Source organism: Chiloscyllium punctatum, chromosome 45 (genome assembly GCF_047496795.1).
Source record: "Chiloscyllium punctatum isolate Juve2018m chromosome 45, sChiPun1.3, whole genome shotgun sequence".
NCBI lineage: Eukaryota > Metazoa > Chordata > Chondrichthyes > Orectolobiformes > Hemiscylliidae > Chiloscyllium > Chiloscyllium punctatum.
The window spans coordinates 28,805,935-28,950,113 of record NC_092783.1 but is presented as its reverse complement, the minus strand read 5'-3'; the positions used below and the strand labels follow the sequence as shown (position 1 = coordinate 28,950,113).

Genomic DNA, 144,179 nt, shown 5'->3' with positions numbered 1-144,179 from the left:
TCCAATTTATACATGTTGAGCAGATATCCTAAATTAATCTATCCCATTTGTCAGCATTTGGACCATAACCCCTCCAAACCCTTCCTATTCCTATACCCATCCAGATGCCTTTTAAATGTTATAATTGTACCCATCTCCACCATCCCTGCTGGCAGCTTGTTTCATACACACACCACCCTCTGGGTGAAATCACTGCCCTTTTACATCATTGCCCTCTCACCTTAAACTTATGCCCTCTAGTTTTGGACTCCCCTATCCTGGGGAAAAAATCTTGACTATTCACCCTACCCATGCCCCTCATGATTTTATAAACCTCATTAAGGTCACCCCTCCCCCTCTAAGACTCTGGAGAAAATAGCCCCAGCCTATTCAGCTTCTGCCTGTAGCTCAAACCCTCCAACCTGGGCAACATCTCTCATTAGACAGAGATGACTCATGATGGTTTAACCTGATGGTCACTTCAAATAGTGCAATAATTGTGGGTAACTTTAATCTTCATATCAATTAAACAAATCAAGACTTGGACGATGGACTCATAGTGTACGTTAAGGACAATTTCTTAGATCATTCTGCAACCTAATAGTTTATAGCAATGAACTGTAAATGAAGAATCTATCTACCTCCCACTTAAAAGAATTCAATGTCCCATCTTTATCAAGTGAGTTCCGCAGACTTTCCTTCCTCAATTAAAAAACTTATCATCTCCATCTTAAATGGGAGTGAAGATGTAATATGTAATGAGATAGAATTAATTCTAGACCTTGCAATAATGGGTCCTCGAGGGAACGGTGAGTAACATGGTGAAGTTTTATATTCAGTTTGAGACAGCATCAATAACAACAAAAATTAACTAAAAATGTGCGAAGATAGAGTTAGCTAAAGTGGAATTGGAGCATAGGTTAAAACGGAAGATGATAGAGAAGCTGTGACAGACATTTAAGGAGACAATTCTTCACTCTCAACAAACATGTATCCCACTGAGAAAGAAAAAAAATCTAGCAGAAGGAATGCCCATCTGTAGCTATCTAAGAAAGCTAAGAGTGATAGCAAATTGAAATAAAAGGTGAACAAAGTTGCAGAGGTTAGTGGTATTAGGCCAGAACATTGGACACCTTTTAGCAACAGAAAAGAGTGACTAAAAGGTAAGTAAAATGGGAGAAATGTGATGATGAGAGAAAACTACCAAGAAGTACAAAAACAGACAGTACAAGGTTCAAAACGAATTTTAAGTCAGCATTAGTCCAGTAGAGGATGGGACTTTGGAATTGATAAAAGGAAACAAAAAAATGGCAGTCAAATATTCTATATCTGTCTTCACTGTGGTAGAGACAGTAACCATCCCAAGAATTATTAGAGCATAGGCACTAGGAGAACTAATAGATTAAAGGCTGATGAGGTCCCCAGATCTAATGGCCTTGAACAGACTGGCGCTGTATCGTTTGGAGTTTAGAAGCATAAAGAGGTGATCTTATTTATGTTTGTGAGGGGCATTTTACAGTCGGGATGCTAAAAGGATATTTCTCTAGTTGTAGAGGCTAGAACTAAAGGGCACAATTTAAAAATATGGTGTCACCCATTTAAGATGAAGATGATACGCTTCTTCTCAGAGGAAGAAAAGTCTGTGGAACTCACTTTTCCAGACAGCGGTAGAGGGATCATTGAATACTTTTAAGTTGGAGGTAGATATGTTCTTCAATTACAGGGAATCTAACATTACTGAGGGAAGGTAGGAAAGTGGAGTTAAGGCCACAATCAGATCAGTCATGATTGTAATGAATAGTGGAACAATCTCAAGGGATCGAATCACCTACTCCTGCTCCTAACTTGTGAGCAGTTTTGGGCCACATATCTAAGAAGAGATGTGCTGGTTTTGGAGGGGTCAAGAGGAGATTTACAAGAATGATCCCACAGATGAAGGATGCAGAAGGTGAGGAGTGGTTCATAACGCTCTGGGTCTGTAGTCGATGGAGTTTAGAAGGATGAGGGTGGGACTGACTGAAACTACAGAATACTGAGAGGCCTAAATAGAGTGGACATGCAGAAGATGCTTCCACTAGAGGGAGAGACTAGGACCCAAAGGCACAGCCTGAGAGTGAAGGGACAACCCTTTAGAACTGAGATGAGGAGGAATTTCTTCAGTCAGTGGGTGGTTAATCTGTGGAACTCATTGCTGCAGAGAGCTGTGGAGGCCAAGCTATTGATTTCATTAAGACAGAGATAGATAGGTTCTTAATAAATAAGGGGTTCAAGGGTTATGGGGAGAAGGCAGGAGAATTGTGTTAAGAAACATATCAGCTGTGATCAAATAGTGGAGCAGACTCAATGGACCAAATGACCTAATTCTTCTCCTAAATCTTATGGTCTTATGGTGTGGTTGTATGCAACAACTGTACAAGGCATTGTTGAGACTGCACCTAGAGTACAATGTACAGTTCTGGTCACCTTACTTATTAAGGAGGGATAGACAAGCTTTGGGAGCAGATCAGAAAAGTTCACTCAGCTGATTCCTGGGATGAAGGTTTTGCCTTATGAGGAAAAGTTGATGAGGTTGGGACAATGCTTACTGGAGTTAGGTAGAATAAGTGGTGATTGCAATGAAACAAATAGGATTCTGAGTGCAATTAACAGAGTGGATGCTAAGAGGATCTTACCTGTATTGAGGGAACCATTGACAGTTTCAAAATATGGAGCAAATCCAGAGTTTTCTATTTATCTTGACTTTAAATTCCACTCTGAAAACTGAAAGTTATCTTCTAAAACATATGACTTATGAAATCAAGTATTTGTAACACTAAATTTATTTCAGTTAATATTAGCACGTGAAATATAGAAACAATAGAAGCTGAACTCAAATGCAAAAGAGAATACAAGCTGGAAATGTAAGACAAGAATGAATGAACAAGTGTATACACGTTTGCTTTTTTTGTCTCCCTTTGACTGTTTGGGACTCGATAGTAAATACTCAACAGTATTTGTGGGCGGCACGGTGGCACAGTGGTTAGCACTGCTGCCTCACAGCGCCAGAGACCCGGGTTCAATTCCCACCTCAGGCGGCTGACTGTGTGGAGTTTTCACATTCTCCCCGTGTCTGCGTGGGTTCCCTCCGGGTGCTCCGGTTTCCTCCCACAGTCCAAAAATGTGCAGGTCAGGTAAATTGGCCATGCTAAATTGCCCGTTGTGTTAGGTAAGGGGTAGATGTAGGGGTATGGGTGGGTTGCGCTTCAGCGGGGCGGTGTGGACTTGTTGGGCCGAAGGGCCTGTTTCCACACTGTAAGTAATCTAATCTAAGTACAACTGCCCCTTTTCAAACCCTTGTGGCCTCACTTAATGCTCCTTTGAGCTATCATTCTTCCTCAATTTACACCTGTCAGTTTTGCCAAACCTCCCCCCTCCTTCTCATCCCCCTGTCTAACTTGCCCGAAAACAAGGTAACCAGGAACATTGAGCAGCTATCCCAGCCCTTTTCTACAGCATGATGAAGTATGTGTTATTGAATCAAACTGGCAGATTCATGAGACTCACTGCATTGATTACTGAACAATCCCTTTGTTGTCCTTTTTTTTATCTTTGCTTTCTCTTCTACACTTGTTCATTCATTCTTGACTTATTCAGCTTCTATTCTCATTTGCATTTGAGCTCAGCTGCTGATAACCCTTCCAAGCAGCACTAACAAAGCTCCCACTGCAATACCGGTCCTGGCCATGCAGCTTGGCAGGATCCACCTTCCCAAGAACTGGTCCCAATGTTACCAGAATCTAAACCCCTCCATCCTGTTCTAACTTTGCAGCCACACATCAACTTGCTCTTTCTTCCAATTTCTGTACTGAATACACTAGCAGATTGTACATTCTGATTGGTTCACAAATTTGGGAAGGATGGTTCTGATTGGTTCACTGACCTGTGTAGGATGGTTCTGATTGCTCACTGATCTGGAAGGATAATGTTAGCTTACTCTCTCTCCATGGATGCTGCCTGACCTGCTGTGACCTCCAGCGTTTATTGTTTTCAGCGCTGATTGCTCACTGACCTGGGAATTTGATTCTGATTGGCTCATTGTTCTGGGAAGAATGGTTCTGATTGGCTCACTGAGAAATGGCTTCAAGAGAAATCTTACGCAGCTGCCACGTCTGGCAGCATCTGAAAGGAAGACGAGTGATTGGCCAAAATTGTCTGAGTAATGCCAATGATGGTCAGATTAAAATTGTGGTCAGAAGTTTCCTGACCCAATGGTGCTGCACATTTTCCCGGCAACTTCCGATCCCAGCTGTGACAGAAACATGCAGCATCTATCAGAGAACTCTTCCAGAATGGAGTCGGGTCAGGAAGACCTGTTAATGGCTAGCTGCTGAATGTTAAGCTTAAAGATCCAGCCTTTGAATGTTTGAGGGGATATTATCTGCATGAGTTAATGGGTATATAAGTAAGTGGGTAAGGGGGAGATGGCTGAAGTGAGTAGGGCAAGTGCATAGGATGGGGGAGATGGACAAAATATGTTGGTGGGCAAGTGGATAGTCGATTCAGGGATAGTCAGCTTGGGAGAGGGTTAGTCATGAAAAAATAGAAAATCAGATCAGCAGTAAGCCATTTAGTCCTCAGTTTGCACCACCAATCAATGTAATCATGGCTAATCATACAACTCAGTCCCTTCTGTCCACTGTTCCCACTTTCTCTCCATACCCTTTGCTCCCTTTAGCCCTAACAGCTATGTCGAACTCCTTGAAAACATGCAATGTTTTGGCTTCAATTGCTTTCTGTGGTAGAGAATTCTGGAGACTCTCCACTTCCTGGGTGAAGACATTTCTTATCTCATTTCTAAATGGCTGACTCAATATCCTTAAACTGAGACCTCTTGTTTGGGACTCCAGTGTCATCAGGAGCACCGATCCTGCATTCATCCTGTCTAGTGCTGTGAGAATTTTATAGATTTCTGAGAATGCCCCTCATTCTTCTAAACCCCAGTGAAAATTGTCCTAAATAATCCACCGTGGCTTCAGCCATAGGTCCTGCCATCCCATGTATCTGTCTGGTAAACCTTGACTGTACAGCAAGAAAATCTTTCTTCAAATACGCAGACCAGAACTGCACACAATATTGCAGGTGTACACTTATCGAGGCCCAGTATAACTGTCAATCAGCTATCCCTGCTCCTGTAGTCGAATCCTCTCACTGTTTGCCTTCTTCATCACCTGCTGCTCCTGTATGCTTACTTTCAGTGACTGGTGTACGAGTCATCTTGCATCACTCCTTTCCCAACTTACTGCCATTCAGAAAATAATCTCCCTTCCTTTTTTTTGCCTCCAAAGTGGATAATCTCACATTTATCTGCATCTGCCATGCATTTGCACATTCACTCAATTTGTCCAAATTACATTGAAGCATCTCTGCATCCTCCTCACAGTTCACACCGCCACCCAGTATTCAGGAAGACGGTACTTAGCTCAGGAAGGAGGGTAGCCAAGTCAGGGAGGGGGCAGTTAGTTTGGGCAAAGGGTAGTTAGCACATGGAGGGAGTTGGTCAGCTCAGGGAGGGGTAGTTAGCTTGGGGAAGGAAGCGATTAGCTTGTGGAGGGAGCGAGTCAGCTCAAGGAGTAGTAGTTAGATCTAGGAAGGGAAATAGTTAACTTGAGAAGGGAGATAGGCAGCTCAGGGAGAGTCTTGTTAGCTTGGGGAGGGAAGCAGTTAACTTGTGGAGGGAGATGGCAGTTAGCTCGGGAGGGGGTAAGTTATCTCGGTGAGGTTAGTCAGCTCAGGAAGGGGATAGTCTACTTGCGGGTGGGGGGAAATCACATCAGGAGAGGGCATAGGCACGCTGAAGAGGGGCTAGGCTGTGGGCAAGGGTTAGGTTTGGGAGAGGAGTTAGAAAAGGGGAGAGGCTGGGGAGGGGGTCAGGCTGGGGACAGGAATCAGGCGAGGGAGGGGAATCAAGCCAGGGAGAGAGGTCAGGCCAGAGATAGGGGTCAAGCTAGGTCAAAGTGAGTTTTTGGGTAGGCTAAGAAGATAGTCAGGGATTGGAAGTCTGTATAGGTTCGGTCATTATCAGGGGTAGCCAAATTAGTTTTGGGGGTTTGTTGTAGGAGTAATCATGTCATGGGGGTTGTCAGGTGAGTGAGCTGGGTGTTCGGTTAGGTTGTGATAAGACAGGTCAGGGTGCATTTTGAGGGGAGGAGGTCGGGTTGGGTTGTGGAGGAGGGAGATTGAGTTGCGCTGTGTTATGTGGGTGCGATCTGGTTGTGTTCTGGTGAGTGGGGAGGGAGTGCATCCGGTTGAGATGTTGGCAGATAGAGATTCGGGTTGGGTTGACAACGGGGTGCTGCAGTCTGAGGTCGGCAGAATTCAGGTTGAGTTGTGGTAGGTGGAGTTGGGTCATGTATGGGGAATCAGGGTGGTTTGTTGTGGAAGGGGAGGGTACGTTGGGTCTAGTAGCAGAGTAGAAGATTGAGTTGTGCATTAGGATCATAAGGATGTTCCTCATGCAGCTGACTCCATGGAAATTATCAGTCAGTTGAGATATCCAGTTGGGATTAGCTGAACTATGGAACCTTCTAGAAAAGTTAGTTGGAGAGTTTAGAAGGTTTGCACTGACCAGTCTGAATAGTTATCCAAGGCAGGTTAGAAGATAAAAACCTGCTTAAGCTCCTGAGTGACTTAGGAGTTGTCACATTCCCCACCCCTGGATTCACCAGTAACTCCCCTGACTAACACCCCTCCCCATCACAGACTCCTGGTCCTCTCAGACACACAGTCCAATGTTCCAACCAACCCCTTGGTCCCACAGTGCACCAGTACCCTTATCCCATATTCAGCTGGCAGCTTACACTCCCTGCACCCACTGTCAACAAGTATAACCCCACCCCCTTATTCCCATTTGCCTGGAGCCTCTCAACATCAACCACCTGGGCATCCTACCACTTCACTCATCTGACACCTGTACCCTTCACTCTCCTGGCAAATTATCTTTTCACCCACCTGGCAGCCTATCCCCTTTACTTAATCAGAAGATTGAGGCAATGAACTGCTATTTCTTTCTCCACAGAGGTTACCAGAGCTTTCTGTGTTCATTCGGTGTCTGTTTGACTGATTGATTGAACTATGAGGTTATATCTGGGTTGGCTCACTGACCTGTGAAGGGGAGCCTCATCTGTTGTCGCCGACGGTACAGGTAACAGCAGGAACACAAGAAACAACAAACCAGAATCCCAACGATAATGATGAACAGGAGGACAGCAGAGGCAATTCCAGCAATCGTGGTGGAGCTGATTCAAAACAAAAGCAGCAATTATCCTGTTAAACACTGACAGTGTATAACTCACAGAACCGAGCATATGATGCTGGGTTTTACACTTTACAAGTTATTTTGTTATTTTCCTAACATACTCTTCTCCAAGCAATATAAGGAGGCTAGCCACGCAAGAGAAGAAAGCCACGCAAGAGAAGAAAGTAAGACAAGAGACAGGACCATGAATAGGCCATTCACCTGTTGAGCCTGCTCAATGAGATCATACATGTCCTTTCACCTCACCATCACTTCTTCTTACCCTATAATCCCAGAGTTCCTTTAGTGTCCAAAAGCATACCCTTTAATTTTTTCCAACCACGAGTATTCATAACTTTCCACAGCAGCAAATTCCAAAGACTCACAAACCAGAGTGCAGAAATTCCTCTTTTCAGTCCTAACTGATCCCTTATCTTGAAATAAAGCACCTTTCTTCTTGACTCTCCAGCCTCTTAGAAATTACACCATTCAAAGATGTTGGAATCGAATATGATTTACCTCCCATTGTTCTAAACCAAAGCAAGTATCGGCCTGCTGTACTCGAGCACTCCTCATATGGCAGTTCTCTTTCATACCAGAAATCAATCAAGTGAAATTTTATTACACCCCATCCTGGGTGAACACGCATTTCAATACATCTCCAGTTCACTTATAGCATGGAGATCTCATGGCTCCGAAAGAGGTAATTCTGTCTTAAAACTTGATTGTGCAATCAGATATATAGAAGAGTTTTCCTATTAATGCCATCCAGCTACAATGCTATTACACTCTTAACATCCCAACATCTCTGTCCAATAGACTTACAATGGATATCTTTTCTTCAGTAAAAGGAGTAATGTTGTACACAGTAGTCCAGTGTGCAATCACTATAACAGCAAGATTTCCTCAATGTTGGACTCCACACTCCCTACAATAAAGACCTTCCTAATTACTTGCTGTTCCTTTATGCTAATGTTGTGTTTCATGTATAAACTCACGCAAATCCCTCTGAACACCAACATATAATACTTTGTCACAATTTAAAATTATTCTGCTTTTCTATTCATCTTACCAAAATGAATATCCTTCCAGTCCACGCATTACACTCTATTTGCCTCCCAAATGCCCATCTATAGATCTTTGCAGATTCATATAACAGCCTAGCACTCAGAAACAAACCTGAGTATGTTTTATTTGATTGCTTCATGCGAGTTATTAATATGGAATATAAATTGCTGAGATTCCAGCACTGATCCTAGTGTTCCCCACCATTAACAATGTGCCAACCTGAAATAACCATGATTATTTCAATTGTTTTCTATTCTTTAGTCAATCCTGTATCTAATTTAAGATATTATCCCCATCTTCAAAAATGCTTATCTTCCGCAAACTATTTTTTGAGCTGTATCTTGTCAAATATCTTCTAAAAATCCAAATATATTACATTCATTGGTTCCCATTTATCTCATGTATTAGTTATATCCGCAAAAAAAATGGATTTTCCTTACATAAATCCACGGCGACGCTCCCAAATCATATGATTTCCTAAGTGCCTTGAAACCGCTTTCTTGATAATAGATTCTAGCATATCCCTGAATGGTAAGCCGGTCTATAGTGTTATCCTCTCACTCTCCCCTTTCTTGAATAAGTGTCTTATTTGCTAACTTCCAATCTGCTAGGAGCATTCCAGAATCTAGAATTTTTGTAAATCACAATCAGTGCATTCACTATCTCTGTAGCCCACTGTTTTATAGAACCTTGTCAGTCAGTAAATCCAAAGTATCTGTCAGCAAAGTAAGTTCAAGTTTCACCATCTCTGATGTTCAGAGCACTTTGCTCTGCATTTTTTAACTAGATGCTCTGGATAACACAGCTCCAGTTCTCTCCCTTCCTATAAACCATAAGAGAGGCGGCACGGTGGCTCAGTGATTAGCACTGTTGGCTCACAATGCCAGGGACCCGGGTTCAATTCCAGCCTCGGGCAACTGTCTATGTGGAGTTTGCAATTCTCCCATGTCTGCGTGGGTTTCCTCTGGGTGTTCCTGTTTCCTCCCACAATCCAAAGATGTGCAGGTCAGGTGAATTAACCATGCTAAATTGCCCGTAGTGTTATGTGCTTTAGTCAGGGGGGAATATAGTGTAGGGCAATAGGTCTGGGTGGTTACTCTTCGGAGCGTCAGTGTGGACTTGTTGGGCCGAATGGCTTGTTTCCATACTGTAGGGAATCTAATCTAATCTAAATAGGAACAGGAGTAGACCGTTTGTCCCCTCAAGCCAGGCTCCACCATTCAATAGGACCATGGCTGATCCAACATTCCTCATGAGCACTTTGCTGTCATTTCTCCAAACCTTTGACTCCCCTACAGATTTAGAATCAAACTATCACAGCCTTAAATATACACGGTCTGTGGCAATGACTCTCAACCCTCTGAAGAAATTTTTATTCATTTCAGTCTTAAATGGGCGCGTCTTTATTCTGAGACTATGCCCTCTGATCTTCGACTCTCCCATGACGGAAAACATCTTTTCAACATTTACCCCATCAAGCCCTTTAAGAATCCTATCTGTTTCATTGAGATCACCTCTCATTCTTTTAAATTTCAATAAGTACAATCCCAACCGGTTTAACCTTTGCTCATAAAATAATCCGTCCATATTGAGGATCATCTTAGGAATTTTCTCTGAACCACATTCAATGAAATAATGTCTTTCAATAATAATATAATAACATAAATGATAAGGGGACCAAAAGTGCCCACAATACTCCGTATGTAGTCTCACTAGAACCTTGTACAGTTGCAGTAAGACTTCCCCACTCTTCTATTCCAACCCCTTGAAATAAGGGATGAATATTCCATTAGCATTCCTGCTGCACCTGTGTGTTAGCTTTCTGCATTTCGTGCACAAATACCCCCAAGTTCCTTTGTGTTGCAGTTTTTTGCAATTATTCTCTACTTGAATAATTTTCTGCTATTTTGTTGTCCCTTCTAAAATGAACAACTTCTCATTTTCCCACAATATACAGCATTTGCTTACACTTTTTGCCGGTTTAATCTATTAATATTTCTGTAAACTGTTTGCATCCTGCCTTTCCACCTACTTTTGTGCTATCTGTAAATTTGGCGACAGTGCATTCACTCTTCCTCCCAGTCATTAATGTATATTGTAAACATTTGACAGCACTGATCCCTGCGAAACCCTACTGGTCTCAGGTCACTAACCTGAACTAAAAACTCTTATCCCCACTTGCTGCTTCCTGCCTATGAGCCAATTCACATCCACACCAATATCTACTTCCAACCCCATGGGCTGTTAGCTGATGACTTTTGTGAGGTTCCTTGTTGAAGTCCAAATACAAGACATCTACTGATTCCACTCTATCCATTTTGGTTGAGACTTATTCAAAAACTGAAATAAATTAGTCAGACAGGATTGCTGTTTCTCAAAGCCACCTGACTTTGCTTGATTAGATTATGATTTTCAAAATGTTCTGCTTTTACTTCCTTTATAATTTATTCCAATATTTTTCCAACAATAGATGTTAGGTGTATTAGCCTGTAATTACTCTCCTCTTGCTTTTCTCGCTTTTTGAAAAGGTATCTGAGCAGTTTACCAATCCTCTGGTACTTTTCCAGAATCCAATCATTTGGGAAACTTACACACAATACATCCACTATCTCTATGGTTCAAGCCATCAGGGCTAGAGGATTTAACTGCCTTTAGCCCCGTTAGTTTGTCTGATACTATTAGTCTTGTCTTTGGTATGGTACTTAATTCCTCTCCATACTCTTGATCATAAATGAGATGAGCGTAGTATTTTCCAGAAAAAAGACTGGTTCAAAATATCTGTATAACTTGTCTGCCATTTTCTTGTTCCCCGTAGCAATTACAGCAGTCACAAAACCAGGCAGCTGGCCTTTCTGCTCAGCAGTCCTCCATCCCAGGGGTGGACATCTGAGATTCAGAGAGCGACAGGCTTGGGTTGGGTTGTGGAAAGGAGGTGACAATCGTGAATGAAGGCCAACAGTTTCTGCAAAGGGAGGGGTATGGTAAAGCACGACTGGGAAGAGGACCATGTGGGAGAAGGCTACATCCATACTCAAAAGTACCCTCACTTCAAGAGGCAGATCATGTATGCTCAAAGCTGGTATGGTCATCTCATTTAACAGGGGCTAGGTGCAGAAGATGGAGAGACACAGGTACATGTAGACAGGTCAGGTGGGGAACTCAGGACGTACGAAGCCCATGGGTTTATAGCTGGTACTACCAGGAGATCTGGATGTCTGTGAGCACTCCCAAAACATTCAAGCTGAGATTGTAAGCCACTGGTTGGAGAGGACTCACTGTCACCTTACACAGTGCTGGGAGAGGACTCACTGTCACTTTCCACAGAGCTGGGAGAGGACTCACTGTCACCTTCCACAGTGCTGGGAGAGGACTCACTGTCACCTTCCACAGTGCTGGGAGAGGACTCACTGTCACTTTCCACAGTGCGGGGAGAGGACTCACTGTCACCTTGCACAGCGCTGGTAGAGGACTCACTGTCACCTTCCAGAGCTGGGAGTGGACTCACTCTCACCTTCCACAGTGCTGGAAGAGGACTCACAGTCACCTTCCACAGTGCTGGGAGAGGACTCACTGTCACGTTCCACAGCGCAGAGAGAGGACTCACTGTCACCTTCTCACTGTCACCTTCCACAGTGCTGGGAGAGGACTCACTGTCACCTTCCACAGTGCTGGGAGAGGACTCACTGTCACCTGCCACAGCGCAGAGAGAGGACTCACTGTCACCTTCCAAGGCGCTGGGAGAGGACTCACGGTCACCTTCCACAGAGCTGAGAGAGGACTCACTGTCCCCTTCCACAGCGCTGGGAGAGGAATCACTGTCCCCTTCCACAGTGCCGGGAGAGGACTCACTGTCACCTTCCACAGCGCAGAGAGAGGACTCACTGTCACCTTACACAGTGCTGGGAGAGGACTCACTGTCACCTTCCACAGCGCAGAGAGAGGACTCACTGTCACCTTACACAGTGCTGGGAGAGGACTCACTGTCACCTTCCACAGTGCGGGGAGAGGACTCACTGTCACCTTCCACAGAGCTGGGAGAGGACTCACTGTCACCTTCCACAGTGCGGGGAGAGGACTCACTGTCACCTTCCACAGAGCTGGGAGAGGGCTCACTGTCACCTTCCACAGTGCGGGGAGAGGACTCACTGTCACCTTACACAGTGCGGGGAGAGGACTCACTGTCACCTTACACAGTGCGGGGAGAGGACTCACTGTCACCTTCCACAGAGCTGGGAGAGGGCTCACTGTCACCTTCCACAGTGCGGGGAGAGAACTCACTGTCACCTTCCAAGTGCTGGGAGAGGACTCACTGTCACCTTCCACAGCGCAGAGAGAGGACTCACTGTCACCTTCCACATCGCTGGGAGCAGCAGAGAGCGGCGGGAGCTGGGCGGAAGTTCAGGCGGAGCGCAAAGCTGCTCGGGAAGGTAAGTGATCGCTATTAGAGTGGGTATGTTCTAAACCCCAGGTCCTACAAAGTAGAGTCTCCCTCCCTCCCTTCTCCTCTAACCTAAATTAAGAGTCCACAGACTTGCCACAAAAAGAGGGTCTAAGGACCTTTGGATCAAAGAGTGAGGCTTCAGCTCAGGAGTCTTTGACAAGGAGGTTGATTGAAGAGGGTGAAGACATGACTGCCCAGCTGGTTCAGTGCGCTCCATGCTTGATGTGAGAGGTCAACGACTCTGGTGTGTCTGGCTCGTATATGTGTGGAAAGTGTGTGCACATTCAGCTATTGACCGAGCATATTGCAGCGCTGATGAAAGAACTCGAGGACCTTCGGCTCATCTGAGAGAACGAGATCTTTCTGGACAAGACCTTCAGCAAGGTTATTACACCAATCATGCCAGAAGAGAGCAGAAGAGTGCAGACGATGAGGAAGGCAGAGAGGAGACAGGTGCAAGAGACGCCGGGAGAAGTACCTGTCAGGAACAAGTTGAAGCTTTTGGAAACAGTAGAGACTGATGACACTGCCAGTTCGCAAGGCAGCCAGGTCTGTCAATCAAAAGTTGGCACAGAGGCAGAGCGGAAGAGTCAGACATCGCACAGAGCTGTGGTAATAGGGGACTCCATCATGACAGGAACTGACTGGGGTTTTTGTGGCAGCAGACGGAATTTAAGGATGGTGTGTTGCCTTCCTGGTGCCAGGGTGAAAGACATCGCAGACAGAGTGCAGGAAATCCTCAAGGACAAGGGTGAAGAGCCAGAGGTGCTGGTGCATGTCAGCACAAATGATGTCGGGAAGAAGAGGAGGAACATACTCCAGCGAGATTTCGGAGAACTAGGAAGAAGGCTGAAAAGCAGGACATCCAAGGTGGTTATCTCCGGTTTGCTTCCAGTTCCTCGGGCTGGTGTGGCCAGAAACAGGGAGATCATGGACTTGAACGTGTGGCTGGGGAACTGGTGCAGGAAGCAAGGATTTAAGTTCTTGGATCACTGGGGTATATTTTGTGAGGCAGAAAACTCGGAAAGAGATCATGCTCTAAGGGTCGAGTGAAATAGGGGTTCATGGGAAGGGTGAGAGCAGTAACAAATTAAATATACTATACATGAATGCACGAAGCATTAGACATAAGATGGGTGATCTTAAGGCTCTTTTGGAATTTGGCAGAGACGATATTGTGGGGATAACTGAGTTGTGGCTTCAAGTGGACAGGGCCTGGGAAATGAATATTCAAGGTTACACGTGCTTTCGTAAGGACAGACTGACGGGCAGAGGGGGTGGGGTGGCCTTGTTGGTAAGGGAGGATATTCAGTCCCTTGCACGGGGAGGGGGGGGCCTAGAGTCAAGGGATGTAGAGTCAGTGTGGATAGAGCTGAGAAATTCTAAGGGTAAAAAGACCCTCTTGGGAGTCATCTACAGGCCCCCAAACAGTAGTCTGGATGTCAGATGTAAGTTGAATCAGGAGCTGAAATTGGCCTGTCACAAAGACTGTTGCTTTGGGGCATTTTTACATGCAGGTAGACTGGGAGAATCAGGATGGTGTTGGACCTCAAGAAAGAGACTTTGTGGAGTGCCTCAGAGATGGATTCTTAGAGCAGCTGGTGCTGGAGCCGATCAGGGAGAAGACAATTCTGGATCTGGTATAGTGTAACGAACCAGAATTGGTCAGAGACCTCGAAGTGAAGGAGCCATTGGGAAGTAGTGACCATAATACATTAAGCTTCAATCTGCAATTTGAGAGGGAGAGGGTACAGTCGGAAGTGACAGTACTTCTGTTGAATAAAAGGAACTATGGATCTATGAGGGAGGAGCTGGCCAAAGTTCAATGGTGCAATACCTTAGCAGGGATGACCGTGGAGTAACAATGGCAGATATTTCTGTGTATAATGCAGAAGTTGCAGGATCAGTTCATTCCTAAAAGGAAGAAAGATCCCAGGAGGAGGCATGGGCGGCCATGGCTAACAAGGGAAGTTAAGAAACATATAAAGTTAAAAAGAGAAAAAGTATAACATAGCAAAGATAAGTGGGAAAACTGAGGACTGGGAAGCTTTTAAAGAGCAACAGAGGATTACTAAGAAGGAAATACGCAGAGGAAAAATGAGGTACGAAGGTAAATTTTTTTAGGTATGTGCAAGGCACAAAAATGGTTAGGACTAAAATTGGGCCCTTGAAGACAGAAACAGGGGAATATATTACAGGGAACAAAGAAATGGCAGAGGAATTAAATGGGTATTTCATATCTGTGTTTACTGGGGAAGACACAAGCAATCTCCCTGAGGTAACAGTGGCTGAAGGACCTGAACTTAAGGGAATTTATATTTGCCAGGATTTGGCGTTGGAGAGACTGTTGGGTCTGAAGGTTGATAAGTCTCCGGGGCCTGATGGTCTACATCCCAGGGTATTGAAGGAGGTGGCTCGGGAAATCGTGGATGTGTTAGTGATTATTTTCCAGAGTTCGACAGATTCGGGTCGGTTCCTGAGGATTGGAGGATGGCTAATGTTATACCACTTTTTAAGAAAGGTGGGAGAGAGAAAGCAGGAAATTATAGACCAGTTAGTCTGACCTCAGTGGTGGGAAAGATGCTGGAGTCTATTATAAAGGATGAAATTACGGCACATCTGGATAGTAGTAACAGGATAGGTCAGAGTCAGCATGGATTTATGAAGGGGAAATCATGCTTGACTAATCTTCTGGAATTTTTTGAGGATGTAACTCTGAAGATGGACGAGGGAGATCCAGTAGATGTAGTGTACCTGGACTTTCAGAAAGCTTTTGATAAAGTCCCACATAGGAGGTTAGTGAGTAAAATTAGGGCACATGGTGTTGGGGGCAAAGTACTAGATTGGATTGAAAATTGGTTGGCTGATAGGAAACAAAAGACTAGTGATAAATGGCTCCATTTCGGAATGGCAGGCAGTGACCAGTGGAGTACCGCAGGGATCCGTGCTGGGACCGCAGCTTTTTACAATATATGTTAATGATATAGAAGATGGTATCAGCAATAACATTAGCAAATTTGCTGATGATACAAAGCTGGGTGGCAGGGTGAAATGTGATGAGGATGTTAGGAGATTACAGGTCTTGACCTGGACAAGTTAGGTGAGTGGGCAGATGCATGGCAGATGCAGTTTAATGTGGATAAATGTATGGTTATCCACTTTCGTGGCAAGAACAGGAAGGCAGATTACTACCTCAATGGAATCAATTTAGGTAAAGGGGCAGTACAGAGAGATCTGGGTGTTCTTGTACACCAGTCAATGAAGGCAAGCATGCAGGTACAGCAGGTAGTGAAGAAAGCCAATACCATGCTGGCCTTCATAACAAGAGGGATTGAGTATAGAAGCAAAAAGGTGCTTCTGCAGCTGTACAGGGCCCTGGTGAGACCACACGTGGAGTACTGTGTGCAGTTCTGGTCTCCAAATTTGAGGAAAGACATTCTGGCTATTGAGGGAGTGCAGCGTAGGTTCACAAGGTCAATTCCTGGAATGGCGGGATAAACTTACGCTGAAAGACTGAAGCGACTGGGCTTGTATACCCTTGAGATTAGAAGACTGAGAGGAGATCTGATTGAGACATATAAGATTATGAAAGGATTGGACACTCTGGCAGCAGGAAACATGTTTCCGCTGATGGGTGAGTGCCGAACCAGAGGACACAGCTTAAAAATACGGGGTAGACCATTTAGGACAGGGATGAGGAGAAACTTCTTCACGCAGAGAGTGGTGGCTGTGTGGAATGCTCTGCCCCAGCGGGCAGTGGAGGCCCAGTCTCTGGATTCATTTAACAAAGAGTTGGATAGAGCTCTCAAGGATAGTGGAATCAAGGGTTATGGAGATAAGGCAGGAAGAGGATACTGATTAGGAATGATCAACCATGATCATATTGAATGGCGGTGCAGGCTCGAAGGGCTGAATGGCCTACTCCTGCACCTATTGCCTATTGTCTATTGTCTATTGACTCACTGTCACCTTCCACAGTGCTGGGAGCGGACTCACTGTCACCTTCCACATCGCTGAGAGAGGACTCACTGTCACCTTCTAGAGCTGGGTGAGGACCCACTGACAGCTTGCACAGCGGTGGGAGAGGACTCATTGTCACCTTCCAGAGCTGGGAGAGGATCCACTGTCACCGTCCAAGGCGCTGGAAGTGGACTCACTGTCACCTTGCACAGAGCTGGGAGAGGACTCACTGTCCCCTTCCACAGTGCAGAGAGAGGACTCACTGTCCCCTTCCACAGTGCTGGGAGAGGACTCACTGTCCCCTTCCACAGTGCTGGGAGAGGACTCACTGTCACCTTCCACAGAGCTGGGAGAGGACCCACTGACACCTTTCACATTGCTGGGAGAGTATTCACTGTCACCTTTCAGAGTGCTGGGAGAGTATTCACTGTCACCTTCCACAGTGCTGGGAGAGGACTCACTGCCACCTTCCAAGGCGCTGGGAGTGGACTCACTGTCGCCTTGCACAGTGCTGGGAGAGGGCTCACTGTCACCTTGCACAGTGCTGGGAGAGGGCTCACTGTCACCTTGCACAGTGCTGGGAGAGGACTCACTGTCACCTTGCACAGTGCTGGGAGAGGACTCACTGTCACCTTCCACAGTGCTGGGAGAGGACTCACTGTCACCTTCCACAGTGCTGGGAGAGGACTCACTGTCACGTTCCACAGTGCTGGGAGAGGACTCACTGTCACGTTCCACAGCGCTGGGAGAGGACTCACTGTCACCTTCCACAGTGCTGGGAGAGGACTCACTGTCACCTTGCACAGCACTGGGAGAGGACTCACTGTCACCTTCCACAGTGCTGGGAGAGGAGTCACTGTCACCTTGCACAGCGCTGGGAGAGGACTCACTGTCACCTTCCACAGCGCTGGGAGAGGAGTCACTGTCACCTTGCACAGCGCTGGGAGAGGACTCACTGTCACCTTGCACAGCGCTGGGAGAGGACTCACTGTCACCTTACACAGCGCTGGGAGAGGACTCACTGTCACCTTCCACAGCGCTGGGAGAGGACTCACTGTCACCTTCCACAGCGCTGGGAGAGGACTCACTGTCACCTTCCATAGCGCTGGGAGAGGACTCACTGTCACCTTCCACAGCGCTGGGAGAGGACTCACTGTCACCTTCCACAGTGCTGGGAGAGGAGTCACTGTCACCTTGCACAGTGCTGGGAGAGGACTCACTGTCACCTTGCACAGCGCTGGGAGAGGACTCACTGTCACCTTCCACAGTGCTGGGAGAGGACTCACTGTCACCTTGCACAGCGCTCGGAGAGGACTCACTGTCACCTTTCACAGAGCTGGGAGAGGACTCACTGTCACCTTTCACAGAGCTGGGAGAGGACTCACTGTCACCTTTCACAGCGCTGGAAATTGAAAATGCCCTTTGGGAAGAAATGACTGTGAGCACATGCAGAGTGGGGAGGCTCAATGACCAACCTGTGAGGGAGGGGGATATTATGCCCATTGATGGTCGAATTTGAAAGCTGAGTACAGGATTAAGGAGAGGATTCTTGGCAGTGTGGAGGAACAGGGGGATCTTGATGTGCAGGTACATAAATCCCTTAAAATGGCCACCCAAGTGGACAGGGTTGTTAAGAAAGCATATAGTGTTGTGGCTTTCATTAACAGGGGGATTGAGTTTAAGAGTCGTGAGATCTTGTTGCAGCTCTATAAAACTTTGGTTAGACCGCACTTGGAATACTGCGTCCAGTTCTGGTCGTCCTATTATAGGAAAGATGTGGATGCTTTGGAGAGGGTTCAGAGGAGGTTTACCAGGATGTTGCCTGGACTGGAGGGCTTATCTTATGAAGAGAGGTTGACTGAGCTCGGACTTTTTTCATTGGAGAAAAGGAGGAGGAGAGGGGACCTAATTGAGGTATACAAGATAATGAGAGGCATAGATAGAGTTGATAGCCAGAGACTATTTCCCAGGGCAGAAATGACTAACACGAGGAGTCATAGTTTTAAGCTGGTTGGAGGAAAGTATAGAGGTGATGTCAGAGGCGGGTTCTTTACACTGAGTTGTGACAGCATGGAATGCGTTGCCAGCAGCAGTTGTGGAAGCAAGGTAACTGGGGACATTTAAGAGTCTACTGGACATGGATATGGTCACAGAAATTTGAGGGTGCATACATGAGGATCAGTGGTCGGCACATCGTGGGCTGAAGGGCCTATTCTGTGCTGTATTGTTCTATGTTAGGACATTGCACACAGACCCTTGCAATGAACAGTACACAGACATGCAGGTCCATATTCAATGACCATTCTAACACATTGCCACGTCTGTGTGTTGGCCCTCCTGGTCACATACATTACTGAAAAACTAATTGACAGCTCCACATTTAGACATGGGGGTCACAAAAGAATAGGGATGGTTTACGATCAGGGTAAAAGGTGTCAGCAGCACCCAAAGTCCTGTAAATGGCTTGCTTCTCTTGCTTCCAGATGATGCAACAGGCTCTCAGCACAGACTTTTATCCATAGAACTTTGTCTGTGGCCATGAAATGATATCTGACACTGTCACCAAGCAATGTGAACCTAACCAGAAAGACTCAGCAAATGAAAGGGTAAATCAGTGACGGTTATACATTTGTCACCCATGCCACCAAAGTGCACTCAATAAATGTTCTTCTTCCACTCCCACCCATTATGTCTTCATGTACTGCTGGGTTCCACAGCTGGGGTGGAGAGAGTTTACTTATCAGTAAGGGACTGTTGGCGTCAGAGATTTGGCCAGGTGACCCTGGGGTACTTATGTCTGGTCAGATCAAACTCTTTTTTTTTGCTGTTTTTGCCTTTAACTTCCATACTTAGCTCTGGATGCTTTCTACCCCTCTTATAATCTTTCTCCACCTCTGGAATATATTTTTAGTCAGGCGAAATTCAATATCTTCTTAAAAGTCTATGCCAATGTTCAGCAATTGTCATGACTTTTAGTTTATTTCAGGTGGCATGGTGGTTCAGTGGTCAGGGATCCACATCTTTGTAGGTTTCCTCTAGGTGGTGTCCCACAGTCCAAGGATGTGCAAGTTAGGGGGAATGGCCATGCTAAATTGCCCATAGTACCAGGGACATGCTGATTAGGAATTGAAAATGCAGAGTTACAGGGATAGGGTGGGCCTGAGTGGCATACTTTCGGAGTGTCGGTGTGGACTCGATGGGCTGAATGGTCTGCTTCCATAATGCAGGGATTCTGTGATAACTCTCTGGATTCATTTTTAAAAGGGCCTTGTGTTTCCCTTCTTTGCTCCAGCCAGGTTCACAACAGAGTAACAAATCTCCACAATCCACGTGTGCATATGTTAAGTGAATGTCTTCATGAGGGTAACAATCAGGAAGGCATAAACAGACCCTTTGGTCCATGCCAACGAGATATCCCAATCCAATCTAGTCCCATCTGCCAGCACTTGGCCCATATCCCTCCAAACCCTTCCTATTCAAATACCCATCCAAATGCCTCTTAAATGTTGCAATTGTTCCAGCCTCCACCACATCCTCTGGCAGCTCATTCCATACACGTACCACCCTCTGCGTGAAAAAGTTGCCCCTTAGGTCTCTTTCATATCTTTCTCCTCTCACCCTAAACCTATGCCCTCTAGTTCTGGACTCCCCAATCGCAGGGAAAAGACTTTGTCTATTCAAACTATCCATGCCCCTCATAATTTTGTAAACCTTTATAAGCCTCCGACGCTCTAGGGAAAACAGCCCCAGCCTGTTCAGCCTCTCTCCATAGCTCAAATCCTCCAATCCTGATAACGTCCTTGTAAATCTTTTCTGAACCCTTTCAAATTTCACAACATCTTTCCGATAGGAAGGAGACCAGAATTGCACGCAATATTCTAAACGCCTGTACAGTCGCAACATGACCTCCCAACTCCGTTACTCAATACTCTGACTGATAAAGGAAAGCATACCAAACACCTTCTTCACTATCCTATCTACCTGCGACTCCACTTTCAAGGAGCTATGAACCTGCACTCCAAGGACTCTTTGTTCAGCAACACTCCCCAGGACCTTACCATTAAGTGTATAAGTCCTGCTAAGATTTGCTTTCTCAAAATGCAGCAACTCACATTTATCTGAATTAAACTCCATCTGCCACTTCTCAGCCCATTGGCCCATCTAGTCCAGATCCTGTTGTAGTCTGAGGCAACCCTCTTCGCTGTCCACTACACCTCCAATTTTGGCGTCATCTGCAAACTTACTAACTGTACCGCTTATGTCATTGGGATGTATGTGTGAATGATGTTAAGAATTGAAGGAACTGACCAACTTGTTCGCAGATTATATTAGCATTGCGATGCGTAATAATAATGAATGAAGAGAGAGGTGGTGAAAGTACATGTTGAAGCAGAACCATGGGTGTTGCTGGAATATAATGGTGGCGAGCAATGATGTGATGGAATATGGTGCCCAGTAGAATAATGATGTGGGGTGTAAACAACTGGATATACATGAATCGGTAATTGTGCTCACCCCTCTTCCCCTGTCAGGTCATTAGCTGGCTTCCTGCATTGAATCCAGGTAGGAACACTACATTCCCCTTCAGTCACCTCTGATTTTGTTCTCTTCTTTGCATTCCCAGGAATAGACCTTTCTTCCTTCCATCTCATTAAAGCAGGAAGCAATTTCTGGTCTCTCTGCTCTATTTCTACTTCTGAATTTCACCTCTGTCCTGCAGTGAGGTGTAATCACATCAGGGAAATGTGTATCACTCCCAAACATTCCTTGAGCTGTACAACATGGAAACAGACCATTTGGTCCAACTCGTCCATCAGAAGACATCCTCAATTAATCTAGTCTCATTTGCCAGCATTTGACCAAGATCCCTCTAAATGCTTCTTATTGATGTACCCATCCAGACACCTTTTAAATGTTGCAACTGTACCAGCATCCACCACCTCCACTGACAGCTCTTTTCACACAGGCACCACCCTCTGCATGAAAATGTTGCCCTTTTAAGGTTAGCCTTTTTTTAAAAACTAAGCTTTTCCTCTGCTGTGAGCAGTTCTCCAGAGGTCCGTCCAAGGTCAGCTGTGAATTGCACTGTTTATTTTTCTTCAAAGGAAGAGATATTTGTAACTAAACAGCAAAGACAGTCAATTATGCAGGTTCACTGCTTCTTTTAGCACCTCCCTCATGATACCTGCATTCTCAATTCCTCCTGTTTAAAAAGTACCGTTGTTTTGATATTTTCTCCCTAAGTACCAAAACAACAGCTGATAAATCAATTTCTGTGCCAAGAATTTGAAAAAATCAGATCCAACACTGAAAAAAAACTTCAAAGAGCAGCTTGTACAGCCACAATTTTCTCCTGTCCTCCATCTTGGATTACCCAGAATCAAAACTTGAGATAGAAAAGCCATGATTCAAACAAAATTGGTCTCCATGATGAAGCTGGACATTACTATACATGCCATCATCTTCCATGATAGGCAGCCACTTCAATGATTTCCTGCTTTTATTCATATTGAGGAATTATTTTTCTTAATTCATTCAAGGGATGTACACATTGTTGGCTCGTCAGTATTTATTGCAGCTCTCTACTTTTCCCTGAGGTGTGGTGGTGAGCTGCCTTCTTGAATCACTACACTCTCTAGGCTGTAGGTTAGACCCACAATGTCCATGGGGAGAGAGTTCCAGGATTTTGATCCAGCACCAGTGAAGGAACAGCAATATATTTCCAAGTCAAGATGGTGCGTGGCTTGGAGGAAACTTGCAGGTGGTGGTGTTCCCATGGATTTGCTGCCCTTGTTCTTCTAGATGGAGGTTGTCATGGGTTTGGAAGATGCTGTGCAAGAATCTTTGGTGAATTTCTCTATATCTCTAGAGTACACCTCCTTCCTACTGAGTGATGGAGAGAGTGAATGCCTGTGGATGCAGTGCCAATCAAGCAGGCTGCTTTGTTCTGGATTTGAGTTTCTTGAATGTTATTGGAGCTGCATCCAGACAAGTGGGGAGTACTCCATCACATTCCTGACTTATGCCTTGTAGATTGTGGACAGGCTTTGGGGAATCAAGAGGTGAGCTTCTCAAAACTGTACTTCTTGCCTCTGATCTGCTCTTATTGCCATTGTATTTATGCGATTAGTCCAGCTGAGTTTCTGATAAATGGTAATAGCCAGGATGTTGATAGTGGGGGAATTCAGTGATAGTAACACCAGTGAATGCCATGGAGTGGTGGTTAGATCTTCTTTCATTGGAAATGGTCATTGACTGGCATTTGTGTGGCATGAATGCTATTTGCCACTTGTCTGTCCAAGCCCGGATATTGTCCAGGTTTTGTTGTATTTCAACACAGATTGATTCACTAGCTTAGGAGTCGTAAATGGTGCTGAACATTGTGCAATCATCAGTGAACATCCCCACTTCTGACCTTATGATGGAGGGAAGGTCAATAATGAAGCAGCTGAAGATGGTCAAGACTATGACACTACCCTGAGGAACTCCTGCAGAGATATCCTGAAGCTGAGACAACTGACCTCTAAGAACCACAACCATCTTCCTATGTGCCACGTATGACTCCAACTATTGGAGAATTTGCCATCTGACACCCGTGAATGCCAGTTTTGCTCAGGCTTCTTAATGCTACACTCAGTCAAAGGTGAACTTGATATCAAGGGCTGTCACTCTTACCTCACCTCTGGAATTCAGCTATTTTGTCCATGTTTGAACTAAGGCTGTAATGAGGTACGGCTGAGATAACAAACTGTCTCTAAGTAAACAACTTGTGAGGCCTTAGCGTTTTTTTTTTACAGTTGGAACACTGGAAGCAGCCTGGGTGTGGTCAGATTTGTTTTAGGTTTTAGATTTAATTTTAAGTAGAAGTCTTTGGGGTCTCAACAGAGTTGGAAGCTTCAGTGAATATCTACTAGCTGCTACTTCCTCTGAATTTTCTCTTGATGTTGTTTCCTCCTGGATTGGAGAACTGCATATGAGAGTCGACATCTGAATTTGCCTTTTTGGCAAGAGGTGTGCTTATGGGATGTTACTATATTGGAACAGTTAATTAGTAATAGGTACTATATCTATTATTCAGTTAAGTTTCCCAACAATTAAGTTATCCTAAATTCCTCTTTCCTTGATTTTATTTAAACATTACAGTTAAAATATAATGTGTTTTGTTTAATGTTGAGTGGTTTGACTAGTCTCATCGCATCTGGAACATGACACTTCACATCTACCTTTAAAATAAGAAAAAGTTAAGATCTAGGCTATCTTCTTAAAATAAACTGAGGGAGTCCGGTCTGGTTCATAACACCTAATAACACTGTTGATGATACCTTCCATCACTTTATTAATGATCGAATTGAATTGAATTTATTGTCACGTGTAGCGAGGCACAGTGTAGATGACTGAGGGTGGTAATTGACCAGGTTGGATCTATCGTGCTTTTCGGCAAAGTTCCACATCATCAGGTAGTATCCAATGATGTAACTGTACTGGAACAGCTTGGCCAAGGGTACAACAAGTTCTGAAGCAATATTACTGTACTATTACAGGCCCATATTTGTCATGGCTGAATACTGGCGTTTGAAATGATGGGAATCACTGGAGGACACTGAGATGGATCATGGTTAGAAATGACACAACACCAGGTTATAGTCCAGCAGGTTTATTTGGAAGCACTAGCTTTCAGAGCGCTGCTCCTTCATCAGGTGATTGTGGAGAGTAATCACCACAACCATCTGATGAAGAAGCAGTGCTCAGAAAGCTAGAGCTTCCAAATAAACCTATTGGACTATAACCTAGTGTTTTGTCCTTTCTAACTCTGTACACCCCAGTCCAACACTGGCGTCTCCAAATCATGAGATCGATTATCCATTCGTCATTTTTGGATGAAGACTGCCATGGATGCTTTAGCCATATCTTTTGCCCTGATGTTTTGGGCTCTCCCATCATTGACAGTAGGGGTATTTATGCAGCCTCCTCTTCAAGCGATTTGTTTCATTGTCCACCACCATTCATGACAGGATGTGGCAGGACTGCAGAGCTTACATCTGATTGCTTAGCTCTGTATGTCACATACTGATTATGTGGTTTGGCACACAAGTAGTCCTGTTTTGTAACTTTACCAGGTTGACACCTCATTTGCAGATGTACCTGGTGCTGCTCTTGGCTTGACCTCCTGCACTCTCCATTGAAAAAGGGTTCATTCCCTGGTTTGATGGTAATAGTGGAGTGGGGGATATACCAGGCCATGTGGTTGCAGATTGTGCTCGAGTACAATTCTGCTGCTCTTGTTGGTCCAGAGCACCTCATGGATGTCAAATCGTGAGTTATTAGATCTGTGCAAAGTCTGTCCCATTTGCCATGCTGATAATGTCATATAATGTGATGGTAGGTATTCTTAATGTGAAAACAAAACTTCATCTTCACAAGGACTGTCCAGCTGACGCTTTTACCGATACTGTCATGGACAGATGCAGTTGCAGCCTGCAGATTGTTAAGGATAAGGTCAAGTATGTTTCTCCCTCTTGCTGGTTCCCTTATCACCTGCTGTAGACTCAGTCTAGCAGCTCTGTCCTTTATGAACCGAGCAGCTCAATCAGTAGTGTTGCTGCAGAGCCACTCTTGATGGAGATTGGAATCCTCCATCCAGAGTACATTCCCAACCTCCCCCCCACCCTTCAGTGCTTCCTCCAAGTGTTATTCAATATGGAGTACAACTGATTCATCACCTGAGGGAAAACAGCTTGTGATAATCAGCAGGATTTCCTGTTTAACCTGAAGCTAAGAGATTTCATGGGGTCCAGAGTCAATGTTGAGGATTCCCAGAGCATCTTGCCCCTGACTGTATACACCTGTGCCTCCCCCTCTGCTGGGTTTGTCCTGCCTATGGGACAGAACAGTTCCAGGGATGGTAATGGTGGTATCAGGGACATTGTTTGTAAGGTATTTGTCCACTAGACAAACATTTTGCTACAGTATTAAAGGAATCATAAGCCTTGAATTAAAAATTAAATTCTTAGCAACTTAAATATATGCATAACGTGACTCATGACGCAATTACACTGTAGAGAATGTGAACATCACCAGGAAGTTACTAGAGGTGATAAGGTGGTTTAATACATGTCCAGAAGAGCTGGTTGCTTGGTTGAGCTCATAAAGCCATGGATTAAGCATATTTGTTAATGGGGAGAACTGCCACAAACTTATACATGACAAGATAGAGTGTCATAGAAACAGGAAGCATCATGTATAATGTGTCTGGGTTTTGCCTGGCTGTCAATGATATAACATCCAGCCTGCCAAACTACCAGCAACAAAACAATACTGTGAAGGCTTTGGTCTCAGTTCCTATGACCACGTTTTCACACTATTTGTTGTTTATATATCGCCTTATAAATGAAGTCTAAAATAAACCAAAGCTGGTCAGGTTTTACTTACATGTTTTGATATCAGCTATTTGGTTACATCAATGTCTTGACAGATTGCGATCTGAGACACATTGGCCAGAGATCCTTCCATTGTGACCTCTCGGGATGGGGCATGTTCACATGACTTCAATGAACTAGTTCTGAGGAGGGGTCACTTGACCTGAAAAATTATCTATGATTTCTCTCCACAGATGCTGCCAGACCAGGTGAGCTTTTCCAACAACTTCTGTTCTGGTTTCAATAAATCTGGTGAAGATTCAGAATCATATAACTGGTCACCTACTTCCTCACAACATTACTCTTTTTATATTTCCAGAAATGATGTCATGATTTGCCGACTTGGTTACCAATAAATTTTGTAAGCTGACTGCTCTACCCAGTGAGCTTACCATGGCTTCAAAAGCTTTCTCCCCACTGTGCATGAATGAGAGAAAGAGCAGAAGCAAGTGACAGAGAGAGTGCAAGTAAGTGAAAGAGTGTGAATGTGTAAGAAAGTGTGAGAGTGAGAGAATGAAAGGAAATGTGAGTCAAGAGAGTGTGTGTCAGTGCATATGAATGACAAGCAGTGATAGACAGTCAAAAAGAGCAAATGAGTATGCAAGACACAGTAACATGAGAGATGTATATGTATGATAATGACAGACAGTGTGAGAAAGAGTGAGTGTGTTTGTCTGAGAAAGAGAGAGACATTGAATGAGTTACTGTGAGGCAGTGTGTGTGCCAGGAGTGAGTGCAAAAGGGAGTGAGGATGTGTACCAGGGAGTGACTGAGTGTGTGTGTGTGTGTGTGTGTGTGTGTGTGTGTGTGTGTGTGTGTGTGTGTGTGTGTGTGAGTGAGAGAGAGAGAGAGAGAGAGAGGCAGTGAGGATGTGTGTCTGTCAGTGAATGAGTGTGAAAGGCAGTGAGGATGTGTGTCAGTGAATGAGTGTGAAAGGCAGTGAGGATGTGTGTCAGTGAGTGTGAAAAGCAGTGAGTGTGTGTGTGTGAAAGACAGTGAGGATGTGTGTCAGTGAATGAGTGTGAAAGTCAGTGAGGGTGTGTGTCAGTGAGTGAGTGTGAAAAGCAGTGTGTGTGTGTGTGTGTGTGTGTGTGTGTGTGAGAGAGAGAAAAGCAGTGAGTGAGTGAGTGTGTGCATGTGAAAGGCAGTGAGGGTGTGAGACAGTGAGTGTGTGTGAAAGGCAGTGAGGATGTGTGTCAGTTGAGTGAGTGTGAAAAGCAGTGAGTGAGTGTGTGTGTGCATGTGAAAGGCAGTGAGGATGTGTGTCAGTGAGTGAGTGTGAAAAGCAGTGTGTGTGTGTGTGAGAAAAGCAGTGAGTGCGTGCGTGTGTGCATGTGAAAGGCAGTGAGGACGTGTGTCAGTGAGTGAGTGTGAAAGGCAGTGAGGATGTGTGTCAGTGAGTGAGTGTGAAAAGCAGTGAGTGTGTGTGTGTGTGAAAAGCAGTGAGTGAGTGAGTGTGTGCATGTGAAAGGCAGTGAGGACGTATATCAGTGAGTGAGTGTGAAAGGCAGTATGTGTGACAGTGATAGTGAGTCAGAAATGTGTGAGCCAGTGAGAATATGTAATAGTGAGTGAGTGAACCTGAGAGAAACTGAGTGAGTGAGAGACAGGGAGTGAGTGACAGGCAGTATGTGTAACAGATAGTGAGTGAGTGTGAGAGATAGTGTGTATGTGATCATTCAAACTTTGTTAGATTCTGGAATAGCCTGATTGCTTTTATTGCAGGAAATAGAAAACTGTAATACAAGGAGGAAGGATTAGTCAAAGTCAACATGCTTTTACAAAAACGTAAATCTAATGCTGTTCTGAGGACACTACCTGCAGAGTAGATTAAGGACAGCAGTAGTTACAATTTATGAAGGTTTTCAAAAAGCATTCAGCAAAGTACCACATAAATGGTTACTACACAAAATTAAGACACGTGGGATTAAGGGAATATATCAGCAGTATTGAGGTTATTAAGTGATACAGCAGGTTTTAAAAAGGTGCGAATGGCTACTCCTCAGAGTCATATAGAATCAGTGAATCCCTACAGTGTGGAAACAGGCCCCATTTGGCCCAATGGATCCACACTGAACAATATCCCACCCAGACCCAACCCCTATCCTGTATCTCCCATGGCTAACCCACCGAGCCTGCACATCCCTGAAAACTGCCGGTAATTTAGCATGACCAATCTGCTGAACCTGCACATCTTTGGATCGTGGGAGGAAACCGGAGCACCCGGAAGAAACCCATACAAACACGGGAAGAATGTGAAAATTCCACATAGACAGTTGCCCGAGGGTGGAATCGAACCCAGGTCTCTGGTGCTGTGAGGCAGCAATGCTAACCACTTCTTCCGCTTTTGTGCAAAATTCTGATCCATTAATTCCCAGTATATATAGCCTGTCATTGATTCCTACAAGAAGGTGATGGGGAGACATCTTCGTGAAACATCCTATTCCCTGAGGAGAAAGTGTTCCCACTGTGATGTTAGGTAGGCATTTCCAGGACATTGGCCCAGTTGCAGAGTAGGAAGACCTGATATATGTCCAAACTGAAGTGATGGAATTGGGATGTTGGAAGGCTTTGTGATTCAGATCCATATCTCCACAAGTGGGCCTTCAATAACTTGCTACAGCTTGACAAATGCACAGAGTTAAAGTGCTTTAGTTTTTTCAACTGTTTAGTGGGTTGGCACGGTGGCACAGTGGTTAGCACTGCTGCCTCACAGCGCCAGAGACACGGGTTCAATTCCCGCCTCAGGCGACTCTCTGTGTGGAGTTTGCATGTTCTCCCCGTGTCTGCGTGGGTTTCCTCTGGGTGCTCCGGTTTCCTCCCACAGTCCAAAAATGTGCAGGTTAGGTGAATTGGCCAAGTTAAATTACCCGTAATGTTAGGTGAAGGGGTAAATGTAGGGGAATGGGTCTTGGTGGGTTTCGCTTCGGCGGGTCGGTGTGGACTTGCTGGGCCGAAGGGCCTGTTTCCACACTGTAAGTAATCTAATCTAATCAAATCAAACATAACCTGTCAACTATATGATGCAACAAAGGACAATGTGTCAATTCTCTCCAGGAGCTTGGAAAGAATTAACTCGTAAAAGAAATAAAAACAGAAAATGCTGGAGAAACTAAGCAGGTCTGGCAGTATTAGTATTGAGAGGAACAGAGTTCACACTTTAAGTCCAAAATGACTTCATAAGTCTGTAAGTTAGCTCACTGAGCTTGCAGGTTTGTTTTCAGACGTTTCATCACCATACTAGGGAACATCATCAGTGAGTCTCCAGTGAAGTGCTTTACCACAGACTCTCACTGACGATGTTCCCTAGTATGGTGATGAAACGTCTGAAAACAAACCTACAAGCTCAGCGAGCTAACTTACAGACTAATCACCAACCCGCACTACAAATCTTCTCAAAACTCACTGACTTCATACGTGTTCAGAAGAGACATATCGGGCTCAAAGCATTAATTCTGCTTTCTTTATAATGGCTGCCATATCAGCTGAGTTTCCCCAGCACTTTCTGTTTTAATTTCAGGTTTCCAACATCTGCAGTATTTTATTTATAAATAAAATAAGAAATTTGATCATCACCACTGTCCTCCAAATCTTTTGAAGGTCTAGTTACACAGATTCTGCCAAGACATTATTTGATTTTGGTGACTAAGTACTCCAGTTGTACTAGTCCTTTTGGCTAAACTGGTGAAATGTACACTCTAGAGATTAGTTGACATAGCTAGTGCAATAGTCAGAGAGTGCTGCATTGTTGGAGAAGCCATCTCTTGGATGAGTTATTAGGCTGAGGTGCCATTTATGGATGTTAAAGAAGTGATGCCAGTATTTTTAAGATCACAGGAATTATTCCTGGTGTATTAGTCAATATTATCCCTCAGTCAACATCACAAAAACTTATTACTTTGTCACTGTCACATTGCCGTGTGTTGGAGCTTGCTGAATGTACATTATCTTCGATATTTCTGACAATGCAATAGATTTGAAAAGCAGCTCATTTACAATAAGTGTTTTCAAAGAGTCTGTGCTGAAATGTGATATAAAAATATAAGTCTTTCTCTAGTCTACTGCAGAGATATTCTCATTAGCTCTTTACTTGTAGATTAGTGAGTTTGCAGGTTCTTCCTCATCGGAATGGATTTCCTCCGGGCATTCCAGTTTCCTCCCACAGTCCAAAGATGTGCAGCTTAGGTGGATTGGCCATGCGAAATTGCCATAGTGTCCAGGGATGTCAAGGTTTGGCAGATTTTCCATGAGAAATGGAGGTTATAGGTATAGGATAAGGGGAGGTGGGTCTGTGTGGGATGCTCTTCAGAGGGACAGTGTGGACTAGACTGGCTGAATGGCCTGCTTGCACACTATAGGATTCTATGATTCTAGTGGTTAAATTCCACACCCATCTCATTGCCAATGCCACCTCTCTATGTACCCTGGGGAATAGGGAACAGGGGTGTGTGTGATTATTACATTGCTGAGAGTAAAGTTCATGGGTGGGATCAACTAAACTGCACAGGCAGGAGGGTGACATAGGCAGACGGGCCTTGCTGGTCGGAGAGGAGAGACAGCAAAATTTGTATTTTTTTTATATAAACAACCCAGAGATAAAAGCATTCTATAGAAAGATCATCAATCTGAAACAATAACTTTGCAGAGATGCTGCCAGACCTTCTGAGTATTTCCAGCATGTTTCTATTGATAAACCAGACACAAGACCAGAAACAGAAATATCTATTGGGATGACGAGTGAGTTGCCATATACAGGGTTCACTCTATACAGATAGCAGTGAAAGGAAGAGGTGCTGGTCAGCAGGAGACTCAAACCAACTAGTAGAAATAACCCAGATATCAGAGATACAGCCTGGTTAATACAGTGAGACTCAAAGTCTCCCCAACCTGATTTCTCTTTTATACACAAATCAATATTTGCAAAATATCAGGTATAGAGTTAGAATACTTTCTCTCAGCTATCTATCCTAGCCTACATCTCACTTTAAGGTTAAGCAGCCACTTTGTATAACTGGGGATGCTGAGACCACAGAGACTGACCTGAGGTGCATGGACATACAATACTTCTGTTGTTTCTCAGTGATGAGCTGCATTGGATCCAGGCAACAATAGCGGTAAGTGCAGTTTCCACAGCAGAACTGAAAGAATGAGCAGTCAAAGCCAATGTGCCAGTTTCCCAGTTTATCTGTGTACCACAAACAGTCATTGTCTGCAGACACTGCATAAGAAAGCAAAGGACAAGACGACAGAGAAATATAAAAAAGAATTGGATCAATTTTTTTCAGTATTCTTCATAACAGACAAATCTAGGAATAGGCTTGAGGGTTACATTAACATGTAAACATTTTCTTTACTTCAAATTGAACATTGCCTATTGAATGAAAGCAAGAGAATGATTTAAAACATCTTAAATTTCAGAAATTACTTACTAGATCTCTTGAAGCCAAATTGTAATGAAAGTACAACTTATGAGCTCCAAAACGAACAGTGAGTTACAGGATAATATCAATCTGCGCTTCTAATCAGGCAGTAAAGGTCAGATGGGTGCTCAAGACATTCCAGATGTTGGAAACACTTTAACAATGGCATTAAAGAGGAATATCACAATGAGAGAACTGAACAAGGCTGTAAAATGCATAATACAAGAAGTTTATCATGGTTCAAGAATGTACAGACTGATGAATGATAACAGCCATTTACATTAGCATGCTGATGCATACTGATCGAAACTAGCAAGGGATTACAACAAGGAACAAGGCGCTGAGCTAATTACCTATCATCACCTAGCCACCAATCATCTATCCACCTATTCATCATTCAAAAGCCGTCAATGGCACGTTCTTCATATTCGAATCTGACCGTTTAAAAATTTTTATGTCAATGCTCATCATTGGAAAACTGTAGTTAACTTTTCATAATGAATAATAATTAACATTTCATAATTTTTTGAACAGGTATAGTAATAAAATGGTTAAATTACTAATTTATTCATTGGAAAGTTTGCCAGAATGATTCAGAGATAGCAGGAAATTAGTCATCCTTCCCCAACCTCCCTTTACATGATTTCAGACCCATGACAATATTGATAATTCCTGACTGCTCTCTGAAATAGCTAAACAAACCATTCTTTGCCCACTTTACTCCACAACTCAAATATGTGTTAAACCAGATGTAACACCCAGCATCGACCAAGACACTAGAAGCAACAAACATTATAACAGTTCAATTGACCCTGCACACTGCTTCCCACTAACATCTGGAGCTGTGCCAAACTTGGGAGAACTGATTCAAGGAGGTCACTCCAGGACATCTCTGCAGGAGGTGCTTAGGGTAGATATTTTCCTTATCAATCTGTTCAGAGATGTTATAACACACCTCTGGAGCAGGTGGCACTTGTCTCCTGGTCCACAGACAGAGACACTACCACTGTGCCACAAGAGCCCTAACTGCTCAGTGTAACTACTTTTAATCAACCTGTTCTGAATTACTTCTAGAACTGGTTGAACTTGAACCTCTATAGCCTAATCCAGAGATCAGGACATTGCCACTGCACCATGAGAGCTCTCAGGTGCTAAGGGTATTGTCCTAGACCCATCAGTGACCTTCCCTTCATCATGAGTTCAGAAGTGGGAAAGATGGATTCCAGTTAGACAAGGAATCAAAAGTAATCAGGATAGATAGGGCTATGGATTTAGGAACACTGACAAATCAGCAATAATCTTATTGAATGGTGGAGCATACCTCTTCTCCTAATTCATATCTTTAAACTTTCACTTATGATTCATTCGTAACTCCTTAGATACTGAAGCAGTCCATGTCCAAATACAGCAAAGCCTGAACAATACCCATTATGCTGACAAGTGGCAAGCAGTATTTGTGCCAGACAATGACCAACTCCAACAAAAGAGAATCTAACCAATATCACTTGACATTCAATGGTGTCATCATCGCTGTATCCAACATTATGAAATCCTGGAGGGGAGGGTGCTTACCATTGACTAAACAGTGTACTGGGCATGCCATATAAAAACAATGGATACAACAGCATGTCAGAGCATAGGAATATTGCAATGAGTAACTCAAGTCCTTTCTCCCCAAAGCCTGTCCACCATCTACAAGGCACAAATCAGGAGTGTTATGGAATACTGCCCACTTGTCTCGATGGGTGCGGCTCCAACAACATTCACAAAGTTTGAACTATCAAGAACAAAGCAACCCACAATATATTGGCACCATATCCACAAACGTCCATTTCCTCCACCACTGACATTCAGTAGCAGCAGTGTGTATACTAGCTACAAGAAACACTGCAGAAATTCACTAAAGATCTTTAAATAGCACTTTAGATAAGATATAAGCAGCTTATATCTTATCAAAAGGCAGAAGATTTAGAGGGGATCTGAAGAAAATCATTTTCACCCAGAGGGTGGTAGGTTCTGGAGTGCACTGCCTGGGGAGGGTAGTTGAGGCTGGAAGCCTCATAATCTTTAAAACGTACATGGATGCATACTTGCAGTCAAGGTTATGGACCGAGTGCTGGGAAGTGAGATTAATGTGGATTTAGAGATGTTTTGTCGGTGCAGATTCAGTGGGCCAAAAGGCCTCTTCTGTACTGTATGATTGTTTGAATCTTTGGCCACAGTTGAATGACTGCTAACATTATCTCATTATTTAAAAAGGGTGGAAGGGTTACAGCAAAAAAAACTGTAAGCCAGTCAATCCAACCTCAGTGATGGAGAGGTTAAAGAGGTCTGAGGGACAAAATATATTTGAAGAGACATGGATTAATCAGTGATGGTATGCGTGAATTTGTTAAAAGAAGCATGTGCTTGACAAATTTGACGCTTTTTTGGAGAAAACAAAGAGCATTGATGAAGGCAGTACACTTGACGTAGTCTGCATGGACTTTTGCAAGGGGTTTTGTGAAGTACCTCATGGCGGACTGGTCAAAGTAAAAGTCTATGGGATCCAAGGCAAAATGGTACATTGGATCTGAAACTGGCTGAAAGGCAGGAAGCAGAAGGTAATGGTAAAGGGATAGTTCTGTGACTGGAAATCTGTTTCTAATGGCACAGCTTGGTCCTGGGGCACCTTGTTGTCTGTGGGGTACATTAAAGATTTAGACTTAAATGTAGGGGTGCAATCAGGAGGTTCATAGGTACATGAAAAATGGTAGGTTGATAAGTAATCGGGAGGACAGTCATAATCAGCAGGAGGATATTGACAGACTAGTCAGGCAAGCAGAGCAATGGCAAATGGAACTCAAGCCAGAGAAGTGAGGTAATGCACTCAGGGAGGGCTAACAGGGCAAGGTGTTATGAAGATGAATTATGAATAGTTAGGCCCTGCAAAATACTGAAGATCAGAGGAACCTTCGTGTCTATATACCTGAAGACAGCAGAGCTGGTTAAAAAGCCAAATGGAATAGTTTATTCGATGATGGATAGATTACAACATAAAAAAGGGTATACTGGAACTATATAAAATACTTGCTAGGCCACAACCAGAGTACAGGGTATAATTCTGGTAACTACACCATAGGAAGGGTATGACTGCACTAGCTAGGGTATGGAGGAGATTCAGCAAGATGCTGCCTGGAGTGGAGGGTATTAGCCATGAATAAGGATTGGATAGGTTGGGGTTGGTTTCTTTGGAGCAACAAAGGGTAAAAGGGACCTGATAGAGGTGTTTAAGATTATGAGGGGCATCAACATGGTGCACATGCCTTTTCCATTAGGAGAGGGGCCAATAATCAGGGGGCATAGATTTAAGGCAAGTAGTAGAAGACCAAAATGGGAATTGAGGAGAATATTCGCTCAGAGAGTGGTGGCAGTCAAATTCACTACCTGAAAGGCTGGTGAAGACAAAAACTCTCAAGACATTGAAGCAATATTTAGAGATTCACTGGCATTGCCATAGCCTCCATCACTATGGATCAAGAGCTGGAAAATGGTTTCAAGTGATCGGATCTTTGTTTACAGGCATGGACACAATAGGCAAATGGCAGCGTTCTGTGTTGTTAATGTTTTGAGTCTATAGACCATTCACCAACCGACTTGGGAATATATTGTCGTTCCTTCAGTGTCACTGGACCAAGTCATGAAACTCCCTCTCACATTGGCATTGTGGGTCCACCTACAGTGGTTCAAGAGGGGTAGCTCACCACCATCTTCTCAAGGGCAACTAGGAATTATGGCAATTAAAGTCCATGCAGCCGACAGCCAGTGACACCCACATCCCATCAATGAATTAAAAAATGAGTACCTTTTTCTTTGGAAGTATAGATTGTTCTGATAGTTTGAAATTTGTCATTCATAGGTTTTCCCTGATGAGTGCAAGTTGAGAAGCTTCAGTTAGACATCTCTCTGACCAGCAATGTAAGATAAATAGTTATTTTTTTATTAGCTTTCTTTCTGTAAAACAAACAGTTGACATCAGCAACTGAGACACTGGAAAGGCCTGCTTTGAATGATAAAGCATTGAAAGACGTCAGCCAGTGTCTGAATTAACCTGGATTTAGACAGCACACTGTGAGTTTAAAGTGATGACTTATTACCGGGTACTTCAGTGTGAAATGTGAAGCTACTGTCTTCTGTGAAGGGAACAGCTTTAACAAGAGGCCACTGACCAGGAAGGATCCCACGTGGAAGTGGAGAATGATTTATAGTCTGATTCTCAAACATAACCAACCAGCCATCTCACTAATACCTGCTTAAAATACCAACCCTTTTAAACTGTGCATATTTTACAGTATTATAATTCAGATAGGAGTGGTGAGATGGGGCATTTTTTCATGATGACTTGAAAAGCTGTCGGAGCCAGAACTTTCCACCCTTTGGAGTAAACGTTAATCTGCTTTCTGAATTATTTGCAGTAGCTGCATATTAACTTTGTGATTTTCAGCAAGGCACCCATCACTTCTAGTCTTGCACCATTTCAAACATATTCTGCTTTTCTATTTTTTCATTAAAGCTAGATAGTTTTACATTCCACCCATTTGCAATGTTCTTTGCCATTCATGTAACCCTGTCTTCATCTGTGTCTCCCACAGCTTCCAGCCTGACCAAACCTCCTATCAACAGTAAACTTGGATACATTACACTCAGTTTCATCTAACACGGACTGTAAAATGAGGCTTCAGCATTGTTCTTTGCTGTGGTTCATTAGTAACAACCTGATACAATGGAAATTATCTATTTAGGATTTATTCCACCTCTCTGCGCTGTCCATTAACCAATGATCAGTCCATATTAACATATTACCTCCAGTCTAAAAATTGCCAATTTTGCATAACAACCTCATTAATATTTTTCAAACAGACACCTGGTCGTACAGAACTTGAGTCTTGCTGAAGAAAGAGATACTGTTCCTTCCCTCCTGGAGAATGGTCACTAGATCCGAAACATTACTCTGATTTCTCTCCACAGATCCTGCCAGACCTGAACTTTTCCAGCAATTTCGGTTTTTGGTCCTGATTTCCAGCATCCACAGTTCTTTCATTTTTTTATATTGCTCCTTACGCTTGTCATCTCGTAATTGTCAGGACAAATGCAAGAATACCACATTTCAAACTACCTCAACAATGTATACCGTAGGAGACACCTGCCCACACCCCGCCTTTGGAAGGCCACAAGCATGTGGTTGTAATTAGACAAGAAGCATTAAGGTGTCTAACACGTTTGAAAGTCGATTTGTCACAAGAAACATATACCAGGATGCTTCATACAATCGTTGAATCCCTACAATGTGGAAACAGGCCCTTTAGCCCAACAAGTCCCCCACGACCCTCCGAAGAGTAATCCAGCCAAACCCATTCCCCTGACCTATTACTCTACAGTTACCCCTGACTAATGGACCTAACCTACACATCCCTAAAGACTACGGGCAATTTAGCATGGCCAATTCACCTAACCTGCACATCTTTGGATTGTGGGAGGAAACCCACGCAGACACGGGGAGAATGTGCAAACTTCACACAGCCAGTCGCCCGAGGCGGGAATTGAACCTGGGCCCCTGATGCTGTGAGGCAGCAGTGCTAACCACTGAGCCACCATGATGCCCAAGGAGTAAGGAAGTAATTTGCAGAGGCTCTGACCATTGCTTTCCAAAGATCTCTGGGTTGGTCTGAAAATTGGAAAACTGGAGAACAGTTAACAAAGTATAAAAAGACAAGAAAGCATAGCCTGAGTAATTACAGGACAGTTTGTCTAACAATGTGCGGATTATTCAAAAATGCTCTCAGACATGGTATAACAGTATCATCATTTGGCAAGGCTCAGACTAGTGGACTTATTAAAGGAGGGTCATCATTAATTAAAGTATCTGAACTGCTTGAAGTAACACAGAGAATGAATAAGAAGGACCCAATTCTCGCAGTAAAATAACTAGGGAACACAGATTGGAACTAACTGGTAGCAAGATTAGAGAGGAGCTGAGGAGTAGTCTGGAATGCATTGTCTGAAAGGGTGGTACAGGCAGAAGTGCTAATCACGCTGGAAAAATGTGCGGATTTACATCTGAACTGCTGCAGTGTGCAGGGCTGCAGACAAAGAACTGAGAGGTGGAATTAAGCTGGGTAGCTCTTTAGCACGTGACACAGAAAGGAATGAGACAAACAGCTTCTAGTTGCGGCAAAGGTTTTTCTGTTATTTTGCTAAGAAAATGGATGGCCAAGAAATGTAAATTACAAATCAGCCACATGATCAGAACGGCTTATTCCTGCCAATATCCTCTAGACTATAGTAATTTCATTAAAGATCTACTGAAATAATTACATTGGGTTAAAGAGCTTTCCCTGGATAGATTCACTGATCAACAGGATTCAGACAGGATTTACTGTAACAATGTAAATGAACAAGCTAATGATAAGGAGAATTAACAGGATAACTGACATAAAAAACAAGCGATTAAATGGTTGTTCAGGGTCTCCAGGTTTTTTTTAAAAACATGCACTTTATTCATAAATTTGTTAAAAATCCCTTACAAAACATTTCATCTGATGTACTACAGAATTTGCAATAAAATTCAACATGTCTTTATACAGCATGATCCAATCAAGACAACTGCAATAATCTTAATATTTACAAGGGACAACCCATATCAGGTATATAGCCCGAGGATGAAATATCAAATCTAATATTACCGAGAGTGAAATTGAAATAAGTTTTCCTCTAAATACCATGTTCCATACACATAATTCACAAAGTACATTTTTTGTCAGCAACATGGTGCCAGGTGTTCTAAAATTCCCAGACCCTTGGTGCACTGTGGCTGAAACACAGTGACCTTTCCCCACTGCATATCTGTGTTGGATGCACCAAGCTTCAGTGCATCCCTCAGCAACTAGTCCTGGACCTTGGAATGAGTCTGTCAAGGCACCTGGTCAAACACAACTCTGAACTGGAAAACCAGCAGATTTTGCACAGACTAAAGGGCATCTTGCACCGAATTCAGGATCCTTCAAATCCACTTGATGTTTGTTTTGGTGTGTGTCACCAGGAACAGCCAGCCCATACAGCAGAGTCCTGCCTCACGGAGCTGATCAGGACAAAACTCGATAAAAGCCACTGCACCTCTCCCCAGACTTTCGAGTAGTGAAGAGTGAGAAGGAAGGCTTTAGATTACAGGAGGATATAGATAAGCTGGTCAGATATGTTGGGTGAAGCGCTTGGGCAGGACCAACAGGACAAGAGAATATACAATGAATGGTTGAATTCTGGGGAGCACTGAGGATCAAAGGTATCTTGGTGTGCATGTCACTGGACCCTTAAGGTATCAGGACAGGTAGATAAAGTGGTTAAGAAGGCATATGAGATACTTGCATTCATTAGTTAAGGCATAGAGTTTAAGAGCAGGGAGGTGATGCTGGAACTGTATAAATTGATGGTTTGGCCACAGCTAAGTATTGCATGTAGTTCTAGAATCCACATTATAGGACAGATATGATAGCACTGGATCAGGTGCAGAGAAGATTTGCCAGGATGTTAGTGAAAACAAAGAAATGTTGGAAATCACAGCAAGTTAGGCAGCATCGCTGGAGAGAGAACAAGCTAATTTTTCAAGTATATATGACTCTTTATCAGAGGTGGATGTTGCCTGAACTGGAGGGTTTTAGTTATAAAGAGAGATTGGATGTACTGGGGGTTGTTTTCTGTGGAGGAGAGATTGAGAAGGGACCTGATTGAGGTATATGAAATTATAACAAGCCCAGATAGGGGAGATGGGAAGAAATCTTTGCCCTTGGTGAAGGGATCAATAGCAAGGGATGTGGACTAAAGGAAGAAGGAATGTGAGGAAAACCCTTTTCACCCAGATGGTCTGGGAATCTGGAACTAGTTGCCTGCAAGGGTGGGAGAGGCAGAAACCCACATAACCTTTAAGTGGAATTTAAATGTGCATTTCAGATGCCAAGGCATACAGCATTATGAGCCTAGTGCTGGAAAATGTGATTAGAATACTTAGAAAATTGTTTTTGGCTAGCACAGACTAAATGTGCTGCAAGCCTCTGCACTCTTCCCAATGCTGTCACATCCCTCCAGTAAAGTGGATCCCAGAGCTACCAAACAGGTGGGCTGCTTTGCCCTGGATAGTGCTGAGCTTCTTGGAGCTGCGCCTATCCAGGCGAATGGGGAGTATTCCATCACACTCCTGACTTGTGCCTGACAGATGATGAACAGGCTTTGGAAATTTACGTCGGTGAGTTACTTTCTGCAGAATTCCTAGCCTCTGACCTGCTGTTGTAGCCACTATATTTATATGGCTAGTCCGGTTAGTTTCTGGTCAACATTAATAGTGGGGGATTCAGTAATGGTTGATGCCATTGTCAAGGGACAACTTCTAAATTCCTCTCGTTGGAAATGACCATTGCCTGGCATTTCTGTGAGACAACTGTTTCAAAAGACTGTTTCTGATGCATCGAAATTCCAATGAGTAAATGCCTAACCTGCTAAAACTTTCCCTATTACATCACCCCTTGTTCTAGAAATTAACTGTGTGAACATTTTCTCAACTGCTTTGAATGCACATCAATTCTCCCAGTCTCGCCCATGCCCTGAAAAGTTATAACAAGACAGAAATACTTTTATACTCCATCGCCCTTTCAATAAAGTCTATTGGCCCTCCAAAGTGCTTGCCGGATCTGCATACTACAGCTTTGTGAATCATGTCCGATGAAACACAAGGTACATATACTAGGTACCACAATATTCTGTAGACTGTCTCCATTTTGATCAGATATTATCTATTTATTCCAAAGTTAACAATCTTATATTCCTTACTTTATTCTCCATCTGCTTTTGGGTTAGATTTGGGCAAGGTGGTCAGTTTGGGTGTACGTTTCTAGGTTGAGGGCAGTTGGGTTGGTTGAATTTGCAGTTAGGAAGTCGGTTTAAGGATCTGGAAGTAAAATTGAGTTGGCAGAGCAGGGCTTTAGGTTCTGGATATAACATTGGATAGTTAACCATGGTGTTGGGTTTTGGGGCGCCAGAATCATAGAGTACAGAAAAGGCCCTTCAGCCCATTGAGTCTATACTGCCAAAATACACTAATCTTACACTAGTCCCAGTTTCCCATACTAGGCCCATAGCCTTGAATGTTATGGCATTTCAAGTGCTCATCCACATATTTTTTTAAAGATTGTGAGGTCTCCCACATCAACTACTCTCCCAGGTAGTACATTTCAGATCCCTATCCCCCTTCTGGATGAAGAGGTTTTTCCTCAAATCTCCTCTAAACCTTCTGCCTTTCAGCTTAAATTTATATCTCCTTGTTATTGACTCTTTAACTGAGGGGGAAAAGCTGTTTTCTGTGCACGCCCCTCGTAGTCTTATATTCCTCTATCCTTATATACTCCCTGCTTGACATTCTCTGTTCCAAAGATAGCAACCTGAGCTGAGTCTCTCTTCATTGGTGAAATGCTCCATTCCAGGGAACATGGTGGTGAATTTACTCTGCAGCCCCTCCAGTATATCACATCCTCCTTATGGTGTGGTGATGAGAACTGCACACCGTACTCCAGCTGTGACCTAACAGTTCTATACAGCTCCAACATGACTTCTCTGCTCTTATCATCAATGCTGCGACTGATAAAGGCATGTGTTCCATAAAGTCTCCCTAGCTATCCTATTTTCCTGTCCTGCTAGTCATTCAGTACTCCCTTGTCTTGTTCCTTCTTCCAAAGTGCTTGTCGGGATTAAATTCCATCTGCCATTAATCTATCCATCTCACTAATCTGTCAATATCCTCCCAAAATCTAACACGTTCCTCCTCACTGTCAACAACCTGGGTAATCTTTGTGTCATCTGCAAACTTACTTATCAGCTCTCTCACATTCTCATTTACATCATTTATGAAAATCACAAACAATAAGAGACACCAGCTCTGATTCCTATAGTATGCCACTGGACACAGTCACACAAACAGCCTGCAATGACTGCCCTCTGTCTTCTGTCACTATGTCAATTTGGATCCAACTTACCAAGTTAACCTGGATCCCATGAGCTTTAACCTTCTTTATTAGTCTCCCATGTGGGATATTATCAAAGGCCTTGCTAAAATTCAGCAACTGCACACCACCCTCATTCAAACACTTGGTCAGCTCCTTGAAAAACTCCACCAGATTTGTTAGGCATGACCTCCCTTTGACAAAGCCACACTGAGTATCCCTGGTCAAATTTTGCCTCTCTAAATGGAGACTGATCTTCTCCAACAGTTTTCCTACCATTGATGTCAGACTCACTGCTCTATCATTCGCTGGTCTATCTCTGGCACTTTCCCTATGGCAAGAGGCAATTTTTAAAAATTGGGTCAGAGCCCCTGTAACTCCCTCACTATTGACAGATTAGTGAGATGGATAGATTAATGGCAGATGGAATTCAATTCAGACATGAAGTATCCTCGGGGATTTCAACCAAATCCTCTCCTGAATACATTTCAAGAAATCTTCCCCCTCTAAACCCTTTACTCTAATGAATATCCCAATTAATGTTGCAAGTCACAAAACACCAGATTACAGTCCAACAAATTTATTTGAAATCACAACCTTTCGGAGCACTGCTCCTTCATCAGGTGTTCATCTGACAAGACAAAGGGGCAGCGCTCCAAATGCTTGTGATTTCAAATCAATCGGTTGGAAAATACCTGATATCGTCTTGACTTCTGACTTTGTCCATCCTAGTCCAACACCGGCACCTCCAATTATTGTTGGGGAAGTTGAAATCCCATAATGTAATTACCCAATTATTATTTTTACACATCTTAGTGAATTGCCTACATATCTGTTTGGGGCTTATAATGCAGTCCTAGCAATGTAACTGCCCCTGTTTTAGTCCTAAGTTCTACCCACAATAGCTCATCTGTTGATATCACCCTTCCTTTCGACAGTAACTGACTACCTTCGACACCCTCCTCTTTCTCGCCTAAAGATCCTATACTCCAGAATGCTGAGTCACCAGTCCTGTCCCCTTCTTCAACCAGGTCTCCGTGATGGCAACAAAATCCCAGCTCCAATGATCCAGGAATCTAAAAGGGCCATCCCACACCAAGTCTTGAGCCACATATTCTCCTATTTCTGTATAAACTGGCATATGGCAATAGGACAAGGTTGGAGGCTTTATAGTTTTTGGGGTTTTTTTGAGAGAATTAGGGTTTTCAGGGTTTTCTTTCTCAGTAGCTTGTTGGAAGATTATGGTTGGGGTGGGGAGGATTGGAAATTTGGGGTTTTTTGGGGGGATATTACTGGACATCAATTCAAGATTGCATTATTTACAAAGTGGATGGTTTTTAGGGTACCTTTGGAATACTTTGGAGGTTACTGCAGTATTTTCAGGGGGGTTACTGGCGTATTTTCAATTGAGGCTACTTGAGCATTTACATTATTAAGGTATTTTGCGGGGGTTATTGTAACATGGGTTTGTTGCAGCATTATGCAGGAAGGGCTTTTGCCCGAAACATCGATTTCCCTGCTTCTCGGATGCTGCCCTGAACTGCTGTGCTTTTCCAGCAACAATCTGAATTGAGTACATATAGGAGTTACTATCACATTAAAGGGGCTATTAGTAAATGAACTTGGAGGAGAGTTATTGGAGTATAACCAAACAGGAAGGGATTAGTGGAGCATTTCTTGGGGGTTTTTTTTGGGACATGTAGGTGTTTTCCAGGGTATTTAGAACAAGTGTATATTCAGTATATTTTCAAATTATGTGGTGCTCAGTTGGGGTACTTTCATGTATGTAGGGTATTTTGGGTGATTTTGGAGTATTTTTGAGAGTATTCAGATTATTTGAGGGATATTTTCGGGCATCGGGGGGAGTGGGGATATGTTCGGGTATTGGGGGGAGTGGGGATATTTTGGGGGGAGTGGGGATATTTTCGGGGGGAGTGGGGATATTTTCAGGGGGAGTGGGGATATTTTCGGGTATCGGGGGAGAGGGGATATTTCGGGGGCAGTGGGGATATTTTCAGGGGGAATGGGGATCTTTCCGAGTATCTAAGGGAGTGGTGAAATTTCGGGGGGAATGGGGATATCTTCTAGGGGAGTGGGGATATTTTGAAGGAATGGGGATATTTTCGAGGGGAGTGGGGATATTTTGGGGGGGGGGAGAAGAGTGAGAATATTTTGGGGGGAGGGGATATTTCCGGGTGGAATGGGGATATTTTTGGGGGGAGTGGGAATATTTCAGGGGGGGGGAGTGGGAATATTTCAGGGGGGGAGTGGGGACATTTTTGGGGGGAGTGGGGATATTTTTGGGGGGAGTGGGGATATTTTGGGAGGGATTGGGGACACTTTCGGGGGGAGTGGGGATATTTTCGGAGGGAGTGGGGATATTTTCGGAGGGAGTGGGGATATTTTCGGGGGGAATGGGGATATTTTGGGGGGGAACGGAGATACATTTGGGGGCGGGGCTGGGGATACATTCGGGGGGGAATGGGGATATTTTGGTGGGAACGGGGATATTATGGGGGGAGTGCAGATATTTCGGGGGGAGTGGGGATATTTTCGGGGGGGAGTGGGGGTATTTTCGGGGGAGTGGGGATATTTTTTGGGGGGAATGGGGACATTTTGGGGGGAGTGGGTATATTTTCGGGGGGAATGGGGATATTTTGGGGGGAGTGGGGATATTTTGGGGGGAATGGGGATATTTTCAGGGGGAGTGGGGATATTTTCAGGGGGAATGGGGATATTTTGGGGGGAGTGGGGACATTTTGGGGGGGAGTGGGGACATTTTCAGGGGGAGTGGGGATATTTTATGAGGAATGGGGATACGGGGGGTGTATATTTGGGGGTGTGTGTTATGGGGGTGTAACCCCCTCCTCAAGGCCCCGCTCTCTTACCGGTCCCGAGGATGAGGACAGTCGCCAGGAGCGGCCCCGCTCCGCCCGGACCCAGAGCCGGGCCCATCGCCATGGAGCAGCCGGACACACGCACACAGGAACGCGCACAGAACTCCAGAGCGCGCGCGCACACACACGCGCGTGACGTCCTCGAGATCCCGCCTCGTGAGCGCGCGCACATGCACACGGAGCTATCACTGAAACTCGCCTCAGTTCCAGAAGTTTCTGCCCCTCTCCCCCTCCCTGTGTCCCTGTCATGTCCCACTCTCCCCCTCCCTCTCTCTCTCTCTGTCCCTGTCAGTCTCTGTCTCTCTCTATTCCTCTCCCTCTCCCTCCCTGTCTCTGTCTCTGTCCCTGTCCCACTCTCCCCCTCCCTCTCCCTCTGTCTCTGTCTCTGTCCCACTCTCCCCCTCCCTCTCCCTCTGTCCTTCTCCCTCTGTCTCTGTCCTTGTCCCTCTCCCCCTACCTCTCTCTCTCTCTCTGTCAGTCTCTGTCTCTCTCTCTCTCTATTCCTCTCCCTCTGTCTCTGTCCCTCTATCCCTCTCTCTCTCTCCCTCTGTCCCTCTCCCTGTCTCTGTCCCACTCTCCCCCTCCCTCTCTCTCTATCCCTCTCCCTGTCTCTGTCCCACTCTCCCTCTCCCTCTCCCTCTCTCTCTCTATTCCTCTCCCTCTGTCTCTGTCCCTCTCTCCCTCTCCCTGTCTCTGTCCTACTCTCCCCCTCCCTCTGTCTCTTTACCAGTTTTCTCTCTTGTCTCTGTCCTTGATAATTGTCACGTACAGATCTCAAGATGGAAATATCCAAGTTTCAGGTAAATGAGAGATGAAGGCGATGTCTGGAGGAAATATGAAAGTGAACCCGGTTTGTTTGAAGTTATGCAGCACTGAGCCACAAAAGACATATAACATCTGGCCCTGTACAGTGCCCAGACAAGCACTACAAATATATATTATTTTAAAGTTAAACATATTTCAAGTTCAGAATATCTGTCCTCCATCCCCTCAGAGGGGTCACAACAGCTTATAAGAATTAAATGGGTGTCGCTGTGTATAAACGTTTGGGAAACTCCAGGAATATGATTGGCATTTGTTTTTCTGATTTTTTTTGTCTAAACAGGGGTAATGATTTAAAATTTTAACTGGGATCAGAAGAGTAAATGAGTTAATAATCCGTATTAATGATAGGTCCAATTGTAGAGAAGGTGAAAAAAAGGGCTATAATGTAAAGAGTTAAAAATCACACAGCACCAGGTTATAGTCCAACAGGTTTAATTGGAAGCACCAGCTTTCGGTGATCACCTGATGAAGGAGCAGTGCTCCGAAAGTTAGTGCTTCCAATCAAACCTGTTGGACTATAACCTGGTGTTGTGTGATTTTAAACTTTGTACACCCCAGTCCAACACCGGCATCTCCAAATCATGGCTATAATGTCAAGTGAGTTCTTGCTGACAAAATATTTTACACTGTGGCGGGGGAGAGGTGTGGGGAGGGGGGGGTGGGGTTGTGGGCTGATGTTGGTTGAAGGAATGCACATTATGAAAATTACTGCACAGTGGTACTGGAGAGGCTGGGCTATGATGACATATGCCTAATCTGCACAGAAGATGTTGTTCCTCCAGTTTGTACTGTGATTCATTGGAGTACTGCAGCATGCCTAGGGCAGGCAGATGGGCATACCAGCAGGACTCGCCATGTTAGAATGACTGGCTACAGGAAAGTTGGGGTCATACTTGCATGCAAACCAGAGGTGTTCCACAAAGCGGTCACCTCGTCTGCATTTGGTTTCTTCAATCGAGAGTAGGCCACATTAGGTGCAGCAAATACAATACACTAGATTGGAGGAGGTCCTGGAAAGACTGTATAGATGGTGAGCAGGGAGTTGGTGAAGGGGCAGGTATTGCGCCTTCTGTAGTTCATGGGAAGGGAGCATGGTGTTAGTCATCAATGAATGGACTAGGGAACAATCCCTGTGAAATACAGACAGGGAAGTGAAGGGAAGATATGTTAAGTGTGGCATTCTGCTGGAGTTATCTGAAATGGCAGAGAATGATCTTTTGAATACGGAGGCTTGTAGGATGAAGAGTGAGGACATGGGGGACCCGATCACACAGTTGTCAGTGATGGGAAGCGGCAAGGACAGAAGCACTGGTGATGGTTCAGATGCAGTTGAGAGTCCTGTCAACCACAGTGGGCAGGAACCCATGGTTATGGAAGAAGCAAGCTATGTCATCAGCGCTGTTTTCAAAGGTGGGATCATCCAAATAGATGCAATGTAGGCAAAGGAACTAGGAGAATGGGATGAATTCCTTGCAGGCCGTGGGTGTGAAGAACTGTAGTGAAGGTCAGTACAGGGGTCAGAAGGCTTTGTAGTGGGTGGTAGTGGACGGTTTATTCCCTGAAATGGAGACCGAGAGGTCAAGGGAAGGAAGGGATGGTATGAAAGTTATAGAGGGGTGGAAATTGGAGGCAAATGAACAGATTTTTGAAGCTCATGGCAGGAGCATGAAGTGGCACTGAAGCAGTCATCGACATACCAGAAACAGTATTTTTTTTATTTCAAACATATACTTTATTCATAAAATTATTTGGATCTCTGTACAATTGGTCATGCCATTCTTGAGCACACGTTACATTGCTTTACATACAGACATCGAAATTTATTTTTCCTATACACAAATCTGTACATTTACTATCCAGCTCTTCTGCTGAGGCGTCAGCAGAGCCCAAATGACTGGGTGGACCCCCTGTTCTTCTTAGGCAGAGAGATGTTACACGGTGGTCTTTCCCCACTGCGCCTTGGCAGCAGCTTCCCCAAGCTTCAGCGCGTACCTCAACACATAGTCCTGGGCCTCGGAATGTGCCAGTCTGCAACACTCAGTCGGGGTCAACTCCTTCAGCTGGAAGATCAACAGGCTTTGGACCGCCCAGAGAGCGTCTTTCACCGAGTTGATGATCCTCCAGGCACAGTTAATGTTCGTCTCGGTTTGCATCCCAGGGAACAGGCCGTAGAGCACAGAGTCCCGCGTCACGGCGCTGCTCGGGACGAGCCTCGACAAACACCACTGCATTCCTCTCCAGACTTCTTCTGCATAGGCACATTCCAGAAGGAGGTGTGTGACAGTCTCGTCCCTCCCGCAGCCGCTTCGAGGGCAGCGTGCGGTGCGGCAGAGAGTCCGGGCGTGCATAAAGGATCTCACAGGCAGAGCCCTTCTCACCACCAGCCAAGCCATGTCTTGGTGCTTGTTGGAAAGTTCTGGCGATGAGGCATTCTGCCAAATGGCTTTGACAGTCTGCTCAGGGAACCGCTCGATAGGATCTGCCCTCTCCTTTTCCCGAAGGGTCTCAAGGACACTACGTGCTGACCACTTCCTGATGGACTTGTGGTCAAAGGTGTTTTTCTTCATAAACTTCTCCACGAAGGACAGGTGATACGGAACGGTCCAACTACTTGGAGCGTTCCGTGGCAACGAGGCCAGGCCAATCCTTCGCAACATTGGGGACAGGTAGAAGCTCAGTACATAGTGACACTTGGTGTTTGTGTTCCAGGGATCCACGCACAGCTTGATGCAGCCACACACACACAGGGATAGGCCAGACCTATGCCACATATAACAGCAATGACAGTGCCTCACACCTGAAGACCAGGTTTTTTCCTGTGATGGAGGGCGACCGTAGCTTCCATCTGCCCAGTTTCTGCCTCACTTTGCTGATACGCTCCTCTCAAGACTTGGCGCACGCCCAGCCCCCCTGTACCAAATACCCAACACCTTCAGGTGATCAGTCCTGACGGTGAAGGGGATCGAGGATTGGGAGTTGTGGGAGGGGGCCAGTGTGGGACTTAAGCAAAGATTGTTCCACATACCCCATAAAGAGGCAGACACAACTGGGACCAATGCAGGTGCCTACAGCCACTCCTTCCACTTGGCAGAAGTGAGATGAATTAAAGGAGAAATTGATCAGTGAGAGAACAAGTTCAGCCAGGCAGAGGGGAGTGGTGCTGGATGGGGAATGTGCAGGTCTCTGGTCAAGGAAGAAGCAGAGAGTTTGCAGACCGTCCTCGTAGGGAATTGAAGCATAGAGGGACTGGCCATCCATAGTGAATAGGATGCAGTTAGGGTCAAGGAACTGGAAATTGTCAATAGGGTTGAGGACATCAAAGGAATCACGGATGTAGGTGGGCAGCATCTGGACAAGTGGAGTGAAGGTAGGAGAAAATGAGTCCAGTAGGGCAGGAACAGGCTGATCCGATGGGCCTATCGGGACAGTCTTGTTTGTGGATTTTGGGAAGGAGGTAGAAGTGGGCTGACAGTGGTTGAGAGACTCTAAGGTTGGAGACGGTGGAGTGGGGTGGGGGAAGATCTCCAAAGTTGGTGACAGTCCAAGCAACAATGGCTTGATGTTTGGATATGGGATCGTGGTCCAGAGGGCAGTCAGAAGAGTTGGCATTGAGCCTCCACTAGGTAAAGGCCAGAGTACAACAGCACTACCTTTGTCGGTGGGTTTGATAACAAAATTAGGCTTGGACCTGAGAGTGTGATGTGAGGAAATTTCAGAAGGGGTCAAGTTAGAGTAAGTGAGAGAAGCTGAGAAGCTGAGACAGCCGATGTCATGTCAGCAGTTTTCAATGAAGAGATTGAGTGCAGGTAAGATGCCGGGGAAGGGGTCCAAGTGAAGGGTGAATACTGGAGGCAGGTAAAGAGATCAGTGGAATAGGGTGTGGGGGGATTCCTGCCTGAAGAGGTGAGTATGGAGACAGAGGGGGCAGAAAAACAGTTCAATGTCATAGCGAGTACAAAATTCATTAAGGTGGGGGCATAAGGATATGAAGCTGAGTCCTTTGCTGAGGACAGTATGTTCAGCCTCAGAGAGGGGAAGGTCACAAGGTAGAGTGAAAACACGGTAAGGGCTGTGTAATTGGGGGACTGACCTCAGGGGGACAAAACATGATAGCATCTGAGGGCTGGAAAGGGATGGTTGCTAAGAGACGGTCCACAGGACAGATATGAGAATCCATAAGTTGCTGGAGCTTGTGCACTTTTATGTCCAAAAGAAAATGTCTTTTGTTGAGGTGAAGGGTGAAGTGAAACTGGGAAACAGTACAGCTTTGAGGGAGGGAGAGTCAATGTTGCTGCAGAATGGAGTTGAATGGACACATATGACGGTGCATGGTGTTGATCTTGGGATCCATTCCAGGAATGGTCCATTTGACATGAATGGGGGGTAAAGTTTCAGAAACAATATCAAGCGAAAATAAAATCAGCAAAGTTATTCAAGGAGAGTCAGCATTGATTTCTAAATATATTCCAGACTAACCTAATTGGATTTTTTTTGGAACTAACAGAGAAGGTTAATGAAGGGAATGCAGTGGATGTTGTCCATATGGATTTTAAGAAAGTGTTTGGCACTGATTAGGAAGATTGAGACTCATGAAGTAGGAGGGTCAGCATCAGCTTAGATATAAAAAGTAGCTCAAAAAGGTAAAATATAACAAGTCATAGTTGAGGATGATTTTTTTCAGATGGGAAATAGTGTTCCCCAAGGTTCAGGACAGAAACTTGTTTTGAAATTGTATTCCAATGTCCAAGTCTACCAAAGTAAAATTTCAAAATTTGCATGATGCCATACTTGCATACAATTCAGAAACAGGATTGGGCCATTCAACAAGACCATGGTTGATCTGACTGCGGCCTCAATTTCACATTTGTTCTGATGCAATAACCTGTGCCTCTTGTCAGTCAAGAATCTCTCTTTGCCTGAAAAATATTCAATGACACCATCTCTGCTGTTCTTTGAGGCAGCGTTCTGAAGTATCACAACCCTCAAGAGTAAACATTTCTCCTAATCTCTAACTTAAATGAGAAACATTTTATTTTTAAAGTGTATCTCTATATTCTAGACTCTCCCACAAAGGGACAACATCCTCTTAAAAGTACCACTCAGGATCTTATAGGCTTCAATAAGATTCTTGCAAACACCAATGGATGAAAGCCTTGCCTGTCCAACCATTCCTCATAAGATAATACCTTCGTGCAAGATCAGTCAAGTCAATCTTCTCTGAATGGCTTCTAAAATATTTATATCATAAAAACATTGAAGATAGAGGCAGGAGTGGCCATTCAACCCCTCAAGTTTGCTCTGCCATTCACATAATCATGACAATTAAACTCGACCCTAATGCCACACCCTGATTTCTGCTGATTCCATTCACCACAAGAGCCATACCTACCTCTTGCTTGAAAACACAATGTTTTGGCCTTAACCACTTTCTGTAGGAGTGAATTCTACAGGCTCACCACTCTCTGGATGAAGAAATTTCTCATCAAAGTCCTAAAAGTTTTACGCCTGATCCTTAAACCATGACCCCTGATTCTGGACTCCCCCACCCTTGGGAACATCTAACCTGTTTAGTCCTGTTAGAATTTTATTGATTTCTATAACATCCCTCCTCATTCTTCTGATCTCCAATGAATATAATGATAACTGACTCAATCTCTCCTCATACTTCAGTTCTACCACCCCAGGAATTAATCTGGTAAACCTTTGCAGCAATCCCCCTATATCAAGCACATCCTTCCTCAGATAAGGAGATCGAAACTGCACACAATATTCCAGGTGTAACCTCACCTATGTCCTGTGTAATTGCAGCAAGACATACTTGTTCCTGTACTTGAATCCTTTCAGTATGAAGGCCAAGATACAGAGAAAAACTAGCACCAGGATACATGAACATCAACTAGCCACATAAAGATATGACCCACTGTCACTAGTATCCTTATATACATGAGGAAGGACACCACTTCGACCGGGACAACACATCCATCCTAGGACAAGCCAAACAGAGACACACGTGAGAATTCCTAGAAGCATGACATTCCAACCAGAACTCTATCAACAAACACATTGACTTGGATCCCATTTACCAACCCCTGAGAAAAACAGGAAATGACATCACCATAGGATAACATCACCAACCCAAGGAAACACAAACACATAAATAGAAAGTGGGCTACACCACCATTGCTTTATCCGGAGGCTCACTGAAGACGTTACTTAGTATGGTGACGAAAAGTCTGAAAACGAACCTTCCAGCTCAGCGAGCAAACCTACATCCAGAACCTCAACCTGAGCTACAAATCTTCTCAAAACTCGCATACAGTTTGCCTTCTTTGCATGAGGACACCCAGGTATCATTGAACATTCCTATCTCTCAATTTAATCATGTAAATATAATCTGCCTTCCTGTTTTTGCTACCAAAGTGTATAACCTCACATCCTCTTATCTTCATATTGTACTGCATCTGCCATGCATTTCCACCCTCAGCCTGTCCAAATCACACTGCAACATCTCACCCTCCCACCCAGCTTTGTGTCATTAACAAATGCGATATTAAATTGAGTTCCGTCATCCCTAAATTTCAGGAATTGATTGTACCCTGACTTCCTTCCTCAAGTTGATTACACTGAGCTACAATTTGCACTGACTCCCTTTATTCTCGTTCAATGTAAAACAACCAGACTTCCATATCCAGATTCACATCTCTCCCACTCTGATCATTTTCACCTGGTGTGTATGGTGCAGGGTATTTTCCCCTTTCCACAGGATCCTTCTGGATTCCCTGATGTAAATTCTTATCTATTCCTGAGGTGCTTCAGCATCATATGTACTTGAGACTAAAACAGCTCAGAGAAAGTGAGGACTACAGATGCTGGAGAGTCAAAGTCGAAAAATGTGGCACTGGAACAGCACAGAACAGGCAGCATTCGAAAAGTAGGAGAGTCAACGTTTCATCCTGTTCTGTTTTGCACTCGAGACATAGAACATTACAGCACAGTACAGGCCCTTCGGCCCTCGATGTTGCGCCGACCTGTCATACTAATCTGAAGCCCATCTAACCTACACTATTCCATGTACGTCCATATGCTTGTCCAATGACGACTTAAATGTACTTAAAGTTGGCGAAGCATTCCATATCCTTACTACTCTCTGAGTAAAGAAACTACCTCTGACATCTGTCTTATATCTATCACCCTTCAGTTTAAAGCTATGCCCCCTTGTGCTCACCGTCACCATACTTGGAAAAAGGCTCTCCCTGTCCACCCTATCTCACCCTCTGATTATTTTATATATCTCTATTAAGTCACCTCTCAACCTTCTTCTCTCCAATGAAAACAGCCTCAAGTTCCTCAGCCTTTCCTCATAAGACCTTCCCTCCATACCAGGCAACATCCGAGTAAATCTCCTCTGCACCCTTTCCAAAGCTTCCACATCCTTCTTATAATGTGGTGACCAGAACTGTACACAATACTCTAAGTGTGGCCACACCAGAGTTTTGTACAGCTGTAGCATAACCTCATGGTTCCGGAACTCAATCCCTCTATTAATAAAAGCTTAAACACTGTATGCCTTCTTAACAACCCTGTCAACCTGGGTGGCAACTTTCAAGGATCTGTGTACCTGGACACCGACATCTCTCTGCTCATCTACACTACCAAGAATCTTACCATTAGCCCAGTACTTTGCATTCCGGTTACTCTGACCAAAGTGAATCACCTCACATGTGTCCGCATTAAACTCCATTTGCCACCTCTCAGCCCAGCTCTGCAGCTTATCTGTGTCTCTCTGTCACCTACAACATCCTTCGTCACTATCCTCAACTCCACCAACCTTAGTGTCATCTGCAAATTTACTAACCCACCCTTCTACGCCCTCATCCAGGTCATTTATAAAAATGACGAACAGCAGTGGACCCAACACCGACCCTTGTGGTACACCACTGGTAACTGGACTCCAGGATGAACATTTCCCATCAACCACCACCCTCTGTCTTTCAGCAAGCCAATTACTGATCCAAACTGCTATATCTCCCACAATCCCATTCCTCCGCATTTTGTACAATAGCCTACTGTGGGGAACCTTATCGAACGCCTTGCTGAAATCCGTATACACCACATCAACCGGTTTACTCCCATCTATCTGTTTGGTCACCTTCTCAAAGAACTCACTAAGGTTTGCAAGGCATGACCTATCCTTCACAAAACCGTGCTGACTATCCCAAATCAAATTATTCTTTTCTAGATGATTATAAATCCTATCTCTTATAACCTTTTCCAACACTTTACCAACAACTGAAGTAAGGCTCACTGGTCTATAATTACCTGGGTTGTCTCTACTCCCCTTCTTGAACAGGGGAACCACATTTGCTATCCTCCAGTCTTCTGGCACTATTCCATTATTTAAAGATCAATGCCAAAGGCTCGACAATCTCCTCTGTGGCTTCCCAGAGGATCCTAGGATAAATCCCATCCGGTCAAGGGGACTTATCTATTTTCACACTCTGCAGGATTTCTAATACCTCTTCCTTGTGAACCTCAATCCCACCTAGTCTAGTAACCTGTATCTCAGTATTCTCCTCAACAACATTGTCGTTTTCTAGAGTGAATACTGTCAAAAAATATTCATTTATTGCTTCCCCTATCTCCTCTGACTCCACACACAACTTCCCACTACTATCCTTGATTGGCCCTAATCTTACTCTCGTCATTCTTTTATTCCTTAAATACCTATAGAAAGCCTTAGGGTTTACCCTGATCCTATCCACCAACAACTTCTCATGTCTCCTCCTGGCTCTTCTGAGCTCTCTCTTTAGGTCTTTCCTGGCTACCTTGTAACCCTCAAGCGCCCTTACTCAGCCTTCACATCTCATCCTAACATAGTTAAAAATCACACAACACCAGGTTATAGTCCAACAGGTTTAATTGGAAGCACACTAGCTTTCGGAGCGACGCTCCTTCATCAGGTGATCGTGGAGGGATCGAGTGTTATGATCGAGCCCTCTACTATCACCTGATGAAGGAGCATCGCTCCGAAAGCTAGTGTGCTTCCAATTAAACCTGTTGGACTATAACCTGGTGTTGTGTAATTTTTAACTCTGTACACCCCAGTCCAACACCGGCATCTCCAAATCATCCTAACATAAGCCTTCTTCTTCCTCTTGACTAGAGATTCCACTTCCTTCATAAACCACGGTTCCCACGCTCTACAGCTTCCTCCTTGCCTGACAGGTACATACTTAGCTAGGATACTCAGGAGCTTTTCCTTGAATAAGCTCCACATTTCTAATGTGCCCATCCTCTGCAGTTTCCTTCCCCATCCTATGCTTCCTAAATCTTGCCTAATCGCATCATAATTGCCTATCCCCCAGCTGTAACTCTTGCCCAGTGCCTATCCCTTTCTATCACTAAAGTAAACATAACAGAATTGTGATCGCTATCACCAAAGTGCTCACCTACTTCCAAGTCTAACACCTGGCCGGGCTCATTACCCAGTACCAAATCTAATGTGGCTCTCCTGTACTTCAGATGCTGCATGATCGGCTGTGCTTTTCCAGCGCTACAATTTGACACTAAAACAACTAGGAGAAAGTGAAGACTGCAGATGCTAGAGATCAGAGCTGAAAAATATGTTGCTGGAAAAGCACAGCAGGTCAGGCAGCATCCAAGGAACAGGAGAATCGACGTTTCGGGCATAATCTAGCCCAATTTATTTATAAGATTACACAGAGGCAAAACAAAGAATCTAGATATAACCTGGATTTTTATAATAGTTGCACTATATGTGAATCTATCTACGAATGTATGAATTAGGAAAAGGAATAGGCCATTCAGCCCTTCACACCTGCTCCGCCATTCAATGAGATGATGGCTGATCTGATTATCACCCTGAATCCACATTCCTGGCCACCCCACGTAACCTTCCACCCCTGTGCTTAACAAGATTTTATCTACTAAAATGAAACAAAGGTTTAGCATGCTTTCCTGTATCGGTCTCAACATATGAGCAGCTGGAACATCATGTTGCGTACAGGACATTGGTGAGACCACTTTTAGAATACTGCATACACTTCTGGTCACCCTTCTATAAGAAGGATATTGTTAGACCTGAGGGGTGCAGAAAAGATTTACAAAGATGTTGCTGGGACTGGAGGGTCTGAGTTATAGAGAGAAGCTGGATAGTCTGGGACCTTTACCTCCTGAAGCTTTGGAGACTGAGGAGGACCTTATAGACGTTTATAAAATCATGAGGGGTGTGGATAGGATGAATAGTCAAAGTTTTTTTCCTAGGGTGAGGGAATCCAAAACTGGAGGGCTTGGGTTGAAGGTGAGCGGGGAAAGATTTAAGAGAGGCCTATGGGGCACCTTTTTTCACGCAGAGAGTGGTGTGTGCATAGAATGAACTGCCAGAGATTGTGCTAGAGGTTGGTACAATTACAACATTTAATAGGCATCTGGATGGACGAATGAATAGGAAGGATTTACAAGGATGTGGAACAAATGCTGGCAAATGTGATTAGATCAGATTGGGATGTCTAGTCAGTGCAGACAAGTTGGACCAAAGGGTCTGTTTTCGTGCTGTATGACTCAAACATTTAACATATATTGAGAAAAGCTGGAGTCCTAGTACTAATCAATGCCTCTAATTCAGAAAAAGACCCTCTTTTCCAACTCCTTGTTTCCTGTCTGCTAACCAGTTTTCTATCCACATCAATATACTATCCCCAAGCCCATGTACTTTGGTTTTGCATTAAACTTTTGTGGCACTGTGGCACAAGTGAACTATATCCACTGTCTCCCTGATCAACTCTACAAAACACATTGCTGATGAACTCCAGTAGATTTGCCGAGCATGATTTCCTTTTTGTAAATCCATGCTGTGCCTGATTGTCCCAGTTTTCTATTTCGCATTACATGAAGGATTTGGAGGTTTTGGAAAGGGTACAGAAGAGGTTTACCAGGATGCTGTCTGGATTAGAGGGTGTAAACTACAGGAGAGATTAGAAAAACTCAGGTTATTTTCTCTGGAATAGTAAAGGCCAAGATAGAAGTCCATAAAATTATGAGATGCGTACATAGAGATGCACACATAGTCAGAACCTTTTCTCCCCAGAGCTGAAATGTCTAAAAGTAGGGGGCATGCATTTAAGGTGAGAGGGGAACGTTCAAAAGAGATGTGAAGGGCAAGTTTTCCTTTTTTATACAAAACATTGTATGAGTCTGGAACGCACTGCTAGGTGGAGACAGACACAATAGGGGTGTTTAAGATTTTTAGATAAGAACATTAATATGCAAAAAATGGAAGGATACGGACCAAAGGTTAGATTAGAAAGAAAGGTTAGATTACAAAGAAGAGATTATCTTAATTTGGCATCATGTTCAGAACATTGTGGGATGCAGGGCCCATTCCTTTGCTGTTGTTCTATGCTCTGCTATAAATTGATTCTATCATCTTTCCCACTACTGATGTCAGACTCTTTAGTCTACAATTCCCTGACTTCTCTCCAATTCTCTTTTTAAATAGTGGCATTACATTAGCTACCCTCCAAACTGCAGGAACCGTTTCCAGTCTGTAAAGAATCTTAGAAAATGACCTACGATGATTTCCTTTAGCATTCTGGTGTGTAGATGATCTGGCCCTGGGGATTTATCACTCTTTAAACCCATCAATTTTTCTCAAACACCATTTCTTTACTAATACAAATTAACTTCAATTCCTCCCTATCACAAGTTCACAACTTGGATTTGCAGCTGAGATAGGGATGGTAACCATCAATTAGAACAGGATATGGACAGAACAGCAGAATAAACAGACATAAGTTAAAGAACTGTGGGCTGATACATTTTGACATAGTGATCAGGAGACAATATAAACTCAGTGGGTCTGTAATAAAGCATGTGCAGTAAGAGAGAAGGTTTCATGACAAAGTATTTAGCAAAGCATCTGGGACGTGATTGGTTCTGTACAGCCAGCATGGACTCAACACAAGGGTGAAGCCTGAGGCAGTTTCATCAATAACTTGCATTTATGATTTAGTTAAATATCTCAAGGTATTTCACAAGAGCATTATTAAGCAATGTATGATACCCAGCCGTATGAGGTGATGTTAGAAAAAAACCACAGATGACCACAATTTGGTTAAAGAAGTAGGTGTGTTTTAAGAGGAGAGTAAGGAATGGAGGTGGAGGAATAGTATTCCAGAATTTGGGCCCAGGCAACTGAAGACCAATGATAGAGTGATTAAAATTAGGGACATAATAGAGACCAATATTACAGGAGCACAGATATTTCAGTGGGTGTGGGACTGGAGAAAATTCAGTATCGGGAGGGGGCAAGGCGTGGAAGGATTTGTAAACGAAGCTGAAAATTTTAAAATTAAAGCATAGTTGAACAGGTTTTTAATGTACACCAGCAGGCAAACTTCATGCTGTAAAGATAGAGAGTTAGGACAAGAGTTGTTATCTCTGGTTTGCTGCCTGTGCTACATGCTAGCGAGGCGAGGAATAGGGAGGGAGAGGAGTTGAACACATGGCTACAGGGATGGCGCAGGAGGGAGGGTTTTGGATTCCTGGATAATTGGAGATCATTCTTGGGTAGGTGGGATCTCAGCTGAAAATGTGTTGCTGGAAAAGCGCAGCAGGTCAGGCAGCATCCAAGGAACAGGAGAATTGACGTTTCGGGCATAAGCCCTTCTTCAGGAAGAAGATGCCCGAAATGTCGATTCTCCTGTTCCTTGGATGCTGCCTGACCTGCTGCGCTTTTCCAGCAACACATTTTCAGCTCTGATCTCCAGCATCTGCAGTCCTCACTTTCTCCTAGGTGGGATCTCAACAAACATTTGAACCAGAGGGATACCAATATCCTGGTTTGGGGGGGGGGGGGGGGGGGGGGGGGTTGCGGGCATTTCCTAATGCTCTTCGGGAGAGTTTAAACTCATTCAACAGGGAATGGGAACCTAAATTATAGTTCCAGTATACAGAGGTTGAGAGTAGTGAGGTCAGAAATAAGGTTTCAAGGTCACAAAAGGGCACCGGCAAGCAAGACTTCAATGCCAGGAGCATCCAGAATCAGGTGAGTGAACTTTAGCATGGGTTGGTACCTGGGACTTCGATGTTGTGGCCATTTCAGAGACATGGATAGAACAGGGACAGGAATGATTGTTGCAGGTTCTGGGATTTAGATGTTTTAGTAAGAACAGAGAAGATGGGAAAAGGAGGTGTGGCATTGTTAATCAAGGACATTCGAGGACTCATCTACTGAGGTAGTATGGGCTGAGGTTAGAAACAGGAAAGGAGAGGTCACTCTGTTGGGAGTTTTCTATAGGCCTCCAAATAGTTCCAGAGATATAGAGGAAAGAATAGCAAAGATGATTCTCGATAGGAGCAAATGTGGCAGGGAAATTGTTAAGGGGGACTTTAACTTTCCAAATATTGACTGGGAATACTATAGTTCGAGTACTTTAGAGTCAGTTTTTATCCAATGCGTGCAGGAGGGTTTTCTGATAGTATGTAGACAGGTCAACAAAAGGAGAGGCCACATTGGATTTGGTACTGGGTAAAGAACCCAGCCAGGTGTTAGATTTGGAGGTAGGTGAGCACTTTGGTGATAGTGATCACAATTCAGTTATGTTTACTTTAGCGTTGGAAAGGGATAGGTATACACCACAGGGCAATACCACTGGGGGAAAGGCAATTATGACGTGATTAGGCGAGATTTAGGATACATAGGAAACTGCAGGGGGTGAGCACAATTGAAATGTGGAGCTTATTCAAGGAACAGCTACTGCATGTTCTTGGTTAGTGTGAACCTGTCAAGCAGGGAGGAAATGGTCAAGTGAGGGAAACTAAAGTTCTTGTCAAGAGGAAAAAGAAGGTTTATATTAGGATGAGACATGAAGGCTCAGTTAGGGCGCTTAATAGAACATACAACATAGAACAATACAGCACAGAACAGGCCCTTCGGCCCACGATGTTGTGCCGAACTTCTAACCTAGATTAAGCACCCATCCATGTACCTATCCAAATGCCGCTTAAAGGTTGCCAATGATTCTGACTCTACCACTCCCACGGGCAGCGCATTCCATGCCCCCACCACTCTCTGGGTAAAGAACCCACCCCTGACATCTCCCCTATACCTTCCACTCTTCACCTTAAATTTATGTCCCCTTGTAACACTCTGTTGTACCCGGGGAAAAAGTTTCTGACTGTCTACTCTATTCCTCTGATCATCTTATAAACCTCTATCAAGTCACCCCTCATCCTTCGCCGTTCCAATGAGAAAAGGCCGAGAACTCTCAACCTATCCTCGTACGACCTATTCTCCATTCCAGGCAACATCCTGGTAAATCTTCTCTGCACCCTCTCCAAAGCTTCCACATCTTTCCTAAAGTGAGGCGACCAGAACTGCACACAGTACTCCAACTGTGGCCTAACCAAAGTCCTGTACAGCTGCAACATCACTTCACGACTCTTGAATTCAATCCCTCTGCTAATGAACGATAATACTCCATAGGCCTTCTTACAAACTCTATCCACCTGAGTGGCAACCTTCAAAGATCTATGTACATAGACCCCAAGATCCCTCTGTTCCTCCACCTGACTAAGAACCCTACCATTAACCCTGTATTCCGCATTCTTATTTGTTCTTCCAAAATGGACAACCTCACACTTGGCAGGGTTGAACTCCATCTGCCACTCCTCAGCCCAGCTCTGCATCATATCTAAGTCCCTCTGCAGCCGACAACAGCCCTCCTCACTGTCCACAACTCCACCTATCTTCGTATCATCTGCAAATTTACTGACCCACCCTTCGACTCCCTCATCTAAGTCATTAATAAAAATTACAAACAGCAGAGGACCCAGAACTGATCCCTGCGGAACTCCACTTGTAACTGGGCTCCAGGCTGAATATTTACCATCTACCACCACTCTCTGCCTTCGACCGGTTAGCCAGTTTTCTCTCCAATTGGCCAAATTTCCCTCTATCCCATGCCTCCTGACTTTCCGCATAAGCCTACCATGGGGAACCTTATCAAATGCCTTACTAAAATCCATGTACACTACATCCACTGCTCTATCCTCATCCACATGCTTGGTCACCTCCTCGAAGAATTCAATAAGACTTGTAAGGCAAGACCTACCCTTCCCAAATCCGTGCTGGCTGTCCCTAATCAAGCAGTGTCTTTCCAGATACTCGTAAATCCTATCCCTCAGTACCCTTTCCATTACTTTGCCTACCACAGAAGTAAGACTAACTGGCCTGTAATTCCCGGGGTTATCCCTATTCCCTTTTTTGAACAGGGGCACAACATTCGCTACTCTCCAGTCCCCTGGTACCACCCCCGTTGCCAGTGAAGACGAGAAGATCATTGCCAACGGTACTGCAATTTCCTCTCTTGCTTCCCACATAATCCTAAGATATATCCCGTCAGGCCCGGGGGACTTGTTATGAGTTACAAGTTAGCCAGGAAAGACCTAAAAAGAGAGCTAAGAAGAGCCAGGAGGGGAAATGAGAAGTCATTGGCAGATAGGATCAAGGAAAACCCTAAGGCTTTCCACAGGTATATCAGGAATAAAAGATTGACTCAAGAAAGATTGGGGCCAATCAAGGATAGTGGTGGGAAGTTGCCTGTGGAGTCGGAGAGTTAGAGGAAATGCGAAATGAATATTTTTCGTTGGTATTCACTCTGGAAAAAGACAATGTCGAGGAGAATATGGAGATACAGGCTTCGAGACTAGATGGGATTGAGGTTCACAAGGAATTGGTGTTAGCAATTCTGTAAAGTGTGAAAATAATTAAATTCCCTGGGCCAGCTGGGATTTATCCTAGAATTCTCTGGGAAGCCAGGGAGGAAATTGCAGAGTCTTTGGCTTTGATCTTTATGTTGTCATTGTCTACAGGAAAAGTGCCAGAAGACTAGAGGATAGCAAATGTTGTCTCCTTGTTCAAGAAGGGGAGTAGAGACAACCCTGGTAATTATAGACCAGTGAGCCTTACTTCAGTTGTGTTGGGGAAAGTTATTAGAGATAGGATTTTTAATCAACTAGAAAGGAAGAAATTGATTAGGAATAGTCAACACGGTTTTGTGAAAGGTAGGTCATACCTCACAAACGTTGAGAAGGTGACCAGACAGGTGGACGAGGGTAAAGCGGTTGATGTGGTGCATATCGATTTCAGTAAGGCGATTGAGAAAGCTCCCCATGATAGACTATTGCACAAAATACAGAGGCATGGGATTGAGGGTGATTTAGATCAAACATTGGCTAGCTGAATTGGCTAGTGGTGTACTGCACGGATCTGTTTTGGGGCCACAGCTGTTTGTCATTTTTATAACAACCTAACTGAGGGCATAGAAAATGGGTTAGTAAATTTGCGGATGACTTTAAGGTTGGTAGAGTTATAGATGCTACAGAAGGATGTTGTTGGTTACAGAGAAACAAGACAAGCTGCAGAGCTGGACTGAGAGGTGGCAAATGGAGTTTAATGTGGAAAAGTGTGAGGTGATTCACTTTGGAAGGAGCAGAAATAAAGAATACTGGGCTAATGGCATGATTCTTGGTAGTGTAGACAAGCAGAGAGATCTCTGTTGGTGTACATAAATCTCTGAAAGTTGCCAACCAGGTTGACAGGGTTGTTAAGAAGACATACCATGTGTTAGCTTTTGTTAGTAGAGGGACTGATTTTTGGAGCGATCAGGTTATGCTACAGCTGTCACCACATTATAGAAGGATGTGGAAACTTTGGAAAGGGTTCAGAGGAGATTTACTAGGATGTTGCCTGGTATGGAGGGAAGGTCTTACTAGGAAAGTCTAAGGGACTTGAGGCTGTTTTTGTTAGAGAGAAGAAGGTTGAGTGGTAACTTAATTGAGACATATAAGATAATCAGAAGATTAGATAGAGTGGACAGTGAGAGCCTTTTTCCTCAGATGGTGATGGCTAGCGTGAGGGAACATAGCTTTAAACTGAGGGGTGATAGATATAGGACAGATGTCAGAGGTAGTTTCTTTACTCAGAAAGTAGTAGGGGCATAGAACATCAGGCCTGCATCAGTAGTAGATTCACCAACTTAAGGGCATTTAAATGGTCATTAGATAGACATAGGGATGAAAATGGAACTGTAGATACAAGGTAGAGGGATGGAGTTGGTCGCTTGGAAGCAGAGTTGAGAGGACAATGGGTTTAATCTTCCCAATAGACAATTGCAGAAAATTACAGTATTTGATAATTTAATAAGAGTGGAAGAATCAAAAGAGGGTTTGGAGAGGTTAGGTGCGGCTTAGTGGTTAGCACTACTGCATCACAGCACCAGTGTCCCAGGTTCGATTCCAGTCTTAGACAACTGTCTGTGTGGAGTTTGCACATTCTCCCTGTGTCTACGTGGGTTTCTCTGGGTGCTCCAGTTTCCTCCCACAGTCCAAAGATGTGCAAGTCAGGTGAATTGGCTATGCTCAATTGCCCGTAGTGATAGGTGAGGGAAGTGGGTCTGGATGGGTAACTCTTCGGAGGGTCGGTGTGGACTGGTTGGGCCTGTTTCGACACTGTATGGAATCTAATCTAATCTAGAGTGGATGTTGTCAAGAGTACACATGAAAACTAATGCTCTTTTGAAATATATCACTGAGGGACACAATATTGATAGGAAGGGCCCAAAGTCAGGGGACATCAAAGATAATGAGCTGGAAGAAAAACTGTTGCAAATAATACTCTGGCTACTAAGAATGTGTGCAGACCATTTTGACCAATGCTTCAATCAATATGGCTGCCCTGGTTCGGATCTTCAAATTCATTCCTACCCCTAACTCCCTTGTCAATCAGAAATGTAACTTGGCCTTGAATATATTCAATGACCCAGCTCCATTGCTCTGCAGGAAGTGGTAAACCAAACATTAATATCACCTGGAAGAAATTCCTAATTTCTGACTAAAATGGAAAACCTTTCATTCTGAAACTGTATCCTGTCCCCCACCCTAGTTCTAAATTTGCCTTCAAAATCTTATTTTAGTATGAATGTCATTTATCTAAACTCCAATGAATACAGGCCCATTCCAAGTGCTTAACATTCCTTCAAATGACAGACCCTTTGTCCCAAGAATCAGATTCTCTGAACTGCCTCTGATGCACATATGGCTTCTCGAGGCCCTCCATCCTTAAATAAGGAGATCAAAATTACACACAGTACTCTGGATGTGGTCTCAAAGACAGGAACAGGAGAGAGCAATCTTTCCTTGATAACATAGTGGAGAGTGCTGGAGGAGAAAGATGTGGTCTGACAATGTCAAAATGTCAATGGCATCATGGTGGCTCAGTGGTGAGCACTGCTGCATTTCAGTGCCAGGTTCAATTCCAGCCTCAGGGAACTAACTGTGTGGAGTTTGCACATTCGCCCTATGGTTTTGCTCCAGTTTCCTTGCATAGTCCAAAGATGTGCAGGTTAGGTGAACTGGTTATGCTAACTTGCCCATAGGGTTAGGTACATTAGTTGGAGGGAAATGGGTCTGGAGACGGTCACTCTTTGGAGGGTTAGTGTGGACTTAGAGTCATAGAGATGTACAGCATGGAAATAGACCCTTCGGTCCAACCATCTATGCTGACCAGATATCCTAACCCAATCTAGTTCCACCTGCCAGCACCCAGCCCATATCCCTCCAAACCCTTCCTATTCATATACCCATCCAGATGCCTTTTAAAATGTTGCAATTGTACCAGCCTCCACCACTTCCTCTGGCAGCTCATTCCATACACATACCACCCTCTATGTGAAAACGTTGACCCGCAGGTCTCCTTTATATCTCTCCCCCACCCTAAACCTATGCCCTGGGGTTCTGGACTCCCCCACCCCAAGGAAAAAAACTTTGCTTATTTACCCTATCTATGCCCTTCAATTTTGTAAACCTCTACAAGGTCACCCCTCAGCCTCCGACACTCCAGAGAAAAAAGCCCCAACCTGTTCAGCTTCTCCCTATAGCTCAAACCCTCCAACCCTGGCAACATCCTTGTAAATCTTTTCTGAACCCTTTCAAATTTCACAACATCTTTCCGATACGAATGAGACCAGAATTTCACTCAATATTCCAACAGTGGCCTAACCAATATCCTGTACAGCCACAACATGACCCCCCAACTCCTGTACTCAATGCTCTGACCAATAAAGGAAAGCATTCCAAACACCTCCTTCACTATCCTATCTACCTAAGACTCTACTTTCAAGGAGCTATGAACCTGCACTCCAAATTTCTTTGTTCAGCAACACTCATTACCATTAAGTGTATAAGTCCTGCTAAGATTTGCTTTCCAAAAATGCAGCACCTCACATTTATCTGAATTAAACTCCATCTGCCATTTCTCAGCCCATTGGCCCATCTGACCAAGATCCTGTTGTAATCTGAGATAACCCTCTTCACTGTCCACTACATCTCCAATTTTGGTGTCATCTGCAAACTTACTAACTGTACCTCTTATGCTCACATACAAAATCATTTATATAAATGATGAAAAGTAGAGGACCCAGCACCGATCCTTGTGGCACTCCACTGGTTACAGTCCTCCAATCTGATAAACAATCCTCCTCCACCAACCTGTCTTCTACCTTTGAGCCAGTTCTGTATCCAAATGGCTAGTTCTCCCTGTATTCCATGAGATCTAACCTTGCTAACCAATCTCCCATCGGGAACCTTGTTGAACACCTTACTGAAGTCCACATAGATTACACCTACTGCTCTGCCCTCATCAATCTTCTTTGTTACTTCTTCAAAAAACTCCATCAAGTTTGTGAGACATGATTTCCCACACACAAAGCCATGTTGACTATCCCTAATCAGTCCTTGCCTTTCCAAATACATGTACATTCTGTCCCTCAGGAGTCCCTCCAACAACTTGCCCACCACCACAATCAGGCTCATTGGTCTACAGGTCGCTGGCTTGTCCTTACTGCCCTTCTTAAACAGTAGCACCACGTTAGACAACCTCCAGTCTTCTGGCACCTCACCTGTGACTATTGATGATCCAAATGTCTCAGTAAGAGGCTCAGCAATCACTTCCCTAGCTTCCTGCAGAGTCCTAGGGTACACCTGATCAGGTCCTGAGGATTTATCCATCTTTATGTGTTTTAAGAAATCCAGCACTTCCTCCTCTGTAATATGGACACTTTTCAAGATGTCACCATCTATTTCCCTACATTCTATATCTTCCACATCCCTTTCCACAGTGAATACTGTTGCAAAATACTCATTTAGTATCTTCGCCATTTTCTGCGGCCCACACAAAGACCGCCTTGCTGAGGAGCCCTATTCTCTCTGGAGTTACCCTTTTGTCCTTAAGGAGAATCCAAAGGGTTTTTACAAATACATTAATTCTATTTGCCAAAGCTATCTCATGTCCCCTTTTTGCCGTCAAGTATACTCCTACTGCCTTTGTACTCTAAGGATTCACTTAATCTATCCTGTCTATACTTTATATATGCTTCCTTCTTTTTCTTAACCAAACACTCCATTTTTCACTCATCCAGCATTCCCTACACCTACCAGCCTTCCCTTTTACCCCAACAGGAATATACTTTCTCTGGATTCTTGTTATCTCATTTCTGAAGGCTTCCCATTTTCCCACTGTCCCTTTACCCATGAACATCTGCCCCCAATCAGCTTTTAAAAGTTCTTGCCTAATACTGTCAAAATTGGCCTTTCTTCAATTTAGAACTTCAACTTTTAGATCTGGTCTATCCTTTTCCATCATTATTATTTTGAATGTAATAGAATTATGGTTGTTGACCCCCAAAGTGCTCCCCCATTTGTATCTTGGAACATTAAGCTGTCAGTCCTACCCATCCCTGAGCCATGTTTCTATCATTGCTATGATATCCCAGTCCCATGTTCCTAACCATGCCCTGAATTTATCTGCCTTCCTTGTTAGGCCCCTTGCATTGAAATAAATGCAGTTTAATTTATTAGTCCTACCTTGTCCCTGATTGGTACAGTTGAGAACAAAGGTGAGTCAAACAGTCTCAGATAGAAAGAGATCAATCTCTCTGGGTCCCACCCTGAGACATCCTTGATCCTGGCACCAGGGAAGCAATGCACCATTCTGATTTTTCACTGCTGGCCACAGAAACATCTGTCTGTACCTCGGATTAGAGAATCCCTTAACACAATTGATCTCTTGGAACCTGGTGTAACCCCCCGTTGCATTAGCGCCAATCACAATACCAGAAACTTGGCTGTTTGTGCTACGTTCCCCTAGGAATCCATCACCCCCTACATTTTAGATTAGATTAGATTCCCTTTTTCCAGAGTGTAAGGAATTTAATCTAATCCAACCAGCAGGGAAGGACAACACAGTTTGTGGCAGCAGCAGAAACCCCTGAGGGATTCACATGTGGAGTTCAAGTGAAGATGGAAATGGATTTGGCGGATTACAACACATTTAAACGACTTGGGAGAAGAAAGGGAGATTAAAGAGGACACATTAGCTTGCAAGGAGAGAGGGGTGAGGGATTGACTTGTTTGAGGAAGGTGACAATGGAAGATTTGATGGGGGGGGGGAATAAAACCAAGAGAACAGCCTATAATATTGGCCAACACAGGTACAAGGAGGAAAGAGTTAAATAATCAGCAGGTTATTGAGAATAGAATCAATACAACAGAAACGGGCCTCATGGACGAGATGAGCTCTGGGAGGGTCTGAAGGGAGCAAGGAGAGAAACGAGAGAAAGATGGAGTTCAGATGAGGGCACAGACCCACTTCAGATGTAGGAAAGTGGAAAATGATGTGGCAGAAACAGCTATTTGGAGAGTTTCAATTTTAATGTCAAAGATATTCATAAGCTTCTGACATTACTTGGAGGGATTGGAGAGAAGGATTTAAGTTGCAAAAATAAGATAGCTTTTTGTACTCCATGATGATCCTAAAATAGGAGCAATTGAAAGTAGAACCTGATAGTATTTAAAATGACTGTACAGTTAGAACTGAGGGTCACAAGTCTTCGGGCAAGGGTCAGCTACTTAAGACAGCTGCAAAAAAAAGTCACCGCAGAGCAAATTATTGGAAACTTCAGATGCTGCGTTGTTGAGTTAATACAAGACTGGTGGGATTTTAGACACTAACAGGAATTATCGGATGTAGGGATATGGCAGGAAGGTGGATTAGGTCAGTCATGGACCTGTATTAACTGAATAGTGGAGCAGATTTGTCAGACTTGATGATTACCATGGTTATGTTTTAAAACAGCAAATCACATGGTGATAATTTCCTATAATGTAACTGAAAAATAATTTCAAGGTAAAAACAATGACTGCAGATGCTGAAAACCAAATACTGGATTAGTGGTGCTGGAAGAGCATAGCAGTTCAGGCAGCATCCAACGAGCAGCGAAATCAACGTTTCAGGCAAAAGCCCTTCATCTCGTCCATTTGGTTGCCTTGGCTCACAAAAATAAGGACACAGGAAAAAACAGAGACTCAGGCAATCATTCACGTTTTTTTTAATGCAGTCAGGCCAAGAAAATGCTGTAATATGGTTAACTCACAGGGGTGCCTTTAGAATTCAAGATAGATGTCCCACTGATGAGGGATAGAGTAATGTGATCATTATCTTATATTAATACTAACAAAGTATACTGATAAATCTACTGCTTAGTGAAGGGATAGCATCTTACCATTTATATCTGCTTCATCTCATCAAGTATTTGAAGAAAAATGTTCCAGAGGATCAGAGCATTACTCTCTTGTTAGAGGTGGTGATGAATTTGAATCCACCCCACTGACATCACACTGCATTGCATTTCAGCCAAATTCCCAGGGGGTCAGTTAGCTGGACGACAGGTCTGAGATGCAGAGGGACACCAACGGCACAAATTCAATTCCTGTACTGGCTAAGGTTACTGTGAAGATAACGTCTTCTCAATCTCACTCCTTGCATTAGGAGTGTTTGACCTCAGGTTAAACTCACCACCAGTTAGTTGCCTCTCTAACGAGAGAGCAGCCCTGGATTTGAAATAACTTACGTGCAATAAGACAATGCAATGACACGTATTGTATAGTTAAATATTGGGAATTGCTTGTGTAGCCCTAAGCTCTGAATACTTCAGCATTCATCTCACCAATCTCTGAACTACGGAACGTGGGGTAACGCAGACACTGGAAATCTACACGTGAGTGGTACTTCAGTTTGTAAGATTATCAGTTCTGAAGAGAAAATGAAAGTAATTTCTATTTGCATTGAAACAACGAGGAAAGGAAAGGCAGTGCAAACAAACAAGAATGACCGATCACCATGAATGGGATCACAGCCTGAGCTCATTACAGCAACAGCTAGCAAGATGATTTCAAATCTCAAATGGCTACAATGGCACTGGTGGCACTTTCTACTTTGCACAGCAGTTATTCTGGTCGTTTCAAATAACAGAACACCAGCCAGGTGACAAAACTGAATAGAAAAGGGTGAATAGAGTTAATGTTTGATTTGTTTTAAATTAAAATGGTTTAATATCATATTAAAAGGAGTAATTCTTATTTTCTAAGCAACTCCATCACTACAACATCAGTGGGGGAGGTTTTCCAAATGACGTGCCATTAGGGAGCCACAGCTCCGTGAAATGAAGGCAATCTGATGTCTCAGAGTTGTCCAGAGAGCAATTACAGACAGTCTAATCACATTTGTGCAAAATGTCTCCAACATTTTTCACGAGGTGAAATGTCAAAATGCATGGAGTGAATTTCAACATTATTTAGTCAGTGATTGGAAGAAAACAGTCTTCAGGGATCACAAAGTGAACATTTCTTCAGAAACTAGTTCAACAGCTGAAACAATGTTTTTGTCTCATTAGATGCAAATTTACCTGTTGAATAAATTTATCATGGACTGAGATCACATCTGTCTGAACACAGTCCTGTTTAGTCAGGAGCCAGGTGGTGGATCTTCACATCATGCACAAGTGATTACATTATACATGAAAAATTCCAACAGATCCCCAAACATAAACTGAAGAACTCTTAGATTTCCCATATAAAGTTACACAAAAAACCAGACCACTGTATACAAAGCATCCTTTTTTCCCCATAATCCTCACTCTTCCATCTGTCCCCTGCTCAGCCTTTGTCGTCCACCTCTCTACATACTCAAACTACCCTGTCTACAGGTCCTTTACTATTCACTGAGCTCTGTCCCCATACCCCCACCAATCTCTCTTCCGCTGTCCCCCTCTTCCCCTCTAGTCTCTCCTTCGTCGTTCCCCTCACCCCCTCCAGTCACTTGTCTTCAGTACTTTCCCCACCTCAGCCTTTGTTCCCCTTATCCATCTTCACTCTCTCTCTCTCTCACTACAGTTACTAAAACAGCCTCCACACATTAAGAATAGAATGATGTGTTTCAACAGTATGTTCAGCTCCCAGTAAGGTAAACAGTTTGTTTTAAATGAGAAGTTCAATCCATCTAGTTCATCAGATGGTTTACTGAGGTTTAAAGTTCCTTGGTCCTCTTAGAAAAGTGTTGCATGTCAATTTTGCTCCTAACATTGGAGAAAGAACGTGTGTAAGAAACATTGCAAAACAGTTTCTAGGAATTCTGAACCCCAAACCCTACTATGCAGTGTTCCTGCATTAACATGATCACAAGATCCGATCGTTTCACTGTAGTTTATTTTGTTTCTCTTTCTTGAATGGAAACAGTGTCCCAGTTGGAGACAAATGTCCCAAACATAGCAAAGCTTATCCTAAAGAGCTTAACCAGGTTGTTACCTCCTCAGAATCTGGCTCTGTTAATATTTATTCTTCCAGTGAGGGAGTGACTTTCAGTAGGAACTGTTCAGACCAAATTACCAGAACAATTGCAAAACAAAATGTTTCACAAATCTTCCATCTTCATTCATTTAAGTGCATCATGTAACTTAATGTCTGTGTTCTGTAGCAAAAATAGAGTTTAACCAAAGCTGCTCCTTTTCAGATTCCAAAATGTCAATACTGCCTCATGAGGGAATATGCTTCACTTCCAGGCTTCCTCCAGGTCCTAACAGCACCAGCTGCAGAAACTTCAAGATGTTTACTTCCTATAATGAAACCATGAATCCTCAGGTCAGGCCTCTGCAGCAATTCTGTTGGAGTCATGATGAAAAGGGGTGACAATGAAATCTTTCCCTATAAAATAGGCAGCTGGCACAGAGGGAACAGTATTAACAATAACTGACCTCAAGTGTCAATTAATGACTTATTAAATGTGGAGGAAACCAGGTCTCTTCCAGGTGATTTTAAATACCTATCGAGCGTAAAACTCTCTTCTCTTTCTCATTGAGATGATTAGAAAATGGTGTGTAGCAGGGCTGCTGGGCAAATTGACGGAGGTAATCTGTTAGATATGCCTGCAATTAAAACATAGGATCAGTATACAATACATTTCACAATGATAGTAATTCATTCCATTTTACAATGTGCTCTCCACAATGTGTCATTTTTAGTTATTTTGCAGAAATTTACTTAACAGGCACAATGGGATTCTGTGTTGGAAATATTTCCCAGACAGGTAGTGAAACACTAGGACTCATTAATAGAATGAGTGTTCTGGGATCTTAGCTGTGGTGTGTGATCTCATCTAGCATATGTTTAGGGTCTTTTTCTTAATGAGACTTCAGGTTTTAGCCTAATGTATAATTCCTGACATAGTCCTCTGCCGTTACAGAATAATAATTGCCATTAAACATGACCTTCATTGCCTCTTTGCAAACCCTCTTCTCTCTCATGTCTTGTGCTGACACAGTTTACCCAACAATGATGCTGATAGCTTCGCCTCTCAATCCCATATTAGCATCTTTCTAATGCTGATCAGAAATTTAATCATAATTCATTTTTCTAACAGAATCCCTACAATGCAGTTAGAGGCCATTCAGCCCATCGAGTCCACTGAGCCTCCAAAAGCACCCTACCCAGAACCAACCTCCTTCATTTAATGATAGTGATAACTCCTATATACCTGTAAATCAACTTGATATAATGGATCCTTCAGAGTGTCTGGATCATCTTCAACATCCTCGTCGTAATAATCATCATCTGTTTAGAAAGACACCATTATTACCCATAACCTTAATTAGCTTCAAATCGGTGCAAAACAGCACATCAAAAAACTTTAGAAATCAGTGGTCATTATTCAACCATTCAAGAAAGTCTAATTTAGAGATTGAAATTTGTTGGGGGTGACTGTCTTTTTAAGCTGATCAATAGGCAACTTGAAGATCCCACCTTTTTACTGTCAACTGAGATATTTGCATTTTGCAATTAGAGGCCTCTGAAAATTAGAATTAAATATTGCTGATGATGTACCTATCACCTCCCATCTTGCTCATTTGCCATTTATTAACTTGCAGGGCCTGACTGTGTATGCGCAAGTCACTGAAACACTGCATTAATGGGAACCTGTGAATGAAGAATGATTAGTAAGAATGGACACATTGTCCCAGTTTTAAATTCTCAACTCTGCTTACAACTCAGCTTTATTTCTCTTCGTGGTTTTAAAATCTTGTGTGCTTGAACTTTATGCTTCAGATCTAGAGGTCAGTGATACAGAGTCTTGTGTTGCATACTTTTCAAAATCAATGCTTGCATAAATTTTATCTAAATCAATTCCAGATATATATTTATAAAGCATCTTACCATATCGAACACCTACTCCTGGACTGAGTAGATCTGATAACAGCTGTCCTGCTAAACCATCATCATCCTCTTCATCATCATCATCATCCTGGTCCTCCCACATGTCATTGATTTCATCTGAACAAATGACACACAGAAACATCAGCTTAACAAAGTTGTGCATTTCAGAGTAAAGAGGTGCCATTGTAAACAATGTCAAAAACCATGGAAAACAGGAAAATATGCTTCACTACTACTACTTTTTTTTTTAAATTTCCCAGATTTTTGTATGCAACTTTTGTAATTAATGCTGACAAATATAAAACCTTCTATTTTGACACCCAGTATAAGTAAAAGAACATTCTTATTAGCTGTGACACAGTTTGATGTGGAGTACAGCTCCTTCCGCAGTCTTAACTTCAGAAATTGCTATTCTGCAGCAGCCTGTTGTGTCTCTCAGCACCGTCTGGATTCCTCTCTCAAAGATTGATGTCTAGGGTTAAAATCCATGGATCATGTGACTGTATTAACATTGCTCAATCGCAGCTTGAACTTTAAGTCAGAAGGCTGGGCTGAGGTAAAACTCTAGAGCTGACCCCGGTCACAGTTCTTTTTCATTTCCTAAGCAACTCCAAGACATCTTTGTACTACTTGGATTCATTAGGATCATTGGCTTGCTTGATATGTACACAGACACAGTAGGTCTTGCTGGATAAAGTTTTGTGCTATTGCACTTATTTCAACATAGTTTCTATTGGACAAAGCAAAAAGTGACGCATTAATTCTTCTTCTTCCCCCTCAAGTATGAGAATAGTTGTTGGTTCTGTGACAGCAGGATACATAATCACCATATGACAAAAGACACACAATATTTCTGGAAAAGCATTGCTGTGCTTTGGTCAGCCTGGTCCTCCAAGTTGTAAAATTGATGTCCTGCTCACTGGAGCCCAGCAGCGAAATGTGCCCACAGTTCTGATAATCTAAATTTCTAACTAACTCTCCGGGGGTAGTTGTTCAGGAGAAATCATTTTGACATCACATCGGAAAGCATCTATGCACTATTTACAGAACTCCAAAATGACCAGACAGGTAGCAAATAAAACAAGATTACAATGGTTAGCCTGAGAGAGACTGGGATCAAACTTTTACGACAGATTCCATTCATTCAATCTTCAACAAAACCTCATGCTTCACCAACTTCACACCAATATTAATGGCAACAGTGCAGAAAAACATTACATACATTTACTGTAAAACAATGAACACCAAAATAGTAAATATGAAACAAAAACAGAAACTGCTGGGAAGATTTAGCAGGCCTGGCAGCATCTGTAAACAAAAATCATAATTAATGTTTTGGATTAGATTAGATTAGATTACTTAGTGTGGAAACAGGCCCTTCGGCCCAACAAGTCCACACCAACCCGCTGAAGTGCAACTCACCCATACCCCTACATCTACCCCTTACCTAACACTACGGGCAATTTAGCATGGCCAATTCACCTGACCTGCACATTTTTGGACTGTGGGAGGAAACTGGAGAACCCGGAGGAAACCCACGCAGACACGGGGAGAACGTGCAAACTCCACACAGTCAGTCGCCTGAGGCGGGAATTGAACCCGGGTCTCTGGCGCTGTGACGCAGCAGTGCTAACCACTGTGCCACTGTGTCGCCCACTAATTCAGTGACCCTTCCTCAGAACTGATGGTGGTTAGGAAAAAGTTACTTTTTCTGCAGAAGATAGGGGGTCGGGAGGCAGTAAAGATCAAACAACTGGTGGAGATAGAGCCCAAAGATAGAAAAAGGATTGGATGACAAATCAGCCTGGAAGAATGAATAGCGATTAGTGGACAATTAGTGGCTAATGATAGAAGATGGCATGTAACAGTAGATCATGTGATAACACCAGCTGGAGTTCTTAGAAAAGGTCACTCATCCTGAAATGTTAACTCTGATTTCTCTCCACAGATGTTGCCAGACCTGCTGAACTTTTCCAGCAGCTTCTGTTTTGTTTCTGATCTACAGCATCTGCAGTTCTTTCAGCTTTCATGTGATAACAAGGCCTGGTGCGTGGGGGTTGGCATAAGGACCTGGGAGAACTGGATTTCTTTCTCAAACAAACTTCAAAAAAAAGTGATACCGTTACTTTTCAAATGCATTGCAATAGCTGTAATATGAACTTGAACACAACTGAATTTGAGGCACTACTGCAGATGGTTATTGGGAGGCAGAATATCTGGACCCATTTCACTGACAAATTGCAGTACTTAGTAAGAATCAGCTGTGACCCCTACTCTTGGCACAGTGAATTATTTGGTTTACCTGGGGATCTGGTGAACAGTTTTTAAAAAAAAAATGCACAGAAGCATGTCTCCAAAGAGAATATCCACCAGTGCATCCAAGATATAAACTCTCACCTGCAATAAGAAGTGAAGCTAATGGTCACTTTCCCACAAGCCAAACATTTTATACTTTTTATGCATTTGGGGGGGTATGGGCATTAATGGCAAAGCCAGCATTCAGTGTCCTCTACAGTGTGGTGCTACTGAAATATACCAGTGCACTGCGGTGCTACTTCAGTTAATGATCAATTACATTCTGTGGGTATGGAGTCACATATAGGCCAAACTGGATGAAAGCAGCAAATTTCTTTCTTAAAAGCACATTAATGAACCAGATGGGTTTTACAACATGACAATTTCAGGATCATCATCACTGAGTCTCTATTATAGATTTATTAAGTTACCTAAATTTAAATGCCCCCAAAAGTGTTTGGATTATTCATCAGGGTGGCTGGATTACTAGCCTACTAACATCAGCACTGTACCCATCGGAGGGCAGCTCCTTCTCCTGAAGGTGGATGGTGATTTGGCTGAGCCTGCGTTATTTTACTTTCAAAATAATAAAATTATGCGGCACATGTACGGGACCCTTCCCTATCTGAAAGTCTGTGTGGATTGCTGTTTCTCCTGCCTAGATCCTACCTCCTATCCTTTCTCAACCTAGCCCCACACTTAAAGAAAAAGCAAGTGAGGTATCTATATTTATGCAGAACGTTATTGCAAGAGTCTGCCACATCCCCTAATACTTCACATGCAATTATTTTCAAGTAGGCTTATAGTTATGTAAATGTGGCAACCATTTTTAACATCACAAGACACTCAGTAAGAGTAAGGTGGATGAGCAGGCAAATCAGTTTCTTTTAGAGAGAAAGATGAGCAGCTCAAGTGTTTTACAAGAGGTACCACAGGGCTGTTAACACGTGTCTGAACAGACTGCAGCTGTTTTAGTTTAAAATCTCACTAAAAGATATAATCTCCAAGACTTTGCATTCCATTGGAATGTAGCTCAAATGCCCTCTTAGCCTTGAAATTCAATTCCTATTTGTTTTCATTTCACTTGTGCTGTGCTCGGTTGACAGATTATCTTCACAAGCTCTTAAATGCGGACAAGGGCTAGCCAAAATAAGGTATCTGACCTATTCCCTCCACACTGTACTGTTCAGGACTGAGGCACATATTGAACTTTAGCACCACCCAATTGTATCAAAACTACCTGACAGAACTGCCGGCAGTTACAAGTGATATTACACTTCATGTTCCATTATGAAGATAGATTGGAGAAGTTGGGACTATTTTCTTTGGAGAAGGGAAGGCAGAGGGGAAATTTATTCAAGGGAAAATCACAAGAGGTCTGTACACAGTAGATAGGGCAAAAAATATGGCAACACAAGGACAATCGTTCTTAAGCCTTTGGCTCAGAAGTTCCAATCAGAGTCAAAGATCGATGGGGTGGATGGATATTAGCAGAGCCATTATGTTCAAGGCTATGGGTCTAGTGCAGGAAAGTGGGGCTAGTGTAGTTTTTGCGTAGAGCTGCGGTACAGACTTGATAAGGCAAAAGGAGAGAGGGACCGCGAGAGTGCCAGATGGGTCATAAAGGAGTGAGGGACCGCGAGAGTGCCAGGTGGGTCATAAAGGAGTGAGGGACCGCGAGAGTGCCAGGTGGGTTAAAGTCTTAGAACATAAAAAAGGCCCTTGAGCTCAGAATCTACACCGTCCAATTTACATTAACCACATGGCCCATTATCTTGAACTTTACGGCATTTCAAGTGCTCATTCACCTACTTTTTAAAGGGTTTGTGTTTTCTCACATCTACTACTCTTGCACGCAGTGCATTTCAGACCTCCACCCCCTCTAGATGAAAAGATTTTTCTCAAATTAAACCTCTCCAAACCTCCTGCCCTTTACTTATTAAAAAAATGCCCCCTTGTTATTGAGTCTGCTCCAGAGGGGAACAGCTGCTCCCTATCTAATCTGTCCAAGCTCCTCAATCTTATACATCTCAATCAGGTACCCCTCAGCCTTCTCTGCTCCAAACAAAACAAGGTTGAGCGTGGGGTTCTGGAAAAGCACAGCAGGTCAGCTAGCATCTGAGAAGCAGGAGAATTGAATTTCGGGCATAAGCCCTTCATCAGGCTTCCTGAAGGGCTTATGCCCGAAACGTCGATTCTTCTGCTCCTCGGATGATGCCTGACCAGCTGTGGTTTTCCAGCACCACACAACTGATCTCCAGCACCCGCAATCCTCACTTTCTCCAAAGAAAACAATCCAAGCTTATTCAGGCACATTTCATAGCTAAAGCACTCCACCCCAGGTCACATGCTGGTGAATCTCCTCTGCATCCAGTACAATCACCTCCCTCTCACTGTGCATTGACCAGAACTGCACATAGTACTCTAGCTGTGGCCCAAAGTTTTATACAACTCCAACATGACCTCCTTGCTCGTAAAGTCTTTGTCAAGACTGATAAAGACAAATGATCTGTATGCCTTAATTACAATTCACCTGTCCTGCTCCTTCAGGGTTCAAAGGGGAAACACCCAAAGATTCCCTTGAGATTCCTTTTGACTTGCCATTGAGTACTCCCTTGTCTCGTTCCTTCTTCCAAACTGCATCACCTCACACGTTTCAGGGTTAAAATCCATCTGTGATTGATGTGCTCATAAGGTGAGGGAGCTGTTGGGATACTAGATAAGTGGATTAGTGTGGATGGCAGATCAGGCAGGATTCAAAATAAAGGTTTGGAATCAAATGTCAGTCAGTCATCATTAACCAGTGTGTTCACCATGGCGATGTCTCTACCTATCAGAGTCTCATTAAATAATCAGTACTCTCCTCTCATCCCGTATAAGTTATTTTTTCTATTTACCATGGTACTCTTGCGAATAATCCTGAGCAATACAAGACAAAAAGCTTCAATAAAAGGTTTTTTTTAAAGCAATGCTCAACCTTTGCACTACCAATCAGCTTTGAAGAACACAGGTGATTCTGTTAAGAAATGGCACAAGTCTTGGTGCAACTATTCGGAAATCTGTGGTGTGACTTCAGGCACCTGTGCAGACTCTCCGGATACAATGGCTGGTGCTATTGAATAGATTGTATAAGTAGAAGGGACAACACCACCATCTAATGGCTTTATGGCAATATGACAGAAAATCACAAACTCCACTTTGAATTGATTCAGATAGCTCCCGAAACACTGAGCAGGGGAGAATTTAATCGCCCCCCAGTTACAAACTGAAAGCAGCTAATGGAGTTAGAATTTGAAGTGCGTTTTAAGCTCAGTACTTTGTAAAACAGAGTCTGCAGATAGCTACAAAGAAAAACAATTCAATTATTGATCAACAATAAAGGACAATATGTCTGCAGTAATTGGAATCAGCTCAGACAACTTAACTGTCTATGAGGTAAGGAAGGAGAGCGCGAACAAGCTTTCACACTGATGTAATGGTACCTTGATGCCAATCTGCTGCTGTGGATTGCCGCGAGATGTTTGCCTCCATGACACTGGATAGCTCACCAATCAACAGCTTGAAGAGTTTTACAAGAAGAGGAATGTTGGTCCAACGTTCTGGATCTGCTCAAAGCAAATATCATGAAGCCTAGATTAATAATTTCAGGCTAGGAAGGTTTATAAACACAAATTAGGATTGCAGGGGTAATTTTTCACATATTAAAGCTCCCTATTTAATTACTTGCATCTTTAAACAGGATATGGAGGTGCCAGTGTTGGATTGCGGTGGACAGAAGTCACATGACGCCAGGCGATAGTCCAACAGGTTTATTTGAAATCACAAGCTTTCAGGGCACTGCTTCTTTGTCAGATGAAGTACCATTAGACTTCATCCGATGAAGGAGCACCACTCCAAAATCATGCGACTTCTGACCTTTAAAGAGTCGAGTTTAAAACTGACTACACATTATTTCTTCACAGAAGATCTCAAAGCCCAGAAATGAGAAAATTTACCACAAGAGTACAATCCAAAACAATCTCATCATTTGCCACAAATTAAATGTTCACTTTCTCCTGTCAATCCACCATCAACAGATCACAGAAGCATATTTACCCCATTGCATCAACTATCTCCCACTGCCTTCTCTTCCTAGGGGCTGACATTTTCTTTTTCATGAGTTTATTCAATTCTCTTTTGACTGTTATTTTGTTTCCTTATGTTTCTGCTGATTACAGAGTAAAGTTATAAATATAACAGATAAATATATGTAAGAATGAAGAGCAGCAGCAGACAATATAACCCTCCAGCTTGCTTCGCCGTTTAATACAATGATGGCTGATCTCATCTTGGCTTCAACTCCACTTTCCGGTCCACTTTCCATAATCCTTCACTCCATGCTAATTTAAAAGATCTGAATACCTCCAACTCAATGTCCCAGCATCCACCGCACACTGGGGTAGTCAATTCCACAGATTTACAACCTTTTGATTAATTTCTCCTTATCGGTTTTAAATCTGCCAGCCCTTGAGGTGGACAGGCAGGAAGCTGGAAGGAAACAGCAAGCCAGGGAGCATCAGGAGATAGAGAAGTCAACATTTCGGATGTAATCCTTGTTCAGGACGAGGAGTGGGTGTAAGGGGAGCTACAAATAAAGGGGTGGTGAGGTAAGGATAGGTGAACATAGGTAGAGGGTATGACCTGACAGGTCCATGGGAGGAACAAATTCGATTGGGAGCTGGAAGGGTCAGTCAAAGGAATGAAAGGGAAGGAGGGGACTGGAAAGGGAGGTCTTGATTTGACCTCCCAGTCACCACCCATTTTAATTCCTCTTCCCACTCCCTTTCTGACATGACCATCCTCTGCCTCCTCCATTGCCACAGATTCAGACTGCAAACTGGAGGCACACCTTATCTTCCACCTGGGCAGCCTACAGTCTGGAGGACTCAACACTGAATTCTCCAACTTCAAATAACCTCCCTTCCCATCCCCCAATTCCCTTTCCAGCCTCTCCCCCTTCCTCAAACTGACCCTTCCTTCCAGCTACCAAACAGATTCATTCCTCCCACGACCAGCCAGGACATACACTCTACCTGTATTGACCTACCCCTACCTCATCAACCTGCCCGTGTCTCCGCCTGAAACCTTCCCCCACCCCAATCCTGAAGAAGGGTTACACTTAAAATGTTGACTTCACCTCTTGGATGCTGTTTGTGTTCTTCCAGCCATCTGCCTGTCTACCTTGGATTCCAGCATCAAAAGTATTTTGTCTCTAACTAAGCCCTTATCCTAAAACTATCACATCAGATTGCCCCATATGAAGGCATATCCCTTCTATGTCTACTTTGTCAATCCCCTTTTGCACCTTAGACAGTTCAATTACAGTGGAAACTCGATTATCCGAATGTGATGGGTGGGCACTATTTTGTTTGGATAATCGATTAAATGCCTTTCCTCTGGGGCTCGGAGTTTTTAAAGTCTGTTCCCTGTTCAGGAGACTGCAGCAGCACACGGGACCCTGCCCTAAACAAGGCCCCCCTCTTGCTGCATCTTCCCCGTCCAACACCGCCCCCCAGCACAAAGCACGTGAGCCCCCACCACCACCACCCCTCTCCCCGCCAAACCTGGTTCAACCCTACCCTCCCCCAAACCCTGTTCAATTACTGTAAACAAAAGACACAATCACTGCTGGAAACACATCTTTGACATAATATTTCTATCGGAACTTCGAGATCTCCTTCGTAATAATCCAATTTTGGGATAATTGGTATTCGGATAATCGACTTTCCTCTGTATATAGAATTCTTACAGCGTGGAAAGACACTATTTGGTTCGTATGTCCTCTCATTCTTCTAAACTCCAGAAAGTATAATCAAAAAGCGTGGGGCTGGAAAAGCACAGCACCAAATAGTAGGGGTATCAATGTTTCAGACACAAGTCCTGCATTAGGAATGGAGGGGGTGGAAAAAGGAGTGGCTTAGAGGGCAGCTTGGAAAGCGATAGGCACATGCATGTGGGTGGTGATAGTGATAGGTCAGAGCAGAAGGTGGAGCAGATGGGTGGTAAGGAAAATGGACTGGTGGGACAGTTCAAGATGGTGGTGTCAAGTTGGAGGGTTGGATCTGGGATGAGGCAGAGGGAGGGGTGATGAGGAAACTGGTAAAATTGACGTTGATGTCATGTGGTTGGAGGGTCCCAAGATGGAAGATGTGGTATTCTTCCTCCAGCGTCAAGGGACTAGGATTTAGCGTTGGATGCAGCCTAGGCATCGCATGACCTGGCAGATCTCCAGTGCATCTCCTCTACTTCCCACCCTTGAACCCCAACCCTCCAACGCAACAAGGATAGAACCCCTCTGATCCTCACCTTCCACCTCACCAATCTCTCGATATAACAAATCATCCTCTGCCATTTCAACGACCTACAATCAGATCCCACCACAGATATATTTCCATCCCTACCCCTATCAACATTCCAGAGACCATTCCCTCTGTAAATCCCTCATTAGGACCCTGCCCCTGCCCCCGCCCCCCACCAACCCACCCTCCACTCCCAGCATTTTCCTTTGCCACTGCAAGAGGTGTAAAACCGGCATCCACACCTCCTCCTTACCTCCAACCAAGGCTCCAAAGGATCCTTCCACATCCAGCAGAATTTCCTGCACATCCAAACACCTCATCTACTGTGTCCATTGCTCTCGATGTAGTGTCCTTTACATTGGGAGATAGGACACCAACTCATCGAACGTTTCAGAGATCATCTCCGGGACACACGCACCAAACAACCCCACCGTCCTGTGGCTGACCACTTTAACTCTCCCTCCCACTCTGCCAAGGACATGCAAGTCCTGGGTCTCCTCCACCGCAAATCCTGCCATCCAATGCTGGAGGGAGAACACCTCATCCTCCGCCTTGGAACCTTCCAACCACACAATATCAACGTTGATTTCACCAGTTTCCTCATCTCCCCTCCATCTCATCCCAGATCCAACCCTCCAACTTGGCACCGCTTTCTTGAACTGTCCCACTTGTCAGTCTTCCTGCCTACCTACCCACTCCAACATATCACCATCACCCCCAACTACATCTACCTATTGCCTTCCAAGCTACCTTTCCCCCAGCCCCACACCCCCTCCTATATATGTCTCAGCCCCCTAAACCCATCCCACAACATTCCTGATGAATGACTTATGCCCAAACATCAATTCTCCTGTTCCTCAGATGCCATGCTTTTCCAGCACCACACTTTTCAACTCATCTCCAGCATCTGCTGTCCTCACTTTCTTTGAGAAAGTACAGGTCTAAACTGCTCGCTCTCTCTCAGAGAGATCTCTCATTGCTGAAATCAACGTAGTGAACCTCTTTTGAACTACCAATGCAACCACATCCCTCTTCAAGTAAGGGGACCAAAATTTTATGCAATACTTTAGGTGCAGTCTCTCTGATGCTTTGCAAAGTTGCAGTAACACATCCTAACTTGTAGACTCTTTTTCTTTAGCAATAAATGGCAGAATTCCATTTGCCTTCCTTACCACCTGCTATACCTGTATACAGAACAAGATTAATTTTCCGAATTTTGGATTATCCGAACAAGATCTCAAGGTCCCCGTAAAATTGTATTAAATTTAAATAAAAGCATGGCCTGGGCTGTCGGCGGGAGCAGGAACAGGGTCACCACAGGAACCCTGATTAGTTATCTGGACAAAATACTCCCTGCCCACCTCGTTCAGACGTTGTTCCGAGATTGTTCTGTACTAGTTGTCTGTGATTTACACATGACAACACCTGGATTTTACATCGAAACACTGAAATTTATCTCCATTTAGATAATACGTTGTGTATTTTACCTCCAACCAAAACTGAAACCCTCAACTAGCCACTTTAAACTTCATCCTCCAAATTTTGCCCATTCACCTCATCTTTTCATATCCATTTGTAAATTTCTTATTTCTTCACTGCAACTTACTTTCCACCTACTTCAGTAGCATCTGTAAATGTGGCAACTTTCTAGCCCTGCATCCAAGTCATTAATATAGTTTGTAATAGTTGAGGTCTGAGGACCAAATTGAGTGGTACCCCACTAGTTACATCTTGCCAACCAGAAAAACACAGTCGTTTATCCTGACACTCTGCTTTCTATTAGTTACCAATTCTCTATCCAAGTGAATAAATTACCCTTAGCCCAGTACGATCTTACCTTTTCGGTGGCACCTGATGAAATGCCTTCTGGAAATCCAGAAGTACTACATCTACAGGATCCCCATTATCCATCTTGCCTGTTACATCATTGTAGAACTCTAGCAGGGATAATGGAGAGAACTTGTGGCTGGAGTCTGAAGAGGTGGGGGAGGCCCTAAATGAGTTTTTTGCTTCAGTATTCACAAAAGAGAGGGACCTTGTTGATGGTGAGAACACAGTGGACTGGGTTAATTGGCTTGAACAGACTGATATTAAGGAAGTGGCTGCGCTGGAAATTCTGGGAAGCATCAAGATAGCTGAGTCCCCAGCACCGGACCAGATACATCCAAGGTTACTACAGGAAGCGAGGAATGAGACTGCTGCATGTCTGGCGATGATCGTTGCATCCTCACTCTCCACGGGAGTAGAACTGGATGATTGGAGGGGGGCAAACATTGTTTCTCTGTTCAAGAAAGGTAATATGTAAATCCTTGGGAATTAAAGACAAGTCAGTCTTACATCTGTGGTAAGCAAGGTACTGGAAAGGATTCTGAGAGATAAAATTTATGCCTATTTGGAAAAACATAGTTTGATTAAAGATAGTCAGCATGGCTTTGAGAGGTCATGCCTCACAAGCCTTATAGAGTTCTTTAAGGATGTGATGAGACAATTTGACGAAGGTCAGGTAGTGGATGTGGTGCATATGGATTTCAGTAAGGTATTTGATAAAAGTTCTCCACAGTAGGCTCATTCAGGAAGTTAGAAGGTATGGGATTCAGGGAAATTTGGCTGGTCAAAAGACAACAGCAAGTGGTAGTGGATGGAAAGTATTCTGCCTGGAGGTCGGTGACCAGTAGTGTATTACAAGGATCTGTTCTTGGGCCTCTGCTCTCTGTAAGTCTTTATAAATGACTTGGATGAAGTAGAAGGGTGGGTTAATAAGTTTGCCGATGACACAAAGGTTGGTGGTGTTTGTAGATAGTGTCGAGAGCTGTTGCAGGCTACAAGACATTGACAGGATGCAGAGCTGGGCTGAGAAATGGCAGATGGAGTTCAATCTGGATAAATGTGAAGTAATTCATTTTGGGAGATCAAATTTGAATGCTGAATACAGGGTTAAAGATAGGATTCTTGGCAGCGTGGAGCAACAGTGAGATCTTGGGGTACATGTAGATAGATCCCTCAAAGTTACCGCACAAGTTGATAGGATTGCTAAGGCGGCATATGGAGTTTTGTCTTTCATTGTCAGGGGGATTGAGTTTAAAGAGCAGTGAGGTTTTACTGCAGCATTATAAAACCGTGGTTAGACCACACTTGAAATATTGTGTCCAGTTCTGGTTGCCTCATTATAGGAAAGATGTAGATGCTTTCCAGAGGGTGCAGAGGAGATTTACCAGGATACTGTTTGGATTGGAGGGCTTGTCTTATGAAGAGAGGTTACTTGATAGATGTATACAAGGTAATGAGAGGCACAGATAGATAGCCAAATTTTCCCCAGCGCAGAAATGGCTGCCTTGAGGGGTCATAATTTTAAGGTGATTGGGGGAAGATATAGGGGAGATGTCGGAGGTAGGTTCTTTACGCCGAGTGGTGAGTGTGTGGAATGCACTGCTAGTGATGGCAGTAGAGTCAGAGACATTAGGGACTTTTAAGAGACTGCTGGACAAGCACTGGATGACAATAAATTGAGGGGTGTGCAAGTTATATTCATTGAATCCCTGCAGTGTGGAAACAGGTCCCTCGGCCCAACAAATCCACACTGACCCTCCGAAGAGCAACCCTCTAGACCCATCCCCCTACCCTTTCACTCGACAGTTACCCATGACTAATGCATTCCTGAATACTGTGGGCAATTTAGCATGGCCAATTCACCTGACCTGCACATCTTTGGACTGTGGGATGAAGCCGGAGCACCTGGAGGAAACCCACGCAGACACAGGGAGAATGTGTAAATTCCAGACAGGCACAACATGGTGGGCCACAGCATACTGTGCTGTACTATAATATGCCCCATGTTCTAACCTCCACATTAGCTGTTGGAATGGTACTCGTGTACTCTGCTTCAAAACTGAAGCAAAGTCTTGATTTAGTGATTCTGCCATTTGTGCTTCCCACATAACTCTCCAGTCTCATCCTCCAATCAACAAAATGTTCACTTTAGCTACTCACTTCCATTTTATACATAAAAAAAACTTCTGCTGTTTTTGTATTTTGCATTAGTTTTCTTTTCACCTTTTAAGGAACAACCAAAGGTTACTAAAATATTTCCCAATTTTCCAGCAGGTTACTTGCCATTGCAATATAGTGTGCCTTAGTTTTTGTTTTTAAAATACCTTTAACTTCCCCATTTCGCCATGGATGACATTTACCTGCCCCCACCCCTCCAACAGACCCCTCCACTCTTTCTATAATCTCTATCCTATTACTGATCAGAGTCAGGCTTGGGCTGGTAAGTGCCAAGTATCATTCATGTTACAAGTGCCACACAATGACCATCTCTCCATTGAATGGCATTACCATTGCTGAATCCCCCACTACCAAAATCTCTGGCGTTACCATTGCCCAGAAAACTGGTGCATAAATTCCATGGCTACCAAAACAGGTCAATCGGCTGGGAAAAAGGAGATGAATATTCACCTCCCAAGTACTGATTTTCAGTCCTTCACCCGTTTTTTTTTACTTTGCATTCACTCAGTCACAAAGTGAACCAGTTTGACTGTATCAGTCTCCGAGGACTGCCTCTTCCTGTCAGATGAACATCCATTAATTGGAGTAAGATTCCCACCCTCCAACATGCCATTGCACTAACTGCAGTTGATCCTTTTATAAATTCATTCACTGAATGTGGGCGTTGCTGGCTGGGCCAGCACTTATCACCTGTTGCCCCTGAGAAGGCGGTAGTGAGCTGCCTTTTGGAACTGCGACAGTCCACTTGGTGTAGGCAGACCCATAATGCCATTGCTTGAACAATTGGATCTACAGTTATTCATAAGTGCCTTAGAGTTTCTAATTGCTCAGGAACTGCAGGAAACTGCTCTCAGGTGACCCATCACTCTGCTTAAAAGTACATTTGTGCATATATTTCAATATAAAAAATGTTTCAGTCAAACACCCTTAATTATTTAATTGCACATAGATTTTTATTACATACAAGTTGGGACCCCTTCAGCGTTAGTAGCTTTACTTCACTGCAATTTTATCCCCTTAGATCAATGTAATTGCTAATTATTTATAATTATTTTATGCAACCTGTTTGGACATGTTATGACACTTTCAGGGTAGGTGGGACTTGAACCTGGAATTTCTGGCCTTTAGGTAGGGACACTGATAACTTACATACCTAGTTACTGTTGCCCCTTGGTTTAACGTATCATTTGGTTCACCCTCTTTTTGTCAACCTGTTTCACAAGCTACTTGGCTCACCCAACTCTTACCCAGCTATGCTCACAGGTCAAAGCCTGTGAGCATCTCAAGCTTGATATTCTCTCTCCATTGAATAGGATAGAGTGGGATGGAGCCAATGTAAACTTTACAGATGAGCCACAAGTAGATCTGTTGTATGATTCCCCTCTTTATGGTTCAATTTAGTGAATAAGTATCAACTTGAAGGTCAAATGTTCTCTTTTTGTACCAGTTAAAAAAATTCTGCATTCTCTTCATATGCTCCTTCGTGCATACATATACAAAGACTTTGCAAGTTTATTCGCAGTTTCTACTATTATAGACCAGACCGAACCCCCTCAAAATATACTATGACAACAGCCTAACTATTTGTTATTTTAAAGTAAGACATTGCATTCCAGATGTAATTTGATTGGTCAAACTACTAATTAAGCAAATTACACTATTTTTACATGAGTTAAAATACAGATGTAGAACATAGTACAGTACAGAACAGCCCACGATGTTGTGCCGACCATTGATCCTCATGTAAGGTAAACCTAATGTATGCACCCTCAAATTTCTGTGACCACATGCATGTCCAGCAGTCTCTTAAATGTCCCCAATGACCTTGCTTCCACAACTGCTGCTGGCAACGCATTCCACGTTCTCACAACTCTGTGTAAAGAACCCGCCTCTGACATCCCCTCTATATTTTCCTCCAAACAGCTTAAAACTATGACTCCTCGTGTTAGTCATTTCTGCCCTGGGAAATAGTCTCTGGCTATCAACTCTATCTATGCCTCTCATTATCTTGTATACCTCAGTTAAGTCCCCTCTCCTCCTCCTTTTCACCAACGAAAAAAGTCCGAGCTCAGTCAACCTCTCTTCATAAGAGAAGCTCCCCAGTCCAGGCAGCATCCTGGTAAACCTCCTCTGAACCCTCTCCAAAGCATCCACATCTTTCCTTTAATAGGGCGACCAGAACTGGACGCAGTATTCCAAGTGCGGTCTAACCAAAGTTTTATAGAGCTGCAACAAGACCTCAGGACTCTTAAACTCAATCCCCCTGTTAAATGAAAGCCAAAACACCACATGCTTTCTTAACAACCCTGTCCACTTGGGTGGCCATTTTAAGGGATCTATGGCACTATGAAGCAGTGGTGCTAACCACTGAGCCATTGTGCTGCCCAACACAGCAGTATTTTCTGCATCTGACTCCAGCATTATGTTCTTAAATTCTTATTATCCATTGCATTCATAATCTACATTCAGATCTAATGTCAACATAGAACATAGAACAGTACAGCACAGAACAGGCCCTTCAGCCCACGATGTTGTGCTGACCATTGATCCACTATATTGGGGAGACAGGTCGCCTACTTGCGGAATGTTTCAGAGAACACCTCTGGGACACCCGGACCAACCAACACAACCACCCCATAGCTCAACACTTCAACTCCCCCTCCCACTCCACCAAGGACATGCAGGTCCTTGGACTCCTCCATCGCCAGACCATAGCAACGCGACGGCTGGAGGAAGAGCGCCTCATCGTCTGCCTATGAACCCTCCAACCACAAGGGATGAACTCAGATTTCTCCAGTTTCCTCATTTCCCCTCCCCTCACCTTGTCTCAGTCAAATCCCTCGAACTCAGCACCGCCTTCCTAACCTGCAATCTTCTTCCTGACCTCTCCACCCCGAAGCCCACTCCGGCCTATCACGCTCACCTTGACCTCCTTCCACCTATCGCATTTCCAACGCCCCTCCCCCAAGTCCCTCCTCCCTACCTTTTATCTTAGCCTGCTGGACACACTTTCCTCATTCCTGACTCATGCCCGAAATGTCGATTCTCCTGCTCCCTGGATGCTGCCTGACCTGCTGCGCTTTTCCAGCAACACATTTTCAGCTCTGATCTCCAGCATCTGCAGTCCTCACTTTCTCCCCCATTGATCCTCATGTAAGGTAAACCTAAATGTACAAACCCTCACATTTCTGTCACCATATGCATGTCTAGTCTCTTAAATGTCCCCAATGACCTCGCTTCCACAACTGCTGCTGGCAACGCATTCCATGCTCTCACAACTCTGTGTAAAGAACCCGCCTCTGACATCCCCTCTATACTTTCCGCCAAACAGTTTAAAACAATGACCCCTCGTGTTAACAATTTCTGCCCTGGGAAAAAGTCTCTGGCTATCAACTCTATCTATGCCTCTCATTATCTTGTACCCCTCAATTAGGTCCCCTCTCTTCCTTCTTTTTTCCAATGAAAAATGTCCAAGCTCAGTCAACCTGTCTTCATAAGACAAGCCCTCCATTCCAGGCAGCATCCTGGTAAACCTCCTCTGAACCCTCCCCAAAGCATCCACATCTTTCCTATAAGGCGGCGACCAGAACTGGACGCAGTATTCCAAGTGCGGTCTAACCAAAGTTTTATAGAGCTGCAACAAGATCGCACGGCTGTTAAACTCAATCCCCCTGTTAATGAAAGCCAAAACACCATATGCTTTCTTAACAACCCTGTCCACTTGGGTGGCAATTTTAAGGGGTCTTTGTACCTGCACACCAAGATCCCGCTGTTCCTCCACACTGCCAAGAATCCTGTCTTTAATCTTGTACTCAACTTTCAAGTGCAGCCTTCCAAAATGCATCACTTCGCATTTATCCAGGTTGATGCCACCTCTCAGCCCGTCTCTGCATCCTGTCAATGTCACCCTACAGCCTATAACAGTCCTCTATACTGTCAACGACACCTCCAAACTTTGTGTTGTCTGCAAACTTGCTGACCCATCCTTCAATCTCCTCATCCAAGTTATTGATTAAAAATTACAAACAGTAGAGGCCCAAGAACAGAGCCCTGTGGAACACCACTCACCACTGACTTCCAGGCAGAGTACTTTCCTCCCACTACCACGCGCTGTCTTCTGTCAACAGCCAATTCTGTATCCAGATAGCTAAATTTCCCTGTACACCATCCCTCCTGAATGAGCCTATCATGGGGAACCTTATCAAATGCCTTGCTGAAGTCCATATACACCACATCCACTGCTCAACCCTTATCAACTTGTCTAGTAACCTCCTCAAAGAACATTTGAGAGGCATGACCTGCCTTTAATCAAGCCATGCTCTTCCAGATGGTCATAAATCCTGTCCCTCAGAATCCTTTCTAACACCTTGCAGACAACAGACGTGAAACTGACTGGTCTGTGATTGCCGAGGATTGCCCCATTTCCTTTCTTGAAGAGAGGAATTACATTTGCCTCTCTCCAGTCCTCAGGTACGACTTCGGTGGAGAGCGAGGATGCAAAGATCTTTGCAAGTGGCGAAGCAATCACATTTTTCACTTCCCAAAGCAGCCGAGGACAAATGTGATCTGGCCCTGGCGACTTGTCAATCTTAACGTTTGTCAAAATTTTCAGCACATCAGCTTCCTCAATCTCTAGCTGTTCCACCATGCTTACCTGCTCCTCAATGGTTTCATTCACTACAAGGTCCTTTTCTTTAGTAAAGACAGAAGCAAAAAACTCAGTTAGGTCTTCCCCTACCTTCTCAGACTACACAAGTTCCCAATGCTGTCCCTGATCTGCCCTACTCTTTCTTTGATCATTCTCTTATTCCTCACATATGTGTAAAATGCCTTTGGATTCTCCCTAATCCTTCCTGCCAAGCCTTTTTTGTGCCACTCCTGGCTCTCCTCAGACCATTTTTGAGCTCCTTCCTCGCCTGACAAAACAAAAAGAATTGTCTTAACTTTACCAAAATGCTTAACAAAATAATATATTAACTACTAATTAACTGTTCGAATATAGTAACATCCTATAAACAAATCCATGGCAACAGCAAATTCAGTAAAATAGATTGTCTCACATGCAATTCAAGCAGCAGGAAGTGAATCCCAGTTTTTAGCTGTAATTAAGAGGGGAATAAGAGCTCTCACATCCAGCTTCAAGAGTTCAGCAACTGCTGAAAGCTAAAACTAAAACTCCTGGTTCGGCGGGAACTTAACCCCACCCATTCAGACTGCTTCTACTGTTCCAACTTTAACAAAAAAAGCCCCAAGGCCTCTCAAGCTGTTTACTTTATTGGCTTTGAGCAGACCCCTGGCACCTCTGTCTCTATCCTCTTTTATTGAAGAAGGGTTAAATATAGCTCTTATAGCCATAGTACTGTCACACCAGTCTAGTTTTATTAAAATCAATTCACTTTAATGTTGCTCTTACATTCAGATTATTTAAAATAAGGGGATCCACTGTTCAAAGCCTGAAATTAAGAAAAATTCTTACTTTTCGCTGCCTTGGAGCGAGTGCGTATTCCCTCATCGGCATTGAATATTTCTTCTCCTTTCACCATGATATCCCGCAGCCTCTTGTCGTCTGTGTTTATGCCATGTTGTAAGAGTTTACACATTGCTACGGTGCTGTAGAGTTAACACAATCTGGTTAATGACCAGTCCTGAAATACACAATAATAGCCTTTTTATAAAAAGTTATTGAGTCACACATATTATATGGTCTTTTTAGTACACATTTCTCTTATTTTGGAGTGAAGGACATACTGGGAGGTGTAAGCTTTTTAATTTTAATTTCATAATATCACTATCAAACTTAACAATAGCACATGCGTGCAAACACCAATGGTTAGATCCCTCTAAGAACATGTCAGATTACCCCTCAAATCACAATGAAATCAGCTTTGAAATATCTTGTGCTTTGTTTTTTATTCACTCACAGGATGAGAGCGTTGCTATGTGTGACATTAACAGTAACCTCTTCTCTGATGAAAGCTGACTCATTTAACACCTTGTCCTTTGCCTTCACAAAATCTCACTTGGTGCAGTTAGCAACCCTTTTACTGATTCTATGTTTATAAAAGATTGAGTTGCTTTCATCTTACACAAACTAATTCTTACACAGTTCCCATCTTAATATATCTTTTAAATTTTCCCATACTTTTTGTGGTTGGACAAAACTGGATGTGTCATTAACTTATTTTTATCTGTTCCATTTGGAAGCTCACACTTTGGGTATCCTGCCCTTCAGCTTCATGGGATGTGTCTATCCACCCTTAAACTATATTTACTTTCCAAGCCTTTGGTAATTTCTTTACATTTTTATCCTAATCTTTAATTCCAATCCATCTCTCAGCCGATCCCTTTTCAATTTATCGTAATGGGTTCCCACTCCAGCTGAATTCTTTCACAATTGATTGAACTTTGTTTTACTCCAGAATTACTCAAATTCAAATGAATTAGATTACATTAGATTAACTACAGTGTGGAAACAGGCCCTTTGGCCAAACAGGTCCACACCAACCCTCCGAAGAGTAACCCACCCAGATTCATTTCCCTGACTCATGCATCTAACATTATGGGCAATTTAGCATGGCCAATTCATCTAATCTGCTCATCTTTCTGGATTGTGGGAGGAAACCCACGCAGATACAGGGAGAATGTGCAAACTCCACACAGACTGTTGCCCAAGACGGGAATCGAACCCAGGTCCCTGACGCTGTGAGGCAGCAGTGCTAACCACTGTGCCCACCCTGTGATCACTGTTTCTTAAACAACAATCTCCATTGAAACATATTCCATTTCATTCCCAGACAAGTTCCACCAATACTCACTGAGCTGGTCAAGAAATTTCTCTTGTGCACAATACAGGAATTCCTCTCCCAATCCAACCTTTTACTCTGATATTTCAAGAGCCTAGCTCAGGAAGTCTGTCATTATCACTATCACAGACTACAAAAAGTCTAGTATAGTCTTTGTGTCTTTCTGCAATTTACTTGTGAATGTACTCCAAATCCATCTTGGTCTACCCATATTATTCCTGTGACTGATCCCTCCTATTTTTAAATTGCAATTTTAATACTGGCTCTGCATCGGATATCTTTACCAAACTTGCCACACTTCTCCAAATCATCATTATCCTGTTTCCTAGAACAGGACAGGTAGCACACCTGACTTTTCCCTCATATTGCCCATAGAAGAGAGGCTGACGACTCGTCCACTCAGACATAACAAATTCTAGAGCAGGTTTCCCGGTGGGTCCAGGCAGACTGCACAGAAACTCAAGCAGAGGCTCCAGTTGATTGTGAACGAGGTGTGCAAACACCATTATCAGAGACTGCAGAGAGAAAAGGAACAATGAACTCAAGTTACAAACCGGAGCAGAAATAGGATAACTGTAAGAAATAATAACCACCCTTGAACGTGCTACCATCTTCAATACGATTGTAACTAATCTTTGACCTTAAACCCACTCTCTACCAAATTCGCATGTGCCTAGATTCTCGCAGAGTCCAAAAGTCTATTTATCTCAGCCACATACATTCGCACCAACCCAATTACCACAAGCCCCCATACCAAACTCCCTGCCCAGTCATGACACCCTCTCCTACCCACCTGCATTACACTGAGCGTTTCTGCTTGCTGCATTTTGCTGAGGATTGCTCGCAGAATCTGATCAAGATTGTCTCCTAACTGTGAGCCAGCCTTTGAGATGAGTGTAGAAACCAGTCGCCCGACAAATGCTGCTGTGTATTCAGAGGTTCGGGGGTCAAGAAGCTGGCTCACCACTTGCATGACATACCAGAGCCCATTGTGACCTTGGTCATCATGCCACTGTGCTATTTGCTCCAATGCTACAGCAACATAAGCTCGCAGACACTCGCCACCATTCTGTAAAAGAAGACTTCAGTGAGAGAGGAGGTTTCTTCATTTCAGATGTACCTTATTTCATTTCAGATGTATCTCACATCGCACTCATTAATTAAATCTCCCCATCTATTACATACCATTGGAGCAGAAATCATACAGGAAACATTTTTAACTTAGAAAGCTACCCGGTGAAGAACATAATGGGAGTCATTCAGTCTCTTCATACTTTTAAGAGCACGGTTACAGAATTAAGACAGGCAGCTGCTAAACCAACAACCCGCGGTCACTAATTTATAGAACGGACACATGAATCCCCAATTAATCTCTGCCACTGGCCTAAATTAAACCAACACAAGTCAACAATTGAAACATTAACTTTTAACTTTTAATATAGCAATTTTAAACAAATCCTACACTCTCCTATATTAAATGCAAACCAATCTAAACATGATGCCACATTCTCTCCCTACACTGTTCCTACACTACATTATTCCTACACTAATCCCAATATGCCACAATCTGCATCAATCCCAAATTAATTCCAGTGCCTAAAGCCACACATGCATAGAATCACAGAAGTATTACGGCACAGAAAGAAACCATTTAGCCTATTACGTCTGCACTGACAGTATTAATGCTGATATTAATCTCAAGCTAATCTTTCACTCCTGCCATAACTCTATCAAACTCAACAAATTTTAATCTCAGATTCCCAGAATTTGCAATAATTTGCTTTTATAATCCCACTGCTTTGTTCTCTCCCACCCTAGAAGCTCAAATCACCTTTATGGATCAGAAGAGCTTGGTTTGGAAAGCAGCACTTTACAGTCTTATTGGGGCCTCACCTACCTGCATCGTTGCATTGTCATCCGTGTGCAGCGTACACTGAGCAACAACAGGAAATGCCTGACAGATCAGCACCTCTGACAGTGGCAGCTTGGTGTTTCTCACTACTGTTGTCAGTATGTCAATGGCAGTCTGCAGTCAGATAAATGTTTCAGTGTCAACGTAAGTCATTGCTTGGGAGTAGAGTTGACACAATTATGCATACGAGAGAAATACTCACCGCACACAGGCCAGAGGGGATTTTATCAGGTGGCGCATGCATTATGCTAATAAGAGTTGGAATTAACCTCATCTGCATGGGGCCCTGACAGGCCTCAATTTGAGCAAGCTCCTTGAAGATGTCCTGTGCCAATGATGCCACTACTGGATCTGGAGATACAGAAGTGAGCAAGCAGAATTAAAAAAATTAACCTCTTGCATACAGCATGCATAGATTTCTGGTGAAGCCAATCAACGTGATCGACATTGGAACAGAAAAACTATGCAGTCAGCATGCTGAGTGGACTTCACAAACGTCTCACAGGTAAGACAACCCAGATTCTAATATCATTTCAAGTTCTCTTAAACCATGGCAGCAAATCCCGAGATTGGACATTCAAATCCCAATATGTATTCATTTGATTAGAAGGGAGTCCTGATGGGTAGGGGAGCTTGGTTTAGTTAACTCTGGTGTGGGGTGGAGTGAGAGTGCAGTGATCTGTCCTATATTTTCTTTTCTCTCCTGTTAGTTAAACGAACTCCCCATCCCATCTGGAGGCCCTTCTAATCAAATGAATACATGGTTCCTGCATACTTCACGAGGAGGATTTACCATCTTACATCCAATTCTAAAGTCAGTGGACCTCCAACTTGCTCAACAACACTTCTCTCAAACAAAGCCCATTTCCAAGCAACATTTTGGTTCCAATTTAATGTGAAATCAAACATGGTAGAACAGTGGCTCAGTGGTAAGCACTGTTGCCTCAGAGCACCAGGTTCAATTCCAGCCTTGGTGACTGTGCGGAGTTTGTACGTTTCCCAGCGTTTGTGTGTTACTTCCAGGGCTCTGATTTCCAAAGATGTACAGGTAAGGTCAATTAGCCACACTACATTTCCCTGTATTGTCCAGAGATATGCAGATTAGGTGCAACCTCATGGTAAACGTGGGGATACAATGAATACAGTGGGGGGGGAAGCTGAGTCTGGGTGCAATATTGTTTAGAGGGTTGGTGTAAAGTTGACGGGACGAATGGCCTCTTTTTACACCATAACAATTCTATGAATTGTTTGGCTTAAGGATAGTGAAGGCGGCATTTGGTATGCTTCCTTTATTGGTCAGAGTATTGAGTACAGGAGTTGGGGTGTCATGTTGCGGCTGTACAGGACATTGGTTAGGCCACTGTTGGAATATTTTGTGCATTTCTGGTCTTCTTCCTATCGGAAAGATGTTGTGAAACTTGAAAGGGTTCAGAAAACCTTTACAAGGATTGGAGGATTTGAGCTATAGGGAGAGGCTGAACAGACTGGGGCTGTTTTCCCTGGAGCATCGGAGGTTGAGGGGTGACCTTATGGAGGTTTACAAAATTATGAGGGGCATGGATAGGATAAATAGACAAAGTCTTTTCCCTGGGATCGGGAAGGCAGAACTAGAGGGTATAGGTTTAGGGTGAGAAGGGAAAGATATAAAAGAGACCTCAGGGGCAACTTTTTCACGCAGAGGGTGGTACGTGTATGGCATGAGCTGCCAGAGGACATGGTGGAAGCTGATATAATTACAACATTTAAGAGGCATTTGGATGGGTATACGAATAGGAGGATAGGTTTGGAGGGATATGGGCCGGGTGCTGGCAGGTGGGACTAGATTGGGTTGGGATATCTGGTCGGCATGGACAGGTTTGACTGAAGGGTCGGTTTCCATGCCGTACATCTCTCTGACTCAATGCTGATTACGTTGCAAGACGACTGAAAAATAACAAGAAAGGTACACTGACACAAAGCAGCAACAAATGATCTGACTCATACCGTTGCTATATTTGAGGAAGATTGCTATGGTAAGGGGGCAGACTTTATTTTCGACACTAATAGTGAAGGCAGGATCCACAGTGCAAACAACACATAACGTCTCCATGACCAGCGTCAGCACCTCAGAACTGAACTGTGTGGCAAGATGCATCAAACCATCCAGGATGCTGGGAAGGAATGGCTGTAAAACATGTGTACACTCAGAGAGTTTCAACTGGTCACAGTATCTGTGAAGTAGGAAAGGGAATATATATTAGACTGGCTAATTGACTACAACCCCAACTGTAATAATAAATCAATTAAACATATATATATATATATATTAAAATCAATACCACTGATTTCATTGGAACTGAATGGCTCGAATACATTGCTGGAAAAGTCCAACATAATGAACAATCCAAACCAAGTCAGCTAGCCATTTTCTTAATTAACAAGCATGTGAACAAATAAGTTAAATCAGGCAGAGTAGGCACGTCCTGTTTGTATTTTTTTTGTTTTTAAAAAGGTCTCTAACCTCGTAAAAACCGTAAGAACTTCAGATGTTGGAAATCAGAACTGAGGAAGGGTCACCAGACCAGAAATATTAACTTTGATTTCTCTTCACAGATGCTGCCAGATCTGCTGAGCTTTTCCAGCAACTTCTGTTTTTGTTTCTAACCTAGTGGACAGGACTTGTCAATGGATGGCATTGTTATGGATTTCCAAGGACAATCATCTTTCATACATGAAATTAGCAGCAAAAATAAAAACACAGGGAATTGCAAAAAAAGAGACAGAGAAGGGTAAAAAGAAACATTCTCTGGGATTTGACTAGGATATCAACATTTTGCGATATCTCTTATTATGAACCAGGCCAGACCCCCTCAAAACATTTCAAGAAGGTAACCCAGACCCTAATTTTTCTGGTTGTTTTAAGGAGTGATGCAGCTGACCCAACTACTTGGTTTTAAACAAAACAGAATTTATTTACAGACTACCAAATAAAACACGAACAAAAGAGAACAGAAAAGAGAATAATTTAGCCTATCTGAAAACCCAACCAATTCTATCACAACTTAATGACGCTGTTGCAATTTCCTGCAACATTCCCATAAACACACCCCATGAAAAATAGGTAAATTCAAACGCAGGTTCTTATAAGACAGATGTCGAAGAGAGAATCAGCATAGAACCTTTTTTCACTGTTGCTGTTTCTTTGGGTCCCCAGCTAAAAAAAACTAAACCAAACTAGAAAATCCCTGAACTGGGAGAACTGACCAGCCTCCTTTCATTGTACAACTGTTTTTTTTAAAAAAAGCCTTTTATCTCTGGCCATTTTAAAACAACACTTCTTTAAAATTTGCATCTTACCCCCAGATGGCTCGCACAGCAGAGATTCGAACTGATGGTGGCTGTGTTTCATGCAAACCACTGACAGTTGCTTGTAGAAACTGCTGAATCAATTCAGGAGTCATTACAGTGGCAAAGCGGCTGGCAGCCCAGAGGGCACGGCCTAATAGGAATGGAGAGACTGCGAGAAATAAAGACAGAGCAAGCCACACACACAGCAAGAGCGAACCACACGGTCGGGGGGAGGGTGGGGGAGAAGAAGAGAGAAAGGGTGACAGAGAAAATAATGTTATAGGCTCCACATGACAATTCCATCAATCTGCAATACTAACTTAATAAGCATGTTGCTTTATTTTTCAAATTTGTTTGGAAGCACATCACAATTTAATGCTTAACGTATTTACAAACCATTTCATATATTGTTTAATGATTTTGTACCTTCCCCTGCCTCCCCCCTCTCAGGAACTTTAAATATCATTTTTTCTTTCTCTCTCCACAAACGCTTCCTGATCTGAGTATCTGAGTATCCATTATTTCACATTTCCAACATCCACAGTATTGCAAATTTATTTATGCAGGCAATTTAGCAGCAATAGCTAATATTTAAAGAACTCATTCATAATTTGTAACAAATATACATTCCATAAACAATTTTGAAACATCCCTCGGGAATTACTGTGTAACTGCTGCTAACAAGTTAAAACCGTATAAGATTAAAATGAAATTTAGAATGCTGCCAATAAGATAGCAAGCCTGAGAACTGAGGGAATTTCAGAATTCAGAAAATGTACAGTAAAATACAGTTAAGTCCCAGTTTTAACTTGTTCCACTTTAACATGGGTGAGTTAATGAAGCCTGTGTTTCGCATCACGTTTTGTTTTTAACTCATTTTCTGTTGAGTTAAACACAGGGTCGTGTGACCTGATCAGTGTCATTTTAGACTGGCCTCTGTTACTCAAAGTCCTCATTCGCTGCTCTTCCTGTCTCTTGGTGCTCATTTTCTGGACCTTGGTCACAATAAGCATTCTGCAAAATGGTGAACAGGACTGGCTGGAGGTTTGGTGAGAGGAAAACAAAGTATTTGACGAAGTCCCAATGAGAGGCAGATAAAGAAAATAAAAGCAGATGTAATCCAGGATAATTTGGCAAGTTGGATCCAAAATTACTTCATAGGGTGTTTTGGAAGGTACAGTCTGACTACCCAAATCTCATTCTCTCTTTCCACAGATGCTGCAGATCTTTTGTCTATTTCTAGCATTTTGTTTTTAATTACAGAGTAGGGTGAACTGGAAACCAAAAATGTTAAATTGTGTGTGATGGAAAATGTGGAGTGTATTTCCTGAATATTTGTCTTTGTTTTACAAAAACATGATGAAAATATTACAGTTGAGGTGAAAACTGAATAAATTAACAGAGGGAAGAAAAATTAATGGGTTTAGTACCTATGAAAGTGAATAAATCTCCAGCACCTTGGAGGTATATGCAGAAGAGAAAACTATTTGGAATAAGGCTCTAAGGTTGCTAAGGGACGCAAGGAAGGAAATAGTAGGGGCTCTGACCATCATTGTTCAATCATCCTTGGTTACACACGTGACCACAAAGAACTTGAAGACTGCTAATATTGTACCACTGCTATAAACAAAGGAACAGGTCCGACAGCTTAGGTCTCAGTGGGTGCAAACTCCACACAGACAATTGCCTGAGGCGGGATTTGAACCCAGGTCTCTGGTGCTGTGAGGCAGCAGTGCTAACCACTGAGCCACCGTGCCACCGAGACCTCCGGGTGCTCCGGTTTCCTCCCAAAGTCTAAAGATGTGCAGGTCAGGTGAATTGGCCATGCTAAATTGCCCGTAGTGTTAGGTGAAGGGGTAAATGTAGGGGAATGGGTCTGGGTGGGTTGCTCTTTAGAGGGTCGCTGTGGACTTGTTGGGCCGAAGGGCCTGTTTCCACACTGTAAGTAATCAAATCTAAGATAACCCCAGAGATGGGTAAATTATTGGAAAAAAAATTGAGGGTCACTATAAACCATTATTTAGAAAGGCATAGTCAGGAATGATAGGTTGAGGGAAGGTCATGTCAAATGAATTGGATTGATTTTCTTGCAGACACAAAGGCGCGAAAAGGTTAGTGCATATGAAGTAGACTGGAACAAAAGCTTTGACTCATTCCACCAGGCAGACAGACTGATCAGAAAATGAAAAAAGGTATAAATAAAAGTATCAGCTCTGATACAAAATTATCTCAGTGGCAGAACACACATGTATAAAATCAAAACATTGCTGGAAGGTTGATTCCAGGGTGGGTGGAGTGTGGAATCTGCAAGATTCAATACTGGTCCCTTGCTTCTTACATTATACATCAAATGATTTAGACTTAGTATTGCCAAGTAAAACAGTACAGATGAGATCCTTTGTCCCATTGAGTCTGTACTACCACAAATATACTACTACTTTAATATAGAGGACATGATTAAGCAGTCTTTGGATGACAGCCATAGACAGCAGAAAGCTATTAATGGATAAATCAAATGAGCTGAGAAGTGGCAAATACAATTCAATCTGGAGAGCTGAAAGGAACACATTTGGTGATGACAAAAGTCACTACATTGCAGGACGGATGTAGTGACACAGTGTACAATGGAGATTTGATAAAAATCAGAAATTAGCCTAGAGTAAATATGGAATTTGTTGCACTGTTTTCATTGGTACAGAGAATGGCAAGGGGAAATTAAAATGGAAGTGTGCAAGATCAAGCACACAAAGTGAATGTAAAACATCAAAATTCCTTAACAGGTCATTCAATAAACAGGGACCAATAACTAGAATTCCTACAATATGGAAGCAGGCCATTTGGCCCATCAAGTCCATGTCAACCCTCCAAACAGCATTCCACCCAGACCCACCCCACCACTCTGCATTGCCTATGACATGAGAAGAAAGTTATAGATTAATTTATAACTGAGTTTTATTTTCATCCAGAGGGTGTTGAAAATTCATGGACTAAGGGGGTGCTAGAACAAAACCTCTAATCATATCCAAAAATGAAAATCCACTTTAAGTGCCATATTACTATGAACCAAGAGCTTGGAAGGTGAGATAGGCTGGATAGATCTTTCCCAGTCAGTGCAAACACAATGGACCAAATGGGTTCCTTCAGTATTGAAAATTTTCCACACTTCTAAACTATCCAGAAATTCTCAGAGTAGTTACAGTATGGAGTTCGATAAAGAATAATGCTCCCTCTACATTCTAACAATCTGGGGATGATGTATGCTGTGGTCTATGGAGCCAGGTTCAGACTTGCCCACACCAGTGACTGCCAATACTTTGGTCACCTATGCCCGGGTCAGACCTGAACCCAACTGGAAGGTACATGCGTCTGATTCACTTCATCTGACTTTGGGTTTTCTCTAACTTCTTTGTGGATTCTGTATGTATGCTTAATTTCATATTGTTTTTAGCCAACGGATTAATGCTCACAAATATATCTTTCAGGAGTTAATTCCCCAAGCTGGATAAATAATATGTTCCTAGCTCCTTCCATTTGACACAGTACTTCCTCAGTTGCATCTGTTTTGAATCTAGTAATAAACAGGTAAACCAAGTGGGCAATAACTTGGTAGATATAAAATTACATGGGGAAATGTGAACTTGTCTACTTTGGATGGAAAAATAGAAATGCAACATGCTGTTTAACTTGAGAGAAATTGCAAGATTCTGAGATACAGAGGGATTTGGGTACCATAGTGCACAGTTAGTCTGCACGTGCAACAAGTGATTAGGATGGCAAATGGAATGTTTTTGTATTTTGCAAGGGGAAATAAGAATACAAAATTTGGGGAAAAATTGCTTTAATTGTACAGAGATTTCTATAGTTTGGCTTCCTTAATTAAGGGGTCAACTGCATTAAGAGCAGTTCAAATAAGGTTTACCCAACTGACTCTTGGGATAAATGAAGAATTAACTTACCTGGAAATTTGGGCCTCTATTCATTTGAGTTTTGTAGAATGAAAGCTGAACTTATTGAGACATACATGATCCTGAGGGGACTTGAAACAATGGGTGCTAAGAGGAAGCTCTCCTTACTGGGAGAGGCTTAAACTAGGAGAAAGAATTTCAAAGTAAGGGGATTCTTATTTTCAATGGAGGAGGAGGAGGAGAATCTTTTCATCTCAAAGGGTTGTTAATCTGTGGAGTCCTCTTCCCCAGACAGCAGTGGAATCAAGTGAAAATGTATATTTTTAATGCACTTAGGTATATTCTTGATTGACAAGAAAGTCAAAGGATTGGTGGTGGTGGGGGTTTAAAACAGGCAAGTGGAGTTCAAAGTCAGAACAACTATGATTTTATCAAATGGTGAAGGCAGAGGCCAAATGGCTTTTTTCAACTTCTAATTCACGGTTTCATGTATGTAGGCTGGGTGTTCTGCAAGACCTCAGAGCTGCATCCTACCCGATAGGTTGAGATCAACAAGGACCACATTGGTGAGGAATCCATGCATGTCAAATTGTATCCGTCCATTCTTCACACTCTCAGCGATTATATTCTTCACAGAGCCGAGAGCCAACATACAAGCCTCATGAATCTTCCACCTGCCACAAAAGAAGTCAGTTTCAATTCAAGGGAGAGTCTAAACAACAGCACAAAACATTAACAAAGTGAGAAAATTGCTAGGAAAACTTAACAGGTATGGCAGCATCCATGGAGAGAAAGCAGTGTTAACATTTTAGGTCCAAGTTCTGAAGAAGGGTCACTGGATCCAAAACTTTAAGTCTGCTTTCTTTCCATAATGCTGCCAGATCTGCCAAGGTTTACCAGCAATTTCAGATTTTGTTTGAATTCCAGCATATGCGGTTCTTTGGTTTTTAATTTAACACAAAATATTATTTCAATCCACAGTGTACTGGGCACTACAATTAGGTGGAGTTTGCTCCTACTAATTCTTAGGGTCACAGTTAAAGAAAAAAACCATGACATTCACGGGAGCTAATTTCTGTCAACCAGTTACAGAACAACACTGGCAGAGGATGGGAAATTCATAAGGAACACTGTGGAGAAGAATGAAAACTCTGAATCCTAACACTACAGGTTATTCAGAAGAACAAACAGCAATAGAAGTGCCAATTGATTCATTTTAGAATAACAATCTTCCCCAAAACCACCCCACCTCCCTTGTTCATTACACCAACTTAGTGCAAAAACATTATAGTAGTACAGAAGTGGCTGCTTCAACCAAAGGAACAAGCTAAAGGAACTGATGAAAATTCAACTTGGAGGATATGGAGCAGTAGTCATCACTAATGCATGCCACATGGCAGTCAAGACTAGAAATAAACATTCCAGATTACAAGGTACACAGAAAAGATAAGGAAAATGATACTGGGAGATGAACACCCTTCGTAATTAAGGAACTATAGTCTGGTGCTGTAAGAAAAGTACAGATTTCCTAATGATATTCAGGAACTATTCCATCAGATTGGAAAATCACTCCTCTATTTAAGGGTGAATGGAGAAAACCAACAGGTAAGTCAATATCTGTTGTCAAAAAAATTACTAGTATGCAATTAAAGTTAGGACAACTGAAGACTTTGAACATTTTCTGATTAGTGGAAGTCAGCATGAATTTGTCCTGCCTGACAAATGCAATTGAATTTTTATTTGTGAAGAGTCACATGAAATACTGGACAGGAGAAAGTACAGTTGAAGCTTACAGAATTGAAAAGTAAATGACCACCTGGTTAGCAAGCTCTGAACTGCAGTAAACAGAATTTAGTGGCAACAGGCAGAATGCCTGTAAAGGTGCCCCTTGTGGCCTCAACTATTCATTGTATTTATTCACAGATGGTAGAATAAAACACCACATATCATAGTTATATTCACATAATTGACAGCATTACAATCACTATTGATGAAAGCAAAATTGCAAACAGGTACAATAGCAATAGAATTTAGTGTAGCAAGTGTAAAATCATCCTCACATGATCTCAATGTATAGATCACAGTACTTTCTAAATTGTGAACGGCTGAAAACAGCACAAGACCAAAAAAACCTAAGGTCCATAATCATAGTTCATTAAAATACAACGAACAGGTATACTAAATCATAAGATTAACGAAGGCCAGTCCTCGTAACATTTCTTAACAGAGGGATATGGGCCAAGTGCTGGCAAATGGGACGAGATTAGGCTAGGATATCTGGTCGACATGGACAAGGTGGATCTAAGGGTCTGTTTCACCTGTACCTGTGTTTTTATTTTTGCCACTGTTTACATATTATTTACTACCTCTGCTACTTAACTATGTGATCTGCCTGCATTGCTCCCAAGACAATGCCTTGGTACACGTGACAATAAATTCAATTGAATTCAATATCTAATGGACTAGAATACTAGGAAGTAGGAAGTCATGAAAAAGCTACACAAACTCAAGATCACATCTGCAGTCATTGGGGTAGATCTGGCCACCATAATAGAGGAACTAGCCATACAACAAACGTAATGCAGACCAAATAGAATGGTACCTGGACTCTAAAGATTTGACTTGGAAAGATTGCACAAACTAGGAGTCCATTCCCTAGAACTGAAAAGGTTAACTTAAGGGGTTATTTAATCAAAGTTTTCAAGACACCAAAGGGAACAGATGTGGCAGACAGCAAGAATTGATTCCTGCTGGTTGGAGAGTTTAAGACTTGGGGATACAGTCTAAAAATTATAGCCAGATCTTTCAGGAGTGAAGACAGGAATACATCCACAACTGATTGAAGCAGCTTCAAACTCTTTTCTATAAATAGCTCTAATGGCTGACCAGGCTCAATGGGCTAAACGGTATCACTCAGGTTACCAACAGGCAATCATCTGATCCCACCTAATGGAGAGTGCACCCCAGGTTTGACTGCTACCACGACACGCACAGTTCATTTTCATACCAATGCACATTCCCATCACTCTTGGCCTGTTCTGCTTCCTGCAGGTGTTTGGTTGCAGCTGCTGCTAAGGCAATGGCACTCTCACTCTGGAAATCACTTGCAACAGCCTGCAGTAAGAAATCAGAAACTGTTAGCTCCCTGAAAGAAAAGGAGGCTACTGATCAACATCCCCAGGCCAGATCAGAGGCAGGGTTGAGCCAGGTCCCCACCATTCTATACCAGCCTCTGAAAAAAAAAAGGTCAGCCCCTAACCTTCCAGAACTGATCCTTGCACCTCTCCAGCATCAGACAGGGCTAGGTCAGACTTTTCCCCAACCTCTCTGGACAGGCCTGGCTTTTACCACCCCAAACCTCCCCCTACAAACACACCCTGCCACTGAGCATAGAAGAATTGGATCCTCACCCACCAACCTTGCTCAGGTCAATCCAAACACTGGGCTATAAAACGGTAATTTATTAAACAAAGCAGCTTTCACAGAGCAGCACAATTACACTGACTCTTGAGTCAAGTGAAAATCAGTGGTGCAGCAGCACTACGCATCCAAACAATCCCCCCCTCCCTTACCAGCAGGAGATCCTGGGCAGAGATCCGCACAGAATACGAGAAGGTGTCATCATCCTCGTCCTCCACAAACTGATGAGGATTTCCTGTCCAAATCTTAATCTGCAGAGGGAGAGAAACCACGTTTGCCTGACTCAATCTCAGAACCAATAAAACAGCCATACACTAAGTCCCTCACCATATCTTAGTCCAAAACAAATAGTTCAGCAAAACTCAAGCCAACATATTATTGAGATGTTCAATGAAGATCTGGCCTATAAGAAGGGATAGGAAGGGAAGGATATGTGAAAATAAAGCATAGGGAATCTTTTTAGCTATTTCTGCTTTCACTTTACAGGTTTTAGTATCATTACATGAGATGCAAAATTGGATAGTCAGGGTAGTTTTCAAGTGGGGCACCTGACTACCAATAAACAACACTGACAAACATCAGTTCGCCAGACAGGAACCATGACAATCATCCAAGGCTATATAACACCTTGTCTGGTACAAACACATGCAGATAATCGAACTTTTGCTGTTATCCACACTGCGGTTAATCTGTCCGTAGAGTGCAGTACAAGAACTGAAATCTTACCTGCTCCTCGGTGATCTGCATGTACAGGATGATGTAGTATATCAGCTCAGGTAAGGCCTTCTTTACTGTGCTCTTAAACTTCCTGTTCTCCAGTAACGTGTGCACAAATTCAAAAATATTGAACACCAAGTTCTCAAACCCCAACACCTCACCTTAAAGGGCAAAACAAACATTTCACTCAACTTCCTATTCCATAAACAGTGTCAATCATACAGACAGCAGTAAGTCAGAGATCAAGTACACGATATGCCAATTACGGCAGGGTCAATGCTGCAGTCTATCAGATAGTTCTGAGTGCAGCAGGGAAGCACAGTGATGGCTAACTCATCCATGACTCCAAGCACCACAGGCAATTCCAGATGTCACAATAACATAGCAAACCCAACGTCAGCTTCAATCCCTTCAAATAGGGATAGATGACGACCTAATGGTATTATCGCCACACTATTTATCTAAAGACCTGGGTAATGTTCTCCCACCATGGCAGATGGTGGAAAAGGAATTCAACCAGAACCTGGAAATAAAAGAGTTTAATGACGACCACGAAAGCATAGAACATAGAACAATACATAGAACAATACAGCACAGAACAGGCCCTTCGGCCCACGATGTTGTGCCGAACTTCTATCCTAGATTAAGCACCCATCCATGTACCTATCCAAATGCCGCTTAAAGGTCGCCAATGAATCTGACTCTACCACTCCCACGGGCAGCGCATTCCATGCCCCCACCACTCTCTGGGTGAAGAACCCACCCCTGACATCTCCCCTATACCTTCCACCCTTCACCTTAAATTTATGTCCCCTTGTAACACTCTGTTGTACCCGGGGAAAAAGTTTCTGACTGTCTACTCTATCTATTCCTCTGATCATCTTATAAACCTCTATCAAGTCACCCCTCATCCTTCGCCGTTCCAACGAGAAAAGGCCGAGAACTCTCAACCTATCCTCGTATGACCTACTCTCCATTCCAGGCAACATCCTGGTAAATCTTCTCTGCACCCTCTCCAAAGCTTCCACATCTTTCCTAAAGTGAGGCGACCAGAACTGCACACAGTACTCCAAATGTGGCCTAACCAAAGTCCTGTACAGCTGCAACATCACCTCACGACTCTTGAATTCAATCCCTCTGCTAATGAACGATAATACTCCATAGGCCTTCTTACAAACTCTATCCACCTGAGTGGCAACCTTCAAAGATCTATGTACATAGACCCCAAGATCCCTCTGTTCCTCCACCTGACCAAGAACCCTACCATTAACCCTGTATTCCGCATTCTTATTTGTTCTTCCAAAATGGACAACTTCACACTTGGCAGGGTTGAACTCCATCTGCCACTCCTCAGCCCAGCTCTGCATCATATCTAAAAATTAGCATTGCTAATTATCAGGAAAAGCCTATCTGGTTCACTGATGTCATGTAGGGAAGGAAACTGCCATTCTCACCTGGACTGAACATGCCATTCCAGACCCATAGCAATGGGGCTGACTCTTAACTGCCCTGTGGGAAATTAGAGACGGGCCAGCTAGTGCCCATATCGCATGAATGAATTTTTTAAAAAAACTTCTGGCTCCGTTCCTAATCGAGTCCCCCTTTACTTTCACTGAAGTGGTTCTTTTCCGGTTTCCCCAGTTCATTGATGAGCCAAGGCAAAAAATACACAAAGACTACAATAATGCAAAGCATTCAGCATAATCAGCATTTACTATCCACGTGAACAAAGATCTAATCATATGCATTTCCACTTCCATTGAACTCTGTTCTTATCTAATGAATCCCATAATCACACTACTCTATGAATAAAGGGATTTAACTTGCTTACTAGTTTGTAGCTCTGACATTTGATTTGTTGAGATCCCTTACTCTTATTTGGATTTCAGCCTATAATTTTCAGTTTGAAGTTGAAACAAATGTTTCCCAGTGCTAAGCACAGACATTTATGATGCTCATACTTACCATCAGAATCCACTGGGTCATCTACCTCTTCCATGTAGTTCACTTCTGTCCTCACATAAGTGTAAATGTTAAAGAAAACAGTAAAGCTGTTCTATCTCAAATCCTTGCATTGCCTCAATAACCTTTACTGACTATGGACACAAGTAAAGGCCACTAAAGCCACTTGTCATGTTTTAAGTTCTTTATCCCATGGCTTTTCCTTATTCAGCATCTTGAAATAAATCAGCCACCCCAGGTGCAAATCAACTGAACAAGGCAATTTTCTTTCACAGAGTGGCTCATGTATGAAATGAGCTTCTATAGGAGTGAAAGATATGGCTACAGTTACAATGTTTAAAAGACATTTGGATAAGTACATGAATAGAAAATGTTTGGAGGGATATGTGCCAAGCGCAGTCAAGTGGGACTAGTTAAGCTTGGGATTATGGTCAGCATGGACTGGTTGGATCTGTTTCCATGCTGCTTGACTTCATGACTCCATAAAATCATTTCCACTTGACTGTCATCACAGAATCCCTAATATGGAACCAAGCTACTCAGTCCATCTTGTCAACACCAACCCTCCAAAGAGCACCCCACCCTGACCGAACCCCTCTGTAACCCTATACCTCGCAAAGTCAATCCATCTAAAACTGCACATCTTTGTACTGTAGAAGGAAGCCAGAGCACCCAGAGAACATGCAAATTCCACACAGCCAGAGGGCAGAATCGAACCTGTGTCCCTGGCACTGACAGGCACTACTCAGCCACCATGCTGAGCCCCGCAATTGTCTAAAGAACTAACACATTGCAAATTAGTGGAAACAGAATCTCTCAGAAACCCTGTGGTTAAAATAAAAATAGTCAGTCAGAACCACAAAGTTCTACCTGTCACTATCTTCTGAAAAAAAGATGCTGTTTCATCTCAAATATGGAGTGGAAACTATCCTATAGACTTAAAAACTCATTCATTGGATGTGGGAATTGCTGGCGAGGCCAATATTTTTCTCCCATCCCTAACTGCCCACATGAGTTGCCTTCTTGAATTGCCAAGATCAACAGAATCAGTCCTTTCTTGAAGAACAAAGAAGTTGCATACATATTACATAGAACTCTCAGTGGCTGCAACTACAGTGCAAAATTAGATGAAGTTACACCCACAGGAGTAGCCAGATCACTTCAGGGAAGCAAGGAAGTAACTACATTAATAAATTCACCAATGAAAGCAAGTGAAGATTTTTAAAATTCCACAGTCTACAAAGAGACTGTAAAATATGGGCACACCTAAAATTATGGAGGAACAAAGAAATCTTCAATCAAGGAAGGAAGAGGTCTCAAAACTTCGAAACAAACTTCAGTCAGGGTGGATATAGCAGCATCTGCACAGGCACAAGACAATTGTAAGCAAGAAATCTTTGCTTTCATGTGCAGAAAACAAAGTAAGCTTGAGTCATTTAGAGAAAACGTCAATCATAAAACATAAACTCCCTTCAAGAAATATAACTTCAAAGTAGCCACAAAGCTATCCAGAAAGAAAAAGAACTCTTAAATCTAAAGCAAATCACAGGTTAATATTCAACTTGTAGAAACGACACAAATGGCAGTGGGAGGGTGCAAGAAAAACTCAACCACAAGCTTTAAAGTTTGTTCCCAAAACTCCTGCAAGAACAGATCATTGAGCTCATGGAGATAGAATGTTTTCACAAAGTTTAAAGATGATCAGCTCAGAACTTGACAGGAATTAGCAGTCTTAACCACCTCAGTGAGATTACAGGCTAAAAGCTTAACTGCTTGGAAATTCACAACTGAGCTTTGTAGACTGAAAGCAAGAAGCTTACGTAAACTCTAACTCAGATGGCTAGTGCTGCCACAAGTGGCACAAGAGAGATCTTCTGGAGGAAGAAAAAGCCACTTTACTATAAAATGTTCAGAATTCCAGGATCAGCGTGAATGACCAACTGTAGCTGAAAGTTTTGTCTACCTAATGAGCAATATCCTAGTCTTTCAAAAAGAAAGAATGGGGAAAGAGAACAAAAATCTTCATTTAATTCTGAGAGATGGCCTATGCAAGAAGGCTTTCCTTTCATACAGCTCCCAAATCAGAGCACCATACAGAAGTTTCCTATTAGAACTACTTTTGGCTGTTTATGATGTCTGTCATCACTTTATCTCTGGGGTGCCTGTGCCTGCACCTCAAAACACCAAGATGACACCATTACCTACAGAAACAGAAATTCCCATCTTAAACACAGTGGACAAGCATTCAGCTCCTCGCCTGCAGCAAAACATTCGAAATGACTTGCGTTCTAATCTATTACATGCTTCCCTGGAAAAGAAAGCAAAGCAGACTAAAAGGGGAAAAGAAATTTACCTCCTGGTCTTCCTTTTCAAGAGGTTGAAATCAATCAAATTCTGGAGCTATCTCCTTTAAACTAACTTTTCCTTGATTTTTTTTTTAAATCTGCTGCTGCACTGAAGTCTTTGTATGGGTCACAACATGAGCTGCTGCCATTCCACTACACTGATAGTTTAGTCCTCTCAGGAAACATGGGGAGCAAATATGTTCTCCATACTCTGTTAAAGAACCAAGAATGTTAATTCAGATTTATCCCTCAAACACAAGAAAACATTTGGGTGGGGCAGGTATGAAGTGGGGGTAAATGTTAATAACAAAAAAGGCACTGTAGAAGAACCTAGGAGAGATAGGTAGGGGAATCCACCCTTACAATGGATATGGTTACTGAGCATGTACGAAAGGTGTTAGGGAATAGTGACATCTGTAGCTCTGTAGGGCTCCAAGAAAAATGTTGTACAATCCTGTGAAAATAGATATATCAAATGAAGTCTGTTGCCGCTCACTCAACAGCACAGATCACATCTTACTACATGTGACATTAACAGATTTCTAAAAATAGCAACTTGATGTGCAGCTTGTTGCTGCTCTTCGTTTAACAGTGACTACCCTTCCAAAACACTGGCTCTGAAGTGCTTGAGGATGTTTGATACTTTTAAAAACCATTGCATGCAAGCATTTCTTATTCCCACATTGCTGACACGTGGTTCAGGAGTCAGGCAGTTGAGTAATGTTAAGGATATACAGTTGCACTCTCAGTTAGCGTACTCCACACAATTGGCAAAATCTGCTGCATTGACGAAACCATGTGCTTTGGAAAATTCTTCACCAGTGCTGTCACTGCCTGCAAGAGAAAGAATTAAAGATGTGAATCAGGATTATTAGTGTGCAGCACAGAAAATCAAAAACAGGGTTATTCCTGTCTACAATATAGCCACAATCAGAAGCAAAGTAAAATCTGTCACCGTCCGTAACAGTAGAGTCATAGAGATGTACAGCATGGAAACAGACCCTTCAGTCCAACCCGTCCATGCCAACCAGATATCCCAACCCAATCTAGTCCCACCTGCCAGCACCCGGCCCATATCCCTCCAAACCCTTCCTATTCATTTACCCATCCAAATGCCTCTTAAATATTGTAATTGTACCAGCCTCCACCACATCATCTGGCAGCTCATTCCATACACGTACACCCTCTGTGTGAAAAAGCTGCCCCAAGGTCTCTTTCATATCTTTCCCCTCTCACCCTAAACTTATGCCCTCTAGTTCTGGACTCCAGGACCCCAGACTTTGTCTATTTATCCTATCCATGCCCCTCAATTTTGTAAAGCTCTAAGATCACTCCACAGCCTCCGAAGCTCGAGGGAAAACAGCCCCAAACTGTTCAGCCTCTCCCTATAACTCAAATCCTCCAACTCTGGCAACATCCTTGTAAATCTTTTCTGAACCCTTTCAAGTTTCACAATATCTTTCCGATAGGAAGGAGACCAGAATTGCACGCAATATTCCAACAGTGGCCTAACCAATGTCCTGTACAGCTACAACATGACCTCCCAACTCTTGTACTCAATACTCTGACCAATAAAGGAAAGCATACCAAATGCCTTCTTCACTATCCTAAGACTCCACTTTCAAGGAGCTATGAACCTGCACTCCAAGGTCTCTTTGTTCAGCAACACTCCCTAGGACCTGCTAAGATTTGCTTTCCCAAAATGCAGCACCTCACATTTATTTGAATTAAACTCCATCTGCCACTTCGCAGCCCATTGGCCCATCTGGTCCAGATCCTGTTGTAATCTGAGGTAACCTTCTTCGCTGTCAACTATACCTCCATCTGCAAACTTACTAACTGTACCTCTTATGCTCACATCCAAATCATTTATGTAAATGACAAAAGTAGAGGACCCAGCACCGATCCTTATGGCACTCCACTGGTCACAGGCTTCCAGACTGAAAAACAACCCTCCTCCACCAACCTGTCTTCTACCTTTGAGCCAGTTCTGTATCCAAATGGCTAGTGCTCCCTGTATTTCATGAGATCTAACCTTGCTAATCAGTCTTCCATGGGGAACCTTGTCGAACGCCTTACTGAAGTCCATATAGATCACATCTACCGCTCTGCCCTCATTAACCCTCTTTGTTACTTCTTCAAAAAACTCAATCAAGTTTGTGAGACATGATTTCCCATGCACAAGGCCATGTTGACTACCCATCAGTCCTTATGTATATCCTGTCCCTCAGGATTCCCTCCAACAACTTGCCCACCACCGAGGTCAGGCTCACCGGTCTATGATTCCCTGGCTTGTCTTTACCACCCTTCTTAAACAGTGGCACCATGTTAGCCAACCTCCAGTCTTCCGGCACCTCACCTGTGACTATCGATGATACAAATATCTCAGCAAGAGGCCCAGCAATCACTTTTCTAGCTTCCCACAGCGTTCTCGGGAACACCTGACCAGGTCCTGGGGATGTATCCACCTTTAACTGTTTCAAGATATCCAGCATTTCCTCCTCTGTAATCTGGACATTTTGCACAATGTCACCACCTTTTTCCCTACAGTCTATATCTTCCATATCCTTTTCCACAGTAAATACTAATGTAAAATATTCATTTAGTATCTCCCCCATTTTCTGTGGCTCCACACAAAGGCTGCCTTGCTAATCTTTGGGGGGCCCTATCCTCTCCCTCGTTACCCTTTTGTACTTAATATATTTGTAAAGACCCTTTGGCAAATAGAATTAAGGAGAATCCAAAGCTATGTCCCCTTTTTGCCCTCCTGATTTCTCTCAAGTATACTCCTACTGCCTTTATACTCTAGAGATTCACTCGATCTATCCTGTCTATACCTGACATATGCTTCCTTCTTTTTCTTAACCAAACCCTCAATTTCTTTAGTCATCCAGCATTCCCTATACCTACCAGCCTTCCCTTTCACCCTGACAGGAATATGCTTTCTCTGGATTCTGGTTCTCTCACTTCTGAAGCCTTCCCCATTTTCGAGCCGTCCCTTTACCTGCGAACATCTGCCTCCAATCAGCTTCTGAAAGTTCTTGCATAATACCATCAAAATTGGCCTTTCTCCAATTTAGGACTTCAGCTTTTAGATCTGGTCTATCCTTTTCCATCATGATTTTAAAACGAACAGAATTATGGTCGCTGGCCCCAAAGTGCTCCCCCACTGACACCTCAATCACCTGCCCTGCCTTATTTCCCAAGAGTAGGTCAAGTTTTGCACCTTCTCTCGTAGGTACATCCACATACTGAATCAGAAAATTGCCTTGTACGCACTTAAGAAATTCCTCTCCATCTAAACCTTTAACAATTTGGCAGTCCCAGTCGATGTTTGAAAAGTTAAAATCCCAGACCATAACTACCGTATTATTCTTACAGGTAGCTGAGATCCAAATAACTTCCCTGGATGTATTTCCGGGAATATCCACCCTCAGCACAGATGTAATGCTGTCCCTTATCAAAAATGCCACCCCACCCCCTCCGCTCTTGCCTCCCTTTCTATCCTTCCTGTAGCATTGGTATCCTGGAACATTAAGCGGTCAGTCCTGCCCATCCCTGAGCCATGTTTCTGTAATTGCTATGATATCCCAGTCCCATGTTCCTAACCATGCCCTGAGTTCATCTGTCTTCCCTGTTAGGCCCCTTGCATTGAAATAAATGCAGTTTAATTTATTAGTCCTACCTTGTCCCTGCCTATTTGTCTCACTTCTGGTCTCAACTGTACCCGTCTTAGATTGATCTTTTTCCACACTATCTCCCTGGTCCCACCTCCCCACTTTAAATTTAAATCCTCCCAAGCAATTATAGCACATTTCCCTGCCAGTTTATTAGTCCCCTTCCAATTTAGGTGCAATCTATCCTTCTACAGGTCACTTCTACCCCAAAAGATCCTTCTTGTACAGGTCACTTCTACTCCAATGATCCAAAAATGTGAATCCTTCTTCCATACATCTCAGCCATGCATTCATCTACTCTATCCTCCTATTCCTGCCCTCACGAGTTCGTAGCACTGGGACTAATCCAGATATTACTACCTTTGAGGACCTCCTTTTTAAATTCCTGCCTAACTCTCTGTAATCTCCCTTCAGAATCTCAACCTTTTCCCTTCTTATATCGTTGGTTGCAACGTGGACAATGACCTCTTGCTGGCCCCTCTCCTCTGTGAGGACATTCTGTACCCTCTCGGAGACATCCTTGATTCTGGCACCAGGGAAACACCACACCATTCTGCTTTTTCTCTGCTGGCCACAGAAACCTCTTGTCAGTATCTCGGACTACAGAATCCCCTAACACAATTGATTCTTGGAAGCAGACGTACCCCTCGTTGCCTAAGAGCCAGCCTCAATACCAGAAACTTGGCTGTTCATGCAACGTTCTCCTGAGAATCCATCACCCCCTACATTTTCCAAAACAGCATACCTGTTTGAAATGGGTATATCCACAAAAGAATCAAAAGTAAGGATCAGGAACACTTCTGTGTCACAAAGAAACAGAAGCAGGGCTTTGGAGCGAACATCTTTTTATACACAGAATCAGCCGCAGATATCATTGTCATCACTAACAGGAGAATAGAGATCAGGGATTGAGACAGTCACTGTCTGCAACAGAACTGGAAGGAGGGGTCAGTTTCTCAGGAATTCGGAGAGTAGGTGACACTCCTCAAAAGAGCAATCATCTGTGGAACTGCAAGTGCCATTGCTTGCTTGAGCCCTGGAATTGTACGCTATTCCTCAAAAAGAACAGGAATGATTCAAGACCTCCACTTCCATGACTAAAACTGACGATTATTTGGTTTTAAGGGTCCAAGTTCAAGTTTCATGTGTTGCCTCATTCCCCACAGTACTCACCTTCAGAACTTCCATCTTTAGCCCACTATCTGAGCTTGGACCATCAGGCATCTGCAAGGCTTGTACAAATGCCTCTGTGAACTGCTGTACCACAGGAAAGATCAATGCCTTGGCCGCACCCTGAAAAAGATGTAGAGAAATAGCTTTCAGATACAATTTTAAAGGATCACTGGAACCAAAACTTTAACTCTCGATTCCTCTTCACAGATGTTGTCCAGCCTGCTGAGATTCGCCAGCAGTTTGTTTATTGCTTCAGATATAATATAACCCATATGCTCAGCATACCCTCAAATCAATAAATCATTGGGGCATACATCGGATCACAATACACAGGAGCAGAAATTAGGCTATTCAGCCCATCAAGTCTGCTCTGCCAACCAACCATGGCTGATAAGTTTCTCAACCCAATTCTCCCACTTTCTTGCCATAACCCTTGATACTCAAGAACCTTTTCACTCCTGGAACCATTCTCGTGGACCTCCGCTGAACATGTTCCAAGGTCAATACATCCTTCCTGAGTTACGTGCCCCAAAATTGTACGCAATATTCCAAATGTGGTCTGACCAGAGTCTTATAGAGCCGCAGAAGTACATACCGGCTTTTATGTTCTAGCCCTCTCAAAATAAATGCAATTATTGCATTTGCCTTCCTAACTGTTGATTCAACCTGCAAGTTTACCTTGAGGGGATCCTGGACTAGAAATCCCACGTCTCTTAGCACTTCAGAATTTTCTCCCCATTTAGAAAATAGTTCATGCCTCTATTCTTCCTCACAAAGTGCATGGCCTCAGACTTTGCTATGTTGTACTCAATCTGCCACTTCCGTGCCCACTCTCCTAACCCACTCTCCAAATTCCTTTGCAGGCTCCCCACCTTTTTAATGCTACCTGCTCCTCCAACTATCTTTGTATCATTTGAAAACTTAGCCAGAATGCCCTCAGTTCCTACATCTAGGTCAGTAATGTCTAAACTGAAAAAACTGTGGTCCCAACACGGAGCCTTGCGGAACACCACTTCAGGCTGCCATCCTGAAAAAGACTCTTTCATGCTCTGCTTTCTGCCAGACAGCCAAGTTTCTACCCATGCTAGCACCTTGCCTCTGACACCGTGGGCTCTTATTTTACTCAGTAGCCTCCTGTGCAGCACCTTGTCAAAAGCTTTCTTTACGCCCAGGTCGATAACATCCATTGGCTCTCCTTCATCTATCCTGCTTATTATTTCCTCAAAAGAATTCTTGCAGATGGTAAGGCACGACCCCCCCTTGATGAACCCATGCTGGCTTTGCCCGTACACTTCCAAGTATTCAGAAATCTTATTCTTCATAATGGATTCCAGGATCTTACCCACAACTGAAGTTAGGTTAATCAGTCTATAATTGTGCATCTTTTGCCTTAAACAGGGTGTCATGTTAGCAATTTTCCAGTTCTCTGGAACCCTCACAGATTCTAACGATTACTGAAAGATCACCACTAATGCCTCCACTATCTCTTCAGCTATCTCCCTTAGGACTCCGGAGTGTAGTCCATCTGGTCCAGGTGATTTATCTACCTTTAGGCCATTCAGTCTTCTAGCACGTTTTCCTTGATGATGGCAATCATAATCACCTCTACCTTCTCACTCTCTTGAATGTTTGGGATATTACTAGCGTCTTACACTGTGAAGACTGACATGAAGTAATTGTTCAGGTCCTCAGCCATTTCCTTGCTCGTCATTACTATCTCCCCTGCATCATTTTCCAGTGGCTCAATGTCCACATTTGCCTCTATTTTGCCCTCTCTATATCTAAAGAAACTTCTGCAGTCTTTCTTTATAATACTGGCTAGCTTACCCTCATATTTACATTTCTCTCTCTTTTTTGTTGCCCTGTTGGTCTTAAGCTTTCCAACCCTCTGGTTTTCCACTATCCTTCGTCACACTATGCTTTCTCTTTTGCTTTTGCGCTATCCCTCACTTCCTTAGTCAGCCGTGGTTGCCTTATCCGCCTCCCTGTACCATGCTTCTTTTACCTTGAGATGAATCTTTGTGGTGTCTCCTGAATTACTCCCAGAAACTCCTGCCATTGCAGTTCCACTGTCTTTCCTGCTCAGCATCTGTGTAGTTGCCTTTATTCAACTGTAATACAGTTATCTCTGACTTTATCTTCTCCATCTCAACTGCAGAGTTAATAGGATCATGCTTCCTAAGGGTTCTTTTAACTTAAGCTCCCTTATCAAGTCTGCCTCACTGCACAACACTAAATCCAGTATCACCTGCTCCCTAGTGGACTCCACCACAAGCTGCTCCAAAAAGCCATCTCATCGACATTCCACAAATTCCATTTCTTGTAACCTACTACCAACCTGGTTTCCCCAGTCCATATGGAAATTCCCCTGATCACTGTAACTTTGCCTTTCCTGCACACCTTTTCTACCTCCTCGTGTATCTTATGCCCCAGCTCCTGACTACTATTTGGAAGCCTGTACATAACTCCAACTGTGTTTTTTCACTTTTGCGGTTCCTCAGTTCTACCCACACAGGTTCTACGCCATCTGACCCTATTTCATTTTTTACTATTGATTTAAGATATGAGACAAAACAGAACTTTGGAAAAAGTCATATTGAATTTATTATGGAGAAATTTAAACATTTAGAAAATAAAATTACTCACAACCAGGAGGGCTATTTAGAAATAATTATGAACTTATAAAAAAAGTTACACCTTTTTAAACAAGGTATAATTTGTTAAATAGGCTTCCACATTAATGTTCGGTGCTAGAATGGAAGATCTCATCAGTTCAACGGTTGCTAATGGACTGCAGTTTTCTGAGCAGTGTAGGTACTTCAACAGCTGCTCTGTCGGGTATGCATCAAATAACTGACAGCAACTTCAAATTTCCATGGCTTAACTGCATTTGGGCATACACTAGAAGATGCCATCAGTTTACACAGTGGAAATGACAACCACTACAAGTTTATTATCATTACTACCTCAAAAGATACATCAATCATTAATGCAAATATACATTGATATCACACATGTACACATTTGTGTATGTACACATTTGTGTATATACACAAGACAGATACAAGTATATTACTGCCAGCAGGATACAGTGCATGCCCCTAATACAGTACCTGTAATAATCTTGATTAAGAACATGAATAGAATCTGCAGACTGATTTGGCTTGGAGGACAACTGAGCTCAAGGGTAGATGGAGAAGTGGAGAGCTCACAACGGAGAAGTGTGTTTTTTTTTAAAAAGAAAAGGAGTTGACCCAACATGCCAAATGCTTTCTATTTCACCATTTAGTCTTTAACCTACCTTCTCAACCTCTTCAATCGCACAGATAAGGTTGGCGCATGTGGTGAAGATCTCAACTGCACGTGCTCTGGTTCGAATACTATAAATCTATAGAAATGAACACTAATTAACATCTGCAGCTTCTAAACATTTGTCAGTTAAAACAATGAAGTATTGAAAAGTTTGTCTGAATTCACAATAATACACGGCTATACAGGTAATATAATTCATTTTCACTAATTGTTCCAATCATTTCATTTCTCAATAATGTTTTAGTAAATGCATTTGTTCCTGAACAGTTTGTGATTGTATTACTTACCTTTCTTTGACCATCATTCTCATCTTGTTCATTCAGGACTACTCAGCTCCTGGCCTGATTACAGCCTCACTCAAAAGAGCTGAACTCCAGTGTGACAAGCATTAGTAAAGATGGAATTGGGGAAACTCTCTACTGGGTGAAGCATACTGAAAAAGGTGCCTGTGATTGCTGAAGGTCAATCAAAAAATCACTGCAGGTGGTCGTCAGGGTAGTGTTCAAAGTTTGGTAGAAGATTTGTAGCTCGGGTGCTTGTTGTTCTGGTTCTGTTCGCCGAGCTGGGAATTTGTCTTGCAAACGTTTCGTCCCCTGTCCAGGTGACATCCTCAGCGCTTGGGAGCCTCCTGTGAAGCGCTTCTGTGCTGTTTCCTCCGGCATTTATAGTGGCCTGTCTCTGCTGCTTCCGGTTGTCAGTTCGAGCTGTCCACTGTAGTGGCCGGTATATTGGGTCCAGGTCGATGTGTTTGTTGATAGAGTCTGTGGATGAGTGCCATGCCTCTAGGAATTCCCTGGCTGTTCGCTGTTTGGTAGTGTTAACTGTAGCTCTGTTGATAACACTCACACCAGCGTAAAGAGATTCTGGGTCACAATCTCCCATTTAAACCAGATCAATCATAATATAGAAACAAGAGAAGGGAAACACCATAATTCAGGAAAAAGGCAAGTATCTTGAGCTGAAGCCAATGTACAGCAACATGTTTATTGCCCATTGCCAGTTGTGCTTGAGGTGGTGGCGGAGAGTTGTCTTCTTGAACAGCTGCAGTCTTTGACTAGGCACAATCACAATGCCATCAGGGAGTGACAGGGCTAACAGTCATACAAAACGGAGAGAGACCCTTCAGTCTACTCATCTGTGCCAACCAGACATTCCAATGTGACCTAGTCCCATTTGATAGCATTTGGTCCATATCCATCTCAACTTTTCTATTCATATGCCCATTAAAATGCCTTCATAAATGTTTTAATTGTACCAGCTTCCACCACTTCCTCCGGCAGCTCATTCCATACATGCACCACCCTCTAAAAAAGCTACAGGTCCTCTTTAAATCTTTCCCTTCTCACCTTAAACATATGTCCTCAAGTTGTTGCATTTTATTATGTTTTTCCTGGGACAAAAGATAGTAAAATTCTACTCCTGTTCATTCAAGAAAATCATGAATTCCGCACTGTATTGTGTTGCAATCAATAGACCAGTTGCCTCTATCAGTGTTGCATCTCAGATTTTTGCAGGAGGAGAGATGAAAAACAAATGCATCGGGTGTGGGAGATAGCATAATGGTGGTGGTGGTGATGTGGATGGGAGGCAACTACAGCAAAGAGTGAAAATGCAAATAGCTGAGTTGTTTGCATGGCTCCATGCTTGGGATTAGACAGGAACTTGGAGTGGGAGAATCCAGTTGTCACAGCCCAAGTAGGTGTCAGCACAGACAGAAATAGGAAAGGGTTCCTGCATACAGTATGGGGAACTCTGCATTAAACTGACAAACAGAACTGCAAAAGTTGTAATCTCTAAATTATTAATGGAGTTGTGTGCAAATTAGCATTGGGTACAAATTATAAAGATGAATATGCGGCTCAAAGACCAGTGTAGGAGCACGTGTTCCACTTTGTGGGGCACCAGCACCAGTAAGGGGGATGCTTTACATTTGAGACTGTGTACAACTGAACCATGTTGCGACCAGTGTTCTTGCAAATTGCCTAACTAATGAAACAGAGAACCTTTACATTAGTATTAGTATCAGGAATCAAATGTGGTATATCAAAGAATAGAGACGACGTAATAAGTAAAATTAGAAATTAGCATCAGACAATGGCAGGAACAGACAGAAAAATACTCAATGCATCAGAAATCAAAACTAGGTACTTAAAAGATAACAAGACAGCAAAATTAAAGGCTTTGTATCTGAATGAGAGGAGCACTTATAAATAAATTGACAATGCACAAAGAAATAAGTTATGACCTGACTGGCTGCAAAATGATTCGGTCGTATTTCTGACTATTAAGGGGCATGTGACATTAAAGAAAAATAGGAAGCTCAGTAAAGGAGGGGTAGCACTGTTAATCAAGGATGGCATTAGTGAAACAGCTGAACATTACCTTGATCAAAGAGTTTAGGGTGTAGAATCAAGTTAGGTGGAAATGCGAAATAGTTGGGGAAAGAATTCATTAGAAGGAATAGTCTGTTGACTCTCTAACAGTAACCACAATGTGATTAACAGACACTGAAAAAAATACAATAATCAAGTATTGAGTACTTTTGATAAGGGATAGCAATCATCATGTAAGACATTAATCTACACATTCATGAATTGGATCACAGAATGTTTTTGAGATAGTTCCTTAGGAATGGTACATTGTAGAACCAGCCACACAGCAGTTATATTAGACTTGGTATTGTTTAACGTGGCAACTCCAGACAATAGCGATTACAATAGGATTGAATTTTACATCCAGTGTGCAAGGGAGAAGAATGGGTCTAAAACAAACTAGGCAACTATGTGGAAGTTGAGCTAGCTGAAGAGAAGTGAAATGTTAAGCTAGATAGATAGATACACAGTATCAGACATTTAGGGAATATTTTGGAACATACTTATTCTGAGCATTCTATTATTATTAAAAATTCTATCCACCACTTAACTAAAATACTTAGGCATGACGTGGAGGTACTGGTGTTGGACTGGAGTGGACGTAGTTAAAAATCACACCATCAGATTACAATCCAACAGGTTTATTTGGAAGTACAGCTTTCGGAGTGCTGCTCCATCATCAGGCAGCTAGTGGAGCATGATCATAGGACACAGAATTTATAGTAAAAGATCAAAGTACCATACAACTGATGCAATGTATTGAATAAACCTAGATTGCTGTTCAGTCTTTAATCACTTAGAATGTAATTATGGTGGCACTTTTTAAAAAAACCTTAAGTTATCTTGGGAATGTGAGTTGAAAGTCATCCTAGGATTTACATATTAATGAATCGAAACCTGCAACCATGATATTAACTGCACACAGGTCAATGGCAGGTCAAGTGACTGGTCAGAATACAGTGAATGACTAAAAGATGAATCAAGAGGAAAAAATTTGAGTACAAGAATAAGCTGGTTATGAACGTAAAAATAGTTAGCAAGAATTTCTAAACTTCCTCTCCAAAATAAGAAAGCAAGTAAAGTGAGACAAACACAAAAATTGAGAAATCCAGGAGATCTGGTAGCATTGGAGAGAAACAGGAGTTAACATTTTAATTCTGGCATGGCTCTTCTTCAAAAGTGAAGCAAAGTGAGGGTTGGTCCTCTAGAGAGAGGTATTAATAGTGGACAATAAGGAAATGGCAGATGAAGTAAACAGTATTTTGCTTCTGTATTCACTATACAGGTTACAACAAAACATTCCAGTAATAGCTGTACGTCAGAACCTTGAAGGGAAAGAGTTAGTGAAATTACAATCACTAGGGAAGTGACACTAAGCTAGCTGAAGCAGCTACATGTCAACAAAGTTTCAAGGTCCAGTTGGGCTTCTTCCTAGGTTCTTGAGTTGGAGCAGGTGCATGCGTGTTAATTTTCCATTTTTTCCCCCTCAATCCACGAAATGTTCCATCAGACTGTACATACCCCTCTATTCAAGAGGAGAAAACTGTAATTTATAAGTAAATTAGCCAGATTTTATGGGGAATGTGTTTGAAAACAGTTCTGAAGAGGTGTCATATTGAATCTGAAACATTAGCTGATACTGCCAAACCTGCTGAGTTTCTCCAGAATTCTGTGTTTGTATTAAAACCAAAACTAGGTACTTAGAAATACTTCAAGTCGGAAGTCAGCATGATTTATGAAAGAAAAAAAATCATATTTAACTAATTTGAGACATCTTTAAAGGAGTACATGTGCTGTGGATAAAGGCGAGCCTGTATACATGGATTTCCAGAAGGCAGATAAGGCAGACCATGAATGGTTGTTGAAGAAAATACAAGTTCTAAGATGTGTGAAATGTTAGCATGGATGGAAAGATGGCTGATGGTTGGTTGGCAAAGTTATTTTTTGCCAAACTGGCAGGATGTGATGAATGGGGTCCTGCAGGGTTCTGTGCTGGGGTATCAATTTTTTGCAATTTGCATCAATTATTTTGACAAGGAGAACAAAGGCATGGTAGTTATATTTGCAGACAACACAGATAATAGGGAAGTATGTTGTCAAACTGTTGTGGCACATTCGGTCCATTGTGTTTGCACCAGCTCTCCAAATGAGCATTGTGACTCAAAGCCAACCGACTGCCCACTTTGTATCCTTGCACAACATTTTTATTTAAAATCATCCTCTCATGGCCTCTTGAATGACTTGATTGAAACTACCTCCATATTTCCAGACAATGCACTCGAACCACTCCTTGTGAAGAAAAGCTTTTTCACACTCAGATAAGGATAGATAGCTTGAGTGAGTGGACAAAAATTTGGCAGATGGTGTATTATAAGCAAAGTGTGAAACTTTGATGCCCTGAAGGGCTTTTGCCCGAAACGTCGATTTTACTGCTCCTCAGATGCTGTCTGAACTACTGTGCTTTTCCAGCACCACTAATCCAGAATCTGGTTTCCAGCATCTGCAGTCGTTGTTATTACAAAGTGTGAAACTGTTCACATTGACAGGAAGAATGAAAAAGCACAAGAACATTGAAACAGGATGATTGCAGAATTTTTAGATTTTGAGGGATCTAGGTGTATGAATCACAAAAGGTCAGCATTAAGAAGTCTAATAAACTACGACCCTTTATTGTGAAATGAACTAAAATACAAAGGATATTATGTTTCAGTTATACAAGACATTGAGACCACATCTCGAATACCGCGCAGTTTTGGTCTCCATAATTGATGAAGAATGCAAATGAATTGGACGCAATTCAGAGGTTTACAAGACTGAAACCTGGAATTGGGTGTGTTGTTAAGTACGTTTTCAAAATAAAAAACAAGTTTGACTTATTCCAGGGAGATTAGAACAAAGAGGACTAACTTAACTGGGGTGCAAAAAATCCTGAATGATGTTGACAAGATGGCACAGTAATGATGTTTTCTCCTGTGGAGAAGCCCAGAATTAGGAAGCACTGTTTTAAAATTAGGGTTCTTCCTTTTTGGACAGAAGAGCAAAAATTTCTTCTCCCATAGGATTGACAACTTTGGAACACTTAACCTCAGGGGGTGGAAGAAGTGGGATCATAGAATTATTGTAAGGCAGTGGTAAGTTAATTCCTTTGACTGCCAAGAATCTGAGTTAGCTGGGGTTATCTGAGAATGTGGATTTCAAAATATTAACAGATCAGCCCTGAATATTCTGAATAAGGGTCACTGAACTTAAAGCATTTACTCTTTTCTCTCCACAGATGCTGTCAGACTTGCTGAGCGTCTCCAGCAATTTGATTTTGTCATCTAAAATGGGGGTCACTGGTCAGAATAGGGTGGTCGAAGGCCAAGTGACAATTCACTAGCGCAGCTGAACCTGCCAGTTGGAAAACTAAATGTCCTTTGATTTGCAGGCTACTCAAGTAATGAGTGCAGGTCAGACTCAAGTTATTTGGCAAAATTAAACATCAAGGAATGTTATCATATTCAACCTGTTTCCCAATATTGGGTATTGTAACAAAATCAAAATCTCAAAATCCCCTTCCTAATAGCACAGTGCTGTATCTACACATGGACTGTAGCAGTTCAACAATGTTGTATGGTGTTCATCTTTTGGCTGGGAGGGCGGGGGGGGGGGGGGGGGGGGCGGGGGGAAGAGGAGGTGGTGGAGATTTGGATTACAGACCTACTCAGCATCATTCACATCCTATGGGGAATTTTAAAAATCTTTAATATAGAAATTAGAACTTCAACTGGCTTTGGAAGCTGGTTTCTCTGGTTTTGATAGTTCAGGGAACCTAAAAGAACAGCTGCCATCGCCTGTCACTTACCTCAGCCATTGTAAAAATTTTATACATTTCTGGCAAAATTACAGGAGCCACAAGTGGCATCTGTGTATCTGTCACTTCTCGGGTGAATTCTGCAGAAGGAGACAGAGGTATTAGTAAGCAAAAAGAGCCCCAGTTTTATCTTCCTGAATTGTGGTTTAACACAACAAGGGCTCTGAAAAGAATACCCATTAATCATACCTGTGAGCACCCGCATAGCCCCGTGCACTGCATTCACATCACCACTAATCAGCATCTCCATCAATAGTCGGAAGAGCTCTGGCCATGCCTCAGGCCAATCCCAGTAAGCTATTGCCGATATAGCATAAGCTACACTCGAACGCACTTTACTGATCGACTCTCGCAGACCATTTGGTAAAAGCTCTCTGATGGCCACTTTTGCCTACAAAAGTTCAAGCAAATGATCAGATGGTGATAATCCTCAACTCACTTTTCTCATTCATTCTCAGTCTGTGGGCAACCATAGATATGCCACATTTATGGCTCATCCTCAGTTGATCCACATTGGAACCACAGTGTATATTAATAAATGAGTAGAAAGGAGACAGACACACACACACCCCAAACAGCTCTAGATCACTATTTAGCCTTTGCTACTTTAAATTACAAAACCTTATCCTCTTACTTGTAAATCACTTGGTTAAGACAATAAATGTAGCTGAGGCAATGAGTTCAGTTTTCCCAATTAGAACCTAATAAACCTACAACTCTCCCAGAAAAGGCAATTAAGTCAAGTAATGGAAAGCAGGAATGGGTGTTAACTATAAACATGTGGACTGATAGTTTCTACACAATCAAGTTTCTTCACCCCTTGTGCCATTTCAGTAAATCTCCCTTCAGCTTTAAGGTCTTTCATTCCTGCAGTGCAACATACAGGGATTTTTAAAAATTACTGCAAATTTTTAGCTTAACTTTACTGCAGGTACTTCATGCCTTTATCAAATTGTGAAACTCAACAGTCACACATTTCTTTTTAAAACAGCTTTTCAACTTGCTCTGCTATTTCAAAGATTTGTGCACACACATAATCAGATCTTTATCCTGGCACCTAGTTTAAAGTTATATTTCACTCATATGGCCTCCCTTCATTCTCTTACCAAAATGTATCACTTTGTTCTCTACATTCAAATTCTGTCATGTGTCTACCCATTTCATCAGCCTGCATCCAAAAGCAGATTATTTCTCTCCTTCATTTGCAACCTTACATTATTCACAAATTTTGAAATTCTCCCATATATTTTCAAGATGATGTCATTAATATGTTTCAAAAAGAACACAGTACAGATATCCAAATCATAGTACAGATATTTAGAAACACTAAGATATTTGCTTCCACACCAGAACAAACCACACACCCCATATTCCATTTTCCTCCCTTCACTAGTTTTGCATTCATGCTGTCACTTTCCCTTCAATTTCAGAGGCTTTAATTTAACTAAAAGTTTTAATACTTCATCAAATGCCTTTTGAATGTTAATTTCCAAATTCAGATGATATCAACTGAATTACTGTCATTCATATGCCCGTTAAAACAATGAAGAACTCAATCAAGTTAGATAACAGCAAACCATCTAAAATCAATATTAATCTATACTGATTTGCTATTATTTGCTCATTTCTCCACATAGTATTAATTTTGTTACAGATTGTCATCAACATTAGTCTGACTGGTCAGTAATTATCCAGTTAATACTTCACCCATGATCTTTGAAAGGTTTGGCACAGACTAGATGAGATGAATGGCCTCTTTTCACAATGCAGGGATTGTATAATTGCTTAATACAATTCTGGGATTCTAAATTGGTTGCGAGTTAACCTCAAGGGAGAGCAAGATTCCATGCTGAGTTTGTAGCCGGCCTAGGTCCCATCAACTAAGTCCGGGCTAGAAGGAAGCCTATACATTGCTTTGTAGAAAGAACACTATTTGGCCCAGCTCACCAAGGAAACTATTACTGGATTTACCTCTGGGAGTTTACAACTTAATGAATTGATTTTTAAAACTTCTAGATTTACCAGAATTTATAATCTCTCGGATTTCCTTTTTTTTAAACTTCCTGAGTTGATGTGCAAGTGAATGGAGTAGTGAAACAACTCCCCCATGTTCTAAATATTTTGTTAGTAAATTCTATTTTAGACTTCCTCTTAAAGGTTTTTGCTATATGCTTATTTCAAAAACTGGAATCTAACCCAGGTGGGTGAAGAGAGAGAAAGAATAAATCAAATAACTGCTTCTGGCTTAAGAGATAAGGAAACAATCTAAATTCACCAGATTTGCTTTTGTCTGTGACATCAGGCACTAACCCATTCTCAGACCTTGATTGACTCTTCTTCCATCTTTTAAATTTCCTCTGTTCATAATTCAATTTTACTCCTTACTGTGTAATGAATATTTCACTGACATAAGCTTCTTTTGAAGTCATCTTCCAGAAAGAAATGTGTCACACTTGCACAAAGCTCTCTTTTTGAGGGTTGCAATACACAAATTAGTTCTAATCGATTTTTTTAGTTTTAACTTTTCTTTGGTCCATTCAGATCATAAGCACTGGAGCACCAAACAACATTAACATTTGACAGCAATGCTCTTTGTCACAAGCTTTAACTCTGCCTCCTCAGATACTGCCATTCCTGAATATCTCCAGGACTTTCAGTTTTTATATCAGATTTCTAGCTTCTGAAGTACTTTTATTTCTAATCAGTGTTTTAATCATTAATCCTCAAAAGCTCTTCCATTGAAACATCTTCAAATTGGTACACCTTATTCTCCAGAGCTAGTTCTAGCAACTCCTCCTGTCTCACCAGGCAGCAAACACACACTAATCAAAACAGTACCACAGTCACCACTTAATAGTTCATGTAACTTTCTGCAACTTGCCTGCAAATTTGCTTTCAAATTTTGTTGACTCCTAAAACTCAGATTACACATCAAAAGTGTAATAGCTCCTCTGTTGCTCCTTAATGTGAAGCAAGTGAATTCACTTTTTGACCCATCAATTGTTGTTTGCCCATTGTTAGGTTTCTTGGATCAAACTGCTAACTCACTCACTTTTTCTCCCTTCCTTATTTTTTCCCCCGAATGCAGGTTCCTAAGTTCTCAATTCTCCCTTATTTCACACAATTCTTCAGCACTGGAGATGGATCTTCAGTCCATGATATACAAAACAGCTTTCGGAATGGATAATTCACCTACTGCCTTTACTCCACCTTCTCCCCATAACAATGCACACTTTCCCTTTATTAAAAAAAACAGTAATTTCCTTCTGAATATGCTTCCACCACACACACGCGCAGGGCATTCTACACATTAACCATTTGCTGCACGAAAATATTTTCCCTTTTGCTTCTTTTAATACCTGTTTCAAATGCGTACCCTCTTGCACCCTAGCCTGTACAGAGGGGAACAGTTCCTCCCTATTTTACCTTTCACCAGATGTGCTATTTCATGTCTCTTGAGACTTGTACCTGCAGATCAATAACAGTACTTATAACCCCAAGTTACAGGATCAGAAGTACACCATTTGGCCAATCAAGTCTGCTCCACCATTTGATCACGGCTGATATGTTTTGCAACCTTATTCTCCTGCCTTCTCTCCGTAGCCCTTGATCTCCCTACTAATCAAGCACCTCTCTGTCTTAAATGCACTCAATGACATGGTCGCCACAGACCTCTGCAGCAACGAGTGCTGCAAATTTGCCATCCTCTGGTTTCAGAAATTCCTCATTTCAGTTTTTTTATAGAGAAATTTTATTCTTTACAAAATTATAAAAGTACACAAATACAATTAAAAATAATAACTACAATGAACTATTACTCTACAAATCAAAAACCACATTCGCCACAAATCTATAAATAAATAACGCCACTCAGCTCAACCACACCGAAGCTCCCAACCTTTGGGAGCACTAATTCTCGTGCCCGTAATTATTCGGGGTTCTTCTTCTAAGGGCACAAGGCTCACTAAACCTCATCACCATGGCTAAACAAATGCCCTAATTAAAATGGCAGTCAAGTCTACATCCATGTAATTCAAAAAAGGACTGCTAAAAAAGTTCTGTATTACGGTGCACCAGATTTGAGAAAATCCAAAGGGATGCGTTCCATAATTAACTTCATTCCAACAGGCGCAGGAAGGTTCTCAGACACCCAGCTCATCAAAATATTCCTTCTTGCATTGTAAGTGAGAATGTTAAATACTTCTTTCCCCCATGTGCGTCTAAGGAAGATAAATTCGGCAAGCCCAAGAGGATAGAGGCCGGTTTCCCCTTTACTTCGGCCCCCAAAACCCCCTCCGTTAACCCTGCCACAGTGCTCCAGTACCTATGAAGCTATTGGCATGACCACAAACAATGAGGGGATCTATGCTGATTTTGCACTTGGGGCAGACTGGAGATGCTCCCTTTTTGAATATCGTAAGACGATCTGGGGCCAAATGAATCCTATGAAGAACCTTCAACTGCATGGCATATGTTCTGTTACAAATCGAGATCTTTCTCATGTTCTCCCAAATGTCCTCATGTCTCTGAAGGGCTCTACACTCCCAACTCTTACTCACAGTCACTCAATTTCATTCGAGACACCGCCCCACAATAGTTGGAAACCAGTACAAACCAAGAGCACTCTCCTCTCTGTGTCAGAACTATAGCTGTTATCAATACTGACATTACTAAATCTTACACCATTGGTGAGAACCACAGCCAGAGGGTCACTATACAGGACCTCCACCCATCTGACAAAGACCTCACCGAGGCCGAACCGTTCAAGAGTATAAAAGATAATTTGGCCTTTCCACCCGGTCTAATGCCTTCTCTGTGTCTAAAGAGACTACCAAACTCTGAACCGATCGTTAATGAATATGGTCCAAGTGCGTCAGCAATCTTCTAATATTATTGGAAGACCTACGGCCCTTTATAAAAACCTGTCTGGTCCTCCTTAACAATAGAGGGCAACATCTTCTCTAGTCTTCGCATAAGTGTCTTGGATAAAATGTCAAAGTCCGAATTTAACAGCGAAATAGCCCTATATGAAGCACAGTTCTCTGGGGTCTTCCCTTCCTTAAGAATGGGAGAGGTGTTAGCCTCTCTCAGGGATGGTGGGAGGCAGCCATGACTGTACAAATAGTTGTACACATCCAACATTGGCCCTGACAGGATATTTATACATTTTTTGTAAAATTCACATGGGAGACTATCAGGGCCAGGTGTCTTCCTTCTTTCAAACCAGTCTTACTTCCTCCTCTCTCTCACACTGTCACAGGGGCATTAAGAACTGACACCTGTTCCAAGGTCACACCTGGAAGATCCAGGTTCTTAAAAAAGACGACTCCATTGAGTCCACCTATTCTCACAGCATGCTGACCGATATAACTGAGTAAAAACTTGAGATGTCACACTGATACTTTCAGAGTCACAAATAAGAATCCCAGTGCCTTGTCTAATTGATGTACTGGATTGGAGGGTGGTCTTTTTCTTGGCCAGATACACCAAGTATTTGCCAGGCCTATCGCCTTGTTCAAACAGCCTTTGTTTCACGGAAGAGAATTCTCTTTGCTGTCTGAATGAGCATGGAATTCAAAGTAACCTGGAGAGCTGTGACTCGCTGCAATTAGTCACTGATGGGCCATCAAAATATGCTGTCTCAGCTGCCTTCAACTGTACCTGGAGCAGATGTTGCTGCTCTCCCTTGTCACTTACGGCTGGCCGAAGAGACAACTAACCCCCTCTCGTATACGTTAGCAGTCTCCCAGAGTATAGGCAGGTTACTAGCCTTACCAGAATTGATAGCCAAAAATCCAAACATGCTTTAAATTCACTTGTGAACTACTCAACAAACCTACTGCCCTTGAGAATGAAAGGATCCATTCGTCAATGCTGTGAACTTGTTCCATTGCCTTTAATCACAACCTTCAAATACAATGCCACACATCAGAAATGACTATGTTTTCAATTTTACAGGACATCACCAAATCGAGGAAAAGCAAGGGTGCTAGAAAAAGGTCAATCCTAGTGGGACATTTGTGTGGATTAGAGAAAAAGGTGCTGTGGAGACATCTCCAAACACCCACAAGCCCCAATTCCACACATAAGTCAACCAATTACTTGGATTGTGGAGAGGTATGTGTGTGACTATTGGGCATTCTATCCATTGTGGGGTCCATGAAGTGATTAAAATCTCCCCCTATGATAGATAACGTGTCACATTCTAAGGGCAATCAACTTCAAAAGCACAGCAGTCAGGAATCTGTGTGGAGTGTGCTGGGGGACAGTAGATATTTAGGATGTCATACTCGTCACCATGTATTAAAGCTTTAAGAATTACAAACCGCCCATATTCATCTTTAACTTGATCTAAAAACGTAATGGGAGACACTGCTGGACAAGTATGGTCGCTTCCCTGCTCTTAGTGTTAAAAGGACAAAAAAAAACACCCAACCAAACCTACCCTGCTGTAACTTTCAGTGTTCCTTATCAAGATGGGTTTCTTGCAACAGGGCAATATGAACCCTCTCCTTCCCGAAAACTTGAAAGTACTCCTTTTTTCTTGACTGGCGAGCGACTCCCCCTAATATTCCAGGTGCACCATTTGAGGAGACACTTAGCCACACCCCTCTATAACAACTGTTGAACCCCTGAAAGGAAGAACCCTACTCACAACTCGCCAAGTGTAAAATAAATGGAGACTCATGGAATCTAGAAAATACACACACTAAAACTACATCAACAAAAAACTTTCAAAAATTACCTCTACTAAAAACCAAACAAAACTAATTCCAATGTACAAAAAACACGATGATGACTCGCCCCCTGCCTACAGGGGGCGCTTACACTACCCGCATACACCACTACAACTCCTCCTAGCTTGAGCCACGTCCCAAGCTCTGGACAAGGATAAACAACAAAAATAGGTATTATGAACAAAGAAATTAAAAGGTGGGCACTTGACCCATCCCCAACTCTACACTGACCTTAATTATCACTTAAAAAAAAAACACTTTCATAAAATAATAAAAAAAGTACTTACAGTAGAGAAAAAAAAGGGGAAAAAGAAAAGAAAACATTATTGCCCGTGTTCTTTGGACCATCCGATCTATTTCAAAGTGTCCAGAAAGTTTCTTGCTTTTCCTGAGGCGTAAAACACATGCATGGACCCTTCATGATTAAAATGGAACATTGCTAGGTACCTGATGGAATACTGAATATCCAGATCCCTCAGTCTCTTCTTCACCTCATCAAAGGACTTCCTCTGCAGCCGTGATCCGCAAGAGAAGTCCTGAAAAAACATGATCTTTGATCCTTTATAAACCAGGGCCTGTGGACCCTTTCCCAACAATCTGGAGGCTCCCATTTCCTTTTGTTTGTCCCTATCGGACTGGAATCACACGAAGACCGCGCTCTCAATCTGCAACTGGCCCACCCAGAAAACACAGCAACCATTCTTCGAGTAAGCTGGCTGGCTGCTCGCCTTCCTCTCGCTCCTACAGCCTGACCACCCAGATGTTTTCTCTTCAACCTCTATTCTTAAGGTAATCGACCTGCTCTACTAAGGCCTGTACACTTCTCCAAGGCCTGGATATATCCTGCCAAGGACTCGACCACGGTCTCTGACGTCGTGGTCTGCTGCTCGACCTCCTCCCGAAATTCTGCAGTCCCTGCTCAGGCTTCTGCAACACTGCGTTGATTGGGTCCAGCCTGGTGCGGTTCTCTTCAATTGATGCCTTGATATTCTCCCGGGGTTTAGCGATGTCTGCAGCCAAGCCTTGCTGAGTAGGTGAGTCCATCGACCAGGAGTAGGGATTTCAGGGGAGGCCACAGCTGCAGCCCCGTCTGATGCTGCAGAGGAGTGTCCTGCCTGTTGTGATTTATTCTGTCCTTTACCTCTAGTCACCTTCCCTTACCGAAAAAGGTGCGCAGCAACTCTACTAATATTAAACTATCAATTATTTCCAAAATAGCTTAATTGGGGAGAGTGAAAGCACCACTTTGCTTTAGTTATGATGCAGAGCTCAGCAAGGCAGACCTGTTAGATTGCCACCATCTTGGATTCCCCCTCATCTCTGTTCTAAAGAGCCATCCATTCATGGGGAGGCTATGCCTTCGGGTCCTAATCTCTCCTCCTAGTGGAAGTATCTTGTCCATGTCCACTCTTTCTAGGCCTCTCAGTTTCAATCATCCTTCATCATCCTCCACTAACCTTTTAAACTCTCATCAAGTACATACCCAAAAAAGTGTTCAACTGTTCCTCAGGTGACAAGCCCTTCATCCCCGGGATCATTCATATGAAGCTCCCCTGGATCCTCGCCAGTGCCAACACATCCTCCCTTAGATACACGGCACAAAACCGTTCACACCATTCCAATCGCAGTCTGGCCAGAGACTTATACAGCCTCAGCAGTACATTGCAGTTCTTTTATTCTAGCCCTCTTGAATGAATGCTAACACTACATTTGCATTTCTAACAATCAATTAAGCTTGCATGTTAAGGTTAACAGAATCCTGAACCAGGACTCCCAAATCACTCGTGCTCCAGATTTCCAAAGCCTTTCCCTTTTTACAGAATAGTCTACATCTCTATTTTTCCGACCAAAGTGCATAACCTCTCATTTTTCCAAATTGCATTCCATCTGACATTTCCTTGCCCACTTTCCTAGCCAGTCTAAGTCTTTCTGCAGCCTCCCCACTTCCTCAACACTACCTCTCCCTCCACCTAACATCTGCAGACTGAGCAGCAAATGCCCTCAGTTCCTTTGTCCCCATCATTAATGTGTAATGTGAATAGTTGTGGTCACAAAATTGACCGCTGCAAAACTCCATGAGTCACCAGCTGCCAGCCTGAAAAAAGATCCTTTTACCCCCACTTTCTGCCTTCTGCCAGCCAGTCAATATTCTATCCAAGCCAGAATTTTGCACTTTCTTACTGCATTGGATCTTAATTAATTTAACAGCCTAGTTTAGTGCAAGACCCTGTCAAAGGCCCTCTGCAAATTCAAACAGAACTCATCCACTGGCTCTTCCTTGTCTAATTTGCTCGTTACCTCCCCTACCTTTGACAGATTTGTCAGACATGACGTCCCCTTGACAAAGCTATGCTGACTCTGCCCTATTTTACCATGCACCACAATTTCATCCTTAATAAGACATTAAAATCATACCAAAGACAGAAGCCAGGCTAACTGGCCTGCAGTTTCCAATCTTCTGCCTCCCTCCTTTTGTAAATGGGCGTTACGTTAATCATTTTTCAGTCTTTTGGCACCCTCCCCGACTCCAATGATTCCTGAAAGATCACCAATGCCTCTACAATTTCTTCAGCTGTCTTTTTCAGAACCCTAGGATGTAGTCTATCTAGTCTAAGCAATTTATCAACTTTCAGAGCTTCCCAGTACCTTCTTCTTAGTGACAGCCACTACACCACTCACTGACTCTCAAAACTTTGGTATGCTGGTGTCTTTCACTGTGGAAACTGATGCAAAGTACCTTTACCTGAAGCTCCCAATTCAAGATTGTCTCATTATAGATCACCAATTCTAATTACCTGTCCCCAGTGAGCTCTATCACAACCTGCTCCAAAAACAAAAAAATCTCATTTCATTCAACAAATTCCTTTTCTTGGGATCTGCCAGTTCACCTACATCCCCAAAATCATTGTAATTGCACTTTTCTTACTGCCTTTTTGATCTCAATTTATTTTCTGCCCAATCTTGACTATGGTTGGGAAGCCTATAAACACCTCACATCATTCTTTTTGTCCTTTTGCGGTTCCTCAATTCTATCCACACAGCTTTGACGTTTACTGACTCTGCATAAATTTTTACTCTTGAATTAATTTCATTTCTTACTGAATAAAAACCAAACATTTGAGGACTACTTGACCCAAAATTTTAATATTAATTTCTCTTCACAAATGCTGCCAGACCTGCACAGCTTTTCCAGCAATTTCTGCCTGTTTCATTCCTTACTAATAAGATAACTCTGTTCCCTCTGTCCAATATCCTAATAGTACATTGCAAAATGTGCATTTGTGAGCTATCCTTTAAGATAATTCACAATGAAAAAAAAACACTGGAATGGGGGTATAATTGGAATTCCTTACTATTAGATCCTGGGACCTCGAAAATTAACCTGATAGGGGGACAAGGTTCAAATCCAAAATGTAGACAAAAATTTGATGACCAGAAAAGATAACTGAGTGCTGAATTTCAGCCTGTGTAATAGTATGCAGAGACTATAATCAGACAGAACTCTTGATATTACAAACCATCCAAGTTTCCCAAGGTCTGTTGAGGAGAATATGAACAGCAAGGCCTTGAGGGGTTCAACTCAGAAGAAAGGGAACAGTTTAATGACTGAATAATACAGCTGTGAACAGAGACAGAAATGAAGTCATAGATAACTGGGAAAGGACTTCTGCGTGGTAAACACTGAAGGTCTGGCAGAGGATTCCTTTTGGGGCCTAGGATACTGTAGTCTGAGCAAAAGAATTGAATGTACACGTGGGATTGCAGGACTGAGCAACTGAGATCAACAGTACACACAGAAAGGAGGGAATGCTTGCATTTTCATCAGGCGTATCTTTGTTTATCTTAAAGTGAAATTGTTAATTTATATTGAAATACCATTTTGGTTTTGGGTTGGTCTGTTACAGTAAAAGTTAACATGTGAACTCTCATCTCAATTAATTTGTTAGAATTGTTTGGGTATTCCATTCTATTCAGGTTATAGGCTTCCATTGGGATCATAACTCTATATAAATATACATATGCACTAAACCCATCTTAGATTGGTTTGAAGTGACAATTGCTTACACATCTGAGCTATTTAATTATTTTCTGCTCCAGTGGTACCTGGCTTTCCCAGATTTCCAAGCACCTCAGCCTTATGTTTCATACTGGTGCCGGTTACCCATTGCCAAAACTAACAGATTTCTATTATACCCATTCTTCTGCCATTCTTACCCTCTCAGTAGTCTCTGGTGGGTGGAATTTCTCAGATTGATTACACCAGTGATTCTCCACGTATTGCTTGAGAATTACAGATGCCAACTGTGGACAAAAAGTGCTTAGTTAAATGTTTTTGCTCATATACATTTCTTGGATAACACATGTTGCGAAGCTGGGTAGAATAACAGAGTTGAAAAGAATGTATGGTCCCCTTTAAGACAGAAAACGCTTGTCAAAGGTTAAGGAACATCAAACGCTGCCAGTATACACAGCAACTGGGATACGGGACGCCTACTTGCAGATCATTTCAGAGAACATATCTGGGACACCAACGTAACTAATCACTTCAATTCTCCCTCCAATTCCATTAAGGACATTGCAGGTCCTGGGCCTCCTCCATTGCCAAACCCTTACCACCTGACAGCTGGAGGAAGAACGCCTCATATTCTGCCTTGGGACCCTGCAACCACAGGATTGATGTGGATTTCAACAGTTTCCCCATTTCCCCTCCCCCAACATTATCACAGGCTCCAACTCGGCACTGCCCTCCTGATCTGTCCATCACCTTTCTCACCTATCCACTCTACCCTCCTCTCCGACCTATCACCTTTTCCCTCACCTTCATCTACCTATCGCATTCTCAGCTACCTTGCGCCCCCCCCCCCCAACCCCACCCCACCCCCCTTCCATTTATCTCTCAGACCCCCAGCCTCATTCCTGACAAAAGGAATACGCCCAAAATGTTGATTCTCCTGCACCTCGGATGCTGCCTAACCTGCTGTGATTTTCCAGCATCACACTCGACGGGAGACAGGCTATTGCAAACTAGACACGTGTAATAACTGGCTGTTAAATAGATACCTGAGTTTTGGTTGCTATTTTGACAACAATTCAAATCTGACCCTTCAAAGAGCCCTTCAAAGTCAATCCAATTTAAAGTAATAATATTGACAGCCTGAAACCAATATGACTATAAGACTTTCAGGTGTAATCTGGGTATAAAAATTAGTGTTTTTGAAAATCAGGTGGAGAGAAAGCCAGTGAAAGACATCTAATAGCCCTGAACAGCTCTGAAAGAAATCTCAGAAAACACCCCTTAGTAAAGATACCAAGGAATTTTATACAAAGACACTCTTAGGCAAAAAAAAAATCATAGAAGATGGCCAGGGAGAAGAAAGCAGAATCAGAAAGACAGAAGAAAGCAGCAGATTCAGAAGACGACAACATTAGACACTGTACGGACTTTAGTTACAGATTAAGTTACAGTCCAGTAATTGTTTAATATTTAGTAACACTGCTCCAATTATAATTATAATGCATTTTAATAACATTGGTGTCAGATCATGATTAGTTTAGAAAAAGAGGGTTTGGGTTTGCTGATAGTTTTTGTTTAGTTCACTGTTAAGAGTTAGGAAAATAAATAGTTTTTTTTTCTTTAACTAGTGAAAATCAGGGGTTTTCTTTCACTCACATTATCATCAGATTACGAGGAGAGTTCCTCTGGGTATTTTAATTAGCACAGGGGTTCCATCTCCGCATCGTAACACACATCAGCCAAACTGCTATCTATATTTGGTAATCTGAACTCTAATCTATTGGCTGTTGTGTTAGTAACCCAAACTAGGCCCTATCTCATATGATCATAAACTTTACTATCTAAAACACAATAGCATATAGCAGCAAATTCCAGGATCATGATAATTAAACCACAGTGTGTGCCTGGACACTAATCATGTGTCTTCATGTTTTTTTTCTTCCACATCTTGGAATACAATGACTGGCCAACACCTCATTGAGGGCAAATCAAATGTAAATTAAACTATTTTACATCTAACACACAGTTTGCTCTGAATTTCACTTACCACACAAAGATGCAATGTATGCCACACAGAACAAAAATAACATGGCAGCCTGAAAAATCTCAAACTAGTTAGGTCTAACTTAAGGGGAGTAAGAGAGGGAGAGATGCTTCTGGTTTACTTTGCCTTTCGGCCCAACTCAGTAGACATTACTGAAATTTTCAGACAGACTTGACAGAAAACACATTTCTGACTGAAGGACTGCCAGTTTTTAGTTGCTAAATTGAGTACACTTTCTTATATAGGAGCGCCACAATGGCTCACTGCATCAGAGACAGGTTCAATTCCAGTCTGTGTGAAGCTTGCATGTTCTCAAATCTGTGTGGATTTCTTCCAGGTGCTCTGGTTTCCTCCCACAGAGCAAAATGTGCAAGTTAAATGGATTAGCTAACGCCAAATGCAGGGATATGGGGACAGGGTGGGGGACTGGGTCTAGGATCAATGTTCTTCAGGAGGTCGGTGCACACTCCATGGGCCAAATGATGTAGCTATGATATAGCTTTTAAGAGATGGATCAAATCCTCATAAACCATTTCTTTGTAGGTTTCAATTTTAAAATGATCATTGCATTTGGGTCTTTGTTCAGAATTCACATCAACAAGGAAATCTTTATCTCTGGGGAGTAAGTTTTTGATCTTTGGAAGGGAACTATTTTCTGTAGCTATGAATACTAGATAAAGAACTCTCCATTCCACAAAAGCAACTTTATTCATAAACCCACTATCACCTGGCTATAGTTTGTTTCCCATGTGTTTTACGTTGACTAGCACCCTGTCTACTACCTTAAACATTAACTAATTTCATTATCGACACAACGTACCATCTACAAGACGCCCAGCAGAAATGCACCAAAGCTTCCTCCACAGCACTTCCCCACCTGCCACCTAGAAAGACAGGAGCAGCAAATGCCTGTCCTCTCCTATTTTGGAAGTATGCTGATGTTCCTTCATTGTCACCAGGTCAAAAGCCTGGAACACCCTCCCTAACAGCATTGTCAATGGACCTACACCACGTGGTTATCAGTACTTTAAGAAAGCAGCTCATCACCACAAGCTCAAGGTCAATTAGATACGGGTAATAAACTTGTCAACAACACCCACATCCTATGAAAGCGTGATTTTAAAAAAAATGTTTAAAAGGCTGTAAAGACGTTGTTTTAAGCTTATCCATGGCTTCAGAGTACACCCTATATGTTCTATAATTCAAATCTCATCTAGGGAGGGAGTCTCAGTAGGTGTAAGATTTTTTGAAGGTCCACTTTGGGAGTGTTGGTTTACATTGTTACAATGAATGAAACCAATGGCCAAGAACTTCAAATTTAAAGCTCTAATTGCCTTGACCTCCTCCAGACCAATGTTACCATGACATTCTGCACCTACCTGTCGAATAGCTAGAACACCTTGTGGATCCACTGTCAACTCAGCCAAGTGAACACCGAACTCTGAAATAGATTATATCAACACAATCCATTCAGAAATATAAAAGACTTGAGGAGAAAAAAAAATGTTATTCAATCCATGGCTAATTAGCAATTAACAATAATAGGAAGCTTATACCTTTGTCAAGGTTAGTAATTCTAAATTCTAAAGGTGGGCTACTGAACCTGAGATGTTAACTCTGCTTTATCTCTGCAGCTGCAGCCAGAGCTGCTGTGTCTCTCCAGCAATTTCAGTTTTTGTTCTAGTAATTCTAATCATCACTTAAATTCTAGACACCAGATGACAAAAAAAAATTAACTGGAATATGAAAGCAGACTAGTCAAAAGAGAATGGTGAAAGTAAACGTTCTGAAGGAGGTGGCTCTAGAAATAGTGGATGCATTGGTGATCATTTTCCAATGTTCTATAGATTCGGGATCAGTTCCTGCAGATTGGAGGGTGGCTAATGCTGTCCCACTTTTTAAGAAAGGAGGAAGAGAGAAAACAGAATTATAGACCAGTTAGTCTGACCTCAGTGGTGGGATAAATGCTGGAGTCAATTATAAAGGATGAAATTACGACACATCCGGATAGCAGTAACAGGATAGGTCAGAGTCAGCATGGATTTATAAAGGGGAAATCATGCTTGACTAATCTTCTGGAATTTTTTGAGGATGTAACTCTGAAGATGGACAAGGGAGATCCAGTAGATGTAGTATACCTGGACTTTCAGAAAGCCTTTGATAAAGTCCCACATCGGAGGTTAGTGAACAAAATTAGGGCACATGGTATTAGGGGCAAAATACTGACATGGATTGAAAATTGGTTGGCTGACAGGAAATAAAGATTAGTGATAAAGAACTCCATTCCGGAATGGCAGGCGGTGACCAGTGGTGTGCCGCAGGGATCAGTGCTGGGACCGCAGCTTTTTACAATGGACATTAATGAAACAGATGAAGGTATTAAAACTAATGTTAGCAAATTTGCTGATGACAAAGCTGGGTGGGAGGGTGAAATGTGAGGAGGCTGTTAGGAGAATACAGGGTGACCTGTACAGGCTAGGTGAGTGGACGGATGCATGGCAGATGCAGCTTAATGTGGATAAATGTGTGGTTATCCACTTTGGTGGCAAGAACAGGAAGGTAGATTACTACCTCAATGGAGTCAAGTTAGGTAAAAGGGGCAGTACAACGAGATCTGGGTGTTCTTGAACATCAGTCATTGAAAGCAAGCAGGCAGGTACAGCAGGCAATGAAGAAAGCTAACACCATGCTGGCCTTCATAACAAGAGGAATTGAGTATAGAAGCAAAGAGGTCCTTCTGCAGCTGTACAGGGCCCTGGTGAGACCACACCTGGTGTGTTGTGCACAGTTTTGGTCTCCAAATTTGAGGAAAGACATTCTGGCTATTGAGGAAGTGCAGCGTAGGTTTACGAGGTCAATTCCCAGAATGGCGGTATGATCTTACACTGAAAGATTGGAGCAACTGGGCATGTAACGCTTGAGTTTAGAAGGCTGAGAGGGGATCTGATTGAGACGTACAAGATTATTAAAGAATTGGACACTCTGGAGGCAGGAAGCATGCTTCCGCTGATGGGCGAGTCCCGAACCAGAGGACAGTTTAAAAATAAGGGGTAGGCCACTTAGAACAAAATTGAGGAGAAACTTTTTCACCCAGAGAGTGGTGGGTGTATGGAATGCTCTGCCCCAGAAGGCTGTGGAGGCGAAGTCTTTGGATACTTTCAAGAAAGAGTTGGATAGAGCTCTTAAGGATGGTGGAATCAAGGGTTATGGGGATAAGGCAGGAACAGGATACTGATTGAGGATGACCAGCTATGATCATAATGAATGGTGGTACTGGCTCAAAGGACAGAATGGCCTACTCCTGCACCTATTGTCTACTGTAAATGTGGGTCCCTTGGAGCCTGCGATAGGAGAAATTATAATGGAAAATAACGATTTTACAATTAAGTTAAATACTTGTGTGCATGTCTTCACAACCGAACCAACAAAACTAATACCAAAAATAGTTGGGAACCAAGTTTCTAACGCAAGTGAGAAAAGTAAGTATGAGTTATGTAAAAATGTAATAGTCAACAAATCTGATTCTGAAAACCTATATGCTATTATTACATAAAATGGGTGCAGAGATAGCAACAATGATCTCCCAATATTACAAAGATACCACAAGTTACAATAGATTGAAAGCTAGAAAATTTAATACTGTTACTGAAGGAAGGAAGGAAGAGAATAAAGGGAAACTACACACAAATTTGCTGCAATTTAGTCATCAGAATTGATTAATAAAGTAGTGTTAACCAGCGCTTTAAAATCTGCCCCAAACCTCTATTCCCCTGTCAGGACTATCTCCCTCACTGTCCTTGCATGGTCCATCTCTTTGCTGGTTCTCCCTCCATCCCCATTAAGGCACTCATCTTCTTACCCTCGACCTCTCATACACAGTACTAGACTCCTTTCAGATGCTTCACATCCCCAGACACCTTGCAGCCTCCTTGTTTTGCCTAAATTGCTTTTTCTAGCACCCACTCCCTGATCTCAGCACAACCCCATACAGGTTCTCTACTCCTGATCCTTTGCCTTCAAAACTCCCACATTGTCAGCACTTACTAACTCTGCTCGCTGTTCTTCCAAACACAGGTTGTTTTTGCTGATAGCTTCACTAGTGGACCCATGATTAGAGAAGCAGTTCCTCATCCTTCACTTCTGGTCAACTGACATGAGTAACTTTTCTTGGTGATCATCCCCTTGAGAGGAGTTTCCAGGGCGACTTCAGGATTTTCAAGAGACTTTCCCAACACACCCACATACTTAGAGCATATACAGATAAATTTGTTGCATGACAATATTGACCTAATAAAATAGATCAAGTGCAACAGTCCTATATTCAGTCAGGTTGAGAAGAATAAGAGGTGATTTCACTGAAATAGAATAATTATGTTTGGAAGACAAGTGAATCGACAATTTAATCGCCTGAAGACATTATCGTAAGCTTTGAGAATACCTGCTGTTTCTCAGTGTTTGATAAGTAGTTCTGGTCACTCTGCTGCAGGAAGGATACTTTTAAAATGAGGGTCCAGAAAAGATTCCCCAAGATGATCCGGGTTCAATTCCCGCCTCGGGCAACAGTCTGTGCGAAGTTTGCACATTCTCCCTGTGTCTGCATGGATTTCCTCCCACAATCCAAACACGTGCAGGTTAGATGAATTGGCCATGCTAAATTGTCCGCAGTGTTAGGTGAAGGGGTAAACGTAGGGGAATAGGTCCGGGTGGGTTGCTCTTCGGAGGGTCAGTGTGGACTTGTTGGGCGGAAGGGCCTGTTTCCACATTGTAAGTAATCTAAAAAACAGTTGCTGAAAATGCGCAGCAGGTCAGGCAGCATCCAAGGAACAGGAGAATCGACATTTCGGGCATCAGCCCTTCTTCCTGAAGAAGGGCTGATGCCTGAAACGTCGATTCTCCTGTTCCTTGGATGCTGCCTGACCTGCTGCGCTTTTCCAGCAACACATTTTCAGCTCTGATCTCCAGCATGTGCAGTCCTCACTTTCTCAATCTAAAAAAAAATGTCAGGAATAGACGGTTTGAGTTATAAAAATACTGGATAGGTTGGGACATTTTCACTGGAGCACAGGAGGTTCAGGTGTGACCTTATAGAGGTTTTGTAAAATCATTAGGGGTATAGTCTCTTCCCTAGAGCAGGGGAGTTTGAAAGTAGGGGATATGTTTTTAAGGTGAAAGGAAAATGTTTTAAAAAGGACATGAGTGGCAAGTTTTTAAAAAAACACAAACATTCTTTGTGTGTGGAATGATCTGCCAGAGGAATCAGTGAATGCAGGTACATTTACAACATTTAAAAAGCATTTAAGTACACAAATAGGAAAGGTTTGGAGTGATATGGGCCAAATGTAGGCAAGGAGGACTAGTTTAGTTTGGAAATATGGTCAACATGGACTAGTTAGACCAAACAGTCTATTTTATTGTTGTATGACTCTACTCCTAGCACCAAGAGATTAGAATTCATAAGGAAAAGCATTGTCTCAGTTAAAATGACAGCATGCACTGCAGAGATCCAAGGTATGATTCTATGATGTCTTGATACCTGCAGTCATCCCATGGAAGAAAAAAAAAATCCAAGGCTGTTTTGCTCAGGAAACTTAGCATATTATAAAACCAAGAGTATAGTCCTGGCACTAAACTACTGATAGACAAACTCCTTATGAACAGCAATCAAACAGTTCATTCCTCATGACTAATTCGAATGAAAGACAGTATCTCAGACTCTGAGTCACTCGTAGAATTGAAGATCTTGAACAACAGAACACAAACGGCTGCATAATAGCAAGAATTTTCCGAAAATCAAATTTCCAGACTTTAAAACAAACCATTTACGAGCAATCGCCTGGGTCACTGGATATCTGGTCGGCATGGACAGATTGGACCAAAGGGTCTGTTTCCATGCTGTACACCTCTATGACTATGACAATTCTTCTACACAGTGATCTCCCATTGTTTGAGATTGTCACCGTGTCATGTGAATGTTATTTGCCACTTATCAGGCAAGTCTGGATGTTGCCCAGGTCTTGTAACAAGGTGAGACAGAGTTTCAGTATCCAGGCAACATTTCACCCAACACAATACCCTTCTTGCAGCCCCCTTCCCTAAATGCTTAACCCCTCCCCCTTGCCCAACACCTTCAACATCCAAACGTCCTCCCCACACTTCCTCAATGTTCATCCTGACTCACTGCCAAACCTCCTAGCTCCCACCCTTCAGCATCCCAACCCCTTCTGCCTTTGCCCTCACCACCGCTGCCATTCACTCCTACCTTCTCACCATCCACAACCTCTCAACACCCTCACTCAACCCCTGCCCATCAACCCCTCATTCACCCCACCTCCAGTGGCCTCCCCGTACCCGACCCTCACCCAGCCCCCTCCACTCTGCCTCCCCGTGGCCCCGCCCAACCCTCACCCTCCACCCCTCCCACTCCACTCACCCTGCCCATGCCCACCACCTCCCCCCTCCCACTCCACTCAACCCTAGCCCGACACCCCCACTCACCCTTCCCTCCTCGCAACACCATTCCTCCACCCCCCACGACCCCCTCCACTCGCCCCACCCCCACGACCCCCCTCGCCCCACCCCCTCCCGACCCCCCCCACACTCGCCCCACCCCCTCCCGACCCCCCCACCCCACTCGCCCCACCCCCTCCCGACCCCCCCCCACTCGCCCCACCCCCTCCCGACCCCCCCCCCCACTCGCCCCACCCCCTCCCGACCCCCCCCCCACTCGCCCCACCCCCTCCCGACCCCCCCCCCCACTCGCCCCACCCCCTCCCGACCCCCCCCCCACTCGCCCCACCCCCTCCCGACCCCCCCCCCCACTCGCCCCACCCCCTCCCGACCCCCCCCCCACTCGCCCCACCCCCTCCCGACCCCCCCCCCCACTCGCCCCACCCCCTCCCGACCCCCCCCCCCACTCGCCCCACCCCCTCCCGACCCCCCCCCACTCGCCCCACCGCCACGACCCCCCCCCCACTCGCCCCACCCCCTCCCGACCCCCCCCCGCACTAACCCCACCCCCCAAACCCCACCCCCCAACTCACCCCCTCCCGACCCCCTCCCATTCACTCACCCTCTGTCACCTCCAGGACTTTAATCTGTTCCTCGCCAGCGGCCCGTACTTCCTGCACGGGAGACAGGATGGAGCTGAGCGCCTCGAAGAGCGCCTCTTTGAGTCCCTGTTGCACAGCCCCGGTGCCAGGGTTCCCATGAGCCGCTCCGCCGCGGAGTCCCGCGCCTGCTCCCGCCGCCGCCGCCATTTTCCCGCCGACCGGAAACTCGGATTACGCATGCGCAGAGGCGGCTCCAGGCTCCGGCTCGAAGCGTCAGCGCTCGCGAGGAATTAACGGTCACTTCCATTCAGCCTTGGCACAAAATTAATTCTGTCAAATACAAAATGGTGCAGCAGCCGCTACACAGTGTGCTTCAAGAGCCGCAGACAAAAGGAAAAGTTCAAATGAAAATAAGTTATCGTAAGAAAGCTGATAACAAAGACCAGAGCGTCAGGGCAGGTGTGGAAAGGGGCGTGGCTTTCAGAGACCACACCCACTCGCCTTCCCGCCAAGTGGCCTTCTGGGTGAATTATAACAACAACATGCTCCCCCGTAGCGCCAAAATGGGGTTTGGCAAACTATAGGTTCGGATGTGCGTCCCAAATAAACATTCTTTATACGAACACGCGCAGAGTTTAAGAAACAACCTGGAAAAAAAAATTGCCGCGTGACATTCATTTTGAAAGTCATGACTTGGAGGAGCTGGGGTGGACAAAGTTAAAAAAAATCCCACAACACCGGGTTATAGTCCAACGGGTTTATTTGGAAGCACTGGCTTTTGGAGCGCTGCTCCTTCATCAGGCGATTGTGGAGGTTACACCTCACCTCGAGTACATAGGTACTCATGCAACTAAGCCAACGTTGTCGATCTCATATGCTGCAGGCAAGGAGGCCCTGAGGCATGGTACATTGGCGAGACCCAACAGAGGCTACGCCAACGGATGAATGGACACCGCGCAACAATCAACAGACAGGCGTGTTCCCTCCCAGTCAGA

General features: G+C 43.1%; 2 protein-coding genes across 2 annotated transcripts in view; both read right to left on the bottom strand.

Moving 5' to 3' along the window:
- The window catches only part of shisa4 (shisa family member 4), a 70,796-nt gene extending 26,194 nt beyond the window's left edge, over positions 1-44,602 (bottom strand). The window contains exons 1-3 of the mRNA XM_072563509.1: positions 44,468-44,602; positions 31,178-31,355; positions 7,120-7,253 (exon numbers count right to left, since the gene is read on the bottom strand). Of these exons, the coding sequence (XP_072419610.1) occupies positions 7,120-7,253; positions 31,178-31,355; positions 44,468-44,540 (385 nt within the window). The 5' untranslated portion in view covers positions 44,541-44,602. The remainder of the gene's footprint in view (positions 1-7,119; positions 7,254-31,177; positions 31,356-44,467) is intronic.
- A 25,302-nt stretch (positions 44,603-69,904) lies between these two features.
- On the bottom strand, positions 69,905-143,424 carry ipo9 (importin 9). The gene is made up of 24 exons (XM_072563508.1): positions 143,205-143,424; positions 137,515-137,576; positions 134,292-134,378; positions 123,529-123,730; positions 123,331-123,419; positions 117,104-117,190; positions 113,803-113,922; positions 109,686-109,786; positions 106,611-106,669; positions 104,655-104,806; positions 104,081-104,179; positions 103,516-103,622; positions 101,043-101,182; positions 96,613-96,772; positions 95,260-95,486; positions 93,479-93,627; positions 93,262-93,390; positions 92,158-92,433; positions 91,713-91,879; positions 90,038-90,171; positions 77,701-77,823; positions 71,924-72,040; positions 71,247-71,323; positions 69,905-70,638 (listed from the first exon to the last, which is right to left on the bottom strand). Exons 1-24 carry the CDS (start codon positions 143,389-143,391, stop codon positions 70,528-70,530), a joined length of 3,162 nt encoding a protein of 1,053 aa, XP_072419609.1. The 5' UTR covers positions 143,392-143,424; the 3' UTR covers positions 69,905-70,527.
- Positions 143,425-144,179: the final 755 nt, after the last annotated feature.

Coding starts and splice junctions, on each gene's coding strand:
- ipo9 (XM_072563508.1), bottom strand. CDS start 143,391: ATGGCGGCGGCGGCGGGAGCAGGCGCGGGACTCCGCGGCGGAGCGGCT. Junction 113,923..117,103: donor CGATTGAAGAGGTTGAGAAG/GTAGGTTAAAGA, acceptor CATCTTTTTCAG/GGTGCGGCCAAGGCATTGAT. Junction 106,670..109,685: donor CTAACTGAGAGTGCAACTGT/ATATCCTTAACA, acceptor TAACATTTACAC/TTATGTGAGGACAGAAGTGA.